Source organism: Apium graveolens, chromosome 9, assembly GCF_009905375.1.
Source record: "Apium graveolens cultivar Ventura chromosome 9, ASM990537v1, whole genome shotgun sequence".
In the NCBI taxonomy this organism is placed as follows: Eukaryota; Viridiplantae; Streptophyta; class Magnoliopsida; order Apiales; family Apiaceae; genus Apium; species Apium graveolens.
The window spans coordinates 4,412,800-4,554,751 of record NC_133655.1 but is presented as its reverse complement, the minus strand read 5'-3'; the positions used below and the strand labels follow the sequence as shown (position 1 = coordinate 4,554,751).

The 141,952-nt window shown below is 34.3% G+C and overlaps 14 protein-coding genes and 1 non-coding gene across 26 annotated transcripts in view; 6 read left to right on the top strand and 9 right to left on the bottom strand.

Moving 5' to 3' along the window:
• The window catches only part of LOC141684024 (putative CoA ligase CCL6), a 6,534-nt gene extending 4,056 nt beyond the window's left edge, over positions 1–2,478 (bottom strand). The window contains exons 1-4 of the mRNA XM_074488852.1: positions 2,221–2,478; positions 771–834; positions 510–599; positions 268–324 (exon numbers count right to left, since the gene is read on the bottom strand). Of these exons, the coding sequence (XP_074344953.1) occupies positions 268–324; positions 510–599; positions 771–834; positions 2,221–2,381 (372 nt within the window). The 5' untranslated portion in view covers positions 2,382–2,478. The remainder of the gene's footprint in view (positions 1–267; positions 325–509; positions 600–770; positions 835–2,220) is intronic.
• A 2,858-nt stretch (positions 2,479–5,336) lies between these two features.
• On the top strand, positions 5,337–6,313 carry LOC141683844 (mitochondrial import receptor subunit TOM6 homolog). Its single transcript, XM_074488612.1, has 2 exons — positions 5,337–5,629; positions 6,130–6,313. Exon 1 carries the CDS (start codon positions 5,465–5,467, stop codon positions 5,621–5,623), a length of 159 nt encoding a protein of 52 aa, XP_074344713.1. The 5' UTR covers positions 5,337–5,464; the 3' UTR covers positions 5,624–5,629; positions 6,130–6,313.
• A 515-nt stretch (positions 6,314–6,828) lies between these two features.
• LOC141683843 (17.9 kDa class II heat shock protein-like) lies at positions 6,829–7,535 on the bottom strand. Its single transcript, XM_074488611.1, has one exon. It carries the CDS (start codon positions 7,469–7,471, stop codon positions 7,001–7,003), a length of 471 nt encoding a protein of 156 aa, XP_074344712.1. The 5' UTR covers positions 7,472–7,535; the 3' UTR covers positions 6,829–7,000.
• Positions 7,536–8,287: 752 nt separating this feature from the next.
• On the bottom strand, positions 8,288–16,070 carry LOC141683168 (pentatricopeptide repeat-containing protein At2g15980). 7 transcript variants are annotated; one of them, XR_012560145.1, is made up of 4 exons: positions 15,446–15,585; positions 11,793–13,374; positions 9,256–10,618; positions 8,288–8,703 (listed from the first exon to the last, which is right to left on the bottom strand). XR_012560145.1 is itself a non-coding variant. In XM_074487855.1 (3 exons), exons 2-3 carry the CDS (start codon positions 12,575–12,577, stop codon positions 9,511–9,513), a joined length of 1,893 nt encoding a protein of 630 aa, XP_074343956.1. In that variant the 5' UTR covers positions 12,578–13,374; positions 15,446–15,585; the 3' UTR covers positions 8,884–9,510. The 7 variants fall into 7 exon arrangements, 2 of the variants coding, with proteins under 2 accessions (XP_074343956.1, XP_074343957.1); XR_012560143.1 differs by having other exon boundaries at positions 8,289–8,810; XR_012560144.1 differs by lacking the exon at positions 15,446–15,585 and adding an exon at positions 13,805–14,537 and having other exon boundaries at positions 8,289–8,810.
• A 17,094-nt stretch (positions 16,071–33,164) lies between these two features.
• LOC141682635 (protein VACUOLELESS GAMETOPHYTES-like) lies at positions 33,165–34,350 on the top strand. The gene has a single exon (XM_074487340.1). The coding sequence runs from the start codon at positions 33,268–33,270 to the stop codon at positions 34,120–34,122; it is 855 nt and encodes a 284-aa protein (XP_074343441.1). The 5' UTR covers positions 33,165–33,267; the 3' UTR covers positions 34,123–34,350.
• A 2,635-nt stretch (positions 34,351–36,985) lies between these two features.
• LOC141684649 (anaerobic nitrite reductase HB1-like) lies at positions 36,986–40,368 on the bottom strand. 3 transcript variants are annotated; one of them, XM_074489723.1, is made up of 7 exons: positions 40,211–40,361; positions 39,875–40,024; positions 39,666–39,789; positions 39,141–39,255; positions 38,593–38,709; positions 38,313–38,477; positions 36,986–37,165 (listed from the first exon to the last, which is right to left on the bottom strand). In XM_074489723.1, the coding sequence occupies exons 1-6, from the start codon at positions 40,263–40,265 to the stop codon at positions 38,331–38,333; spliced, it is 708 nt and encodes a 235-aa protein (XP_074345824.1). In that variant the 5' UTR covers positions 40,266–40,361; the 3' UTR covers positions 36,986–37,165; positions 38,313–38,330. The 3 variants fall into 3 exon arrangements, with proteins under 3 accessions (XP_074345824.1, XP_074345825.1, XP_074345823.1); XM_074489724.1 differs by lacking the exon at positions 36,986–37,165 and having other exon boundaries at positions 38,235–38,477; positions 39,875–40,021; positions 40,211–40,368; XM_074489722.1 differs by lacking the exon at positions 36,986–37,165 and having other exon boundaries at positions 38,235–38,477.
• Positions 40,369–41,444: 1,076 nt separating this feature from the next.
• On the bottom strand, positions 41,445–45,405 carry LOC141682582 (uncharacterized). 2 transcript variants are annotated; one of them, XM_074487272.1, is made up of 11 exons: positions 45,211–45,405; positions 44,919–45,046; positions 44,522–44,594; positions 44,227–44,310; positions 43,545–43,964; positions 43,037–43,443; positions 42,638–42,737; positions 42,472–42,531; positions 42,300–42,386; positions 42,089–42,217; positions 41,445–41,968 (listed from the first exon to the last, which is right to left on the bottom strand). In XM_074487272.1, exons 3-11 carry the CDS (start codon positions 44,573–44,575, stop codon positions 41,657–41,659), a joined length of 1,653 nt encoding a protein of 550 aa, XP_074343373.1. In that variant the 5' UTR covers positions 44,576–44,594; positions 44,919–45,046; positions 45,211–45,405; the 3' UTR covers positions 41,445–41,656. The 2 variants fall into 2 exon arrangements, with proteins under 2 accessions (XP_074343373.1, XP_074343374.1); XM_074487273.1 differs by having other exon boundaries at positions 44,919–45,036.
• A 3,225-nt stretch (positions 45,406–48,630) lies between these two features.
• On the bottom strand, positions 48,631–55,579 carry LOC141684284 (putative E3 ubiquitin-protein ligase ARI2). 2 transcript variants are annotated; one of them, XM_074489202.1, is made up of 8 exons: positions 55,270–55,579; positions 54,330–54,362; positions 53,960–54,239; positions 52,934–53,414; positions 52,211–52,333; positions 51,785–52,057; positions 51,545–51,711; positions 48,631–49,075 (listed from the first exon to the last, which is right to left on the bottom strand). In XM_074489202.1, exons 1-8 carry the CDS (start codon positions 55,387–55,389, stop codon positions 48,930–48,932), a joined length of 1,623 nt encoding a protein of 540 aa, XP_074345303.1. In that variant the 5' UTR covers positions 55,390–55,579; the 3' UTR covers positions 48,631–48,929. The 2 variants fall into 2 exon arrangements, with proteins under 2 accessions (XP_074345303.1, XP_074345302.1); XM_074489201.1 differs by having other exon boundaries at positions 51,785–52,333.
• An 8,363-nt stretch (positions 55,580–63,942) lies between these two features.
• TRNAN-GUU (transfer RNA asparagine (anticodon GUU)) lies at positions 63,943–64,016 on the top strand. The gene has a single exon. It is a non-coding gene; the product is annotated as a tRNA-Asn (tRNA).
• A 1,221-nt stretch (positions 64,017–65,237) lies between these two features.
• LOC141684418 (uncharacterized) lies at positions 65,238–69,215 on the bottom strand. Its single transcript, XM_074489394.1, has 8 exons — positions 69,052–69,215; positions 68,223–68,319; positions 67,389–67,527; positions 66,672–66,754; positions 66,395–66,529; positions 66,176–66,280; positions 65,799–65,932; positions 65,238–65,574 (listed from the first exon to the last, which is right to left on the bottom strand). The coding sequence occupies exons 1-7, from the start codon at positions 69,144–69,146 to the stop codon at positions 65,804–65,806; spliced, it is 783 nt and encodes a 260-aa protein (XP_074345495.1). The 5' UTR covers positions 69,147–69,215; the 3' UTR covers positions 65,238–65,574; positions 65,799–65,803.
• Positions 69,216–70,531: 1,316 nt separating this feature from the next.
• On the top strand, positions 70,532–71,614 carry LOC141684879 (F-box/kelch-repeat protein At3g23880-like). The gene has a single exon (XM_074490017.1). The coding sequence runs from the start codon at positions 70,532–70,534 to the stop codon at positions 71,612–71,614; it is 1,083 nt and encodes a 360-aa protein (XP_074346118.1).
• A 2,289-nt stretch (positions 71,615–73,903) lies between these two features.
• Positions 73,904–80,153, bottom strand: LOC141683809 (protein TIC 62, chloroplastic). Of its 2 annotated transcripts, none has more exons than XM_074488573.1 (14): positions 79,798–80,153; positions 78,638–78,755; positions 78,471–78,543; positions 78,340–78,388; positions 78,077–78,253; positions 77,341–77,422; positions 76,770–76,842; positions 76,586–76,696; positions 75,974–76,126; positions 75,680–75,813; positions 74,867–75,058; positions 74,616–74,792; positions 74,280–74,432; positions 73,904–74,157 (listed from the first exon to the last, which is right to left on the bottom strand). In XM_074488573.1, the coding sequence occupies exons 1-14, from the start codon at positions 79,964–79,966 to the stop codon at positions 74,103–74,105; spliced, it is 1,716 nt and encodes a 571-aa protein (XP_074344674.1). In that variant the 5' UTR covers positions 79,967–80,153; the 3' UTR covers positions 73,904–74,102. The 2 variants fall into 2 exon arrangements, with proteins under 2 accessions (XP_074344674.1, XP_074344675.1); XM_074488574.1 differs by having other exon boundaries at positions 78,340–78,376; positions 79,798–80,151.
• Positions 80,154–86,203: 6,050 nt separating this feature from the next.
• LOC141683502 (4-hydroxy-3-methylbut-2-enyl diphosphate reductase, chloroplastic-like) lies at positions 86,204–91,451 on the top strand. The gene is made up of 10 exons (XM_074488238.1): positions 86,204–86,614; positions 87,873–88,069; positions 88,713–88,892; positions 88,996–89,127; positions 89,229–89,303; positions 89,387–89,492; positions 89,586–89,680; positions 90,501–90,686; positions 90,767–90,853; positions 90,962–91,451. The coding sequence occupies exons 1-10, from the start codon at positions 86,377–86,379 to the stop codon at positions 91,025–91,027; spliced, it is 1,362 nt and encodes a 453-aa protein (XP_074344339.1). The 5' UTR covers positions 86,204–86,376; the 3' UTR covers positions 91,028–91,451.
• A 5,166-nt stretch (positions 91,452–96,617) lies between these two features.
• Positions 96,618–100,928, top strand: LOC141683793 (4-hydroxy-3-methylbut-2-enyl diphosphate reductase, chloroplastic-like). Its single transcript, XM_074488559.1, has 10 exons — positions 96,618–96,962; positions 97,502–97,698; positions 98,873–99,052; positions 99,157–99,288; positions 99,403–99,477; positions 99,555–99,660; positions 99,745–99,839; positions 99,990–100,175; positions 100,284–100,370; positions 100,605–100,928. The coding sequence occupies exons 1-10, from the start codon at positions 96,707–96,709 to the stop codon at positions 100,668–100,670; spliced, it is 1,380 nt and encodes a 459-aa protein (XP_074344660.1). The 5' UTR covers positions 96,618–96,706; the 3' UTR covers positions 100,671–100,928.
• A 211-nt stretch (positions 100,929–101,139) lies between these two features.
• On the bottom strand, positions 101,140–105,481 carry LOC141686896 (cytochrome c biogenesis protein CCS1, chloroplastic). The gene is made up of 8 exons (XM_074491989.1): positions 105,007–105,481; positions 103,780–103,999; positions 103,581–103,692; positions 102,768–103,040; positions 102,405–102,673; positions 102,123–102,279; positions 101,924–102,007; positions 101,140–101,660 (listed from the first exon to the last, which is right to left on the bottom strand). The coding sequence occupies exons 1-8, from the start codon at positions 105,404–105,406 to the stop codon at positions 101,526–101,528; spliced, it is 1,650 nt and encodes a 549-aa protein (XP_074348090.1). The 5' UTR covers positions 105,407–105,481; the 3' UTR covers positions 101,140–101,525.
• Between the last annotated feature and the right edge of the window lie 36,471 nt (positions 105,482–141,952).

Genomic DNA, 141,952 nt, shown 5'->3' with positions numbered 1-141,952 from the left:
AAAGAAGTTTGCTTCTAGATGTTAAGTACATTAAGACAAATAACATTCAATATCTAAACTATGGTAATATGGAATAATGGAAACTTGAATCCCATTCTTGCTAGCAATGTGGTTTTCAATCAAAATTTACTTGAGAAAGCCAAAACACAAAAAATGGTAACAATATAACCATGATTAGTCACAAATGCATGTGTATTAACCATCGGCAGGATCATGGATTGTTTTTTTCTGCAGCCAGATAGTAGGCATATGTTACATTGCACATACCTCCATCGCCATTATCCATTCTGGGCAGTTAGCTCCATATATTCCACAACGATCTCCCTAGATGAAAGCAACCATCCAGTTGAAAATTTAGCAAAAAGAAACTATCCAGATGCATAAATACTAGCTTTAAGAATTACATAATTACATTTAAGCTTACAATTGCAAAAATTATATAAGATCACAGAACACATTAATTTGAAAATAATAATATTCTTGTAAACGAATCATCTTTTCCTACTTACAGGATTAACACCACGGCCTCTGATAGCAGATCCAATGCGAAGAGTTGCATCATAAGCCTCCTCATATGTGATCCATGTATAGGGGCCTGCCTGTCAATTCAATCCAAATTTTCAGCATTTTGTCATCTCATTGTTGTTATTAAAACTAGTTAAAGCTTGATGGTAAATAGACAGGTATAGTATACTGTTTAACTTGGCCTAATCATTCTAGCTATCATTAAGTTGTTTGCAATATTAGATGTGAGAAGAAAGATAGAATACCTTCTTTTCATTTGGTTGACGACGACCAAGCATCCGATTCTTGGGGTTTCTTTTAACTGATTCACTGATAAAGAAAGACATGTTAAAATTCAAAGCTCTACTTTATCTGCAATAAGGATAGCTACAAGTGCTTCAAATTTGGTACTACATTACATGGTTGCATTACTTTTTTCATCTTTAACTGAAACAAATAGTGAAAGACAACAAAGACTAAAGACTTGTGAAGTTCAATTCTACTGAAATTTCTCTGTTCTATGACATCAATAAAGCCCAAAGGTTTCTTCCAGTAATTGTTTCTAAATAAAATGATCTGATTCAACACTAGGCATTAAGCTATATGAATGTTATGTACAACGATAGAGCACGATAAGTTCTGATACATCTCATCGTTTCACACCCTACTCGAAGGCAAAAGTGATTTTGTGTGATTCGAATAAGATTAAATTTCACATCACATCAGATACTAATACACTTTAGTCTTTAAGTATTAAGTTATACAAGTAGTTAAGAGTTTACAAAATTAAGGATCTTGTGTGGTCTGAATGTGATTAACTTTCACATCAGAAACCTGTATACTTAAAGTCTTTAAGTAGTATGTTAGACAAGTACTTAGAGTGTTAAGTTCTAGTAAGTTACTGATTCAGAAATTTTTCGCCAACAAGTTAAGTAGCTACTATATTTATACACAATAATACAACTGAAAATCATTCAGTATCATCACAAAAGTGTGAAGAAAAATTGCTAAATGACCTGCTATAACTCTAGTTGAACTTGATCAACTTCAGTAACATCACCAGTAAAACTGATAGCTGTATTTTTAACTAAAATTCATTTCATATTGCAGAAAAATTTACCCCTTTGCCTGTAAAGATCGATTAATTGACCGATATCTCCCTTCTTGAAGAGGCTTATAGTTCCAATTTCGCGTTTCAGGAACAGCAACTACTACTACTACTACTACGACAAAAACAACTACGACAACGACAAAACAGATTCATTAAATTTTCATGGAAAAAGGTTGATTAGTTTATAAATTGTTAAGCAAACATCTATGTCACTTCTACTTAACTATCCATTTTCATAGATATGTTAAGACTGTCAGGGACACAGTTACTCTAAAACCTCAAGGTTTTAAAGAATGGCCATTTCCGGGATCTTATATTATTCTAAGACTCTTCCTCACTCGAAAACTCATTTATGGGTCGAAAAGTGGATCACGGCGTCCACTGAGTAACCAGCTCATATAAACCTTAAGGTGTTAGAGTAAGGCCCCAATAGGATCATATATTTAACAAGAACCACAGATATAAGCATATAACAAACAAATAAAAAAATGAATCTATGCTCAAGGAACATTGTATTTAACACCGGTGACCTCTTGGTCTATCGGTACTACGCTTTCTTTACGAGATGTCGAGGGTAAAAAACATCGTAAACAACAAAAGATTACCTAAAGAAGTCCCAAGGGGAATTATATTGAGGAGGTATTTCCATGAGACCATCTTTGGCATAAATGCTCCTGTACACCGGACCTGCCGATGGCTTTCCCCCATCGCTTGTCGCCGGTCGAGATCCTTCAACTTCCACCGTGTACATTGATGTCGACGACATTATCTTCTTTTTTCTTAAATTTATGCTGTAGCCTAATAAACTCAGAATGCACAATGCTGCTTGTATTTTATAGCACAACTAGCTAGCAAGCTTTGGAATATTTATGGGATAGAAATTTACTAATATAGCTTGGACAACAAAGTAGTTGGTAGAGATATAAATTTGCCACTTAATTTCTTCCTCTACTTAGACTACTTCCATTAGTTTGTGCATGGGAATGCAATTATGCAATACATAATACGCCTCGATAAATAAATAATCTCGTTAAATAAACAAAAATTTAAAATTCTTGACACAAAACGAACTACTATATATATTTTTTATCGTAGGAAACCCGCAGCCGCTACCCTTCAGGTGCGCACTGGTTAACCCACGGGCTCACATAATAGCCTGCAAACCACGTGAACCAAGATAAATCGCACTTAAGCGACATGTTCGGATTCAAGAGACATAATCATAAATTTTTCTACCGTGAGGTTTGAACATTGAACATGTGACTAAAAGAATTATTATCGTCTATTTAAAAAACTGAGCCAACCCTCACGGATGAAATACTACATAAAAGGAGATTTCAAAAATAATTACCATCATATATTTTCTTTTTATATTAATATTAAATACGTGTAAAAAGTCGAAATGACAACTAATTTGAGATGGAGACCGAAGTTTAAAGTTGAGATGTGTGTATAAATGATACGGATGGATGAATACCAAACATGGCAGCTCATTTACTTGGGCAGTTGGGTAGCCATTAAATCAAATGCCATCCCAGTCCCATGCATTTTACTTTTTCTATTATCAGATTGTTGTTTTTTTTAATTTTCTTGGTATTTTCTTATCTATCCATTTATTACATATACCTGTTTCCTAAATTTGTAGTAGCTGTGGCCTGCAGGCTGCCCAACTGTAACCAAACAAATAAAAATAGTGCTTAAAATTCAAAAGTCAAGACTAAAATTCAATCTTAGTGCCCGTTTGGGAAATCTTAAAATAAGTAACTTATGACTTAAAATGATTAAGTGCGAAATAAGTGATAAGTTGATAAATACTTATAAATTCTATAAGTGTTTGGATAAATTTACTTATAAGTCAGATTTTTTTAACTTAAATGAATTAAAACAAATAATTATTAAATATAATTATCTTAGTTCATGAATCTTAAATTAGAAAATATTTAAAAATTTATATTTTAAAATCAAAACTTTAGAAAAAAGTGAAAAAATGAAAAGAAGTTGGAAAAAAGTACGTCCCTGTCAACTTTCAACTTATCAGCTTATATTATAAGTTGTAAATTCAGTTTATAAGTTGGGTCGACAAACACTCGTCGATAAGCTGTTAAGGGCTTATAAGTCATAAGTGGCTTATAAGTAGCGTGCCAAACAGGCCCTTATAGAGACTGTGTGGGCTATGACAACATGGGTACATTAGAAATTTAGCTGCGACATTACATACTGGTATAACATTTGACTATGGTCAACGGAGCATTTGAGTAGTAGTAGCTGTGAGTTGGCTGTTGGCAGTTTGAATTTGACAATTTGGACTTCAGGTTAAACCAGTATATATTTGAGTACTACAGTTAAACCTCTTTAAAGTAATAGGGTCGGGACCAAGAAAAAATATTACTTTAGCGAGTTTATTACTTTATCGGGAGCAAAAATATACCGTATCTATTATGTTGGGACCGGAGAAAAATATTATTTTAGCGAGGTTATTACTTTATCGATTATTACTTCATTGAGGTTTAACTGTAGGATGACCAGTGTTATATATTTCGGAAATCGGAATTATTCGATTGAGGTACCGATTTACGATTTATCGGATGATTTTTAAAGAATCGGATGATTTATCGGGGATCGGTCAAATCGGATCAATATTTTTGACCAATTTTTAAGCGATTTATCGGCAATTTTTGAAAAATCGGCTGATTTTTATAACAAATCTTAGAGCTAATGGATTAAGTAATAACTCAGTTAAAATAATAACTTTTTAAACTTCCAGGAGACATTGTATATATTTTTACTCCGAATAACATGTTAAACTCACTATAATAAGATTTTTTCGGATACCAGAGCTATTATTTTAAATATGTTTAAATGTTCTAAAAAAACTATGAACGTATATTTATTAATATAATTATTATGAATTTATATCATTAAAATTTTAAATGATAAATTTAAGAATTCAATTCCAAATTTTAAATTAATTATATAATATTAAAAAAGTTTTGTGCGATCCGTTCATCGCATGGGTTTTAAGCACGAGTTTTAAGCTAGTTAATGTAACAAAACCGATCGACAATACACTCTAAATTACTAAATTTCGTATTTCATATTAATATTCATACATTTAAAAATTAATTAAAACAAAATTTTAAAATAATAATATATGTACTTATCTTTAACTTTTATTGTCGAATGAAGTAACATTACTTTTTTATATATTAAATTTGAAAAAAATAAAAATATATATTATATAAATTAAAATTTTATATAAACATTAATTAAAATAGTCCCCACAAATCATATCCATTATCCCGTTCCGATCCAAGTTTTCGCATTTTAACCATTCAATTTCAAACTTATCTTAGCTATAAATAAATTAAAAAAATAATGTAAAATTAAGTTACATCTACTAATACAGTAAAATATTTAAATATTTAAATTATATATTGTATGAAATTGAAAATTATTGAAAATTTCTTACAATATATATAATAAAAAAAATATTTATAAAAATTATATTATTCGAAAGTATATTTAATCTATTTTAATATGTATTTTTCAGTTTATCAAAATAATAAAAAATAATTTTTTTATTAACGATCAAAATTGAGTCAATTTCACCGTAAAAAAACACACTAATAGATAAATTAGGACGGAAGGATTATTAAATATAAACACAGCCCATCCTTCAAAGCCCAACCCTTTTTTTCATCAAAACAAAAACAAAAGCCCAAAAACACATTCACGCTTAAAACTTAAAAACAAACACAGCCTAGGGTTTAGCCTCTCTCTCTCTCTCGATCTCGATCTCGATCTCTCTGAAATAAAATTCGAAACAGAAGAGCAAAGGGGCAGCAAAGGATGTATCCAGGGTTTTCAAAACCAGACAAAAAAGCCGCTCTAAAGCAGCTTCGGACCCACGGCGCTCTGTTCGGGGCATGGGTCGTGGCTATTCGGGTCACTCCGTATATTCTTCACTATTTCTCTAATCAGAAACAAGAACTCTCTCTTGACTTCTAAATTATGGTATCGATTATTATGTTGTCTTTGTGTTTTTTTATTAATTGTTTATTTAATTTTAATTTCTAATTTTAGGGTTTGTTTTTTTAAAATTTGATTCGTGTATTTTAGTGATAATGTTGATTTACTAACTTAATTTGCTACTTACTAGGCTGTTGACGATTATTGACTTGGTTTCGGGGGTTCGAGTTTCTGTTATTGATTTTTCGGGTAGTGGATTTATTAGTTATTTGAATGATTAATTGGAATTGGGGATGTTCGTTTGGCTATAATACTTTAACAACTTTAAGCTCATTCGGTTGCGTTTTTTGAGTTTGAATTTTGCACCGGGATCAGGAAAGACACGGTGTTTGATGTTTTAAGGAAGCATTTGTTGTAATGTATATTTTACGTTAAGGATCATGATCAGGGGTATATGTTTGTTTAAAAAAGGTTTTGATGTCTTTTAACTATAATGCAGTTGTAATTGTGTTTATTTATGATGTTTAACTTGTTTATTTTTGCAGAAGTTCGAGGAAGAGGAGAGCAGTGGATTGCATGGATTGTGTGGAACTTGACATTTTGTAGTTCTGTTTTTACGAGATATATCGTTGCTGACATTTATGCTTTTGAGATTATCATGTAGTTAACTGGTTTTCATATTTGGCTTGGTGAAGAATGGAAAATGACCTTGAATGCTTCTTGATTATATTTTTCAAGCTCTTATTTTGCACTATACTATCGTCTTAACGTTTAGGATCAGTCTGAGTTTTCTGATCAATAAAATTATTCTCTTTATGGCTAAAATATTCACTTTCGGGTTATGCTTTGATTAGTTGTGTGCATCTTGATATTTTGTCTGTTTACAGTTCACTGAAGTGATAATCTGTTTATGTTAGTGATTGGTAGAAAAATTTCCTCAACGACGTATATGAACAGACACTAGAGCTAATAACATTAGACATGTTTGTTTGGGTAGATTACCTACTTGACCAAATCATATTTGATATGTATGCTTTGGTTCTGAAATCCGATTGTAAGATACGAGGAAGGTACTATTTTCTTGTTTAAATGAGTGAATACTTTTTATAATGCTTCTAGTGTGAAAGTTTGTTTTAGCGGTGATCTGACTGATAGCATTAGGCTTCAGGGAAATTTATAGATAGAACTTAGAATATAGATTATAGAGTTATCAACTTATGGAAATTCTTTGATACACCAACAGATACAAGATTCAAAGGTTAAACTGGAATTGTACTTAACACACATTTGAAAAACACAAAACATAAGAAGTCACTCCTTTAATTTTTAGCTACATAAGAAACTCGCACACAGAATTGAGTTGAACAACTATTAAGAACTAGAAAACACTCCAGGACAATCTTAAAGCATCTTCATTTAAGCAATCTTGACCTCGATGATCTTAGGCTTCTTCGGCTCTGGAGGTGGCAGCTTCTCCACTGTAACAGTCAACACACCGTCCTGACAAACAGCCTTGATGGCCTCCAAATTAGCATTCTCAGGTAACACAAACTTCCTCATAAACTTGCCAATTCTCCTCTCCAGTTTAACATACTTTACGCCTTCCTTCTCTTCTTCCCTCTGTCTCTCACCGCACACCACCAGCACATTGTCTTCATCCACCTGAACCTTAATATCGCCTGACTTCAGTCCTGGCATATCCACCACAAACACGTAGGAATTCGGATACTCTTTCACGTCTGCTGGAGTCGATGCCATGGCTTTGGCATCACGGACATAACTACGAGCATGGTTGGTTTTGTTGTCATTGGCAGACTGATTATCCTCGTCGAGAATGTGGTAGAATGTGTTGAGGAGTGGATCATATCCCAGTACCCTCAAGTCCATCTTAAGCCTGCGAGGAAGTATAGAAACAGCAAAGTGATATGTTTATATTTGCAGAATGGTTTGATCTGTTATGTTGATTGATGAAGATGATTGATAACTGGAGAATTTATAAGAAGCAATGGGAGATGAAGGAAAGTTCTAGAAAGAACGAGATGATTGAAGAGAAGCTTCTGGATTATGAACATTCCATTTGTTTCAGGAAGCATCTGACTGGAATTAGAAAGGCTAAATAAAGCCCTGTCTGACATGTTCAAAAAATGGTTATATAATTTAAACCAATTGTACTGAATATATTTCTGAAATCTGTTAAAAGAAAACAAGAAAAGAAACTTGCTGAGCCGGACTTTTTTTCTATTTTGTAAATTGTCACTTACAGCACATGCAATAAAATCTCTTATAGTTCATACTCACTCCGTCCCAAAGGGTTGTTTACATTGGGAGACGAGTAATCGACATGCATTTTAAAACTCCCGTAAAATATGGTTCTCTGTATAATTTTAAATATTTGTTTCTTTTAAATTAAAATATAGTGTTTACAGAAAAGAAAATTCTAAAAAAAATTATAGAACTATATTTTATAATAGCCTTAAAATGCGTGTCAAGTATGAGAAAAAAATATGTAAAAAATCTAGTAGGACGGAGGGATAAATTTTTGGAAAATGCTATGTCACGTATTTATTGGTTAAATATAAATGAACCCTCTTGCAATTACATTAATAGCACTAATTAAATTATTTTATTATGCCACATCACCCATGCCATGTCATTTTGTGGCAATTTTTTGTAACTTTTTTTGTGCCTCCGGCATTACTCTTAATTTTTTGAACCACAGTTTTTATTAAAAACAATGAAATAATTTGCCTGTAAAAATATTATACACCTTTGTTATAATTTACGATATTACTTCAGTTTGAAACATTTCCTAAGGGTAAAAAACTTTAAATTCTGCAATGTCAAGTACTATCTCATTAACAACCTACAGAATGGTTCTTGGGTTTTTTTTTGGAAGGTTTGTTCAATAATAAACATCAAATAAGGGCAATGGAGCTCCCAGGCAATTCATTAGAACAGGAAAGGAGGGAGCTTGCACATATGGCTCCGTTACAGGAGCTTTAAATAGGACGTCGTCACCAGGAGTCGTGACCTTCCGCAAGGGGGACATGAGATCGACCACTGCGCCCCTAAATATGCTATTTCGTAGCAAACACCATGGTAAGAAGCCCCATAACTATCTGTAACAATGCAAACCAGCCCCAGGTCAGTCGCTACACACTCAAAAGCACTGAGCCGATTTGTACTGATGCTACAATCAGAAGCAGGCAACAGAAAGGGGATTCATCTGCCATCAGTCAGAATGCATAAGCCAAAGAACTAAAATACCTTAAGAACATATTTGTTCAACAGTTAAGTCTTTCGAAAAATACCAGTAATCAGATAAGAGGCAGATTAAGAAAACTCAAGCAATCTGTAGGGAATTATTATGGTAACTTATCTATCTTAATCACTCACCAGTATCTAAAGATTTATCGAGTGTATAGCTGGGATGATAGTGAGATTTACAGTTAAGTTCTCCGCTGATCACTATAAGGTTGTTAATTCATAGTTTTTTGAAGATTTTATAACAGAAACAATATACTACATTAAACACAAGTTTAAAAACACATTACATAAGCAATCACTCAAATGTATAAGATAATCTAGTGCACACATAAATTCAACAACTTTTGAAAACTAAAGACCATTCCACAACAATCTGAAAGCATCTTCATATAAGCAACATTTACCTCGATGATCTTTGGCTTCTTCGGCTCTAGAGGTGGCAACTTATCCACCGTAACAGTCAACACACCGTCCTGATAAACAGCCTTGACCGTCTCCAAATTAGCATTCTCAGGCAAAACTAACTTCTAAATACACTTGCCAATTCTCCTCTCCAGTTTAACATGTTTACGAGACCACACCACCCCCGGTGCTGGTAGCATATAATGGTACTATTACATGGTGCACATTGGAGGACCTGTTTACGAAGGCTTTCCTTTTTACAGCTGTGAAGGCCGAGCCTTTTTGTTGCGTGAGTGCAAGACCAAATTGTCTACGAGACCACACCACCCCCCGTGCCGGTAGCATAGTATGGTACTATTACATGGTGCACACTGGAGGACCGGTTTGCCACGGCTTTCATTTTTACAGTGCTTACAGCGCCGAGCCTTTTTGTTCAAAACAAATGTGAGTGCGTGGGGATGGAGGTTGTCTTTAATTATTTCATCAGTAGCCGCAAACTTTATATTTTTGTACTCGCTATAGGATGACTCTAAAATACAACGAGTATGGAATGAAAGATCACACTTACTGCAATGATAGAACCAATTGTTTGTGTTGATTTCTTTAGAGCAAAACTCACAGTCAAACTCATGCTCATGTTCTTCGACCATTCCAGCATCATATATCAAGTCCAGGGGGTGAGGATCCCACCTGTGTTTGTATGTTCTTGTCTTCCTAATACTTTCTGCACATATATTGAATCTGCACTTTTCACATGTGTACCTGGATTGACGATAACACCAACCGCATGCATTACAATTAGCCCGACGTGAATCACTTTGAAAAATGTGATTGAGTCGGTGAGGGTGAGCTTCGTGTTTGATACTTTTGGGTAGGGTCACACATCCAATATGAAGAAGCAACGTAAAGCCATCGCTGTAAGATATACCATTGCACAAAACTTCACATCCATCACACTGGAAAAGCTTGACTGGTTCACTACCCTTATATGCCAATAACATTTTACCTGGCCAAGGTTGATCCGTGATCACACTATGCAACTCCGCACAGACTTTATGCATAAAAAATTTACAAGGAAAACAACCATAGTAGGATTGACCTTCATCAGTTTGGATAGGTTCGACACAACCTTCACACAACAATGGTACTTCACCATCATGTTTCCGTTCATACAACTCATCAATTGTTATGAGTTTAAGATCATGTTCTTCATGTGCCCAATGAGCAAGATATTTTTTTGGGCTAAAGATGCCACGAATGTTAGTATTAAAATCCTCAATAAATTTCTCAAACAAAAGATTTAAGGATGAATCATTTGCTGCTGGTAGGTGCACCAATTCCGGACAGGTTTCAATCCCACCAAATCTGAAAGAAACAAAACATAAAAATTCTATTGAGCTATTAGCTAAAAAAAATCATATTAACATTCTTATTTTTTTTCTTACCTTTTGCAATTTAACTAGCAATTTTATTTTCCTTGAACAACCCCCACTAAATTCATGTACTAAAATTCGTATAAAACACATTGGTTAAAATAATTAATAGAGTTAAATGCATTTTGCAACCCTATCTTTACAACAAATTTGTTTTAATATACATCATTTCAAAAAAGCATTTTGCATCCCTTATGTTTGGAAAAATGGGTCAAAATGCATCCCATGCCCTTTTACCGTTATTTTTGCACCATTAAAGTTTATATTTGCAAGGGTATTCTTGTCATTAAATATCATTAAAATTATTGAATAAACCTAGAAAAAAATATTGAATATAAATATAATTAATATTTACAATGATTGTTTTAAATCTTCGGTTCACTTTACAAATTCAAAATCTCATAGTAAAAAATATTTAATTAAAATAATTATATTATATCTTTTATCTTATATTATAATTAAAGATTAAATCAAAGACTAAAGATTAAATTCACTATAATATTTAACAACAATTTGATTTAATCTTTAATTATAATATGAGATAAAATATATAATATATAATTATTTAATTAAATTATTTTTTACCATGAAATTTGGAATTTAAACAATCATAGTAAATTGAATTATAGATATATTCAATAGTTTAACGATTTAATGACAAGAATACCCGTGCAAATATAAGGTTTGACGGTGTAAAAGTAACGGTAAAAGGATACGAGATGCATTCTAACCTATTTTTAGAACATAAGGGATGCAAAATGCATTTCTGAAAGGATGTATATTAAAATAAATTTGTTATAAAGGTAGGGGTTGCAAACTGCATTTAACTCTAATTAATAAATTCTTGTTTCAAAAAAAAAAAACTCTAATTAATAAATTCAAAATATACAGTAAATATATTCTAAATATATAATTATCAAGACTATTGGTTAAAATAAAAAATGAAAGTTGATAGGTTTTTAGCTAGCAACTCTAAATAAATTAATTTATTTGATAGGAAAAAAAATGTTTAAAACAGTGGGAAAATGAAAAATGGACATATATAGATAGATAATTGACAGATAGATAAATAGATGTAAATCTAAATGTTTTAAGAAAGGTAATACCTGAACACTGAACTTGATCTAGCACATTGGAAATGGGTGAAATATCTGCATCCACCACAATAGTAAAGCCAGTCTAGTAAACTCAATGTATTACTGCATAGTTTACAATGCTGAGCAAATTTTCGATGGCGTGGAGGAAGAGAAGATGAGAAGATAAGAGGGTGTTTATGAATTACAAATTGGAAAGTGTGAGGTGCATCACCGCAACTTTTGTGAATCCAAAACTGACACTTGGTACATCTATAAGACGAGTCTAATGTATTATCATTTACTTTGCAAGCATAACATTTGAATGAGGATGGATGCTCGATTAAGGCTAATGGGTGTTTATGACCTGGATGCTCAAATAAAGGGTCCTCTTTGGACTGGTGAAATAAGAACACAGCACATTTGAAGCAAACAAATAAATTGTATGAACTATTGGTATAAGAGAACTTAGACCATTTGAGGAAACATAGCCCACAATTGAAATCTGAAAGAGAATCAGCTTTAAATACTGTGGGAGTGAGATGGAAAACGAGAATCTCTTTCCGGTTAAACGGGTCTTCAATCTTTCGGGGTACTTCTGCACAGGTTTTGTGGAGTAAAAATTTACGACAAGGCATTCTTCTGAAACGAGTAAAATTGATATAGGGGCAATGATAAACAAATGATGATTTAGAACAATCTATTTGTTCATAGCAGCCACAACAAACATCACCCTCTTTAGCAACGTAATTTTCTTTCAGGATCAGCAAGTGCTCGTGAGCAACGTGCTTCAAGCCTCTATCATATTTCTCTTCCATCTTTAATTCTTTGCAAAGCCAATTAAATATAACACACTATTTATAGAAAAGAAAATGTGATATGCGATTTCTCCTGGTACAAGAAAGCTTTAATAAACATATATTTGTGTATCATCAAAGACAGGCATTGAAACTTTTAACAATGAAAAAGAATATGTAAATATGACTCAACGTTAAAACAATCCAAAGGAAACCAAAGATCAAGAGATCGAATATATACATACATATATATATATAATAGACTTTTACCCCCGCTTCTTAAATTCTGCTCCAAGCTTACAAAACAATAAGTGTGTCACCAAAGGCAGGCATCAAAGACATATGTGTGTCAACGAAGACAGGCATAAGGCAGGCATCAAAGACATATGTGTGTATTTTTTGAATTCTTTTACGTTGGTAGTCTGGTGGTTTTAAACTTGTATCTGCTTCATTTTGTTGTATCTGTGAAACATTATTAATAGGATCTTCGAGTACTCTTCATTACATATTAAGTGGAACAACACATTCATAGTTCATTACTAGTTTTATTAAGTTTAAGCTTCAGATATAAGGGTCATGAAGCTCTCAGGTAAACATTAGAACAGGAAAAGAAGGCGCTTGCACACAGGGCTTGCAAGAGGTTTAAACAGAACAAGGAAGGAGGGAATTAATTGCATACTGTGGTCCTAGTTTCTTTCAGAGCTTACAATTTATCACCCAAAACCTCCTCTTGAAACTCTGTTCCTGCCATTGGTAGCAGTTAGCAGGAGAAAGATGTCACAGTGAACAACAGCCTGTAAGCACGGTGTAGCAACAAGCTGCCAAAAACACCACAGCTTGTCAAAATAAGGTCGTTATTAAGCACAATAAAAACAATCCAACTCATATAGCTAAAAAAAATTCCTTGAATTCTAGCAAACACCATTGTAAGAAGCCCCAATAATTATATGTAATTATGCAAACCAGCCCTACAACCAAACAAAATTATACGTAATTTAATTATAAAAATCAAATTTATATAATAATATGTAGCTCATGACTCGTGAGCATGTGACACTACAGATATATAACAAAACTAGTAATGCAAAGTATATAAGAAACATGATCTGCGTTAATGAGATATAAGTGTTATTCCAATATTGGATTCAGAAATTTCTATAATACAATTTACCCAGTACCCACATGGATTCAGTTTACACATAAATTTAAAATTAAACTCTAAGGACTACTGGCTACGTCGGTACACACAGTCAGTGAATCCAAGTGAGCCATATCTGGCACCGGTCTTCTGTTTTGAATTTTTGGCATCCTGAGCAATTCTTACAAAATTATGCTGAATCTGGATAGTTCTCTGCGTAGATTGAAGATAGAGCTTCATATTCATGAACAACCTCGGAGTTCCAATGAAAACACCACATTTTAGAGTCATCTTTGGGTAGTTGGAAGTGTAAGGGATGTGACCAGAAGAAATGACTTGGATATTTTCATAATATTAAGGTGTAACCTTCATTCTTAACCACGTAACATTGCACCAATTCTAATACAACACAATCCTTCCATTTCACATGTGTTCTAGTTCCGTTTTCCTATTCCATAACATTCAGAAATGTCAATCATCTTCTTCTTACACTCCAGCATCTTCTCCGCTCTCATCATATCTCTTAAACCGTTTCTTTCAACATCTAACTTCTAAGTACCTTCAGATTCTTTATTTCTGTAACAAGCCCACCATTGGGCTTCTAATACAACACAATCCTTCCATTTCACATGTGTTATAGTTCCGTTTTCCTATTCCATAACATTCAGATATGTCAATCATCTTCTTCTTACACTCCAGCATCTTCTCCGCTCTCATCATATCTCTTAAACCGTTTCCTTCCACATCTAACTTCTAAGTACCTTCAGATTCTTTATTTCTGTAACAAGCCCACCATTGCATCCACTTCCTGAGATATTAAGAGCATTAGACAAGAGATCACTATCTAATTGCTTCCTGCTGTTCTTGAATCTCAACCATCTCCTTCCTTAGTTTTCTAGCTCGATCCTCGTTCCCTTGCTTCATGTATCCTTCTATAAAAGCATTATATACCTCAGAATTAGGCTCATAGCCTTTCCCAACCATGTCAGCCTGAAGCTTTAATCCATCTTCCATCCTTCCCTCCTGACACAAACCCTTGATAACAAACTCATAACTTGTTCCCTTTGGAACAATATCATGTTTCTTGACAGCAACCGTTAGATACTCTAACGCTTCAGAAACTCTATTCTTCCCACAAAGTCCGTTAATCACTTCATCAACTGTAAAACTTTCCGGTCTAAAACCTTTCCTACACATTCCCTTGTACAATAACAAAGCCGAATCAACATCCCCAATCTTACAATATCCACTTATAAGATGCTCATACGTAACACAACTACCATTGAACCCATTTAACTCCATCTGTCCAAAAAACTCCTCAGCCCTCTTAACCTCGCCAACCTTACAAAACCCCCCAATTATCGTATTATAAGCAACCAAATCACGCTCCAAACCCTTCCTCCCCATTTCTTCCCACACCCTCAAAGCATCCACCATCCTCTCAACCTCACAATACACCGCCATCAAAACACTATAACTATACGAATTCCCCTCACACCCCCTCCTCACCATCTCCTCCCAAACCTCTTCCACATTCTCAACCAACCCTTCTCGATAAAAACCAATCATTATCACATTAAAAGTATGCACATTCGGCACCACAACCCTCACACCCTTCCCACTAAAACCCCCCTCTAAACCCTCAAAACCCCGAAAAATCTCTTTATACAAATCATAACCAACAAAACAATCATTCAATTTACACACATTCTTGATCAAATCATTACAAGTACTAATCTTTAAAAACATACCCTTGGACCGCAACATTCTCTCCACCTCCACAGCCTGATCAATCCGTTTCGCCTGCAATAACGACAACACGAGTAAATCAAACACAAAAGGGGCAGAATCACAAGCCCTATAAGTCCTCATCAACCCCTCAAAAATCTTGGGCTTTTTCGAAAAACCAACCAAATGGGCCTCTCTAAATTTGCCCAAAACACACTGAATCATCCTCTGAGCTTCACATTTCTGTCTACCACGAGCAAGAACATGAATGATAGTACAATAAGAGTGTAAAGAGTGAGCACAAAGAGAGTGTTGAACAGTGAAGTTGAAGTAGTTGAGGGCAAGATGGGGATTATTGCGAAGTTGGAGGGTAATTTGGGAAACTTGGGTGGGTGTGAAACCGGCCGGGAAGAGTGACCGGAGATGGGTCCACCGGGATTTTGAACGGTGGTGTTTGAGGATGGTGACGGCGGTTGAAATTACGGTTTTGTCCTCGGGGAGAAGTGAGGGTGTGGAGGATGAGAAGGGGAGTGAGAGTTTTGGAGGGGTAAAATGGGGAATTGTGTTTTTGGTGATGGATGAGATAGATGGCATAGTTGGTGAAGTTTGAAGTTTTTTGTGTTTGCACTTTTGAGTGCATAGAGAAAGAGAAAGAGAAAGGGAAAAGAAAAGAGTCAAATTGTTCCGGTACGGGAGCTCGACTCGTAAAATATTTATATTCGGATTAGTAATAATTTTGAATAAAAATATTTTTTTTTATATTTTTGTATTGAGCCGAACTTAAACTTCATATTTGGATTGTAAGTTCACGTGCTTTTATTATTTTGATTTTTTAATAATATATTTTTATTTTAATATTCAATATCATATATTTAATTGAATCAAATTCGAAGCAAATCAATAAATTTAATTTTTGTCAATATTTAGTGAAAATGATACGAATTTTAGAGTTGAACTTAGCCAACTCCAAATTCAGGTTCGAATCAACTCAAAATGTTCGTGAACAACTCGAATTCGACTTATTTTTAACGAGTTTGGACAAAAGAAGTTGATTAAGAAGGTCTCGAATTTGGTTCGACTCATTTAAAATCCTGATCCATTTAATTTGGATCATATATTTGGATAGACCTTGATCCATATCCTAATCCATTTAATTTTACTGGATTCGGAATCAGATCGAATTTTAGCCAAATTTTTTAAAATCCGATCAATATCCGGTTCCATTAGGATCACGGATAACGGATAACGTCTCAAAAATACTGAAACCAAATTTCATACGGTGACAAATAATTTCATGTACCATTAGTATCAGTTTAAAAAACTTGGCAGGATCAAAAGACGATGACTAGTAGTGTCTAAGAAGAGGGGTATCTAAGTATTATAAGTAGCCTGATTTGTTCACCATATCAATTTAAAAATTTGGTGAGACACTGATGTATACTTTCTAAATTCTAATTTTATTTACACAATTTTATAACCGTGCTACTTTTGTAAGGCCAATTTGAGAATGCAACCAGAGCCAACTCAGTAGTAGAATGAACAGCACTGGGCTTCCTCGAGCCGGAGGTTTAACAAAAAATATATATGTATATATATTTTATATATAACTTATTATATAATTTATATAATATATAAATATTATACATATATATATATATAATATAGACGGATCGGATTATTAACGGATTGAATTGACCTAAATTTATATCTGCTACATATCGGATCATATTTTTTTCGGATCAGATTTATTTTTTAATGATCCATATCCGCTCCATTAGCTTTCGAATCGGATCTGATCGGACCGAATTTCCGATTCATTGACCGTCCTTGACTAGACTACTAGCTAGTCCTATTAATATCATGTTTGGCTGCCTAGCTACTTATTGACTTATGGATAGGTCTGTAAGTATTTATCGACGAGTGTTTGCTTACTTAATTTATAAGTTATAAATTTAACTTATAAGCTGATAAATTTAATATTAGTACCAACGTACTTTTCATAACTTATTTTGAATTATCGTTTTTTATCAACTTTAGTTTCAAAATAAATATTTTTAAATGTTAATCTAATATATAATTCACGAATTAAAATAATTATATTTAAAAATTATTTATGTTCGTTTATTTAAGAAAAAAAAATTCTGACTAATAAATAAAATTATTCAAACACTTATATAACTTATTAATATTTATCTTATTATCACTTACAAGTTAATTATTCATTTTATTCATAAATACTTATTTTAAGATATCCAAAACGAGCACATATGTATGTTTGTTATTACTCACTCTCCTTAGAGCAACTCCAAGTGTTGCCAAACAGGCTCATCAGTTTAACTAATATTAAATGGGCTCATAAGTCAATTTATTTGGGCATTCTCCAACAACCTCCTCAGAATTTTCTTATTTCTCTTTCTTTATTCTATTTCTAACAACGGTCACCTGCAATTCATATTTGAACCTGCAATTTTATAACAACTCTATTTTCAAACCTTTTCTCTTTTAATAACACTGAATTATCCTGAAAATATCTCTCTATCTCTCATTGATTCTAATGGATCCTCAAGAAATAGTTGAATATTTAATTCAAGAAGAAGAAGAGGAAGATGAAGAAATTGACATTCTTGCAGCTACATGGGCACAACTTAATCGGACGAGAAATAATAACATTGTACGCCATGGCAGGTTTGTTTTCAATCATCGTGTCATCAATCGTAACAGGACAGTAGGTCATCAACTCATATATCGTGACTACTTTAGTGATGATCCTACAAATCCGGATTACATTTTCCGAAAAAGATTTCGTATGAGACGATCATTATTCATCTGAATACAAACAGCAATAGAGTCACACAATCCTTACTTTGTTCAAAAGTGTAATACATCTGGATTTCCAGGACTATCGTCACTCCATAAAATAACTGTTGCGTTGAGAATCATTGCGTATGGAGTACCTGCAGATTCATTAGATGATTACATTCGAATCGGTGAAAGCACTGCAATAGAAAGTTTAAGAAAATTTGTAATATCAATTAATGAAATATTCAGAGAGCAGTACTTGAGGTCTTCGAATAAGATTGATATCAAAAGATTATCCAAGGTTGCAGAGCAAAGGGGGTTTCCCGGTATGTCGGGGAGTATAGATTATATGCACTATAGGTGGAAAAACTGCCCGACTTCTTAGCATTTTCAGGTCGTTACCACGAACCAACAATCATACTTGAAGCCATAGCTTCACATGATTTATGGATATGACATGCTTATTTTGGACTGCCAGGCTCACTAAATGATATTAACGTATTGGATAGGTCAAATTTATTTTCAGAATGGGCAGAAGGTCGAGCCCCTGAAGTTAATTATATTTTGAATGGTCACGAGTATGATATGGGATACTACCTTGCCGACGGCATATATCCTGCTTACTCGACTTTTGTGAAGACCATTTATGCTCCGCAAGGAAATAAGCGAAAGCATTTTGCCAAGATGCAAGAATCTGTTCGAAAGGATGTTGTAATATCCCGTAATTTTTTAGAATTCGATTAATAAAAGAATAATAGAATAAAAGGGATTAAAATTATATAAGGACTAGGATTTGAAATTGGGTTAGACTATTGGGCCTAAAATTTGGATCAGATTCTAATATGGATAACTTGTAGGTTAAGATATAGGGTTTTGTATTGTTATAAATACATCCTATTTGTTTTCTTTGTTTTTATTCATAAAATTCGTAGGGCTCTTCTCAGCATAAATCAGCAATCTTGTAAAATTCGTAGAAAATTCATCGTAAGTCAGAATTCAGTGATCCTGGACTTTTCGGAGAGGTCTTTTCGTTCTCTACAACTTTCGTGTTTCGTGTTTTTCAAGAAAACGTCGTTTAGAGGGTCAAAAAGGCTATATTCAGATCTGGTCAGTTTTAGAGGTAAGTTTCGATCGATCTTACTAGTGTTTTCAAAATTGTGTGTTATGCGTTTATATTTGATTATCAAAACATGGGCTAAGTGATGATATATTTGAAAATATTATGTGTTACAGTATATGTATTGTTGTGTATGTGTGTCTCAGCGATAATATAAGAACTTTGATTTGTGCCATGGTTTGTGAAAATATCGAATAAGAACTTAGGACCGTAGTCACCGGATTGTAGTGACAGTTTTTTGAAAATTTAGGACCGTTATCACCGGGTTGTAGTGATCGTGGCATGGATTAAGGATTTTGAATTATTGTTGTGTATGTGGTATGTGTATTGTGTGTATCGAATAGGAATAAGAATAAGAATATGTATCGAAAGTGTTTGTATCGTATATCGTATCGTATCGATTATCGTATTTTGTTATATGTGTTCATGTTACTTGGCCTGCTAGTTGGATCGATTGGTCTCTTGCTGGGCTGTATAGCTCATTACTTTCAATTTCAGGTTTCATCATAAGATTCAAGTTGATAATCGTTGGAGTTCGGGACTTGGAATTGGGGCATTAAAACTATTGTACTTCCGTTAGCTGCGCTTTTGTAATAGATACCTTTGTAATAGAATTTTGGATTAATAATTGTATTTTGTATTAGTTTTCGATTTAGATTTAATGGTCCGGAAGTGCGGGCTGTTACAGTTGGTATCAGAGCAGGCTGTCCTTCGGAGTGTATTAGGTATGGGACTAGTACATTCCCTAGGATGCGATCCTTTAGACTATCGTATAGGTCTTAGAAAATTATTTTGGATTTAGGGCATTTATTTGTGTGATTATTTGATATGTTTGACTTTTGTGACTATAAGTTTAGAATTTGTTTTGTGTGTTCTAGTAAAGATGGATGGAGAAAATCAGAACAACAATGAAAATCAGGGCAATAATGATGAAGGAGGAAACGTCTTTGACCAGCTGGCTGAAACTCTAGCTGTACTTGTGAATCAGCAACTGAAGCCCAACATCGTCTCTCAATTCAAGCGTTTGAACCCGCCAACTTTTGATGGAGCTACAGACCCGGCTATCGTTGAGATGTGGATCCAAGAGATGGAAAAAGCTTTCGGACTTCTGGGGAGCAATGAGGAACAGAAGGTGACCTTAGCTGTGTACCAATTGCAAGGAAGCGCTTACGACTGGTGGCTTATGGAAAAGAGAAAGAATGAGACGACAAATCTTGAAGAAAATCATGAACCGTACACTTGGGCAAAGTTCAAGAAGGCTTTAGAGGACAAGTACTTTCCGAGAACAGTTCGTCTGCAGAAAGAGAGGGACTTCATTCGACTTCAACAAGGTGGAAGAACCGTCATTGAATACGAAGCAGAATTTGCAAAGCTTGCGAAGTACGCGTCGACCCTAGTAGCAGATGAGAGCAGTCGAGCACGAAGATTAGAGGAGGGACTTCGAAGTGACATCAGGAATTCAGTGGCGTCGTTTGAACTTCAGACGTACGAGGCTGTCCTCAACAAGGCGTTAGTGATCGAAAGGGGCTTGGCAGAATCTGAAAAGGCGTCTGGCAGTTGGAATAAGAGGCGGTTCACTCAAACTAGTGGGCAATCTTTTCAAGGGGGACCACTCAAGAAGCCACACGTGTACGATAACATCGGGGGTCAAGGTGATCGAGAGACGTGTACCAGGTGCGGCAAGAATCATCCGGACAAAGTCTGTCGTTGGAATACAGGTGCTTGTTTTCATTGCGGAGAAGTAGGACATAAGATTTCGAATTGTCCGCACAATCCGCCACCGCCACCAAGGAAGGAAGCAGATAACAAGATGGGCAAAGGACGTGTGTTTCAGCTGACAGGAAATGACAACTATCGCAATTAAGGTATGATTTCTTTTCTTTAGTGACTTATTTAATTTATTTATGTTATGTGAATTTGGGGACCAAATTCTTTTAAGGAGGGAAGAATGTAAAATTCGTAATTTTATTTTTAATTTATTTATTAGAAATTAGATATTAATTTGTCTAGATAAATATTTTAAAATTAGAATATTCTGAAAACATTTTGTGCAAGGTAGTTGATTTGTGAAAAGATTTGTTATTTGTGGAAATAAGTGTAAGAATAATTTAGAAAATCGAAATTTTTTTAGTTTAGGTAATTGTGTGTATCAAATATTTTATTTATGGAATTTACTTGGAGAGGTTGTAAATCTTTAGGAGGAAATATTATTATTTCCTAGTTGAGATATAGGGTTTTGTATCGTTATAAATACACCATATTCGTATTCCTTGTTTTTATCATTAAAATTCGTAGGACTTTCTCAGCAAAAATCAGCTGTCTTGTAAAATTCGTAGAAAATTTATCGTGAGTCGGAATTCAGTGATTATGGACTTTTCGGAGAGGTCTTTTCGTTATCTTCAGATTTCGTGTTTCGTGTTTTTCAAGAAAATATCGTTTAGAGGGTCAAAAAGAGTAAATTCAGATCTGGTCAGGCTTTGAGGTAAGTACTTTTGACTTACTTTTAATTTTCGAAAAAGATATTTCAGTTCTGTTTTTAATTTCGTATAAGATTTAAGAAACTTTGATTTCGAAATTATAAGATATAAGTATTTGTGAATTTTAGAACCCAGTCTCTACGTTTTCGAACCGTTCGTAATTTACGCTATAGTTCCGGAACTAGCCTTAGATACCCTTAGTAGGCGCACGAGTGTGCAACTTTAGATACCTATTAAGGGCGCGTAATTATTGAACTTTAGATGCCGACCACTGGCAAAGTGTGGTATAAAGAATAAGAATAAGAATTAGATGCCGGCTACTGGCAAAGTGTGGCCGTAGATCAAGACTGTGGTATTTATAAGAATTATCGTTTCGTTCTGTTTTATTCTGTTCAGATCTGTTATAAAATCTGTACTGTTATAAATTCTGCTCTGTTTTGTTTTAAATTCTGACTTATAAAATATAAAACTTTGGGTTGGATTTATTTTAGAAAATGTTTTACAAAATTATTATTGTTTTAAGAAAAATCATTTTATCAAAACACCCATTGTTTTTCTGTTTAAAAGTTAGTCAATTTGTACTTGCTGAGCTGTGTAGCTCACCCCTTTTAACATTTCAGGTTCGGAATTTGGAGCATATTAAAATTAAGGAATGAGAACTATGTGGAGATCTGTGCTGCTTCGTTTTGTGCTATTTGAATTAGAATAAAGATTTTGTTTTTAGAGAATGAATTTAATTATCTGTTAGACAATTATTATCGGATTTGTGGAGCTGCGTCTCTGTTTTTATGATTTTGATTATTGAGTTTGACCGCTGCTTTGACCTTCGTGATATATTTGAATTACCGAATAAGAATCTATTTTATTTAAGTTTTGGTATTTAGATTTAATAGTCCGGAAGTGCGGGCCGTTACAGTTGGTATCAAGAGCAGGCTGTCTTTCGGAGTGTATTAGGTATGGGACTAGTACATTCTCTAGGATGCGTTCCTGTGGACCATAGTTTGACTTTTGGTAGATCAGGGGTTAAATGGGGTAGATGTGTCTCGAACTTTAGGATTGTTGTGAATTTGGGGACCAAATTCTTTTTAAGGAGGGTAGTATGTAATATCCCGTAATTTTTTAGAATTCGATTAATAAAAGAATAATAGAATAAAAGGGATTAAAATTATATAAGGACTAGGATTTGAAATTGGGTTAGACTATTGGGCCTAAAATTTGGATCAGATTCTAATATGGATAACTTGTAGGTTAAGATATAGGGTTTTGTATTGTTATAAATACATCCTATTTGTTTTCTTTGTTTTTATTCATAAAATTCGTAGGGCTCTTCTCAGCATAAATCAGCAATCTTGTAAAATTCGTAGAAAATTCATCGTAAGTCAGAATTCAGTGATCCTGGACTTTTCGGAGAGGTCTTTTCGTTCTCTACAACTTTCGTGTTTCGTGTTTTTCAAGAAAACGTCGTTTAGAGGGTCAAAAAGGCTATATTCAGATCTGGTCAGTTTTAGAGGTAAGTTTCGATCGATCTTACTAGTGTTTTCAAAATTGTGTGTTATGCGTTTATATTTGATTATCAAAACATGGGCTAAGTGATGATATATTTGAAAATATTATGTGTTACAGTATATGTATTGTTGTGTATGTGTGTCTCAGCGATAATATAAGAACTTTGATTTGTGCCATGGTTTGTGAAAATATCGAATAAGAACTTAGGACCGTAGTCACCGGATTGTAGTGACAGTTTTTTGAAAATTTAGGACCGTTATCACCGGGTTGTAGTGATCGTGGCATGGATTAAGGATTTTGAATTATTGTTGTGTATGTGGTATGTGTATTGTGTGTATCGAATAGGAATAAGAATAAGAATATGTATCGAAAGTGTTTGTATCGTATATCGTATCGTATCGATTATCGTATTTTGTTATATGTGTTCATGTTACTTGGCCTGCTAGTTGGATCGATTGGTCTCTTGCTGGGCTGTATAGCTCATTACTTTCAATTTCAGGTTTCATCATAAGATTCAAGTTGATAATCGTTGGAGTTCGGGACTTGGAATTGGGGCATTAAAACTATTGTACTTCCGTTAGCTGCGCTTTTGTAATAGATACCTTTGTAATAGAATTTTGGATTAATAATTGTATTTTGTATTAGTTTTCGATTTAGATTTAATGGTCCGGAAGTGCGGGCTGTTACAGTGGAAAGAGCATTCAGTGTACTTCAAGCTCGTTTTGCTATAGTGCGTGGACCGGCTCGTTTCTGGGACATCGAAACGCTGAAATACATTATGTTGGCATGTATAATTATGCATAACATGATTATTGAAGACGAAAGTGAGCTGCAAAATTTACATTATGATTACGACACATGTGATGACACTCCAACAATCATTATTTCTCGTGAGAAAACAAATGCATTCACAGAGTTTATGCAGTTTCACCATCGAATTAAGGACAAAAATGCTCATGTTCAACTACAAAACGACCTTGTGGAGCATTTGTGGGATAAGTATGGTGGATAAGTAAGCACTTGCTAGTGTTGGTCATATCAGAATGTTTGATCAGGACACTTATGCTTACTTGAGATTTGTTTTTCATGTTTGTGATTGCTTACTGGTGTTGCTTAATTGATGGTAATGTACACTGCATTAATTAGTAATTACATTTTTTTTTCTAAAATAATATAAAATGTGGAATCACTCTTTTTGTAAGGTATAAAATATTGAATTTTAACTATATAAAAGGCAGTAGATTGAATTCAATCTACTGTATAAATAATGCAGCTTAATATCACCGACACAGTAGATTGAATTCAATCTACTGTGTAAATAATGGAGTAAGAAAAAATGAAGTAAACATGTCAGCTGCATCATAATATACTGCACTTGAAACTATAACATGTCAGTTCTTTCATAGATATAACGAGGATCAGTTCTAGAACAACAAGGTACAAAATCAGACTAGTTATCATGTTCCCAGGATATTAACAAAAAAGAACACTGATGGCGATCATGTTTATATAACAAAAATGCCTCAAAACTGCATCATATTAAAATGCATCAGGAAGTCGAACGACTACGAATTCTTTCAATGATTTATTTCTTTCTTGAGTTAAAATACTCTTTTTCCATTTTCCCCATAGAACTTGTGTCCATGGCCATTAATTTTGCATCAGCTTCATTTTGTTCATGAGCTTCTTTTACCTTCTCGCGTTCAGCCTTCTCTTTTGCTAATATCATCATCTCCCTAAGATGTTCGTTCCTTTGTTTTTTGGATTCAAGTTGATCAGCTCTAATTTGTTCCAAAATGCTAGCTCCACCATCATCACATTCATTCTCTGATTTTTTTCTTTTTTTCTCCATCTCTTTTGCAGCTTTCCTCCCAACCGGCCTTTTCAGTTCTGAGTCCTCCAACACAACGCTTTCAGGAGTACATGGAGAAGAACTTGCATGACTATCCTTTTGATTTTTTTTGGCTTCTTGGTAGCAAAAATCGCATTCCATGTAGGCAAATTTTTCAAAACATTCCAGCAATGGTCTAAGAAAAAGTTAGTGTTGTATAAGCTTTTATACATTTCTTTTGCACGACTTACCTGTTTAGTAATAGGAACAAGTACATCAGCCATACAATTTTACTAAACTTGATTACACTAAACAAAATCAAGAATATTAATACCTTATCAGCTTCAGAGCAGCCACTTGGAGAACCTACTTGGATATAAAATCCATGAAATTTATTGACCCCGACTTGAATAACAGACCGACGATGCATCAATGAATTCCAAGTACGGTCAGATTGAAAATCCTTATGCCTAATAAAATAGTTGTGTACTCTTTCCCAGTAGCTTCCATTAGTTTGATCAACACCAATGATAGGATCATATGACACATTTTGCCACGCCGAAATAAGCATATCATTCTCCTGCTTTGTAAAGTTTTTGGTACGAGGCATTCTATCTTTTGTTGATTGTGATGGAAAAACCTGGGATGAAATGATATTTTGTTCTTCACTTTGTTCACCACCATAACCTTGTGAAAAACATATATTTGGAGAAGGAGTTGTGTATTCATCATACAACGGATAATCGGAGTTTAACATTATGGAGAAGGAAGGAACACTGTTGTCAAAATTCATCACATTGTCATTAACCTTTAAGAAATAGACTGATGAGAAAAGTGAATAAAAGTGACAATAAAATGGAAGGAATCTGATGTACCAAAATAGGAGGGAAATGATGACCCATTTGGGAGGGAAAATGAAATATACTAATAAAAAAATAGTTTTACAAACATTAGATACTCCTCAATAATGAGGAAAATTTTGAAGATCCTAAATATATAGGGAGTGATTAGGAGTGTGTTGGAGTTGAATTTTGTGCTATTTTTGTCAAAAAATGACTTAGAAAGATAATTAGAGGAACACTTGGAGTTGCTCTTAGTTAACCGAGTTCTAAAATCCTTAGTTAACCGAGTTCAAGTTTTATGATCTTGTATCACAACCGATGACCTGTTATCAGTGTTGTAAAAAGCGCAAATCGGACCTAAGCAGGGAGGTCACCTTCAAGCGCTTAAGCGCTAAAGCGGACGCTTAAGCGGTTTTAAAAGCGGGTTATTAATCGGATTATAAATAAATAAATATATGTATATATATTAAAAATACTGAATATTTTTTTGAATAAAGAGATAACATTCACATATTATAATAAACCAATAAAATCATCTTTCACAAAGTCATAATTAACTAAAAAAATACAAGTAATATTTAAAAATATCAAATTACACCTCTTTAAAAAATAATAGTTTTCTTTTCGTAATTATTTTTTAATCCTCATTTAATTTGGTCAAAAACCGCTCAAACGGTCAAAATCCGTTTAATTCCGCTTAAAGCCGCTTAAACTTTACTAAACGCTTAACTACCCGATTTTGCACTAATACAGGCGCTTTTACCTCCGATTCCGCTTAATCCCCCGCTTAAGCATCCGTTTCATGCGCTTTTCTCAACACTGTCTGTTATAGGTTTGCTAACATCTACGTTCTGAACTTTTTACATACACAAATCTAAGGAGGCGTTTGGATGCACCATAAGAATGCGAATCGGGAATGAGAATGGAGGGTATGGAAATGGGGTTAATGGGAATGAGAATGAGAATGAAATGCAAACCCAACGGATATGGTGGGTTTGATTTACCCACAAAGAGGAAATGGAGTTCACATTCTCCACCAGTAATCCAAACATTAATCCAAACATTATCACTTGGGTTTAAGGTTCCGATTACCGTTAACCGATCACATTAACCATCAACCAAACACCCCCTAAATACTTCTGCAAACACATCATTCCACCGGAAAACAATTTGAACATAAGATTTACCAAACGAAAAACTAAATTTATTATTTATGATCTGATATTACAGCTTATTGAATAACAGTATCAAAAACAATAAAAAAACCAGAAATTTCAAAAAAAAATAAAACCCTTGTAACTCTCTCATCTCCGAACTTGATAATAATAAAGCTAGTTCAAGAAACCTGATGCGTACATGCCTCGTGAGACTGAAACATCAACATATCTGCTCTGCCATGAAAAACAGCTCCACATTGCAGCTGCTTACCAACATGTTTACATGCCTGTTCCACCGCACGTACTCTATCCCCTTTCTGAATCAAATCTGAGCCAAATTCGCGTCGAGTCGAACTGCAAATTTAACTGCTCCATGACTAGTAATTTTCTCTGCAATGACTTTTATAGTTGCATCATCTACATTGGCCGATGATCCCCAGAAGTCTAATACAAAGTGACCTGTAGGGTTGTCTGGCGTTTCAACAAACGGTTTAAGACTTGTCATCCAAAGTGCTTCGTTCTTGGTTTCGTGAAATATGGAAATTTTAATTTCATGATCGAACTTGAAAGATATATCGTTGTGATGTACCTTATTGACATTCATATTGATGTTCCAATGCGCGGAAATAGGGTTTGAGAGGTTCAAGTTGGAAACCCTAATTGACTCGATTTCTAGGGTTGGATACTTGGAGAGGGGCATTATTGAAATTCTTTGAAGGAAATAGACGAGATAAGTGTACGAAGTAAACAAGCAAGAAAAGACGATAAAAAAGACGAATACAAATAATAAAAATCTATGACAAATCAGTACGGCAGAACCTCTTGGTGTTGTGGTATCTGCCATCGATAAATTTTCAATGAAGTAAAGATACGAATGAGAGAAGTATTGCATGCTTGTGTTAGTATATATAGCTAAATCTATTAATGGAGTTCTAATCTAACTAGGTACAAATATATGTAAATAGCTAGAATATGAATAGAACTATAGGAACTTTTAACAGGAACACCTGTAGGATTAGAACTTGATCTACCTATTTGAATTCGGAATTCAATTGTTCTATTAAGTGTATCCTCATCCTAATGGATCAAGGACTGGTTCAAAGATGGTTGAATAATTGAAGTTACTAACCGAACATGTCTTTATTTTGTAATTTTTTCGGAAAATTATGAAATAAACTGTCAGTTTGGGAAATCTTAAAATATGTAATTAATAAACATATATTTTAAAATAAAAATTAATAAAAAAAAGAAGAAAAAATCAAAATAAATTCAGAAAAAATACGTCATTACTAACATTCAACCTAACAGTTTATAAATTATGAATTCGACTTATAAGTTGGGTCGACAAATACTCATCAATAAATACTTATGGGTTTATATGTCAATTAGGGCTGTCAAAAAAATTTGAAAAATTCGATATTCGTCCGAAAAATCCGCATTCGTATCTGAAATAAAGCGGATATTATCCGTATTCGACTCCGATGATTGCGGATACGTATACAGATATAGGCATATTCGTATCCGATAATATCTGAATCCGAATAAATATATTTTATATTTAAATATTTAAATAATTTTAAAATAAATTATAATAAATTTATAGTGTGTTTATGTGTACACACACATATATATATATTAAATATTATGTTTATACAAATTTTATAGATATATAGAAAAAAATTATTCGAGTTCAACAATTTAAAGTTAACGACTATATTGAAAAGAAAAATAAAAATAATTTTTGAAAAATTAAAATATAATTAAATCACTTTATCACTTATTTTAATTTTTAAAGATGAATTTTTATTTTTAACTATATTATTTTTCAATTTTTTTAATTTTTAATATAAAATAAAAAAAATCTGATTGAAAATCGGATCCGGATATTATCCGTATCCGGATAGTATCTGTCGGATCCGGATATTTTTTAAATATATCCGAATTCGGATACAGATACAGATTTTCGGATTCAGATCTGGATATAGGCAGATCCGTATCCGAATTATACGTTTGACAGCCCTAAAGTCAATAAGCTACTTATTTGTTTACGGACGAACAGGCCCATCTGTGAAAATAGTATGCACATGTAGTACTTTACTGTCTGTTTCAGTTTCACAAGTGGATTGGTGGGAGAGAGAAGAGAAAATAAAAGAGAAGGAAGAACCTCATGCATCCTCTTGTTATTCTATCTGTCTCTTCGTTTTTGAGAGCAAGAGCATCAAATTGCAGTACTGGAGTTGTTGAAGAAACTAAGCTCTTTTATCTCTTTCTTGTGTAATCTGGCCAGATGTTCCTTTTGTACCCGGTCAAGAAAAATGAAAAAGAAAAAGTTAAAAACAAAAGATAAAGAACATTGTACCATCAATTTATCACTAAATCAAATTCGTTTTAAATATTTCGATTCACTTTGATTTACTACTATAATGTACCATACAAGTGATTTGAACGTAACACTAGCTTATGTAACATTTAAAAATACTAATTAAAAATAAATAGGTTTAAGTGGTTAAGAGTTTATTCTGTGTCGTGCCAGACTCTAGGTTCGATCCTCGCTCATCACGAAAATTTATTAAGAACAAATACTCATTTGTAAGATTATAAATAATATTTAACAAATAAATAAATAAATAAATGTTATATGAGTTATAATATATATATTATACTATAATAACCGGAATGTGATATAATTTGGTAAGTTTTTTTTTGTTGGTTTGGTTATCCCTATTTATGATCGTCGGATATTTTTAATCAAGTGATCAGGACCGCTAGATTGAAATACAACAAATATATGCACTAACCAAGTTTCTTGGTTCGAATCCTACCAACAACAAAATTTTATATTATTATTTTACACTACTCAATCTCTCAGGTTCGAACTCCTCCAACAACAAAAATTTATATTATATTTATACGTTATCCAAAGTTTCATATTTGAATCTCGCCAAAAACAAATATTAATATTAGTATTTATCAAATTATTAAGATTAAAGATTCAAATTTCACCAATAATATACCATTTAATATTAACTAATTTTTTTAATTATAATTTTAAATAATATAAATATATTAAAGAAGACCCGTGCTAATATGTTGTAATACAAAATTTTTAAAATTTCTGACAAACACCTTAAAAACAAATTAAGAAAATCCAAATTTCGTAAATGTAGTGACCAAGACTACAAAACACCGCGGACTAAAATAAATTATTCGGAAACAAACCAAAAATTAACATAAGCTTTTTAACAATTTTACAATTAAAAATCGAAATTGATAAAAATTCTCTATTGAATTCTTTATTGTCAAAAATCTTAAAACATTTACTTCTTCTCCGTATTTAAATGATTATTACATACGAACATTTATTAAAAAAAATACTCGAAATTATTCTCCCAAATGAAGGAACTTATTCCTTTATCCACATATAAAAAATAATGAGCGTATATGCAAATAGCATTATGTTTTTATCAGATTAACGAAACATTATATACGTACTAGCTGAGATAGATGAAATATATTGTTTTGTTCCATAAATTAATAGCCACCTTTAAGGATTTACTCAATCCGTCTCAAATTATCTGTCTTATTTGACTTTTTATGATCAAATTGACCCAACTTTGACCATAAATAAAAACTCATTATTTCAATATTTTGAAAAACTGAAAATTGCATATTAAAGTATATTAAATGTACTTTTTAGTGATATATTCTTATACATATTTTCAATTATATACTATATGAAAATTTCAGTCAAAATTGAGTCAGTTTGACTGCAAAAAATCAAACATGACAGATAAATTGAGACGGAAGGAGTAAGAAGTTTATAGGAGTGTATTCAATTCCAATTTTAGAGAACCTTTTATTGATTTTGAATGATAGTTGCTGATTTTAATTGTACACGGATTTTAGCGAACTTATTGAATAAATATCGTAGAATTTTGTTGATTCGAGTAGTGATTTCTACAAATCCATCAAAATCTTTTGGTAACATTTTTGAAAACATAAAATGCACGTCCATCAAAATCTACTATTTATAAAATACAAAAAAAATCATGGCCTTTTGAATATCACCAAATTTAAATAAATAAAATTTATAAAAAAAGAATAAAATTTAGTAATAATTTAATGTGATTATAAACAAGTCCGAGTTTAAACTCGGATGAAGTCCGGGTTTTCGAGTTTCAATCCGACTTTAGTTGAGTTCTACACATACTCAGTTGCTCGTTTAAGCAAACGATCTCGTACTTATATTCGAACTTGGCTCGTATACGAACTCGAGCCGAGCCAAATAAATAACTTAAAGCACGAGAAACTCCGCTCAAATTACGAGCTCTACCCTGGCTAGACCAGGCAATTCGTTCGTGTCGTATACTTTCGTGTCGTGTATTTTCGTGTTTCGTGTACCTGAAGGCTAAACACAAAACCGACATGTTTAGCGTTCGTGTACATTCGTGTTTGTGTACTTTCGTTTCGTGTCGTTTCGTGTCGTTTCGTGTCGTGTATGTCGTGTTAATTGAATATTAATATATATTAAATATAATATTAATATAAATTAAAATATAAGATTTTTAGGTTAAAAAATTATAAAATATATGAAAAATATATATTTAGATCTCATATCTATACAATATAATGAAATCAAATAATATTTTAAAAATAAATATGCATACATTTATTATAATTCTACATATATTCATAAAAAATATTAAAATTTAATTATAATATTTATTTATGTCGTATACTTCGTATCGTGTCGTGTACTTGAAGTTTAAAAACAAAACCGACACTAAATCTCGACCGTGTACTTTCGTATTCGTGTACTTTCGTGTCGTGTACTAAAAATGTAAACACAAACACTAAATTGTCGTGTCGTTTCGTGTCGTGTAAGTTGTGTCGTGTCCAAAATTGCCGGTCTAACCCTGGCTAATGTTGATTGTTCTTCAGTGGTTCGAGTCCTTAAACTATTTTTTGTCCTGCAATTCAAAGCATGTTATCAGATAATGAAACAATTTATTCGGCGTACATTTTGTCGTATGTACGTTCTGTATATGCATGGACCAAATATTTCCAATATTTACACAGTATGGTACTTTGAATTCTATGGCCACCTGAGTTGATTGACGAGATCTCGTAAAGTAAAAATTCGTATATATTCATATTCCCCCCTTGTGGGACTTTAAAAAACATATTATTATGCCTTCTGTCTATCTTCCCTCTTTCATTATTTACTCCCTTAATCCTCCACCATCACCACTATACCCTAAGCATAAATCCCCTTGTTTGCTTCTCCTTTAAGCCATCTCATTAATCTCTACTCATTTTTTTAACCATTAAGTTGTATACATTAATTAAATATTAGCGGGGTCCACTTAATCTACTGTCGTCTTAACTTTAAATTTTTTCGGTGATCACTTGATCTACTACTTCATATCTTTTCGGTGATCACTTGATCTACTGTTGTTATCCTTGATATCTTTGCTTCAAATTTTCGAGAGTTTGAATCTTATTAGAAACAAGATGTGTACGAGAATATATGATTTTTTTTAAAAAAAAGTGATTCATGTGAATAATATATATTCCCTCCGTCCCTCCCAATTGTTATCATTTCTGGGAGAGTGTCCGGCACACATTTTAAGATGAATAAAAAATATAGTTTTATAACTTTTTTAAAAAATTTTATTTGTCTGATTAAAAATAGAATGTTTAAATTTTTATTCAGAAAAATAATTTTTTTTAAAAAAAATTATAGAACTATACTTTTTCTTCATCTTAAAATACGTGTCGGACACTCTCTCAGAAACGATAACAATTGGGAGGGATGGAGGGAGTAGTTGAATATCATTCGAGAATTTATTTTTTTTTTTTAAATCTCGAATATTAAAATATAATCATCTGATTTAACGAACGATCCATCTAAGTTCCGTCGACATTTTGGGAGATTCGGTAACTTAAAATTTAAATAGTTTCTTAAATATTCATTTCTTTATTTACTTATTACAACTTCTATTGATCCCTAATCGAAATACACATCTTAAGTTATTCTTATCCACTCTAACATGTTTATAAATATTCATGTTCCTTAAGTTCATTATGTTTACCAAAAACCTCATAACCAAACCATGAAGTACAGCCATGAGATCATCTCTCACTTTAGCCACCCTCAACACAAGCTCAAATTCGAGTACACAGAAGTCCCCTTCAAGTGTGATGGCTGCAAAGAAGTCGGAATCGGCTCGAAATACAAATGCAGCACCTGTGACTATGATCTTCACATGCACTGTGCCATCCCTTCTGCATCAATAATCCACCCTTTTTACACCAAGTGTTCGTTCCACTTCATGGCACGTCCGCCTGGCCTCGTGGCACGTTACTGCAATGCGTGTCAGAAGGATGTCTCGGGGTTCGTTTATCACTGCAATTCGTGTGGATTTGATCTGCATCCGTGCTGTGCAAAGCTGCCTATGATGCTGGATGATGGAGAAGTGAAGCTTTATTTGTATAGGAAGGTGAGCTCTGCGTGTCATAAGTGTGGGAGGAAAGGAAGGAGCTGGAGTTATAGGTCAACATGCAAGAAGTATAATTTGCATGTGGCTTGTGTCAAGGAGATGCTTGTGGAGACTTGGCATGACTTGTACTTTGGAGGCGGGATCAGGGGTGGAGGCGGATCTACTAAGGGGCACGGGGAGACAGGTGTCCCGTTTAATAAAAAGATAAATAGCGGAAATTATGAGTATTATGGTGAAAAGGATGTTAAGTGTGATGGTAAAAGTGGGATTAACAATAATTGTAGGAAGTTGGAGACAAGAATTCCAAGTTTGAAGGGGACATTGCAGAATCATCACAAGAAAAGTAAAGGGAAAGTAAAGAAATGTTGTGAGATGGCTGGATTGGCTTTGCAGTTTGTTATATCTGCAGTTCTTGGAGATCCTACTTCTCTTATTGCCGGGGTTGTTGGTTCTATGATGTCCAAGTAGTGGCAAGAGATTAAACCGTCTAACGACGTTCTTAACTCAGCTCACGTGTGTGCTTAACGGAAAAAAGTAATTAAGTATGGTAATTACAAAGTATTAATTCATAAAAAGATAATGAAAGTGTTGGATTAGTGTATATTAATCACTTATCTGTATTTGATCAATGATCTAAGAATATATTCCTTTGAATTGGTGGCTAACAATTTCTTGAATATATTCTTCATATTCTCATTTTGATTTTCATGTAGTTTAGTTCCACAATTTGATAATTCTATGTGTGATGTTGAGGAGTTCGAGATCTGTTCAAGAATTTTGGTAATATAAATTGTCATCATGCCCGGGCGAGTTCGTGTTGATCATTCATCGAATCACTTCTCCCCATCAACCCCGACCCCAACTTACGCGCACCTCGACTTATCTTATTCGGCAGAGAGCTAGGATAACATCTTACCATCGTCACCACCGTGACCACCTACTTAAGAATACAGTTGAACTATCGGAAGGGTGTTGTCATATTGTTTATCGTTAGTTTTTATTGTAATGGCTTGGTTTTATTAGTGTTCGGACTAAAATATGAGTACTAAATGTTGAGAAATTGTACATCCCCTCAGCAGCCTCCCTTCTTTCATCTTCTTTGTTAAGCTTCCACTGGTTTTCTCCAATAGAAAGCCCCAACTCCTTCATTCTCTGTTATTCTCGTTTATTTTCTTTCAATAAAACCCAATTTTTTGGGTGTTTATGTGTCTCTCCTTTTGGAGTGTGTGTTTTGTCTCTACTTTTGGAGTGTGTGTTTTGTCTCTACTTTTGGAGTGTTTGTTATGTTTTTATTTAGTCAAGCTTGGGTTTATCTGGTAATGGATCTGTTGAGGACGAATTTATTGATATTTTTGGTGATCTGCAAAGCCTGCATCGGATCTGGGACGGTGGTGATTATTGCAAGAGCTCACCTTTTACAACTAAAGATTGTTCATCTTTCATGGGTTTATACTTTCGGCATGTTTATAGCTGATATCCGGCATGTAGATAGCTGGGGTGCCTTCGGCATGTCTATAGCTGGTGTTCGACATGTAGATAGCTGGGGTGTCGCTTCTCCAATCTCATTTTATGCGATCGATTGGTGTTTCTGAACACTGTGCTAACCATAATTTTTATGTGATATGGTCAATTGCGATGTTGCTATTTTCAGGGATTCTGCTGCAATTTGGATCGCTTGGGATGTCTTTGATTTCGTTTTTAATTTCAAGAATTTTTAAATTATATGTGTTAAACGATCAGGAAACAAATTATCTAATTATTTTTAGTATGTTATTTGTTTTATCACCTGGTTGTATCGACAATTGTGGGTTTGTCACGACTGTACTATATTAAATTTAATCAGAACTTTCTGCGTTTGTCAAAAAAAAATGTTGAGAAATTGTAGATCTGATCAAAATTGGTGGCAAATTATTATTTTCATCAACAACAAACTTTGTGATTTGTGCGCAGTCCGAAATCATTGGGTCGTCTGAATTTGGGTTAGTAGATTGATGTGATGATGGGCTCGTAGTGTGGATTGGGCCTGTCACTATTAAATCGGAAAATCGTCAAAATATATCCGTTTAACAAATTTTAAATAAAATAAAATTATATCAAATCCTTTTCAAAATATTTATAATTTTTTTAAATATCCAAAAGTTTATAAAGATAATTAAAATATTTATATCAAGATATACTCAGACCTAAGTTTTTATCAATGAATATTTTATACAACTTTAAATAAAAAAAATTGTATAAAAGCTAATTAATTAACTAATGCAGGATTTTTCCAGTTATGGAGAATTCCGTATGTTAGACCTGTATAATATTAGAACTAACAAATCATTGGTGTCTGTGTAATTTCTTCTCGTATTTTTCAAATTTATCGAACTGCACAATTATTTTGGGACAGAGAAATATGATAATTAAATAAAATTAGTTAGTTAATATAAATTTAATTAGTTAATTAAAGCAAGGGAGCATTACACTAACATCGATAATTAAATAAAATTAATGACCAAATATTAATGTTTAATTAGAAATTAAATTATTTTGATTTTAATTACTACATATTAGAATCCACTTCTGATAAGAATAGTCATCAATTAATTACTTCTCCTAGTAATAGGATTCAACTGGGGCTTATATAAACCACAACCTTTACATCGTCGTTATACCTAGTGCATATTTACCGTGGAACGCTGCCGAGCAAAGCATTACAAGGTACGAATTTTTCTAATTAGAGTCGAACTCTTGACTTCTCGCAACTTGTTTCTACCTATCACCCTGCATCATACATATTAATATAAGATTGTCCGTTGATTATGTGTTGACTGTTTTTCTTGTTCTTGAAGTAGTCTAACGTGTTCTCTCTTTTAGTTTTTGTTTGTTTCGTAAGTTTTATTTAGTTGCAAATCACTCGAATAAGATTTATCCCCGATTATATTTCGAGGCATGTTTTTAGTTTGCTGTATTGTTTGTTACATATATATTCGTATTATAACTCGCTCGTACGATTTTCACTCTGATAAAATTTACGATATAGTCGTTCTATTCTAATTCGATCCCACTTATAATTTACATATATTCTCATTATAGTATTGATTTGAATTCGATGCACAAGGTGCGATAATCACTTTTGATCAAATTTACGATCCATTAAGAGATTATTATACTTCTACTGCTAATAATCAAAATATTGGGATCTGCTGTTCTGTATCTCTGTTTCTGTCTTTTGCTTAGTTATAATGTATGATTCAGTTATATTTATATCAAATCTTTGTCACTAATTGCAGATAACATTGTTCATTGTAAATGGCTGCACTACCAAAAAACTCGATTTACGCAGAAGACAGCAAAATCAATGGTAGCAATGGCATAAAGAAGCCCGGGACAATGAATTATCAATGGCGGCCTGCAACAAAGAACAATGTGGATCAGTTTACAGAAAGGGGCCTCGAAAGTACATTAGTTCCAGCACTGCAAATTAGCGCTGCCACGGTTAGGTCACTACCACCTCTGCACCCGACCTCTGCAAAGAAAATCAGTCAAAATGGATTACAAGCTGCAAAAGCTAACATTAAGCAGCTTACCAACTTAAACACAACAATGCAGCAGGATAAAGAAGCACCGAGAACTTTGATTATTCTTGACGATGCAAGAAACGTGCCTCCACTAGGTGTTGCTGCAGGTACTGCAGCTGATCACATAGGAAAGCTAGCAGAGAAGATGCATGATGATGGTGATAAAATATGGTTGCCACAGATGGATGACATAGAAGTAGTTTTGCCTATGAATCAAAGTTCTTCTAGTGCAGCAACGTCGACAACAGACCATAAGGTGAAGATCACTGACGAGATGTTGAAGACAGAAGAATATATAAATTCTGCCCTCTATGGCCCGAGGAAAACTAAAAGATTGCCAGTCTTCGAAGAGATATGTCCCTCCAGTTTATTCTCAGACACAGAAAACTCCCATTAGCCGAATGCTTATATAATTATACAGGTAATGACTTAGTTGCAATAGATAATACTAGTATACATGTTTTGATAGTATCAGTTATTCTTCTTCTTCTTTTTTGCGCTGCTGAATTGTATTAGTTAAGTACTGCTAAAGATTTAGTAGGCTACCCCTCACAAATAGAATGATCAGATACCTTAATAAGCACAGTAGAGTCTACCTCTGCTGCATTTTCTTGTATTTTTTGTTTAATTTGCGAGTTTTCTCATGAATTCCAAAACTTCAAAGGCCACAGAATCCTGCTGCTCTGTGAAAGATTATACTTTAACCTCTTGCTCAGCCCCCTCCCCTCCCCCTTTTTCACGCCATAGAGTAAACAATGAGAATCAATGAGATTACTCGCAATTTTCTTAGTCCTACAAGCATATTAAGAAACTGTACCATAAGCAAACCAGCCGATGTGATGAATGTTCTGAGAATCATCACATCTTTATGAAGTACTACAACAGCAACACTTTTAGGTTCAGTTACAGCTTTCATCAGGTAGTTTAGTAATAGAAGGTAATAGAACCTATGTGAAACAAATTACAAGAAACTAGAAAGGCCTTCCTATTTAACAGTAAAATGCGGAAAATGGAACATGCATAAAAAGTCAAAATATACTTCTGGTAGACAAGCTACATTTATGATTCGGTATCTAAGTTATGAGTACATCTTACGAAAAAAGATCCCTGTCATTATATTGACGATGAAGGTGAAGGTGCCCTTTGCTTCATAGTTATGACCAACTGATCATAAGCTTCTCCCCAAGCATTCTTCATCTCTGGTGACCACATGTCTGGAACTGCTTCCTTAATTGTTTCCAGCAATGCAAACTTTGTAACCTGTATGCATTAATGAAATATCATCACCTTCATTCAATTAAGCACAGCTTCCTTTTTTTGCTGAATTCCTTCATACATCTTTATTTATAAGAAGAAAGTAACAAGTAATTATCACCTCAAAATGTTCATCAACAACCCCAACCCTGGAATGAGTAGCCCCCATATCGTCCAGAGTTGATTCCTTAACGGTAACTTTCCCAGCCTTGCGAAGTTGTACTGCTGTTTCACAGGTCTGCAAATGTGCGCGTGTTAGTATTAATCAGTGGTTATTGTAATAAAAATTAAAATCTGTGTCCAGAAAATTAGTCTGCAGCATATGATTTTACAGACATACACCTGTCATTGCATGATACTCGGATAGAGTACCATAACCTGACCGACAGTGCTGTCTGGGATAGGTTCTGATTACTTAAACAGGATGTCCATTAGTATACTCTCTAAATTCTTGAAACCAATACTATTATATATATTTTGTTCATCTGCAAGAACGCGCTATGAACTAATTGATTATCGTCTAGCTCATAGAACGAGCCCTGCCTATCACATAGCATGATCTTTGCCTGGCTGCAGTGCAGTATTTGCAGGCATTTACTGATTGTAAATTGAGTAATTGATATGATATACATAAAACATTTAATACAATTGTCTTGAAGATTAACTGACCATTACAAAGACAGTCATAGCATGAGGTTTGAGTTTTGTATTCTGCTCCAGAGGAACGTCCGAGTCCTTCAAAAAACTGAACATCTTTTTTGCAGTTGGGGCAATCTCGAATATCCTGCAAAATTTGACCAACACTAATGACATTAATTCTATAACAAGTTCAATGTTTGTGAAGTAAATCATTAATTCAACACTAATGAAGAGGTAATGTGCATTGTGCTACTCCATACAATGTGAGGTAATTTTACTCTTTTTCGCAAACAGGTGGGCTTAAAATGCATAAAACAACCACTTTCCTAATGTGTTATTTAGGTCATTGTTTCAAGAAAATATTCACACACAAGTATTTACACATGTTCACACACAAGCCGGGGGGTCTTTTGGGAAAGAGCCTCTTCGTTCTTCTGAATGAGGGGAAGGCTGCGTACATCATACCCTCCCTAGACCCTGCTTTTACGGGATATACGTGGTACGTTTGGTTTGGTTTGGTTTTGCAAGAAAATATGTAAAGGAGAGAATGGTTACTTTAGAAAGAACTTAAGCCCTAGTTCTGCTGCATCTTTCTTCATGACATTCCATGACTTAACAACCAGAGCTTCCTGCTCCTCTGTAAAAGCTTTAACTTCGAAACTTTCTCTCTTCTTGATACCTTGAAAATAAAAGCTGATTAACATACATTGACCAAACAAATCAAACTGTACAAGAAGAAAGAAACTGTAAAATTATGAGATTACTTGTGATCATTCTCTGAGTTCTAGAAACAAGCCTACAGCCAGATCCATCCCTTCTAGCCCACGAAAAGCCTGCGAGATCATCAACTCCTCCAGATTTTACCGCCCGAACATTGTCGAAAGAATTCGAAAGTCCCCGTGTACTGGTTCCTGCTATAAGTATCATTAGATCAAAGAAAATGAAACAAGAAAACATAAATATACCCAACACCTTAGGTGCAGTGATATCTTGCTCGCTCCTTTTACGAGATGTCGAGAGTTTGCATCTTGTTAACGATAGATGTGCGAATGTGTTTAACTAGGAAAAAAATGCAGAGATAGAGAAAACCAATCACTAACCATTGGAGATGAGCAGAGAAATATCTGAAGCAAGAGTTTTGGTATTCAGATTCATTGCAAAAGACAGAGGATTATTCTAATGAAGGTGTTTAAAAATATATTAGAATGAAAGTTGTAAAAATACAAACAGTAATGCAACACAAATATAAAGTAAGAAGATTGGTCTTTAAGGTTGCCCAAAGGCCAACCAACAAATACATGCATTGTACTAAAGTAGTTAATTTTGGTCAAAAACTATAATATCCCGCGAGTTCATTCTTTACCACCTTAATATTTTAGACGAACTGTTTACTTAACAGTTAACATATTAGAACTCGGTTCAGGAGTAAAATCATGTTTGACGACTTTCTCTGTTATCTTAAAATTTTAGATATACCGGTTACTTAACAATTTTTTCCAAGTTTTGACATTTAAATACATTGGGCTTGCCCATGGATTTGCTGATGCAATTGACTTGTTTACAATGAAACTTGAAAGTATCCTGTTTTATCAACTTATCTATATCTACAATTCTTGAAAAACATAAAATTGCTGACAACTTGAGTCCTATCTGATATGGGTCGCCATGGTGGATATTATTATGTTAACAAGTTGATGACAAAATCAATTTGTACAGTTCAATGTTTTAAGGGGATATTTTTGTAATCTTGTTAGTTATAGCCCTCCTTGAGTAGTTTCATAACATCATCAAAAAATACTGTGGATTGATATCTTAAAACATATTTTTTTTATCATAGAGAATGGATTGATATCTAAAACATAATTTTTTTATCGTAGAGACCTCGCGGCCGCTAACTTTCGGGTGTTTACCGCTATCTTTCGGGTGCGTACTTGATAAGCCTCACGGAATCACGCAATAGCCTACAAATGACGTGAACCAAGATAAACCGCACTTAAGCGACAAGATCTGGTTTAGGAGGCATAATCATAAATTCTCTCCGGTGAAATTCAAACCTTTATTACTGAATCAAATATATCCAAGGGGTCCGGTTCTTGTTGTATCTATCTATCCGCGATTTTGAATCAAATATATCCGAAGGGTCCGGTTTTTGTTTTATCCGGGCGATTTTTTTAAAAAAATATTAACATTAATTATTTATATTGTTCTTTATCCGCGTGTAAGATAATTCTTTTATGTTATTTCATCTATCCATCATAAAAATTGTCTATCAATTAAAATTCTAAAATCTTAAGACGTGAAAGTAAGGTCCAACGGTATCTTATGCTCACCGTCAATTAATAACTATTTACATATAATTATTAATGTTTACATGCGGGGATATGGTCTGGTCTGCGTACATCTGCTTTTCTCGTACCTTACTTTCGAGCGAGACATTCTGAGTACTAGTATATTTGGTCTCAGTTCGGTTTTACATGAAAAGGATGATCCAGTACATGTGAGGGCACAAAATATGAATCCATAAAATCCTATAATGTAAGGTATCTTTACATACTGGCTAGTTCTGGTGCAAATAAATACCGGAAAGTGAAGTTATGAGGGATCCATTCGATTTTCTTCGAGAGTTTACTGTCTTGGTGAGGCTGATGAAAGCTCTTTTGCAGCATATAGTAGGATGTTGAATGCTCAATCATCTTAAACAGACTGGCTGAGCATAACCCCAACTCCTTTGCATAAGATTCGACGATTTTAGGTAGTAATATCTTCCTCTCATTCTGTATCTTGCACGTCGTCTGAATGTACTCTTCTTTTGCCATTTCAAGTTCTTGGAATAGCTTCTTTGGTGTGTATATTCGGACCTGCAGAAAAGTTGTGAGTTATGTTATGGCCCTTGTGGTGTTTCTGCAGTTAAGTAAAAGTCGAAAAACTGGCTGTTCTGGGCCAATCTAATTTTTTTTGCAAATTTAGATAGACTTTACCATTGGATCACAGTAGCTTCCTGAAGTTAAAGCAAACTTTAGGAGAGGCTGAGGGCGCCTTATCGCGTATGCTTTTCTTGGGTCTCCAGCCTTGATTTTTGACTTGGGGAATAACAATGACTGAAACCACTGCAAGTGAATTGAGATTTACATCAGCTTCATCAAATGTCTGTTGTACATGAACTGAAAATCTAATAAAACATCAACCTACTTGACCAGGACGAGGCAAACGACATCCTAATATCGAACATTGTATCATGTCAACACTTATGGTATGGCCTCCAATGTCATAAGAAGCCTGGACAATGCACTAGTTTTCAGTTTATGAAATCGAAAAGTACAGTCTTGTTTGCAAATTCACTTGATGGAATCTGTTATTTTACCTTTAAGAGTAAGGAGGTCCTCTTGAGATTACTTCTGGGGATTCCATTCACCAAAAAGACCTATAACAATGCATTATTAACAGGGTTAATAAGGTTTTTGGCATTAACAATTTAGAAAATGAAAATAATAACAAGATATATAAACTAGGAAGTAGTGTATCATTACATGCATCACTAGCACATTGTGTACATTAATCCAGAAAGCTAACTTCTCCTCGTGTTTTAGCTTTTTAGGATCAACTTCTTCCAACTGAGAGACAAGGGACCTGCAGACACAAAACATCAGAAACGCAACTTCAAGAAAAGAATGGATCAGTACATTGCCATATAGCGTTCAGGTTCGAGGTCCTGACATACACAATGCTAATCTTCGAATATCAGATCTAGAACATACTTCTACATTATGCAACAGAAGGTACTTTGCAGATCAAATGGTGGAACAACCTTAATCAATCATAAAACTAGCATCACACATAACAAAACCAAATTCCCAAGGCATAGGAGAAGTTGAATGGACATGGTGAGAAAATTTGTGATGTGCATAAACAAGAATTCAAGCACTAACCTAAAATGTTGCAGCATATCTTTAACACCTTTCAGTCTCCAAGAATCTCTACAAATTCCCTGAATTTCAGTCACTGTAGAGTAACTTCCACTTAGTTCATTTGAATCTTCAACATGAAAAGCTTTGCTTCTCCATTTACTGAATGATGAGTTTTCCCTGTGTTGGAGAGTACTCCTATCATAATACTGGACTTGGGGAGGAGAGTCACTCATCGATGATGAAAATGAAATCGGAGATGTAGGTATGCCATGATTTAACAAAGGGGGTTCAGCAAGTTGGCAATATATTGCTGTAATGCACTTTACCATTTCCTCAGAGAGCCGATTTGGTGTTTCCCTAACATGATCAAAAGACTTAACTGTCGCAAGATGCTCTGCAAGACTAACACTAGAAGAATCTTGAACACGCTGGTGAATAATGATGAGAAATTTAAATTTGTCAGTGTCAAGCACGATTGATCAAGCTTTAAAAAAACATACATTTGACAGCTTTTATAGACAAAAACTACCTCTAGCATCGACAATGGCAACGAGTGGAATGAGTGCATCGCTTCAGCATTCGTTGCTCTAGGAGGAGAAATTCTATAAGTGCAAGCTGCAGACTGAGATAGGGATGAGTGGCTACGGTACTGAATGCTAGAATCTAACAGTGGCTGCACTCTCAAGATGCCACTGCAATTGTTGGCTGGATTCTTTATTACAGCTTGGGGAAGCCGCGAAGTCATTGAATCTAACACAGAACTCTCCTTTACAATATGTTCTGTAGAACCGTCCAGAGTGTCTGCAGTTGTTTTTGACATGGTATCCATTGAAGTATAGGATGATGCAGTTTTCTCAAAGGTTTTCCTGTACTTCGAAAGAAGATACTTCTCCAAATTCTTAACTTCCATTTCCAAAATAGCGATTTCCTTTATTATATCTTCAGCAGGCTGATTTTAAGCAGAACCAACCATATAAGTTATACTTGATATGACTAAAATATTGAACTCAAGAATATCTCTTGCAAGAATGCTAAAAATTTTGTAGTTCAAAAGATGCGGTTCTTGCTATGATTATGCAAGTCAGTTCATCGATAACAAAGAAATTTAAATAGCGCTATCTTTAAGTCTGTTAATACCAATTAAAACTTTAAGCTGCAGCTGCAGTCTTCAATTAAGTATACAAATATACAGGATTAATATGCATATATACCTTTTCCACTAGAGGATTTTGGGCATCAATACTTTGAAAGTGCCTCTTTCTGGCCTCATTACAGCTCCTAATCTCTCCCATTGGCTAAAATGAAAAAAATATATAATGTAAGAAACAAATAAATAAATGTAGACACTGAAGCTAAGTGATAACAGCTGAATAGCACCTACATAGATAAGTTATTCACTAGAGGATAAAAACTAAAAAGACATAATAAAGAACAGACAAACTTAAAGAATATCCAGAATTTGATAGAATCACCACACAAAAATAAAAGAAAGGGATGAGTACTCACCAAATGAGGATAACCAGAAGCTTTGAAGATGACATTTAGCTTATCCTCTTCCATTGTTTTGTTGTTGAAATCACTGTCACCATGAAGAGCCAAACTTTAAAACTTGAACATGGTGTACATATATAATACCTTTATCTTTCTACTCTCGCTCAAAGTTCAATCGTCAAGTGTCTACTTTTAACCACTAGGTCTCGAGAGCAAGGATGCGTATACTAGGACTTTTCACGGATGTAGCTGACGTATGAGTCTTGTGCACTGACTACGACTTTTTAATAATGAATATTAAAACCATTTACTAGAAATATCTCAGTTCAGTCATAAATCACTGATATCAAAGTTTATCAACTTCAGAATGTTTAATTTATGACAAACAGTAAGTTGGAAAATACATAACCACCTCTGTTCTGAAGTAAACCTTGAGTGTAGACTTCAGCAGCTAAAAAATAGGAGCATGCACTGAAGTACTAGAGGTGGTCACAGCATCTCTGGGCCCTACTTACTTGAAAAAATTATCACTGCAACACACTATTAAATGCTTCTAAGTATATCCAACAGAAAATGACAAGTGCCAAACAGAAACTATAGCAGAAAATAAGAAGAATCCAAGAAACATTAATCTAGTAACAACAATAAACCTGCTTCCTCAGTTCTTGATGAACAGTGTACTTAACAAAGATGTAGTCACTTACATATATACTCAGAAAGCTGCTTCAAATCTGCTGTTTTTTATCTCAAATCATTACTTTCTGAAACTCTTGATTCTAACACACACACACACACACACAGACACACTGATGAAATTTGGAGGTGTGCTTGAGGTAGGGCAGACTATTTTATGAATGGTCACTTATGTAAGAAAGTAATGTCATCTTTGTATGGCTTTTTTTGTGCATGAAAAGAAGAAGTATGGAACTTTAGGTATATGAAAAAGTCAAGTAGATTGTTGGGCATTTAATGTTTACTATCACTTAAATAGTAGTGCAACATTTTCTCTAGCTTGTTTGTATAAGTTAAATTGTTTTTCAATGATAAGTAAAAAACAAGAAGCAGAGTGGATGGATTTGGTTTGTGTATATCAAATTATCAAGTCATGGGACCTTGGCTGTCTTATACTGTCACAATCACACAGTAATCCCCTTCTTTAGTCTTAGATTTTAAATTTTTAAACCGAACACGTAAATTTAAATACGTACGCATACATGTTCCCGCAACCGCTCACCCTCTTCCTAGGCCAATGATGGTTTGTTAATCATTGACAAGATAGTACTAGTTAATTATATTTAGGTTTCATGATCACATGTCCTTAGTCTTCATTATGGTTCAAATTATATTTTATTAATTAAACAACAATGACTGAAAATTAAAGTGTTTTTATCAAATCTTGCTTGTCCTTTACTACTGAAAGTGCAAATAGTAATGTGAAAAAGAGGAGGATTATAAAGGATTGCACATACAAGAGAATAAAAACTTGGAAAAGCATTAGCAAACCTCAAAAGGGCTGAAAGGTGAAGGTCAAAAGAAAAGCTAAAAGAAAGTTTTTGCTTGCTATGAAATGACTTATTTGGTAGGCCTATACTTGTTTCAATCCCAGTTTCTTAGTTGAAGATTTGGCATTAGATTTAGGGCCCATTTTGTGTAATGGATCTACAGTTCTGCACCCACAGCCATGCACTGAGAAAAGTTCAGCAATTTTTTTTTCTTTATGTTCCAGGTTTACTGAAGAAAGAAAGACAAAACACAATAACATCTTATCAGGAAAAGTGCTAAAGAATCACACTATCAATTATTAAGTAGGGAAATTTTGAGAAGCCAACGTTTGATGGGATACAACAACCGCAATGTTTCAGTGCGGCAGGTGAGAGCTGCCGCAATGTTTGCAATGAAACATTACGGCTGTTATATCCCATCCAATGATGGCTGCGGAGAAGTTCCCTATCAAGTATTACCAAACTTATAAACATATTTTTTTTTCTAAAAAAGCAAGTCTTTGAGAGACTATTATTGTTATGACATCATGCTGAAATATACGCAAAAAATTGCTAAATTATATAAAGCATACGTTTGTAGACGACCTTGTTTACTTTCGTTTCATGTACTCTGAATGCACACGTAAATACTAAATTTCCGCGTCATTTCGTGTCGTATACCAAATTGTCGGATCTGAATAAACGATACATTAGACTATGAATTCAAAATTGCATATCCTGAGACGAAGTTTAGGTAGCTAGATCAAAGAGCATTAAAATTTTGGCTAATATCTGCAACAAGTTTCTCATAGTATAAGAAGAAACTGTTCAAATTTGTCAACATGGTATCGTCCAAATAATCGAAGATCGTAACCATCTCGTTTTCATCTACCGATATCTAGATAAAACAATCGATTATCGATTAGTAAAATTTACATTAATGAAGAAACTGACAGACATGCTTGCAGACCAATTTAAAGCTTGAAGTTTCTTGATCACCTTGTTTAAAGGGGAAGTTAAACAAAAGATTACCAACTTCAAAGCCATTAGGATCATGCATTAGCAATATTATACTCCCTTCGTCCCAATTTATCTGTCCAGTTTGACTTTTACACGTAGTTTAAGGTTCATTGACCGCATAGTTCTGTTGATTATTTTTCAATTTTTTTTTTTGAATAAAAATTTAAGATTTGAATATTTATTCACAAAAAAAAATTGAAAGATAATCAACGAAACTATGCGGTCAATGCACCTTAAATTACGTGCAAAAGTCAAACTGGACAGATAAATTGGGACGGAGGGAGTAAAGAGTTGGACAAAAAGGAGATGCTTAAATCTCTAAAAACAATGCATTGGAAGGTCAAATAGAAACATGTTTGAATCCATCATATTGCTTCAATTTATAAATTTCAAACAAACAATAGTTTGGGATGAAGTGCCATGAATAGTAATGTATGTTAGTTGATCAGAGTTATTTGACTTTGTAGCTTTGCTTCATCTCTTGGATGTAAACAATGTTGCCTAGCTAGCCTGTTCAACTTGCCAGGCATCTATTTGCAGTTCTGTATATAAAGATTCTTTATCATGCAAGTTCAAGTTCAACCATTGTATGAAAAGATTCTTCAGTGCAAGAAAAAGTTACAATATTCAGATAAACATCCTCTAAATGGAGGGAGGGAAATACCGGCATACCAAGAGATAATTGGTTTCACCGTTTTAGACTTCCGGTAACAAGTGAGCTGGAAAAAAATCGAATAAAGTTACTCAACATCCGGTTAAAGTTAAATGTCCGATAAACGGAGAGGGAAATACGACTAGATCATAAATACGAGCCTGTAGAACGGATCCTGTTCAAGCAAGGTCGTACTTTCTTCTATCGATATAAATAAAATTTGAACATTATAATATAGAAGTAAGAGATTTATGACCAAAATCTCTTTTTGTCTTTGGAACCTTTGTTTCTGTGACTACTAGGGAAGCTTCAGAAGACATTAGTTTTATAATCACATTGTTAATTATAAACTAAGCGCGAATCTTATTACCTAGTTTTACGAACATCATCAGACAGACGTATATAATAATGTGTGTGAATCTTGAGGAGCTGAAGGAAACCCAGAAAAAACAGGAGAGCGAACTTTCCAAAGGTGTTCTTATTAAGATAGTCAATGGTAATGATAAGAACAAAAAGGGCATCTCCATACCTGGGAAAACCAGTACCAGGCTCTTCTTCTCATGTCTTTGTCTGCTAGAAAATCTCGAAAACTTAATAATTTGAACATAGCATCAATTAAACATGAAAATAAACTGAAAGCTTAAAACGTAACAATCAAACCAAACATAGCACATATCTCACATTTAAACCCTAATAAAAACACGGCCAAGACACCACCCTATAAGACAACCCCACGTTCCTACATCGGAGGTTCCTACATTATCTCACAAACATAATGTGCCATCAAAGACGTCTATTTTGGGGTGCACAAGTGGTACAGAATCTAGAATAAAACCTGTTCCAGTCATAAAGCCGAGGTGGCTGCAAAGCCATACTAGTCTGCTCGACAAATAACATATCTCCTTGATACTAATTATCCACGAAATTGGCATAGAAGTTTAAATGCAAATACCATTTTATGTGGGCAACAGTTAGCCAAATTCAAACAAAACTTGCATATACATCCGATGGTTCCAAAGTCAGTCATCAGTTCTTATATTAGAGACGTATGGCAAGCCTCGGTATCTGCTAAGATAATGTACAAATTTGGCACCCATAAATATAAATAGCTATGTACGATACATTAACTTACAAAGAAAAGACAAATTTCAGAAACACAGAATCTCTAGCCTTTTTAATCTCAAAAGGGGAAACATTTGTCAATTTATGCTCAGTGTAACAAGAAGAGATTTTCTCTTAGTGTTCAAAGAAGCAACTACTCTAATTCAACTCAATTTCCTTCCATGACTTCTGCAGGCAAGTTTAGATCAAAAAACGCTCCACCAAACTTTTCCATTCTCGGTTTCTTTCGTGAAGAACAACCACTCTGATCTGAACTCCCAGAACCCGATGGTTGATATGATTCCGCCGTGCATCCTACAACAATTTATGTTCAATAAACCGGTAAGAAAAATACATAGCAAATATGACAATGAGGATTGAGGACTCGAACATAATAACTGCCATAGTTATCAAGTCAAGAATCTTGTTTACTTCAAGGGATAACCAACCTAGACCCTATTCATTACCAAACAGAAAAAATTAAAAAAATTAATAAAAAAAAAACAGAACTTCACGGGCTTGCTACTTCTATTTTTATGTCTGTTGCCTGCCTCTCAGTCTCCCTCACTGAAAAGAAAATAAAAAAACCATACCACAATCTGCTTCATACTATACAATGCATGGCTTATTTTAATCACAGAAATCATCTCTTCTTAATAATAAATTGTACCTAGTTATTAGCAGTCAGTAGCTTCAAAGCAGCATCAGAGCAGGGTGTTTTGGTAAAAAAAATCAACTTAAAAGTGGAAAATTAGTTTAACCATACACCCACTTATCAAAGACTGTATACATAATTCTACAAGTAATTAACAGCAATACCTAATAAGATATGCATTTATATCTTTATGTGTACTAGCAACCTGATATAATAATATTTTGTTACAATCGTTAAGGGCAACGTAATAACTACCATGATGATAAGAGTAACTATAACAATAATATAATTATTTCTGTATTTATGCCTGAAGGGTATAATTTTAGGATAACCACCTATTTAGACGTGGGTTTGGTTTATTGAATACAATCATATAAAAGACCCCGTGAGAATATAACATTAAGATTAAAATCTAGACCTAAACTGATAGTAAGCAGCTAACGGAAATAACAAGGCGACTGATTGGAGGCAGATTAATAATATTATAAAATGGAACAAAATTAGCATTCAAGGTATAGTTCCCCAGTCCAGAATATTACAATATCTTCACTTCATTATATATACATATCTAGGAAGTTGGTACACCATCTGTTTATTCCCAAACTGAATCTTGCCGTACAAACCGAATCCGCAGAATGACACAAGAAACAGTTACAAACGGTCCATACAACAAACTTTATCCATTTTGTCCCTACTCTCTTACCACTAAGCGCAACACGGCGCCCTATATCTTACATATGAACATAAACCATATAACCACTTTCACACATAGATAATATATTTTCTAAAATTTACAAACTTTGTACCTTTATTCATTTTCTATGCAATTAATAAATTGCAATCCTAATAGAATTCTAATATAAGAATAAGTAAATTGTTTGGAGATTTGGAAGTAGATATAAAAGGGAACTTTTATGTGTGTATGGGTAATACATATATAGTTACAAAACGACACGAACACACTACGAAATTTACTGGGTTTTGATTTTTGGTATACAAAACTCAAAATGCATGATTATATTTCCTGTTGGATATGAATTTTCAATTTTGGTACACGACATAAAAATATATATACATACACATATATATAAATGTATCATATACATGTATATGTTTGTACATTTATAATCTTAAAACTACATAAAATATTAATCCAAATAACCCAACGAATAACTATGTTTACAACCCAATATATTCACCCATTAAATCCATATACTCAAATTAGTATTACGGCATATCAACTATATTCTAGGATCTTGTTTCTCAACTACAGCCGCTATCCAACTTCTTACTCTTTTCACACACATTGTTCCCACTTTAGTTCCCCATCATTTCATTTATGTCCCCCAATTGCTCAACTCCATCCCCCCCAATTACAGCCACTCTGCCACTCCCACTTCTCACCTACATCGTTTCCACTGTAGTTCTACATCCATCCATTTGTCCCCCACTTGCTTTCCCTCTCATCCCGCTCTCTTCTCCCCCTCCCACACACACACACATCTTATATCAATCAATTGCTTTATCTGAAACGAAATAGTCTGGTGTGTATGGATGTGTATTTGGATACATGCGTGTACAGGTTTATTATATTTGACATGACATAGAAGTACATGACACACGAAAGTACTAAATAATAATAGTACTAAATAGTAAATTTTGAATATTATACGGCCTCAGACAAGTATGACATACTAAGTATGTTATGTTTAGTATGGTTTGGGAATAAATGATAGGGTACATGGAGTTAACTACTTCAGAAGTACCACAAAGAAACTACTAACAGGGAGATGGTAACTTCCAATCTCTACTTGAGACGGTGAAACATGAAGGATGATCCAAGGAAAACCCATAACCCATATGGTAGAAAATGAATACAAAGAGGAAGGGTACGATTGTATAATTTAGCATCCCTTTCTATACATACCAATTGTGGACCGCTCCATCATCTATAATATATTAAGTTTCTAATTTCTTTCTATTTAAAGAATATAATAAATTTGCGCTAGTAAATTATGAATAACATAGTACCACGTAGCCCATCTTTGTACAGATGGGAAACTAATACAATCATATATCTTAACACACGAAGTACGTAATGAAAAAGAAAGAAATTGAAACCAGCTTACCGTTAATATCATCTTCAGGTTTTATAGCAGCACCAGCATTAGAGGCTTTAGAAGTATGACAGACAGTAAGCTCAGTTGCCTTCTCGATGCCTTTCGAATGGTATGAAGCTATATTGTGAATACCAAACAAGAGAGAACCCAATAGATCATTCTCAATACATTCATACCTGCAAAGTATTAGGAAACATGTGAGTTTCAAGATATTGATTTAATTTAGAGTTACGTGATAGCCATACTAACATTTTCTTGCACAGTTTATCAGTAATCGCACAGAGATTGATTACTTGCATCCTTGTATTCATGAGTTCCTCCTCAGGAAACTGATCAAATGGCTCCTCAATACACTTTGATAGCTTCTCTACATTTGCTTCAAGCTGCTGCTGCTGGTCCTCGAATAAATTCTGTTTTATCTCCCGTTCCTTTTCTGTCATCTCACCCTTAAACAGCTCATCTCCAAACATATAAAAAGCGAATGGGTACGAATATGAAAGAGCCCGCCTGGATCTGAAAAGCCTGTAAAGCCCATTTGTAACCCAAGTAAAATCTCTTGCACTTGGATCTCTCGTTTCCAAATTCTCAACTTTCTCCCTGATGGTCTCCCTTAGTGTAGATTCCTGCTTAAAAGAATCTGTATGGGCTTTATACATATTATGATAGTGCATGTACCTATAGAGGTCCCTCTTTGCTCGTTCAGAGTTTTTTTCTATGTCCTCTTTAAATCGTCCACAGCTGTGCCCGCTAATACTTGACCATGTATGGTCACGACCAGTTGCAGCACCACATAGCCAACTAATGAAGAAAAAACAGAGTCAAAGCAGATCATTGATAAAAAGAAAAGACACAAGTTACTGGGAAGAAAAAAAGAAGTACAAAAGCAGGCGAGTAAATATAGCTGGAAGAAACAGAGCACATAAGTAATGGCCTAATGGGTCATGATGCAACCCGCAGGTAGCTTCCTATAATTTTATACAACCAGAGTTAAAGAAGTAAATACAGTGTAATAAATAAGACTCATACTAGATAATCTATTTACTCTCACTCCAAGGTTAAGCTGCAGATAGCATCATATGATCCTACTGTATGAAAGTATATTGCTCTCTCCACTTGAGCAACATATCAGGTCTTGTGCAGCCCTATTTTGGGCCAATTAGAATGACAGCCAAGTTTTGAACCAACAAATATAACAAGGATAAGTAGAAGATGATGCACATAGAGGAGATCTAAAAACTGGTCCCTAACTATACAAAACTACTAATAGCGAATTATTATGCATTAAATGGTAATGTGCAATCATCAATCTACTTTCTAAAGACAAATCCTTTACACAGAAACATATCAGAACATATAAGCAAGAAATACTATTACAGGGATAAGAGAAGGAGCACGCACCAAAAGCATTGGCCACAGATGCAGCTGACAAGGTTGCACCCACCATTCTTCTCTACAGGTTTGTGACACTTTGGACAAGGCTTTGTATGGACTGTAAGCCAGTTAACTGTTTCAGATTCATCTCTGCATTTTTTTAACCAGAGCTCCCACATACAGCATGAACAAGGTGAATGTGCTTCAGATAGGCAACTAAAGCAGAACTGTAGGCCACATGTACATTCTACCTCGCAGAATTCATCATCCTCGACGCGTATAGCATTCCCGCAATGGGGAACACTTGGGCACCATTTTACCATCTTATTATCTTCTATATAAGATTCCAGTAGAAAACGCTCAAATTTCTCTGCTAAATCAGGGTGCCTTTTACTAACCAAGTTTCTGATTACTGCTTCGTCACAAATGGAGGAACATTTATGAGCCATGCACCTAATACGCTTACTTTGTCCCTCATTTATCTTCACAATGAAGTGCTCTGTCCAACCTAAAAATATGCATGAGAAAAATAAGAAACTTGATGATAGAAAAAGGTAAATAAAAGATTTACTTGTTTAATAGCTCAAAGTCTCACACTTAAATAAATAATCATAACATTATCAATGTGACAAATAATATTGAAAAATTGTTAAATCTATGACAAACGATTCTAATATTCTATCGACATTCAATTGCAAGCCTGTCTCCCTCTGTCCCTCCCATTTGTTTACACTTTCCTTTTTGGGATGTCCCTTCCAATTGTTTACATTTCAAAATTTCCCAAAAATAGTAAAGTTTTTATAATTTTTAAAATAATTACATTCACTACTTCTCTCTACTATACCAATTTTATACATATAATATTAATGGGTCCAACTACTTTACACACTTTTTTAACTTTTCTCCACTACTTTATCATTTTTCTTAAACTCCGTGCCCAACCCAAATGTAAACATTTGGGAGGGACGGAGGGAGTACTTATTATGTTAAGTCGTAACATAATACTACAAAAAACTAAAAAAGAACATATTCAAGTTAAGTAAAGCTACTTACAATTGTTGCAAAAGCAGTGGCCACAGTCCATTTTAGTAACCTCCCAACCAGATACTTCCTCCATACAAATATAGCACATTACCATAGAGGAGCTCATAGACGTATCAGGATCAAGACTTTCAACTGGCGGTACACCTGCCTGAGCAAACAAAGCAGATTTTCCCTTTTCAACAAGTACCGCAAACAACTTCTCAGCATCCCATCGATAATAAATTAGTAAAGTCCGCGCATGATGCTCTCTCAAAGATAACAGTTCCATAACTTTTCGCAAATCTTCTTTCTACAATACAAATCATCAAAGCTTAACAAAACATACCAAAAAACAACAATCAAGTAAACATAATCAAACATTCACACTTCTATTCATTACCTGTGCTGCCAATAGAGACTCTTTAGTAATAACCTGCAAGAAAAGCGCAATTTACATCATTTCCTAGATTCCAATAGAAACACAAACCATCAAATTAAAAAGTCACATATATAGCTCAAAACATTAAAATCAGTAAATCACACAAACCCTTAAAAATCAAAAATTCAAAACAATACAGCATAAATCACACAAAGCCCTAAAACAAATGATAAACAAATGTACATACACAGACACATAAAAGACATTCCATACGATTTTCCATATTCGACAGTAACCAAGCAGACAACTTGGGTTCAATAACACAGACACACCGAAACATCAATCAATCTTCCGAAAAAAATCGAATCAAACTGTCAAAATTAGCTAAAACCCTAATCTTTATCCATCAAATCATCACCAAAAAAACCCAAAATCACCCAATTTATTCTACATTCCACAGTAAGGAGCAGACAGGCTCGGGTTCCATAATATCGAGTCACTGACAGGAATGATCAAATCAATCTTCTGAAAAACTCAAATTAAAACTATCAAAATCAGCTAAAAACCTAATCTTTAACCATCAAATCATCACCAAAAAAACCCAAAATCACCCAATATTTTCTACATTCGACAGTAACCAAGCAGACAGCTCGGGTTCAATAACACTCACTCACACCGAAACATCAAATCAATCTTCCAAAAAACTAAAATCAAAAACATCAAAATCAGTTAAAAACCTAATCTTTAACCATCAAATCATCACACAAAAAAAAAACCAATATCACCCAACAAAAAAAACCCAGGAATTCAAAAACCCCACATCAACAACACAAAACCAAACACCAAAACACAACAAACACACATAAAAACACATAAAGTTTCAATCTTTAACCAAATTTAACGAAATAAAACACAAATGCAGCATCTACACACAAAATTACAAAAAGGGTCATAACCATACCTTGATTGAAGAAGGTTTAGGTGGGACCCACTGAGAATCAGACTCTTCATTATCAAGACCATCATATGATTCTCTATCCGAATAACACTTTTCTTCATCGCTGCTCATCCAATCATCCATCTCTCCGATAAATTATCTGTGTGTATATGTGTGTGTATAGGTGTGGATTTAATCGATCAATTGCTTTGTTAAACAATTGTGTATGTGATATATATAAAGAAGCGTACAGAAGTATGATTTGTAGAGAGAGAGAGAGAGAGTAGAGAGGGGTTTTTTAAGAGGTGCTAAAACAAGAGCTTATATCTGAATGGACTCTGTAATTTGCCTTTCTTTTTTTATTAAAATTGGCATGGGCTCCATAGATCTTTAAAATTGTGCTCGGGTCCCACAAAAACTCGTAATTTGGATTATTTTTATCGGTGAAATTTACATAAAGCTATAATTCGATATATTATGTATTTGATTAAATCATAGTAAGTGGTATTTATCTGTAACGAAAAAGTGTCCGTTTGAGAAATCTTAAAATAAATAACTTATGAATTAAAATGAATAAGTGAGTAATAAGTGATAAGTTAATATTCACACTGTCCCTCCCATTTGTTTACACTTTCTTTTTTTGGATGTCCCTTTCAATTGTTTACATTTCAAAATTTTCCAAAAATAGTAAAGTTTTTATAATTTTTAAAATAACTACATCCACTACTTTTCTCCACTATACCCACTTTATACATATAATATTAATCGGTCCTACTATTTTACTCACTTTTTTAACTTTTCTCCCCTATTTTATCATTTTTCTTAAACTCCGTGTCCAACCCAAATGTAAACATTTGGGAGGGACAAAGGGAGTAAATACTTATAAGTTATATAAGTATTTGGATAATTTAATTTATAAGTCGGAATTGTTTTTATTTAAATAAATTAAAATAAATAATTTTTATATACAATTATCTTAATTCTTATATTTTAAGATATATTAACATTTAAAAAATATATTCTAAAATTAAAATTGATAAAAAAACGAAAAACAAAAATAAGTTGTGAAAAAATACGGCGTTACCAACATTCAACTTATCAGCTTATAAGTTGTAAATTCAACTTATAAGCTGGGTCGACAAACACTCGTTAATAAGCTGTTACGGGCTTATAAGTCAATAAGCCCACTTAACGGAATTGCCAAAGCAGACTTCGTTAAAAGTAGAAATTAACAAAGATTATAGATTATTGATATTATCTTGATACGGTTATACACTTGTATTCTTGAAAAATATTATTTAAGTAATTTCTTGCATCAAAAATTAAACCGAAAATCGATAAATTATAATCCATTTATCAATTAATTGTCAATTAACGTGTACTAGATTTTAATCCAATAAAATATTTATTTTTTTAATTTCAAAGATACGCATTCTAAAATAATCTTCAAGTTTATTATTTATATGCAGTTTTTCGTATGTTAATGGGTTCTATAGAAACCCATCTCTTCTATATAATAGAACAAGAAGTGGATAATATTTTGAGATTAAAAAGTCTAATTGAAAAGACTAAATTACCCCAATTTTTAATATTTATATAAAAAATATATTTTATGGGAATCAAATTCGAGTTGATTCATTCTTCTATACTACCTCGTACCACTACACCATATTGTCATATATATTTTGTATCATACTTATAATATGTAAGTGTGCTAAAGAAATATTTTATTTAATTTTAAAGATAGCTTCTTGAATTTCGCAAAAAAAATGATAGTTACTTCAATATTTGTACAATTAATTTTAAAGAACTGAATTCTAGATATAAAAGTAGGCATTGTACATAAATAGATTATTATCTTATTTATTATTATTTTTTAGTTTGAAAATATATCTCATAAATTTTTAACATATTTTTTATTATAAAAATTAATTAAAATGTACATATATAATTTTTAAAGAAAATACTGAAAATAGATATGCCTATATATAAATAATCTAGATTGATATTAAATATTTAGATGAGTTCGAATTATAACGAGTCAATGAATTTTAGTTTATTTTGAATTTGAAATCAGAATTTGGTCCATTGTTAAAAAAATACTCAAAATTTGACTACATGACCAGCTGAAAAACATTGTCACATTCTACGTTTAGTAAATTTAAATTATAAGTTCAACGAGAATATCTTACCAATAAAGTGAACTTTTTTGATATACCCTATATTAATATAAATTAATGTGTTTGAGGTATTTATAGGATCAAGTCAATTGATTATTAGTATTAAATTACTAACTTCACCGGTAGCGCATTAGTGTTTTGGGACTTGTCTCGATTTTAAAACTACAATGATATATTAAATCAATTTATTTTTCATTTTTCACTTTAAAAAAACTAGCATTTTAAAAAGAATTCTTTTAGATAAATAATATTTATTGATTAAGATAATATCGTACAAATATTTTGAATTATTTTAATATTTTAAATTATTCAAATAAAAGTTATATTTATACTATATTGTAGCATTTGATTCAATACATTTTATACTATTTAAAAAAAATTGTTCAATAATTTGAAGAAATTAACCAGTTCAACTAATATTTATAAAACTTTATCGAATTGAAAAATATTTATTTTTTAGGAGAATAGTATACAATATTATCAAATTATTATATGAAGAAATATTAGAGCTGTAATGAAAAAAAACTTAAAAATAGTTTAAATAACAATATTATTACAAATTTTCCTTCAAATTCTTGAAAAAAATCATGAATATCAATAATAAGTCTTACAATATATAATTTATTTTTATGTTACATGATTGATACTCGGTCGCGTAAAAAACATATATGGATTGTTTGTGAGTGATAATGTGAATACCGTATATAAATTATTACAATTTATTTATTACATAATTTTAATTTTTGAATAATTATAAATACCTGTTATTTAAGTAATCAATTGTCTCACTAGATGTTAATAATGATTATACATGTACATAAATCATATATTTAGCACATAAATAATTGAAATCATCGTAATTTCCTAAGAAATGTAACATACGATAATTTATATGCTCACATAGATACATATAACTTAATCTTCTTTTGTTACGAGTAGTGTAAAAAAATTAACATTTTTTCAAACATACATACGATGAATTTTAAAAATTATCATTTTTCATTAAAATCAACTTTTATATTAACAGTAGTGTAAATTTTACATTATCTTATATTATCATCGCAAGTATTTCTGAATCCGGTTATTAAATTTTTATCTTTTTAAATTGAGTAAGTTCATTGTAAGTTACTAGAAAACTGAGTAATAATATAGACCAGTACATATAGTTTATTTAAATAAAATTCAAAATTTTTGGTCAACCCTGTATTCAACATATATGTTAATTTTTAACTTTTTTTTGTAAACTTACCAATGACATTCTACATATTAAGTTTAATTATTTCATTTTAAACGTACGCTGACTACTTTGTTTATTTTCATTCATTAAATACAATTATACAACACAAACAGGAATATATATATATTTTTATTAATGATCTATATTGGAAACGTTGTGTAATTTAGTAATGTCTTGTATGAAAATGATACACATTGATAAATACGTTATACATTATACAACATTTACAAATAAAAAAATAACTAAAAACATTATAATTGCATGCATAAAAAAACTCTAGAAAATAACTCATGCCTCGCACGGGTTATTATGCTAGTTTAAATTGGAGACCCTTGAGACCTGATTAAGAGTTAAGTTCTATGGAGACCACTTTTTTTCGGAGACCTTGGAGGCCACTTATGTTCTGCAAGCAAAACATTGCAAAAAGACATATTATTTTACGAATTATACTCTACAAAGATCCTTATTTTAATCAAAATCTTGAATATCATATATGTACCGCATGTAAAACATTACAAAAATATTTTATTCTGCAAAACATGTTAAGTTTGCAGAATATTTGTTTAGCTTGCAGAACATACAAATTTTACTTATTAAACTTAAATGATTTTCAACAATTTTAATGAATTAGTGATACTTGTAAAACATACTTCATAAAATAATATATTTTAAAGTATTTTGATTGCAGAACATATGTGGTTTCCAAGGTCTTCGATAAAAAAATGGTCTCCATAGAACATTGAGAAAATAGGTCATGTATATCCGTTAGGGTACAAAAGATCAACATAGGAAGGAGACACATCCATGATTCAAAATTTGTTGAACGATAATTGTTGAAGAACTCACGTGATCGTTGCGTATAAATTACGAGCAATTATTGTACACAACTAATGTTCCAAACTAATTTCAGAACAAAGGTAACTTTTATATGAATAAGATCATGTGTTAAGATAATGTCTCGTTTATTATATGACCAAATCATTTATCGTTTATTTATGATCAAATCTATATTGATTAAGTTTTACGTATTGTTGTATATCATTATATATGATCAAATGTTTTCGCATAATGGTAAGTTTTGTATGAATAAAATCACGGCTTAACTTATTGTCTTGAAATTATCAAACACACTATTTTATGTAGTTTACACTAATTTGGGTGTCTTAACTGAAACGATTTCCTTACTTTCATGATATAGGGCGGGCTGCGTACGTTTTACACTTCCCACATTCGATATGCTCTAAGCGGATTTATACTAAATATATTTGGTTTAGTTTACTCTAAATTATATATTTTTTTATATAATTTTACATCATTAACTCCATTAAAAGCCCTAAAAGAAAAGTTACACAGATGCTAACTTAACGTGTTGATATAAAATGTAACACTAAATTTATCAACGAATTTTGTGTTATCTTTTAGGTCATCTATTATTATGAAAATATCACTTTCTTTTTAATCTGATTTTCTTATTATTACTATTATTATTATTATTATCAAAAGTATGTATTTTCAAAATTTTAAAAAAATCTAAATATTTGCAATTAATTTAAAATTTGAAAAAAAAAGATATTCACAATACACCCGAAAAAAGAAATATTTACAATTAAATAAAATTTATACTAAAACATAATCATGTATTAGTAATACATGCATTTTTACGACAGAAGAAATTATTTTTTTCAAGTGTTAAAACAAGAGCTTACAATTATTAAATTTTCAAAATTTTGGTAGGTTCATCGATTAATAAAGCTAGCATAGTAACTCGTGCGAGGTACGAGTTATTTTCTAGAATTTTTTTATACATCATGCAATTATAATGTTTTTAATTATTTTCTTATTCGTAAATATTGTACAATGTCTAACGTATATCAAATACAAGTCGATTTTTTATCAATGTGTATTATTTTTATAAAAGACAATATCAAATTACACGACATTTCAAATATAACTCATTACGCAATATGTATATATATATATATATATATTTGTATGTGTTGTATAATTTGTATTTAATGAATGAATATAAATAGTTTAAAACGAAACGATTATACTTAATCTGTAAAATGGCGTTAGTATGTTTACAAATAAAAATTTAAAAAATAACATTTATGTTGAATACCGAGTTAACCAAAAATTTTGAATTTTATTCAAATAAACCATATATACTAGTCTATATTATTACTGAGTTCACTACTAACTTGCAATTAACTTACTTAATTTAAAAATATAAAAAATGTATAATTTAAGTGAAGATGACTTAAAATCATAATATACAATAATGTAAAATTTAAAGTGTTGTTAATATAAAAGTTGATTTTAATGAAAATGTTAGTTTTTGAAATTCAACATATGTATGCATAGAAAAATGTTAGTTTTTTATTTATATTACGGTTACCAAAGTAACATTAAGTTATATGTGTGTGTGTGTCAGCGTGTAAATTGTCGTATGTTACATTTTTTAGTAAATTACGATGGTTTCAATTATTTATACGCTAAATATCTGATTTATGTACATTTTTAATCACTATTAACATTTAGTGAGACAAGTGATTACTTAAATAACATACATTTACAATTATTCAAAAATTAAAATTATTTAATAAATAAATTGCAATAATTTATATAAGGTATTCATATTATCACTGACAAACTGAGTATCAATCATTGTTGTAACATAAAAATAAATTATATATTATAAAGTTTCTTTCATTACTACTCTAATATTTCTTCATATAATAATTTGATAACATTGTATACTATTCTTCTAAAATTAAATATTCTTCAATTTGATAAAATTTTATAAATATTAGTTGAACTGATTAATTCATTCAGATTATGGAACAACATATATATTTTCTTTAAATAGTATAAAATACATTGAATCAAATGTTACAATTTAGTATAGATTTAACTTTTATTTGAATAATTGAAAATAAAAAAATAATTCAAAATATTTGTACAATATTATCTTGATCAATGAATATTATTTATCTAGAAGAATTCTTTTAAAAACACTAGTTTTTTTAAACTGGAAAATAAAAAATAAATCGATTTAATATATCATCGTAGTTTTAAAAAATCTCGTGAGATCTCATATCAAATTTCGAATATTTTTAAAATCGGGACAAGTCCCAAAAATAATAATGCGCTACCAGTGAAGTTAGTAATTTTAATATAAATAATCAATTGACTTGATCTTATAAACACCTTAAACACATTAATTTATATTAACATAAGATATTAAAAAAATCACATTATTGGTAAGATATTCTTGCCGAACTTGTAATTTAAATTTACTAAACGTAGAATGTGACGATGTTTTTCGCCCGGGTCATGTAGTCAAATTTCGAGTATTTTTTGAAGAACGGGCCAAGTTCTAATTTCAACTTGGAATAAAATAAAATGCTTTGACTCATTATAATTCAAGCTCATGTAAATAAGTAATACCATTATAGATTATTTAGATATAAGCGATTCTATTTTCAATATTTTATTTAAAAATCATATATGTACATTTTAATTACTTTTTATAATAATAAAATTTGTTAAAAATATATGAGATATATTTTCAAACTAAAAAAAGATTAATGAATAAGATAATAATTCATTTATGTACTATGTTTAATTTTGTATCCAGAATTTAATTCTTTAAAATTAACTGTACAAATATTATAGTAACTATTTTTTTTGCGGAATTCAAGTAACTATCTTTAAAGTTAAATAAAATATTCATTTAGCACACTTACATATTATGTGTATAATAAAAAGCACATTTGACATTATGGTGTAGTGGTATGAGGTTGTATAGGTTAATGAAATATCTCCGGTTCGATTCCCACAAATCACATCTTTTATATAAAAATTAAAAATAGGGGTAATTTAGTCTTTTTAATGAGACTTTTTAATCTCCCTAATTATTCCCTTGTTCTCCTATTATATATAGAAGAGATGTGCTCACAACGTCAAACGATGCAATTTGTTAATTTGAAAAAAAAATATTACTAAAATTTATGAAAATACATTAAAATTTAATATTATTATTAATGCATCGTAGGCGATTTAATCATGATATATGATATATGGTATTTATTTCGAAAATGAAGTTAAAATGTTGAGCATTTTCATTTTTAATGAAAAACAACAAATTATAAATTGCATAAAATATAATTTCTATTCAAAAATCAATATGTGATTAATATGATATATGAAGATAAGAACATAATTTTTAGATTCCCTCAATTTTAGTTGCATGTAAAAATATTGAATTCGGTCAACGGATAATGTAACATATAAAACTAGTATACGCACGTTCTGTAACATATAAATACATTGTTGAGTTTGTCTCAACGATGGACGAAATTTGACCCCGTCGAACCATCGAACTACAGAATCGTGTTATCGGCATAGAGTGTGACCGTATTTTAGAACTGTGAAATTTTAACATAAGAATTTAATTATGAGATTCATATATCGAATACGATAATTTTTATTATGTGAACTGTAGTATGTGAGCACATCTCTTTGATATTTTGATGTATCGTGTGCATATTTGGCATAATTGTTATCAAATATATTTGTGATTCTATATGATGTCATTTATGTGTTATATGTCTAAAATGTGTTTTCGAAAAATTGATAAAAATATTATTTTGAACCGTTGGATAAAAGTTGTTTGCTAATCTTCGCAGTTTATTCTTATAACTTTCAATTTGAAATAAGTTCGATAGTATTGGAGTAGAACACTTCGAACTGGAGTAGATTGATTTTTAAACCTTGGATTGAAAATGCACATTTGTAATAATCTTCATTGTTATAGATTTTTGGGTTAATAAACTGAATTTTATATTAATTTTGGTTTAGATTTAATAATCCGAAAAATCGAACGACGACAACAAAAAGAAGCTCTTGGTGTGTTTATAGGCTTATAGCATGTCATTCTAAACTTGTCTTATAATTCACATAGTATAGATGACAATAAACTAACTGAATAATGATTGCGCAAATAGTTTTAAATTATAATTCCTCTACTCTCATCATGTCATGCAAAAGCTTCCTTCACAATCTTTACATGAAATTGTATTTGCTTATGGAAGCCATTGACTCTGTTTGGTTTCATATGAGAGTCCTAATTTGATTATCGAAACCATTGACTCTAATATTGCATCTCTTTTCAATACTATCACTGTATTTATTTGTTTTGGAGATTCGATTACTTTAAATCTTAGTTTATCACTGTATTATAGTTTTCATTATATTCACAAATCATTAAAGCACAAAGCTGGAATAGCTCAGTTGGTTAGAGCGTGTGGCTGTTAACCACAAGGTCGGAGGTTCGACCCCTCCTTCTAGCGGCTTTTGCTCTCAATTTTATCTGAAATAATAATTTTTTAATAATTTTTTTCTGTTACTTTGTTCCTCGGAAATCTTGTATCTTTTTGGAGTCTGTATTATCATTATATGTATATGTATCCCGTGTGCATTTATATGCGTCCCGGAAATCTTTTATCTTTTTGGAGTCTGTAGTATCATTATATGTATCCCGTTACTTTGTTCCACGGGAATCTTTTATCTTTTTAGAGTCTGTACTATCATTATATGTACTAGCATACCATGCACGGGTTTCCATTAATATTTTAATTTTTTATTTTATATTTTTAATAATAAAAATAATAGAATAACATGTGGTCGTAATTTAGTAGAATAAATAGATTATTTCTAATAGTTTAACAATTTAGTAGTTTAGCAGATATGTAACACTATTATTTATATCTTTTAATAATATGATAAGTTGTATTTGTAGTTTAGTAGGATAAGTATACTATATTTAGTACCAGTTTAATAATTTAGTAGTTTATTAGATATATAAAACTATTTATCTATTTTTGAAATAATCAAAATTAGGGAATTATCGTTGAACCAAACCGTTAAACGAAATTATCTCTATTCCGACTATTATAATATAGCGTAGATAGTGTAGATATATATCCCGTGTGCATTTATATGTGTCCCGAAAATCTTTTATCTTTTTGGAGTCTGTAGTATCATTATATGTATCCCGTTACTTTGTTCCTCGGGAATTTTTTTATCTTTTTGAAATTTGTACTATCATTATATGTATATGTATTCCGTGTGCATTTATATGCGCTCCGAAGATCTTTTATTTTTTTGGAGTCTATAGTATCATTATATGTATCCCGTGTGCATTTATATGCGCCCCGGAATCTTTTATCTTTTTAGAGTTTGTAGTATCACTATATGTATCGCGTGGGCATTTATATGCGTCCCCGGGAATCTTTTTAGGAACATAATATTTGAAATGCAAGTTACAAATCATGAGTGCACATTAGAACATCTATATACATAATGCATCCAGGACAAACCCTGGCATGCACTTTATTTGATACAATGATTGAGAACAAAAAAATGAAACCAAAAGCCTAAACAGCAAAAAGTAAGCTAATAGATGATCCATGCAACATACAATGCACAAAGTGCTTATTTACTACCATCAACTATATCTTGGATGAAGAGGATATTCATAAACAAAAACACAAATTAGAATGCACGATAAGTTGTAACGAAAAATGTATGTAAAGGGATTTACATGACAAGGATCCACGATGATTGTATAGAAAAAGTTACACAGGATCAAGGAAAAGCATAAAAGTTACGACCTGGAAAAGTGAGATGTTTAATTGCTAAAAGAATTGTGACAACAGATGACTATCAAAAGAACTTGTAGGAGAATACACTTTTGGAGGCACAAACATATGTTTTAGATACCATTTCCGGTCTCATCATCTCTTTTTCTTGAGCGGTATCTGGTTTTGGGGATTGCACCTGTGCCGCTGTGTGTTGAAGCAAAGTATACAGTACCAGATGGTAACTGCCGGTTTTTAGGACTTGTCCCTACGCACAAAGGTAAAGCAATTAGCGAGTTGGCGCTAAAGTCCTTGCTGACATTATCACAATTATTTTATTCAGAATAAGGAGGCAAAGTTGAAAGGGACCACAACTATTTAAAATTGAGATCATCAAATACCTAATTGTCTTTTTTAAAACAATAAATTACAGGAGAAGCAGAAATGAGTTAGATTAGTTATTTATTTTCAATCAGCAAAAGGGTTCCGTACCTGTTCTAACTTTCCATCTCATCTAAATTGGTACGGAAAATGTAGTCTTCGTTGTCTAATTCATCATGAAACATCGAAATTGTTGGTATATCAATCTTTTCTGTGTACAGATTAGTGTCTGGCATTCTTTGTCCCTGAAAATATAATTTGCACCAGACACTATTACACATTATATATTCTTTGAAATTGCAGTACCATCTATAGCCGATTAATAGAAACTCGAACACTCTAAAATAAAGTGCTCACACAAGTTACTTGTATCAGATTTAAAGAAATATCATAGATTGTGATAAGAAGATGATCTTGTCCTTGTACATGCTACGCAACCAAGCACACCCACAGGATCATTACTGGAAACACAGAAACGTGGCACTGACCTTCTTTAATGTATAAAAGAAATAATGAAATCCATCACCAAATGTACTCCACTCCATGGACCAGTTGAATTCTGGAGCACCAAATATTGGTCGCCTGAAATGTGGCTGTATGACATGAAACATGATAAATACACCATAGCAAGTATTACAATTTTGAAAGTCTCGCTTCTTTCGTAGCAAGAAACACAAAATATTTAATTATGTGTTTAATCCTACTACCTGGCCGAAAGTAATGGAGATAAATACACCATCTGGCTTCAGAACCCTATGAACACCTTTAAGCATTTCCATAACCTTACTTATGGTTTCAGGTCGTGGATTCCATGGATCACCACTGTCCACGAACAATACATCCTTCAAATTCAAAATGCATACATACTTGACAGATCAAGAGAAAATAATGTGGTTGATTATAAAAACAAAAATTTGGATTAATTAAAAAAAGATCCATTCTCCCAGCATCGTAAATGATAACTGAACCAGACTACGGATTTACCATTGTTCCTTTTTCTATAACCACATCAAAAGACTCGTCACCAAATGGTAGATCCAGCATGTCAGCTTCTACCACTCTAATATCTGACGGATGAAAACAAAAAGAACATATAAACAGCTAGCTCTTGAAAGAGAACCTACTTTGCTACAGTCAGAACATTGTTTACAAGTTTACCTTTTCTTATCAAAATATAATGACTTAAACAGAACTGATCAAGCTTGATTGATAAACATGGTAATACTAAGGCTGACCATAGTTCTATTACCATTGCAAAGTTTAAATACAATTATCGATAGCTTTTTCAGACTTTCATTATTTCTGATTAGGCAAACAAAGGCTTAGAAAACTTGTGTAAATCATAATGCATGATTTAAATCCAAAAGCATGGAGTACTATGATACCCTGATATCCAAGTACAAATATACAATCACAACACAAATGTGAGCTCAACTTGGAGAATGATTTGTAAACAAACAGTATTTATAAGGTGAACTTCAGATTATGCTCATCCAAATGATCAATACATGTGTTTTCTTTTGGCATCCAAATTTTTTAATCAAAATCATGTATCAGTGATATGAAATTTGCCAGTGTCAGCTGTCATCCAATTCTCAGGAAGACTCATATGAGTTATCCTTATATAAGGTTGATTATAGTTCAGCCTGATTTTTGAGTGACCAACATCATCAGTGTTACGACTGAATATGCACTATGTACCTGGATACCCCTTGCTGAGTAACCTTTTCTGCATTTTCTCTACTGCTACTGCTGATATATCTATACAAGTTAGCTCAGTTACACCATCGCTATACAACTTCTCGCATAACTGCGAATTTCCACAACCCAGCTCCAACACCTGCATTTAGTTGTTTAAAGAACTCTATCTTCAGTACATTAATCAGTTAAAAGTGTTTCACTCAAATATGTAAAAATTTAATGGGTAAAGGTTTTCAACCAGCTAATATTATGACATTTACAACCCATATGTCTACCCAGCTCAAATACACATGTGCATTCCTAAATTTACCATTTCTTTACCAAAAATCATCTATATTATATACACTCGAAATAAAGGTACAACACTCACACACTTACAGACACCATCTTTTAGCTAATAACAATACCTATGGGCCTACAGTTACCCATTTTTGTGCAGCATCGATGTCCAAAATTGCCCAGAACCATACTCGAATCTGACTTAATTACCAGCACGATTACAAAGTCAAAACTTAGTACAGCATGGAATCAATAAATTCATGAACACCAACAAGACCCATGACCCAAAATCAGCACCCCTAGTTGGAACACCGCATTCCTTCAAACCCCCTCATTTTACGATAAAAGACATCGCTTATTCTAGCTAAAATCCTAGTAGAATATAATAGCTAAAATAATTATACAATACCATATCTACCCAATTCAAACACCAAACCGAAGTGCTTAAAAATATTTACATCATCCAGCTAGCAACATATTTCTAAATCAGCACAATACATTATACACACACATACATATATCCCACAAACTTGTTTATAAAAGAAAGAACCTTACAGAGGCATTGGGTTTAACATGTTGTTTAATGAGATGTTGAAAATGAGAATAATCTTTAAACCATTCATAATGCTCTTCTGAAGAAAATCTTTCATCCCTGATAAATAGAATAAAAAACCCAATTAATTGTTGAAAGTAAATTTCAAGAAAGTGAAGAAAGATTGAATCTTTACTGACCCAACTAACTATTAACAGTAAATTTCAATAAAGTGGAAAAAGATTGAATCTGTACTAGCCCAATTGATTATTGGCAGTAAATTTTAAGAAAAAGAATAAAGATTGAATCTTTACTTGCCAAATTGATTATTAACCGCTAATTCCAAGAAAGTGAAGAATGTTTTTTGCTATTTAAACACACTCCCCACACACCTGACAAGGTTTGAACCCTCGACACCCCGAGAGAGATACCACTGCACCAAGAGCAGCACCAAACAGGTGTTGGGTGAAAGATTGAATCTTCACCAGCCCAATTGGTTATTAACAGGTGATTTCAGGAATGAGAAGAAAGATTAAATCTTTACTAGCCCAATTTGATTATTAACATTAAAATTCAAGAAAGTGAAGAAAGATTGAATCTTTACTAGCCCAGTTTCATTATTAACAATAAAATTCCAGAAAGTGAATAAAGATTGACTCTTTACTAGCCTAATTGATTATTAACACTTAACAGTAAATTTCAAGAAAGTGAATAAAGATTGAATCTTCACCAGCCCAATTGGTTATTAACAGCTAATTTCAAGAAGGTGAAGCAAGATTGAATCTTTACCATCCCAATTGATTATTAACAGTAAAATTCAAGAAAGTGAAAAAAGATTGAAAATTTACTGACCAGTAGTGAGGATTCAAGTATTCCAATGTAGAAGAAGGTCCAACACTGCCTTTCTTGCAGCTAACTTCTTGTGTATTCTCTTGAACTTTTTCCATTGTTCAAACTTTCAGAGTGCTGCTTAGTATTAGCTCTGGCTGAGAATCAAGAACATAAACCCTTTAACATAAATGAATACCCAGCCTTTTTCTCAAGGCATATATTTTGGGGTCCAGTTTAATTTACCTGAAAATATTTTAATTTGTATAAAGTAGAAATTTTAAAAATATGTACTTGGAAAATAAATTTTAATTTTTTCAGAATAAACATTTAAAATAATTTTTGTTATTTTACTATTGGTCCTGGTCCACAATTATAAGAGATCATTTAAATAACACACTAAAGACGTCGGATCAATATTTGAAGGGTCTATATTTAATTTTTTTTCCCCGTAAAAAGAAAAAACTTTTATTCTCGAAAAATAACCGCGAAAGGAAGAAAAAAACTATATTTAAGACCTTCAAAAAATGATTTAAGGATTTTAGAGTAGTGTGTTAGATAAGACATAATCGTTAGGGTTTTAGGGATTAAAACCCTTTACTTTACCATTATTGCTAAAGAGTCTTGTTATTGTAAAACTAGGTTACTGAGCCGCGCTTCGCAGCGGCCTTCTAAAATATTTTTTTATCTTTTTTTTTGTATTTCTTATCTAATTTTGATCATTTGAAAATTATGAATATTAAATAAATATAATAAATTAAAAAGTTTGAAAAATAATTTTCTCTTTAAACATTTTTATTCCAATGACCTTCTCTCTCATTATTCAAAAATTATCATAAAATTATATTATGTATTAGTCAATAATTAATGTAATATTTTTTTATTTAATAATATAAAAATTTTAAAAAATTACAAAAAATAAACTGAAATAATTTGAGAGCCGCCACCTCACCGCCCTCGTCTTATCCTTTACAGAAGAATAGAATAATATAATGATCTAATGATCATAAAAAATATTAGAAAACTTATTTGTAAATAATTGCATTTGTAGTATTTTATAGGCTAAAAATTAAATGAAATATTTAAGGAAAATATAATATAGTAAGTTGTTATTAGAAGAAAGAGGAGAAACGATATTTAAAACAAAATTTATTGAGAGTATCAAGATGGTGAGTTGATTTGAATAGAAATAAATTTCTTTTTCTAAAAACGAAAGTCATTTTCCAAAAATTTATAACTATTATAAAAAGTAAATTTTATTTTCGAAAATATTATATTTTCTTAAAGATAAACACACTAAAGTTATTCAATTTTATTTGTGATTAAATAACATAAATAAATAAAAGGATTAATAACTGGTGTTATGTTATACTAATTAATTCAGTTTCTCTCCTCTATGATATATAACTCTGTCCCTAATCTGTTACTACAAAATAGGGTTTGACAGCCCTGTAAAACACTCAAACACATTGAAGCATTAATTAATAATCAAACCAGAAGAGCTATGGCGGCTGATTATTCATCCTTGCCTGATGAGATTGTAGAGCAGATCTTCAAAAAAACACAGTGCATAAAATCTATTGTGACATGCACTTGTGTCTGCAAATCATGGCATGCTTTAATAACAACTCCTGGATCCATGAACATGCACAGCTTAAGTCCAGACAATAACAATGGTATAACTTATTATCTAGTCTTGTTTTCACGTGCATGCATTTATTCAATGCAATATTATGATGGTAGACGTTTGAAAAGGCATTATGATTTGGTATTTCCTCACAAGAATTTCGAGATAGTAGGATGCTGCAATGGACTAATTTGCTATACCGAGTTTCGGTATATTTATCTGTGGAACCCTGCTATTCGAAAGTTGAAAGTTGTTCCTGATTCTGGATTATACTACGACGAGCCTGTTGTTTATGGATTTTGGTTTGATGTGAATACTGACGATTATAAGGTTGCGAAGATCTCCTGTACTGAGAGATCTAAGATTGAGGTGTATAGTTTGAGTTCGAATTCATGGGATGTAATTACTACTACTGGTCCTGGTTCTGATACTAGGGTTTATAAATTTGATAGTGTAGTACATGTAAATGGTACTCTTTATTGGCTTATCTGCAGAAAAGGCGATTGGAACATTATTTCTTTCGATATGAAAAATGGAACATTTCAAGAGAACATAATAGAGAATAGATCTGATCATTGGTCAAGCTCAAGATTTGTTCTTCTAGCTGCGGGGGATAATAGTCATTTCTTCTTTGTTTTAAGATTCAAATCCTTTTCATATCGGATTTGTAATGTATGGGTGTATGAAAAGATTTCAAACAAACCATACATGACCGAGTTTAAAGTATGTAAAGGGGAGCAACTTCCAATAGGTGTTAAAAACAACAGTCATCATGAAGTTCTATTTCAGAGTGGTGATGGGTATGGTGCACCGATATCAGTAAGCAATCACAGGGACTCTGAATTCAGAAGGTTTTCTCTTTTAACCCGTACTATTGATAGGATACGACCTTTTACTGAGACTCTTGTTCTACTTAACGACAGAGACTCTAGTTCAACTACAAATACTCAAGAAGCATGATAGCAGTGCTTGCTATATAATCTTGGCATGTGACATTCAGGTGATAGCAGGTACAACTTTAAATTTATTCTACTTAGCGATGAAGACTGTAAGAGGAACTGCCCCCTTGATTATAAGGCGTGCTATATTTGTTATTTTCATGTTCCAGATATTGCTAGATAAGATGCGTAAGCTTCTTCTATGAGATACTTTTTGATGCTGTAAAAGAGTTCTGATTGCTTTTGCATCTGAAAGTTTGCACTTGTATTTGTTAGGAGATTGCAATTATATGTTCTCTTATTTATTCTAGATTATTTTAGTAGAATAGTTGTTTATGCACAATCCTTCGCATTTTACAAATTCATCATAATAGAGATCTTTGGTGAAGATATTTCACACCAGATAACTCTGCATCGGGGTTATTAGGGGTTTAACCTGCTAATTAGAAATAAAATAACATAAATTCAATTGAATAATAGGGCAAAGCAGTATACAGATAAGATTAGTGAAGTTTTGAAAGAAAGAGAGATTAATGTGACTAGTTCTGTGATAAGAAGTATGGTAATAATGCTATATTTGCTATATCTGCGATTTTTTATGCTATGGAGAAAGCTATGTAAGCAAAGGCTTCTTGATGCTGTGGATGAGTTCTGATTCGCTTTGCAGCAGAACTGGCAGCACCATATAGGCTGACGAATAGGAATCAGATTTGTTCTTTTTGCTCCCTCTTAAACAAGCTTGTATTAATTCCAATCCTTTACCTTGTCAATCATGTCTAGTTCTGCACTTAGAAGTCTTTAATAGTTGTTTTGTCTAGAACATTATTTTAGGCCAACATTGTTATATCCTATGCGGACAATTCATGCAGACAGACCGAAAATATTATGAACTAGCTGTGTAAAAAAACTTAATATATAGGTCTTTAATCATAATTAAAAATCTGTTGGTTTTCAATTCAATATTGAATTGGCACGACCAAAAATGAAGTCCTCGTTGCCTTGTATATCTTGCGATATTGCAAAAGATAAGGCAGTGACTGAACATTGCAATATTATCAGTGGCCAACTAAAGATCCTGCTGGCTATTACCCAAACAAAAAAAAATTAGATGAAGAAGACATGTTTAGCTGGTTCAGTACTTGGAAGTGTTCTTTATAATTTTATATCGAAATATACTATTCTTGATAGCTTACTCTCTATATGATCAGAACCGACTACCAGAGTCTCAACTCGCCTTGAGAACTCCTACCTGAAGTTCTCAGCTCCATGTCTTGCCAGAACTCAGAGAGAGAAAATATTCTAAAATATACTCTGCAATAATTCTACAGACTCGAGTTTAGAATGATATTTACTGTGAAATGGCATGGTTGGTGAAAGAGATGATGGGATGAGCAACCTGAAATATCAAAGTTTAATATAAAATTTTCTAATTACATAAAATCCTAACTTTTCTCTTATTGTAAATCAACTTTTTGATGAAAATGGGCTTCCAAAACTTACACACTGCTCAACTCAGTCTCCTCTAGACTTTCTCCAAAGCTGTCATGCATCAATCGATACTATCTAGGAACTGATTACCTTGTATACATTCACTTGCTACACTGAATCAAAGTTCATGTTATAAAATATTTTACAACCTTGCTTCCTTAATAGTTACTGCAATTTATTAACAAGACTTGAAGGTCTCTGTTACTCGGGACTGAATCATGAGATCTACTTCAGTCTGCAAGTTATGGTATGCTATAACAGAATCGCCTCAACTCGTTTCCATGCACCTCATGAGTTCCAATAATATACATAGTATTATCCTTAGTCTTACTTGAAAAGACATGGCTATTCAATCTATAATTATGATTGTGAAAGACTTCACAAGTATTTTGATTTGATTTTTCCAGATGGGGAAAAAGATAAAGATACTTGAGAACGGATACTTGGCTGCTGCAATGGACTGATTTGCTATACCAAGTCTGATGATCGTCCTACAAGAATTTACCTGCGAAAACCTACTATCAAGTGTTCAGTGGGTTCTTAACATTCTTTGCTACATCTGACGCGGACAAATTTATTGGGAGTTCATAACTAACTGTTTTATATTAATAAAAACTACGCCTAGATGGAGTACTCGTGACAAGCTTATTGACAGCCACGTATTAGTAGAGTCTCTCCGGCCTTCAAAATTTGACCTGGAGTTTACAGGCTCCGTATTATCAAGATGTTTAAGGTCAAATTTGAAGATATTTTGGTTTCTATGGCTATTTTTTTCTTTTTCAAGAGTTATGTGTGTTTTCGGATACAATGACATGCAGTGACATTAGAGAAATGGAACTACTCCAACACACGAGTGTTCTTTATTCGTCATTACAAAATGTAATGTAATGTGATTGACATCTTAATTATATAACTCTCACATAAGTTGTATCAAAATATAGTCATGGAAGAATGCCGAGTAATTTACATGAATTTATACCTATACGAAGTTCCCGTGTCTGTTAACCTTATAATTTTTCTCCTTAGTATTTCATTTTTGGAGGTGTTGGGAAAGTTGGAGGCTTCAAGTCCTCATACCTGTTTGTTCCAAGGGAAAATAAAGAACTTAGGCAAGATACATTTGCAGTATTTTAGCGTACTACATTTCTTAATCTAATTGAACATCAAACAAAAAAGAGGATGCAAGATAAACGACTTACATCGAGAAAGGTGAAAGAGGCCTAGATTTTGGTGCATTACTTGGAGGCTGAGCAGTGCCGTTTGGAGATCCTCCAGTCACAAGGGATATTGTTGATTGTGTGATGGTTGGCGAACTTGGTGATGGTGATGTTGGCGGCTTAAAATCTTCATATCTGTAATACGAGGCCTCGTCTGTAAGGATAAGCTAAGAAATTTTCCAAACTACTTTTAGAATTTTTGGGCAGCTAATACTTTTACTAAATCTTGGAAGATTAGTACTAATCATGTAAACCAAGAAAATATAACCAAAACTTTTGATCTAGTTTTTCTTACTCCCTCTGAAGTCAATAACTTACGCAGAGAAGGGGGAATGACAATAATTTGTTACAGGTTGGGGATCATTTTCAACAACACTGGCTGCTTCAACCTTTGTTACATCACTGGCCTCTGCAAGTGCTGGAATAGTAGGTGGTGTCTCTTTGGGGCCACTAGGTGTTGGGCAAGGTGAGCATGGTGGCTTCAGATCCTCGTAACTGCAAATATCTAGTCAACTGGTAAAGACAGAAATTCTAATCTTGGAATCTAAAACAATTAGAGGCGCACTTACGCGGCATAGGGAGACAGGGGCCGTTCTTTTGGCATTTCTCCCACTCCTGCACTGTGTTCAGGAGTACTAGTAACGTTTTCAGATGTCTTGACACCATCTGCATCGGAAACAGTAGTTGTTGCTGCAAGAACATCTTTACCATCACCAGGTGCCTTTGGGCATGGCGATGTAGGTGGTTTAAGATCATCATAACTGTAGTATAAAAATGTGATGTTAATCAAGCCAAATACAATACATATCAATCTGAAGAACTTATACAACAATAACAAAATATAGTACCGATAAGGCGATAACAACATGATGAACTGTATGACTTGATTTGAAGAACTCCAAAACACTCTGACGTGTTAGGAATATCTCATAAGACCTATATAGATGTTACTTATCTGGGAAACATCTACCTTCCCAAAAATCACAAGGTACTGAAACACCGAGTTGCCCTTCAGACACATATTTTTAAGTTCTAAATTAATAATTTGTCATTGCATAGTAAAGATTGGATGCAGCAAGTCTGAGTAATACTATTTCATATTGATAATTTAATTAATGTTTTGAATACTAATGTGTTGCTATTGTTTATAACTGAGTACTAACGATACAATCCGCTAAATATATGAATTCCAGGTCACAAATATAATTCAACTGCCCCTTACACTGTCACATTTGTTTACCAGATTAGTAATGTATACTGAATGTGGATCCATATTCATATCTTTGTGCTACAGTTTTCCGGTTATTGCAGAGATTCAGAGTGTGACCTGTTTTGACTAAGAAATTTGCAAATTAAAGTCAGTGCAAGTAACTGTAGCTCACGCGATATATGGAGAGAGCGGCCTGGTTGCAGTTTCTTTTGCTTCGGTTGATTTTTTCTCCGAGGACGTACTCAAAGTTTCAGTACTGGTGCTTTTAGGAACTGAAGGCTGAGGACCATCCACAGTGCTTGGTTTCTGTGGACTCCCAAAAACAGTTGGATCAAATTTTGTAATCAGATGAATAATGTTTATAACAGTAAATGCAGGACTTCTGAATTCTAAGCATACTATCTCATGCAAGTCAAAAAGACCATGGGATGTTGTTAACCTTTTGCTAGTAAATCTAAATAAATACCTTGGGTGGATCAACTTCAACTCTTTGGGGTGGGATCTTTTCCAGAAGCTTCTCCATGGGAGTTAATGGGGCTGTAGTTTCTGCTATTGCTTCCACCACTTTACAATATGAAAGGCTACGGTTTTTGGCCATAAATGCTAAGAGTTCAGCCACCTGATGAGAATAGACCAAAACTTTGTTACCTGCTTAATGGACTTCAAAATTCTAGCCTCTACAGAACCGGTGTAAAATATCATTGAGAAGTTCAATACAATGGTGCTCATACAGAGATCAAATAAGCAGACTGAGAAGCCGATTACTTCCTCACAGTCATTTACTCGACAGAGTACTGATGTACAATATGCTATAGAATGGTAATTCTGATAAATTTTGTAAATACAGAGAAGAAAAAAAGCATCACAAGTTAACAAAGGTAGGGAAAACCGGAAAACAATATCCAGGCTCCTAGTAAAAAGTACTTTTAGATTTTTTTGAACACACCAGCTGGTTCACTAAAATTGTGAAAATAAGAGTAAAATAGTAGATAATCAGAATACATAACCTGAAATAATATGCATATTGGAAATTCTGTAGAAAGTGAGCGACAGGTATCAAAGTTTGCATGATCATAACCTGAAGGTTTGACACTTGACCACCAAACAAAGTATCTTCAAGTGAAAGTGTAAGATTATGAGTTTCCTTGTACGAATCAGTTGGCCGCTCCATGCCTCCAGGTCTTACAATCTGAATAAGCACCGAAAGAAGTGAGTGGCATTTACTTGTCAAATTTTCAGTAGCAATATCAAAATGGACTTACAGTGTAAGGAATCCCACTAGCAAGGAGTGCTTCTTCTGCCTTCCTCTTCCAGATCAGGACTCCCCAGAACAAACTTCATCACCAGATGTTAAGGAAGTCAATAAATCTTACACTGAACAATGGACATAATCAATTGACCAAGTCCTTTTGCCAAGGGCTAAAAACTTCATTTGTTAAAACTTAATGTTCCAGATAATAAAGGTATTCAAAATCAGAGCAAACTATATGAAGAAATCAAGTAAAATGCAGCTAGAGAAAGAGAAATGAAGTTTTTGCAAATTGACATAATGTAGTGCCGAAGTAATTAAATCAAATAGTCAGACGGATCTATCTAGCATTTAATTAGCATTGTAATTCTCTTTGAAGTTTGTTGAACGTATAGATTCACTCTTCATGTATGTGTTTGTACCCGGTAGATTTATCAGAGAAAATGCATAAATATATATTCTAGTATCAAATTCATTTAGCTTGAATAAGATTTCTCTTCACGTTTTCTCTCTCAGTTATGTCAGTTAAAGCTTTATGTACAAATTAACACTTTATACTCATATAAAAGATCATCTCAACTTACTTTAGGATAGCTGCAGGAAATCCAACCTTATTTGTTCCCAAGGACGTAACCAATATGAAGTGGTTGACATTTGCAGCTTTTGCTGCACAGTTCAAGAAATTATCGTTGTAGCATTTTTAATTTGAAGACCATAGGAGGCAAAGCTTGCATGAAAAATGGCAGAAACCTCACCTACCAAGAGTGCTTCTTCCTTTAAGGAATCTGCAAGCACCCTCGGGGAATAGACGACTAAGCTTCAACTAATACTACAAGAATATAGAGCCCTGCTTAAGATACGGGATTCAGCAGATTGGTGCTAGACCAATTGAGAAAACAATTACATGGACTTGGTTTTGACTAGTACCTACTATATATGTAAAGCAGTAACACTGAAGTAATTTCTCCGACTATTTAAATCTTAAAATGTTACGGATATATTTCTAATGCTTTACTTAGGACCCAGTAGAATCGAGAGTTCTGGAAGCTGGTTTTGAAAACAGCAAAAAGCTAATGCTGCATCATAGATTGAATGGTTTGCAGAAGGTATATAAAACATAATCCATGTAACCATGTTTTGCCTATCTCGTGATCATGTATGTCTGTGAATCATTATTACACTATAATTAAACACCTTTAAGGTATTACACTAATTCAAAACTCATATAAAATCTATAATGATTAATGCTTACTAACCAAGTAATTAGTAATCAAGTAATGAGAAAACACAATCATATAACCACCCCAAAGTTTTTATTACCTGCATCAACAAGATTCTTAGTGGCCAGATAGTCAATTCGATAAGGTCCTGTAATATCAGATATCTCTTTCTCACTGGCCCCAATGCAACAGATCACGGTCGATGCATTGGCTATTGCAGGTCCAATTTGATCCGTTTTCTCCAAGTCACACTCTACAAGCTCAAGCTTCTTTGTAGCTGGGCTAGAGACCAAATAAAATCATGTTATATTATATTTTTGCAACAGATCTCAGCTTAATGGCTCCAAGAGACTCTTCTCTTACATTGAGTTTCTTTATCTGGACCATCATCAGGTTCCATCTGTTGAACACTCTTCAAGTGAGCATCGAAGATCAAAATAATATTTTCAAGAAAAATAAAACTAATCAACACTTACACTTAAATCAATTTATACCTTCAGAAGAAATTCTGCTCTTTTGATACTCCGGACACCAGCTCGAACTTTGCATCCTAATTTTAAAAGCTCCCTGATGGACATAATGGAAGTCCAATATTTAAAAGACAAACTGAAATTTAATGATCCTTCCTCTTTATATAAGTGACAAGATTTGAAGACATTACCTTACGGTCCGTGAGCCAACTTTACCAGTTGCACCAGCAACAAAAACAAGATTTTCATCTTTTGAGTTGATGTCCTGTGGAATTGCTTCAACTGCAACTGAGGATGATCTGGCCGCAACTTGTGGAATAGCATCAAAGATAATTACACTACTAAGTAGGAACAGATGAGATGTCTATTGTAATTCGTAAACAATATAAAAAAGGATTCTTTGTTTCAATTTTCCATTTTTATACCAGCATAAGTGCATTAGCTAACAGTCAAAATTCTCCAACACTCTCTTTACTGTACCAGTTAAATAAAGATAATCTGATGTTTTAATAAGAATCGATGAAGGTAAGATCCTCGCATCCTACCTATCCCGTCAAGATCCCTATTTTGTATCTACTGTTAAGACCAGTCTTCAATCAAGAGCACCAATTAGGTTTGAACCAAATAATATAAAGGGCCTAATGGAAAGTGTCTTTTGAACTAAACTACTTTGTAACCCTCTGATATAAGAATACAATTTTCATTTCCAAAAATCGAACTGACAACATGTACTCATGCTAAATCAATGACTTTAATTACAACATTTACATCAAACACCATTGGACTTGCATTTGCAGGTTCAATTAGAGCTTTATCGGCATATTTGTGATGTATCGGTACTCCAGAATTGGGAGTCTAAATCTTCAGCAAGCGAATGTCAGAAATCTCTCATATTTTCTGTCAATGCACTCAGCTCTAACTCTTGATTTGGTTGGAAGAATTGATCAAATAAAATAAAATTTACACTACATTTAAACAGGCACTTGCTGATAATTTTCATTTCTTCAAACCAGAACTTAATCCCATCAATACAATAATAAATGCTTATTTTTATTACTAATTTTCTATACCGTTAGAATATAATATAAGATCCTCGTAAGTCATTTCTCTAACCAGGATATTATATCACATTTGTTAATGAACCCGTTACTCTAAATCCGCAAGGTGTTAGAGAAATTTCATTTCCGAAATCTTATATTAGTATTCTAACGGCATTCTAACAATCACATTTTTAATTTCGAGCATACTCCACTAAATTCTTTTCAACCAAACCAAACATAATGCTTAGCAAATAAATTAGTACACAGAAACAAGAAAACATGCATAAAAAAATACAGCATTGTAGCAATACCTGAAGCTTGAGCTCTGTAGTTAAACAAACTAAGTTTTCTAGCATCTGGGTATTTCTTGAAATGTGTTAACTTAACAAAATGACCATTTAAAAATGGAGTATGTATCAAAAATCCACTTTTAGGCAAGCTGCAGCTGACAGAAGGTGAATGAACAGACCTCAGCTCCATCACAACCAATGGTGATCAAGAAAATATATGAAAAAACAGAGAACTATATAAATAATATATGATTCTTTTATGTTTTTGGGAGATGTTTTTGTGTTTTATGAGTTCAAGTAGCTTCTTCACAGCCCTCCATTTGCATGTAGATAGATGGACCCCTCTAAATATATGATTCCTACAATGAACTTGTTTCTTTTGGTTTGGTTTGTCTATTAGATTTTTGGATATGATTTTGTTGGTTATAAACTTGTAATATAGTCCAAGAATATGCATAGAGGGGGTGTGTATTGAATTGTATTTTGACATTACAATTAAGTTCCTCAAACAAAGTAACTCTGATCTTAAAAATTATTGTGCTGTTTGAAACACGGTTGGTGTGAAAATTGTTGTTATAAAAATGAAATAATTGTTTGGTAAAATTTTTTGACATGCTTATATTTCGATGTAAAAAATTAAAAAAAATAATAAATTTAGGGAAATTTGATCTAACAGATTTTACGCCAAAAATATTTTTCAGAAAAACGGTTTTTAAATTTTATCAAGCATGTGGTTGTTTCCTAATTTAGTTTGAATAATATTTTTAATGTTTTTTTTTGACAAATATTTTTAAAATTTTTGAAACACAATAAAATGATAGAAAAATGTTTGTAAAAAGTTCGAGAATCGGAAGAGAACATGTTAGACTGACTCTAATTTAATGGAGAATGTCGAGGATGATGGTCAAAAAAATATTTGGAAATGTAAAATTACTCAAAGTTTCCTCTATGAATTTTTTAGAATAAATTTTCACTATATATAATTTTGATAAAATATTTCAAAAATAAAGTAATATTGCTATCGGTGAAATGGGATGGGCTGCTAATAGGCTTTCTTTAGGCCCACTTAATTCTCTAATAGGCTTTCTTTAGGCCCACTTAATTCTCCCCTTTCAAACCAAACCCGGTCAATTAATAGAAATGCATATTTTGGGCCGCAAGGTATAGCAGTAGGGTACAAAAAATAATTTATCAATTCCGAATTAAATTTTTAAATTTCATTTTTAACTTCAAAATTTTAAAATTTTATATGTTAACGATCAGTAAACAAATCATCTAATTGTTTTTAGTATGTTATTTGTTTTACCACCTGATTGTATCGACAGTTGGGGTTTGTCTCGACTGACCATATTCAGTTTAATGAAAATTTTCTGCATTTGCCAAAAAAAAAAATCAATCATCAAAATATAGCTAATGATTATTTATTCACAAGAATTACAAAATTGAAAAAATCACCATTTTAGCACAAGTTTAAATTTTGGTTTTTGTAAAATTTACAATTGTCTTTTTATTAAATTTCACTGATTTCACTAATATCTGCTTAATACCAGTTTTATTCGAATATCAATCTTTAATACACAAACTTGATAGCACAATTTTTCTTTCTCACGTGTTTTGAAGTGGTCACGAGTCTCACTTTGTGTACTGGGACTTCAAAAAGAGAGTGCTATTTTTGTTGAGAATTATGTAAAAATGATACAGAAACTTATCATTTGGTATTTGTTGACTACTAAGGTGTCAGCCAGTGTAATAAGCAAAAACATGTGTATATCTTGTACTCCCTCCGTCTAAGTGGATTGTTTACGTTACTTTTCGGCACGTTTTTCAATATTCATTTAAAGTATATTTTTATAATATTTTTTTAGAAAAAAACATTTCTGAAAAAAAGTTTCATGTTTAAACTTTTATTAAAAAAAAATTAAGAAAAAATATTATGAAATTATACTTTATTGAAATCTCGAAATACGTGGAAACAGTGTACGTAAACTATCCTGCGGGACGGAGGGAGTAGATTTCCACCATGTCGGACTAAATTTAATATAAGATGTATAGCTAGGGCCATCACCGGCACCGATGATCTAAAAATTTAAATTTCGATAATTAACTTATATTCAAATTTTTATCCAATTTTTTGACGAACTCCAATTACTCTAGATGTTTGATTCAAATTATTTATTTGTATATTATATTATATAAAGTATATTAAACTAATTAATCTTAAATCATAATGTAATCATCATTAGCTATTCAAATTTTGTTTAATTTTTATCTTATGCATTTGATTTACTTTTTATTTTTAAGCATTTCGTGTACTTTTATTAAAATTTAATGAAATACATTTTTCTCTTTTTAATTAACTTTATTCGAGCAAATAAATTTTATCAATTATAAATTACATACTATTATTAATTAAGTAATTAAAAAGTCACAAATCAGTTTTAAATAGAATAAACTATAATATACGAATTACTAAACCTTTATTTTATATTACCTCCGACCCTTTAGATTGATGAAATTTGAAATAAAGTGATCGACATGCATTTTAAGACTGTTATCTACTATAATTACATACATTTTTTAGAAACTTTTTTCTTCTGAATTAATATTAAATTTTTAAACTTTCATTCAAAAAAATATTTTTTTATAAAAAATATGGAATTATATTAGATAAAAACATTAAAATGCGTGTCGAATACTCTATTTCAAATATTAACCGTTTATTCGGACAAATGGAATATTAAATAAGATCGGATCAGGGAATAGTGCTGATTCAAATTTGGATATTTAAATTTGGATCATCTTTTGGATCACTGTTAGGGGTGTACACGAATCGGGTTGAACTGGGTGAGAGAATTCAGCAACTCAGCCCAATTAATTTGGATTTTTAAAATTTCAACCCAACCCGAACCGTTTGAATTTGAAACTCAAACCAATTTGTATACTTCGATTTGTTTCGGTTTTGATCGTTTTGATCGATTTATTAAATACACAAAATTAATATAAAAAAATTTACTAAAACATAAGATCTCAAAATCTAAAATACTTGAAAAAAGTTCAAAATAATATTAAAATCATCCATGTTAAATAGGTCTTAACCATCCATTTTTTGACACAGAAAAAGACTAATAATACAATTCTTACGCTTTAAATATTGGAATGAATCAAAACAAAGACCTAACACTAGTCAGACATCTATTGTTGTTACATAATGAACTATGAATACATACGATATATTACATTTAGAGTTACAGATAAATGGATCTATGTAATGGGTCTAAACATATTTATTGGATTACTTACTAGCATGTATGTATGTTTTTTAATCGGTTTATTTTGGATTGGTTTAAAAAAATCGAAATTCACATCCAACCCAATTAAATCGGGTTTGGTATTTTTTTTCAACCCAGATATGTATCGGGTTGAAAGAAATTGGTTTGAATCGGCCGAAATAGGGTCAGTTTGAATTAGATTGATCGGATTGGCCAAACTGTGTACACCTCTAACGGCTGCATGAGAATTTAAAATAATATGTTCCGAATTTAAATATCCGGATCACTGTTGCACTTGCCTCAATAACCTTAGGAGAAATGTTAAGCTTCTCGAAAAGTTTCCAAAAATAATTATAAAACTAAGTTGTCATCGGTTTTGATCTTCACTTTGCGATAAATTGCACCAGTTTTGTGTATCCATCTCGGATTTCAGTGCATTAGAGCAACTCCAACGCTCTTGCCCATTTAGCTATATTCTCCAGCTGGCAGTTAAAGAGTTCCATTTATACATATTCTTCAAATTAAATCCCCTCCAGCATTGTTGCCCTGTTAGCTATAATTATACAAATCCAAGATTAGGACGCTAAATCTATTGATCCTCCTCTCCTCCTCTATAATTATACAGCTCATCACCCGCTGCTTTTCTCCCGCTATTTGTTTCTCCCGCTTCTTCTCGTTCTTTGTTGCCAAGGTATTTTCTGAACCACCCTCTCAGTCTCAACCCCTCCCCAACCCCAAACGCAAAAAGAAGCTGGAAAATTGAAAAAAGGAAAGAGATCGAAGAATTTTTCAATTGAAGAAGATATATTGCTCATTTCCGCATGCTTAAATATTAGCATGGATCAGATACAAGGCAACAACCCAACACATACGTGTTATTGGGATAGGATTCATAATTATTACAATGAAAATAAATAGGGTCTTGAGAGTGATTATTATAGACGTGTTATTGGGATAAGATTCAGAATTATTCCTACTTATTCATTATTATATCTCATTATTTCGTAAGTTACAGGTTTGATTTTGTGTATAAGTTACACAATTCTACTTATTAAGTAGATTGAATTTAATGTACCAGTGGATTGAATTCAATAACAATGTACCGGTAGATTGAATTCAATGTACCTTCAGCCAATTCTCATTCTTACTTCATGTTCTCATTCTTCTGTTTGCATAATATCAAGAATCATTCGTGTGGTATTTTCCATTATAATGAATATATTAGAGGTGTGAATGAATTTGAGTTTGTCGTTGGTTTGTATTTTTTTTAATTATGAATTATGATATTTATAACCATAAAAATATGACCGTTGTAATGTTGCTGCTCGAATATGACCGTTGTAATATGACCGTTATAGTATGACCGTTAAAAATATAGTCGTTGAAATATAACCATTTGAATTTGAAAATAATATTAAAATACTGTTTTTAAAATATAGCTAATCATTATAACAAACACCATTGGAGCATAACATCTCACAGGTTCAACAAATTTTAGCTAACCATTATTTTACAATATTTTAGCTAACCATTATAGTTATCCCACTTGGAGATACTCTTTTGGATTGGGTCTCAGTCCATTACAAGTATGAGGTAAAAAACAAAAACAAAATATTTTTTAGGAATAATGTGAATGTTCAAAACACGGATGAATTAAAAAATAAAATCCCTTTTTCTTCTTTTTTTTAAAAAGAATAATAAATTCGGTATTTGCAAAATTAACAATACACATTGAATTTAAAAAATTAAAATATCCATTAGAGTGACAAATGTTCAAAATATCAATTGACGGGATGTTTAGTCCAAACTAAGTAATATTATTAATTTTTGAAACCTCGAATAAGAGATGCGCAAAAAGCCCGCGGGCCGGGCCGAATCGGGTCGAACCAGGCTTTATCTGGGCTTCCTATTTATATATTAAAAAAATATTTTAATATTTTATAACTCGAATTATGAGTAATTTAAATACCGGAGAAAATAATATCTTGATATATCAGATAAAGTATTTTAGACACCAAATAAATAATTATTTTTAAATATAATATATAAATAATCATATATACCTTAATTGCTTCTAATATTATAATATAATATTTTAAAAATCATAAAAAGTATTGTATATTTTCAAATTATATATAAAAAAATATATTTTTTAATCGGACATTTCAAAAAGCTCGGGTTTTTATCTGAGTCGAACCAGACTTTTATCCGGGCTTTTTTCGATGCGGGCTTTTCAGGCTTAGGACCAGGTCGGATTTTCGAAAAAAAGGAGGCTCATTTAAGACCCGCGGAATCGGGCCGTGTTTTTTTCCGGATCAGGTTTTTCGAACTTTTTTCCGGACCGGATTTCGGGCTTGGATTTTTTTAACATCTCTTGATAGATATTTTGGACTTTGGAAATTGTGTATTTTGTGCTGATCATAAAATAACATTTGTACAACAGAGAGTCATAGAGATGTTTCAAAAATCTGAAACCCGAAATTCGATCCGGAAAAAAGCTCGAAAGACCCGATCCGGAAAAAACCCGGCCTGGTTCGGTCCGGCCCCCGTGCCTTAAATGGGCCTCCTTTTTTATCGAAAATCCGGCCCAGCCCGAATTTCGAAAAGCTCGGATAAAAGTCTGGATTAAAAAAACCCCCGGATAAAAGCCCGGTTCGGCCCGGATAAAAGCCCGGGCTTTTTGAAAAACCCGATTAAAAAACCGATTTTTTATATTAAATTTGAAAATATACAATACTTTTTATGATTTTTAAAACAATATATCATAATATTAGAAACAATTAAAGTATATATGATTATTTATATATTATATTAAAAATAATTATTTATTTCGATATCTAGACTACTTTATCTGATATATTAAGATATTATTTTTTCCGGTATTTAAACTACTAATAATTCGAGTTATAAAATATTAAAGTATTTTTTTAATATATAAATAAAAAGCCCGGTTCGGACCGATCCGTCCCGGTGCACGGGCCTAAAACGGGCCTTATATTTTTTTAAAAACCTGGCCCGACCCAATTTTTAAAAAGGTCCGATCCGTTTTATAAAAAACGGGCTTTTTAAAGTCCGGATAAAGCGCGGTCCGATGTGTTTTTTGTGCATCTCGGCGGGGAGCGAGTATAAAGAATTATAAAATCCCGTCAAACGGGAGGAAGGAGAATCTACACTGAAATTGATCCATTTTCACAATACGCCAGCTTAGCTGCCCCCCGCCCACCTCAATTCATTCCCCTCCCTCGCTAATCACATTTCTTTCACTTTTAAAACATCCAATCTCTTTCAATTTCTACAAAACACAATCCAATCTCTCTCTCTCTCTCTAGCAATGTCTCTCTCGCTCCATCTCTCTCGCTTCTCTCCCGCCGTCGCGCCGGAATTCAACCGATTTCCTTGCCGGAGACTCGTCCACTCCGTCCGCTGCGCCGCGCCGGCTGTCTCCACCGGCGATTCTCAGTTCGATACGAAGGAGTTTCGTAAGAATTTGACTAGAAAATCGAATTATAATCGTAAAGGCTTTGGTAGGAAAGAGGAGACTCTCGAAGATATCAAAAAAGAGTATTATAGTAAGCTCTCCCTCCGTTCTTTTGTGATCCTCGATAAATTAATAATCTCGATAAATTAATAATCTCGATAAATTTATAATGTTTTTCGGTCTCGAAATATTTATTTAGGATAGGTTTGATAAATTAATAATCTCGATAAATTTATAATGTTTTTCGGTCTAGACAGGTTTAATAAATTAATAATCTCGATAAATTAAATTTAAATATTTATTTAGAGAGGTTTTAACTGTGTGTACATTTACAGTATTTCGTAATTTTTAATAGAGTCACAGTTGGATGCAATTGATCGTGATCGCGTAATGTTTTTACCCGTATACTTATATTTCGTTAGCTCGAGTATTTATCTGCAAAATGCAATTTGTCATAGTCTTTTGTTGATTTTTTTAAAAATGTTTTTTAGTTGTTTTAATGCGGTTTGTGCTACTAGTTTGTTATACTTAGCGTTGTTATTGTTGCTGATTGCATCGCATTGTCACTGTGTGTGTGACGAATGATTTGTACTACTGTGACCGGTATTTGGAGTGTCGTGACTCGTTATATGAAGCTACTTTGTGCTATTTGTAAGTTTAGATGTTTTATTGGTAGTGGTACATGAACCTACACATATACATCTGGCCTGCTGTCGATATTGACTCGGTAGATTATGGTGTTATCTACGGAAATATTTATTTTGTAAAGTATGCACCTTAAAGGTAATTGTCTAAACATTTACACTAAGTAAAATTTGTGCAGTTGTTAAGCTTTCAAAGTAAGTAATAGGTTGTAGGCTAGAATGGATATTAGCTCACTATTTTATACTATGTTTTTTGGAAGCGAGTTATATGTTGAGATGCTGAATTTTTATATTATAGAATTGACTTTGGTAGATTTGCAATGCCTAATGTGCCTACTGCCTATGCTAGACGCAATCAGTACAAAATATGCAATCTCGGAATGTTTTATTATAGTATTTTGGGGGATGGGTAATTGGGAATATATATATTTAGCTTAAAATCGTTTTACATTATAAACAACGACACGAGTTTTGCATCAAATATCTGTTCATGTGGAGGCCATTTGGGCAGGCGCTGATAATTCCTTTGAGTTCTTTGTGCCAATCCTTTTGAAATTTAACATGCATAGAGCCTGTGCATTTGTTATTTTGAGCAAATAGTTACGCTTGTGGATTTCTAATTGTTTACCTGTCCGTATAATTTCCTCAGCTTGGTTCAATATAAATAGTTCGGTGAAGTTAATAGTTGTCATGTTTGATTTGCAGGTGACATCATACAAACTCTGAAGGCAAATGGGTATGAATATACCTGGGGAAATGTTACTGTCAAACTTGCAGAATCATATGGATTTTGCTGGGGTGTTGAGCGGGCAATCCAGATCACTTATGAAGCAAAGAAACAGTTCCCAGAAGAGAAGATATGGATCACAAATGAAATTATTCATAATCCCACTGTTAGTAAGGTATATACGCTTTGCAATTTTTCTTCCTTTTTTGGTATTATGATAGCATGTATCTCTCACTAAAGATGTTTGTGGGGAAGTAAGAGATTGCATTATTGGTTAGGTCTATAATCCAACTTTAGCCATCACTCCTCCTACTCATGGTCATGGGCATACACATTTTCTTATGGAAGTTGCAAATTGTATAATATAGAGAACATTGTAGGTTAGGCCTATTTTCTTCCTCATATTAGGTTTAGTAGCATTTTGATCATGGTACTTTTTATATGATAGCACCGTACTTTTTTCACAAAAGGCTACATATTTTGAACGCGAACTTTTATATCAAGATTAGTGACACTGACATGGACAGTTCAAGGAATCATGTTTTTAATTTAGGGTCAACTACTGAAGCATTTGCAAATGTTACTCCACCCATAAGCCTGAAGTGGAAAACTTTAATTTTCGCACAGAATTAAGTAAAATGTTTAGAAGCATTTAAGTTTTCAACGCATAATTAAGTAAAATGTTTTGGTTGGTTCCGGAATCTGGACCTTCTCTTCAGATATCTACAAATATGAATATTTTCCTTATCAGTTACTGTACTGAGTAAAAAATTTATATGACTTTCAACTCACCTAAATGTTCTTTTTCATAATTGCAGCAATTTAAGAATATGAATATTGAGGATATTCCAATTGAGGGTGGAAAGAAACAATTTGAGGCCATTGATAAGGGTGATGTTGTGCTGCTACCTGCTTTTGGAGCTTCTGTTGAAGAGATGAAAGTCTTGGATAACAAAAATGTACAAATTGTTGACACAACATGCCCATGGGTATCGAAGGTATTTTTCAGATTCAAGTGTTATTATTCTCTCAAGTCCAATGCATTAGATTTTTGTCCGGCACCCATCTCACACAGAAACATTTATATAATTTTTTGTAAAGGTCTGGAATTCTGTTGAAAAGCACAAAAAGGGAGAGTACACTTCGATCATCCATGGTAAATATTCTCACGAGGAGACTGTAGCAACTGCTTCGTTTGCAGGGAAATATATTGTTGTTAAGACTATGGCAGAGGTATGTTGTTTTGTCGGTTTATGTTTCTCTGAATATTTTTTTATTTATACTAATCATATTTAAAATGAATTTGAGATAATTATTTACTTGCTCTTGTTTAGGCTACATATGTGTTTGATTACATTCTCGGGGGTGAGCTTGATGGATCTAGCTCAACTAAAGAGGCCTTTTTGGAGGTAGAATTTCTTGGTGCCCTTTCCAGTGTGTGGTTTTAATATTCTAGACATGATCTTGACTTGTGAGTTTGTGTTGTCAACAGAAATTCAAAAATGCAGTTTCTAAAGGTTTTGATCCCGATACTGACTTAGTAAAAGTTGGAATTGCAAACCAAACTACAATGCTTAAGGGAGAAACAGAGGAGATTGGTATGTCAATGTTCCACGCAGCTCTTTCACCCTACCCTGGTTGGTGTTATTTGTCCATAGCTTTGTAATGTCTAACTTTTTTCATGTTACCAGGGAAATTAGCGGAGAAGACAATGATGCGCAAACATGGTGTAGAAAATATTAATGATCACTTTATGAGTTTTAACACAATCTGTGATGCTACCCAAGTAAGTTTTATGCTATCTGATGTGTTCAGTTTTAGTGACAAATATCGGACACAATCGTAATTTCAAAATTTTATGGCATGCGATATTACATTCTGTCTGGTTTAGTTGTTTTTTCAGGCTTTAAGTATGTATCAATGTGTCCCTCTTTACTAATACTAGAATAACACTTGGGACAAGAATCTGCAGCATAGAGCAAGCCAGTAAGGCATAGATGCCAAATATAGGAGTGTAAAGTAAAACCATTAAAAGAACAACCTGTGAAATTAATTACAAAGGAACAACTATTTGAGAAGAGATTTAATGGTGGTATAGGTTTAGTTAACTTTCAGATTTTAGAAACTTCAACGAATAGGATGGAAGTACCTTGGCCTGGTCACTTGTGATAGGATTAAATATGTTGGCTTAGTTTTTCATTTCTGTGTTCTTATAAGTTGCAAATTTACAACTGTACTCCATTATGATTGTTAACATTGATTTGTTCCAAGTTCTCTCCAAGCAAATGTTCGAAACAACCTAGATCAGGTTCCTTGCCATATAATGTGTGCTCGATCAACATGTTGATGGTATTTTTTAACATAGAAAACCAAATTATCAACTTCATTCGAGTTCGAGTATGCTTATGAACCATGTGAGATATTGGGGGTGCTGAAATTTTTAGAAGTGCCAATTTCATAAAATTTCTATTCAAAAGCCACCCTGTACATCTTAATGTCATCAGGAAGTGTGTGTGTGTGTGTGTATATATTTGCAACTATCTATCTGCCAAGTGCTACCAATAGAGCATCTTACTTTTCTGTGCCTAATACTGATTTATCTTTAGGAGCGACAAGATGCTATGTATAAACTGGTGGAAGATAAGGTGGATTTTATGTTAGTTGTTGGCGGCTGGAATTCAAGCAACACCTCACACCTACAAGAAATCGCAGAGGAATATAAAATACCATCCTACTGGGTTGACAATGAGACGAGAATAGGTCCTGGAAACAAGATAACTTATAAGTTAATGGTAAGTCTTCCAATAACTTAATTACAATTTCCAGTTTGCATTATGTTGATCATTTAATGAAGTTCAAACTACTGTACCAGCATGGCGAATTGGTCGAGAAAGAAAACTGGTTACCAGAAGGTCCTATAACGATTGGTGTAACTTCCGGTGCAAGTACCCCGGATAAGGTAATTCATTCCATTGCAATATATGCATTGTTTTATTTTTTGTAGTTGCTCCCTTAGCCCAAATCTGAAGTTATACCGAACTGATACATTCTAAATGAACTTGAACAGGCTGTCGAGGATGTCCTTGTAAAGATATTCGCTATCAAGGGCGAAGAATCTCTGCAAATGGCATAGACTACCGTGACAACCTACGTAAGAGACTGTACCTGTTAATATCTAGCCAGATATCCGATGAATAATTCTGATCGTGTTGTATCACACCACGCGACATTAGCATTTTATACATATATAAAAAGAGAGCAGCTGTTGTACGTTAAACGCTACCAAATCCATAGAGGGGTGTTTTCATTTGATTCTGTCTGTATTCTTATAGTAACTATCGGATTTCTTGGCCAGTATCAGTATATGAACACCAGTTTTTAAACATGTTTGAGTATGACTATACTTGGCCAGGATAAATCTGGCACATTGTAACTAATGGGGTTTGAGACACCGGTGCTTCTCTGTTTGTTAGGGGAGTTTAGTTCTCCTATAAATAGGAGCTTGTACTTTATTTAGAAGTTATGTGAAATTTAATAACAAAACTCTGTTTTTCTCATCCCGATTCTCTCTTAAATCTCTCTTTGAATTTCTCAACTATATCTCTCTATGACTAATAGCTATCAAATTACAGGACTATACTAGTATCCTGTAACAATGCCGTTCTTTCTTGGTGCTAATTACGTCATTTGAGTGTTTTTTCATCAAGAGTATCATCTCTAATCTTCTATATCAACAACTGCCCATCAAATGTTTGATTGAAAGATGGAAACTCATAATCCAGAACATGAAGGGCGGAGTAACAAATTTGAACAAATGCTCTCTGAAATCAAGAGTCTGCGAACAACAAGTGAAAAATCTCGGAGAAACATTACCAAATCAAGATTCGATTCAACAAGTAGGTCTGTTCCTAAACTCGAAATTCCTAAGTTTGATGGCATTAACCCTAGACTTTGGATTCGACAATGTTGTAAGTATTTTAGGGTGTATAAAATTTGAGGTAGCATCTTTATGTATGGTTGGTAAAATTAAGGAATGGATATATATATATATATATGTCAGTAATGAAAGGTGCGGATTGGACTGATATTATCTTTTGCTTAGTTTCAAAATATAGAGATGAAATTGGGTTGGATGTAGAAGACAAATTGTTCAAGAATTGGGAGGATTCTTTCAAAAATCATAGAGTTCAATGTGCTCTTGAGTATGAAGTAGTTGTTAAAGATGATGGAATTGAAAGGGGTTCTGATTTATTGTGGAGAAAATAATTATTGACGATAAAATAGGTGGTGAAGATGATCCTGTTGATAGGGAGAAGAGGGTTGTTGCCCTTGTCAAAAATCATGATCAGGAGTTGGGAGGTTGTAATAAAGATTTCAATCAGGAATACAATGGTGGTTTGAAGAACTCTGACTTTGAGTTCATTATTTAAACTGATGGCAGTATTATTGGATGTGGATTAAATGTCCAAAATGATGTGCTTATTGAAGCTTCATCTGTTGATTTTGGTTTGAGTGGCTTTGTGTTATCTGTCATAGAATTTCTCCACCTGTTCTTTGTATGCTTGAAAGATAGGAGAAGAGACTTTCCACAAAATGCAGTGAAAGTTTGAATAAATAGGTGGCTACAAACTATGTTGACATGCTCCAAAAGTGATCATAGAAGGCCGAATAATGGCAGTAGTTGGAAGGGTTGTAATATCTTCTTTACATCTCGATCAAAATCTCATTGCGTAAATAACAAATGCAATGAACCTTGTTGAAGTTACAAACCTAAAAGATGAAGAAGCTCTGGATATGTTTAAGAATACTCTTTGTACTGAACAAACTGAATGATTTTCGGATGAATCATTGGTGCATCAAGTATGCGCAAGTTTACCGCTCATTATCCAAGCGGGTGGTAAGGCACTGGAATTCATGATTTCCAGTTTGTGGAAGGATGCATTTAGAAAAATTGAAGATTGCAAGGTTGTACGTGTTGCGGAAAATGAGCCAGAAGAATATGCTTGTTTGAAGTTGAGTTTTGTTCACTTGCCAGAAGATGCAAATCAGCGTATGTTGTTGTGTTCTATTATACTTGGACTTGCAGCTGCGTTCAATTTTATTGACAAGCCAGTTGATTTAGAAGTAGGCTCGCAGCTTGCAGAGGGCAGAAAAACAAGAGTACGAGTGATGGTTGAAAGTCTCAAGTCAGCTTTATTGTTGCTTGAAGGCGGGACTGCAGGATATTTCAAGTTGCATGACATAATCAGAGACGTAACAAGATCCACTGCCATCAAAGAGATGCATTTATATTTGAAAAACGTGACTGGAGGTTGGCCGATAATTCTGCAGATTATGGTATTGTGAGACTGTAAAGTATTTAGCAAGGATGTCACTGTATTAGATTCAGTCCATAGAATTGAGGGAAGGACTCTTTCATTGCTTAATATAGACTTGAGGGCAAGTCTTTTTGAACGGGGAAGGAATGTTAGGGGAGTTTAGTTCTCCTGTAAAAAGGAGCTTATAATTCATTTAGAAGTTATGTGAAATTTAATAACAAAACTCTATTTTTCTCATCCCGATTCTTTCTTAAATCTCTCTCTAAATTTCTCTGCTCATCTCTCTCTAAATCTCTATTCCTACTTCTTAATCTCTGAAATTAAACACAGAATATATGCATCCCTTTAACAATTTTAGTTCTCCTATAAATAGGAGCTTGTAATTCATTTAGAAGTTATGTAAAATTTAATAACAAAATTCCGTTTTTTTCATTCCTATTCTCTCTTGAATCTCTCTCTGAATTTCTCAACTACATCTCTCTATGACTAATAGCTATCAAATTACAGGACTATACTAGTATCCTGTAACAATGATATCAGAGCCATTCTTTCTTGGTGCTAATTACGCCATTTGAGTGTTTTTTCATCAAGAGTATCATCTCTAATCTTCTATATCAACAACTGCCCATCAACTGTTTGATTGAAAGATGGAAACTCATAATCCAGAACATGAAGGGTGGAGTAACAAATTTGAACAAATGCTCTCTGAAATCAAGAGTCTGCGAACGAGTAAAAAATCTCGGAGAAACATTGCCAAATCAAGATTCGATTCAACAAGTGGGTCTGTTCCTAAACTCGAAACTCCTAAGTTTGATGGCATTAACCCTAGACTTTGGATTCGACAATGTTGTAAGTATTTTAGGGTGTATAAAATTTGAGGTAGCATTTTTATGTATGGTTGGTAAAACTAAGGAATGGATATCTATATATATGTCAGTAATGAAAGGTGCGGATTGGACTGATATTATCTTTTGCTTAGTTTCAAAATATAGAGATGAAATTGGGTTGGATGTAGAAGACAAATTGTTCAAGAATTGGGAGGATTCTTTCGAAAATCATAGAGTTCAATGTGCTCTTGAGTATGAAGTAGTTGTTAAAGATGATGGAATTGAAAGGGGTTCTGATTTATTGTGGAGAAAATAATTATTGACGATAAAATAGGTGGTGAAGATGATCCTGTTGATAGGGAGAAAAGGGTTGTTGCCCTTGTCAAAAATCATGATCAGGAGTTGGGAGGTTGTAATAAAGAGTTCAATCAGGAATACAATGGTGGTTTGAAGAACTCTGACTTTGAGTTCATTGTTCAAACTGGTGGCAGTATTATTGGATGTGGATTAAATGTCCAAAATGATGTGCTTATTGAAGCTTCATCTGTTGATTTTGGTTTGAGTGGCTTTGTGTTATCTGTCATAGAATTTCTCCACCTGTTCTTTGTATGCTTGAAAGATAGGAGAAGAGACTTTCCACAAAATGCAGTGAAAGTTTGAATAAATAGGTGGCTACAAACTATGTTGACATGCTCCAAAAGTGATCATAGAAGGCCGAATAATGGCAGTAGTTGGAAGGGTTGTAATATCTTCTTTACATCTCGATCAAAATCTCATTGCATAAATAACAAATGCAATGAACCTTGTTGAAGTTACAAACCTAAAAGATGAAGAAGCTCTGGATATGTTTAAGAATACTCTTTGTACTGAACAAACTGAATGATTTTCGGATGAATCATTGGTGCATCAAGTATGCGCAAGTTTACCGCTCATTATCCAAGCGGGTGGTAAGGCACTGGAATTCATGATTTCCAGTTTGTGGAAGGATGCATTTAGAAAAATTGAAGATTGCAAGGTTGTACGTGTTGCGGAAAATGAGCCAGAAGAATATGCTTGTTTGAAGTTGAGTTTTGTTCACTTGCCAGAAGATGCAAATCAGCGTATGTTGTTGTGTTCTATTATACTTGGACTTGCAGCTGCGTTCAATTTTATTGACAAGCCAGTTGATTTAGAAGTAGGCTCGCAGCTTGCAGAGGGCAGAAAAACAAGAGTACGAGTGATGGTTGAAAGTCTCAAGTCAGCTTTATTGTTGCTTGAAGGCGGGACTGCAGGATATTTCAAGTTGCATGACATAATCAGAGACGTAACAAGATCCACTGCCATCAAAGAGATGCATTTATATTTGAAAAACGTGACTGGAGGTTGGCCGATAATTCTGCAGATTATGGTATTGTGAGACTGTAAAGTATTTAGCAAGGATGTCACTGTATTAGATTCAGTCCATAGAATTGAGGGAAGGACTCTTTCATTGCTTAATATAGACTTGAGGGCAAGTCTTTTTGAACGGGGAAGGAATGTTAGGGGAGTTTAGTTCTCCTGTAAAAAGGAGCTTATAATTCATTTAGAAGTTATGTGAAATTTAATAACAAAACTCTATTTTTCTCATCCCGATTCTTTCTTAAATCTCTCTCTAAATTTCTCTGCTCATCTCTCTCTAAATCTCTATTCCTACTTCTTAATCTCTGAAATTAAACACATAATATATGCATCCCTTTAACAATTTTAGTTCTCCTATAAATAGGAGCTTGTAATTCATTTAGAAGTTATGTAAAATTTAATAACAAAATTCCGTTTTTTTCATTCCTATTCTCTCATGAATCTCTCTCTGAATTTCTCAACTACATCTCTCTATGACTAATAGCTATCAAATTTCAGGACTATACTAGTATCCTATAATACTGTTGTGATCCGTACCCGCTCGTTCCCATCTCACTGTTGAGATTCTCGGGTTCATTGGAAGAACTTTTAGCGTATTTAGTTGATAAAGAGGTTGAGTTTTTTTTTAATGTTTTAGAGCATTAGCTTTTGTTTAAGTTTAAAGCACTTGCTTTTTTAATGGTAATTCACGTTCTATCAAAAAAGTGAAAATAAAAATGGATCTAATTGGTAGAATTAAAAATCACAAAAGTTCACATTTCACGACAGAAATTTGTTAATATAATTGGACATCTGTACCTCCGATCTAAGCTTAAATTACGTTCATGTTTAATTATGTGATGTTACATCAGAAAAGATGGTGTAGACTGAATTTCTTGAGAACGTAAATTTATTTTTAATTTTAAAAATATTTATATTCAGTATGTTAAGTGATTCGAAAATAAATCTGCTAATTATTAAGTTGAGTTATTTATTTTTCTAACCGTGTTTCGTAGTCGATTAAGGATTTGTCTCGGCTGAATTTCTTATAAGATAATGAAATTTGCTTTAAATATATATATATATATATATATATATATATTAAAATACTAAAAAGTATTTTTTTTGTTAAATTTATTAAAAGAAATGTGACATATATTCTCCACGTGGCAACAAGACATTAGTACACAACACAACTAGTTGAAACACAAGATAAAATACGCAGCAGGCGCAATCATCTCCCTTCACACATACAACAACATTAACTCTCCCTCGCTAACCTACGCACTTGTCTTCATCAAAGCAACTTCAATGGCAGTTCCTCTTCAGCTCTGCCGTTTCTCCGCCATCACCGCCGTGTTCTCCCCGGAAAACAAGCTCACCACCTCCCGGAAACCGAGTTCCGTTCGTTGCCAGGCCGGAGAGCCACCAGCGCCGGTAGTAACTATCGACTCTGAGTTTGATGCTAAAGTGTTTCGAAAGAACTTGACGAGAAGTGATAATTATAATCGGAAAGGTTTTGGACGTAAAGAAGAGACTCTTGAGCTCATGAACCGTGAATACACCAGTAAGTGGACCCTGTACGCCGAAGGCTAGCGGCTGCGGGGTACGATAAAGATAAAAGTTTAAGTGTTTGTGTTTATTTGATTTTTTCGTATTAGCTCGCGCTCAGGCGAGACCAGTTTTAGCGTAAAACCAAATATTTGTACAAATTTTCTAAGGGCAAACGCTAAGAATCCGTGCTTCAAAATTTTAAAATTTTGGAGTAAAATTTTGACAACTCACCAGATACGGATTCTTAGCTAGAAATACCGATATTTGTATATTGAAATGATATTTAGGTTGTTATTTGACTTTATTTATAGACTTCAGGTGAGAATAGTTTTATTTGATTTGATTGATTTATTTATTTATAGACTCGCGTTCAGGTGAGAACAGTTTTATTTGATTTGATTGATTTATTTATTTAAAGACTCGCGTTAAGGTGAGAACAATTTTATTTGATTTGATTGATTTATTTATTTATAGACTCGCATTCAAGTGAGAACAGTGTTAAGGTGAATATGGAATGGATTTTTTTTTTTGATATTGGAATGATATTTGTAGGTGATGTAATTAAGATATTGAAGGAGAATGGATTTGAATATACATGGGGAAATGTGAGAGTGAAATTAGCGGAGTCTTATGGTTTTTGTTGGGGAGTTGAAAGAGCTGTTCAGATTGCTTATGAAGCTCGGACACAGTTTCCGGATGATAAGATTTGGATTACTAATGAAATCATACACAATCCAACTGTTAATAAGGTATTAGTCCTAGTTCTTTCCGAATTTTTGAGTTTGTATGTGTGTTAATTGTGCTGTTTTCGGTTGAATTTAAGAATAGATGTAGCTATTTATAATCGACTAATGTTAAATAATAGCAAGTCGTACATACTGCACAAGATTCTCATAGCAGCAAGGTCTGGATAAGGTTTGATAAATGCATAGCAAAAAGACAATTGATCATTGCTAAGATAAAATTGATAGATAACTTTTGAAGGTGCAATCTTGTTGTGCCACCACATGTTTTGCTAATCACGCAGTTTGGAAAATGGATTCTTTCCCTTAATTTTCTAGTTCTTATGAATATATTTATATGTTTGGATGGATGGAGGAAATGAGTTTTGACGAATATCCACTTCAAAGTAGTTTATTAGTCAAGGTGAGCGGTCTTTTTGGTACTCCACTTCATCTCTTAGTGTTTTACTTAAGAATCATCTACCTCCATTTTCAAACAAATTATATGCGTTAACACAAGATGTATGAATTCTGCTACTACATCGTCTGTCGATGTTGCTTCATTGACTGTCATGTTAGGGTGGAATCATTATCTATTTGTGCTTTTATCTGCACTATCTTGTCTCGTGGCATTTGATTTTAGGTTTCTGTTGTAAAGTGGTTGCTTGGAAATTTACTTGTATTTTTGTAAAGGCTGCTCTTTTGGATTACTTGATCTCACCTACAAGTAGCTAGTTATAGTTTTTTGCTTCCTGATCATTACTAAGTTGCACCAGTAGTCCCAAAAACCCAGCCAATAAAGTGCAATGTTACGTACCTGATAGTGGTTTTGGCCAATAATCTGGTTTAGGATTTAACGACTTAACGTTTATTAATTTAATGGTTGATGAATCAATGAATTTGCCACTGTTGAATGGTGTTTCTTAAAGTAAAAAAATGTGTTTTATATCGAGGCTAAGAGAATGAAGAGGACATATTTTTTCGTTGATTTCTTTTTTTTGTTGTTTCTTGACTAGTTACTATTAAATATTAATATATTAAATGTTCACATTTCAAAGAGTCTGCTGGTAAATTTATGCATCTAAGAATATATGGACTTGGAAAATGCGGTATCTCTATGTTCAATCTCTCTTTTTTAATTATACCCTTACATTTTCAACTATTCAGAATGCTCAGTAAAAGACTGTGTTTGTTATCTCAGCGGTTAGAGGATATGGAAGTTAAAGATATCCCAATCACAGATGGTAAGAAGCAATTTGATGTTGTTGACAAGGGTGATGTTGTGATTTTGCCTGCTTTTGGAGCCGCTGTGGATGAAATGATGGTCTTAAATGACAAAAATGTCCAGATAGTTGACACTACATGCCCCTGGGTTTCTAAGGTACTAATTGCATGCAATGGTCGTGGTTAAGATGATCCCCTTGCCCCTGTTTTTTTAAATTTCTAGTGCATCCCTTCTCATGAGTATATGCGTTCACAAGACAGGTGTGGAATACTGTTGAAAAGCACAAGAAGGGAGAGTATACTTCCATTATCCATGGTAAATATTCCCATGAGGAGACCGTAGCTACTGCATCTTTTGCAGGGACATATATCATTGTGAAGAACATGGCAGAAGTATGCATATTTTGAATAACTTCGGTTACCCTTTCTCTTTTTTTCATCATAGACAGATGACATTACAGAAATTAGATAAGATTTAATTTCTTTTTTGTTTTTTTTATTGAATAGGCAACATATGTATGTGATTACATTCTTGGAGGAAAACTTGACGGATCTAGCTCAACCAAAGAAGCTTTCATGGAGGTATAGGCATAAAAACTTCATTATTTACCTCAGTGTTTCAATAATTTATACACTAATTTGACACGATTTGTTTTCAGAAATTTAAATTTGCTCTATCTAAGGGATTTGATCCGGACACTGACCTTGTGAAACTCGGAATTGCCAATCAAACTACCATGCTTAAGGGAGAAACAGAAGAAATTGGTAAGTTCTGTTTTAGTTTCAATCATAGTACCATTTGTTTATCTATTACCTTCAAATGATATTTTTAGCATTCTGAAAATACAGGGAAATTAATCGAGAGGACTATGATGCGAAAATTTGGAGTTGAAAATGTCAACAACCACTTCATGAGTTTCAATACTATTTGTGATGCCACACAAGTAATTAACCTCTTTACCAAGGATTTTTGCATATTACTTGCAGATTTAAAAAGTTTGAAAATGTTATGTGCCACTCTCTCCTGCACTTTGCCACATATTCCAATATTTGTGTCATTCATTTAAGTTCATCACATACCAAAATTAATGTAGGAGAGGCAAGATGCCATGTATAAACTGGTGGATGAAAAAATTGATCTTATGTTAGTGGTCGGGGGATGGAACTCAAGCAACACATCGCATTTACAAGAAATTGCAGAGGAACGTGGAATCCCATCATATTGGATTGACAGCGAGAAGAGAATTGGTCCTGGAAACAGAATAAGTCACAAGCTATTGGTAAGTCTGAGCAAATTACTCCCCGGTTTTTGTTCCTTTAAAAGAATTTGCAGTAATTGACAGAGATTTCTAATGATTATTTGATTTCATGTGGTTTTATTCTAACAGCACGGCGAGCTGGTCGAGAAAGAAAACTGGCTACCAGAGGGTCCTATCACAATTGGTGTAACTTCTGGTGCATCTACTCCTGACAAGGTAAACTCACTAATGGTTGATTGCATAACTATTTTTTCTGGAGTTATAAATTTGATTTTGCTAGTTACTACCAACTCCTTTTGCTTGTTCCTTGTGGCTTAAAATTCAAAGTTTTGGCAGAAAAGAAATTTCAATTTTAACAATTTACATGCATATTGCAAACATTGTAGCTAGTATAAACTATTAGAGATTGACATTTATTCCCGATAACTGTATCTAAATGGACTTGATCAGGTTGTCGAAGATGCACTTATCAGGGTATTTGACATTAAACGCGAAGAAGCCCTGCAAATGGCCTAGACTATGGTTTCATGCTTAATACAAACATCTGTATCACAAGTTGAGATGGTGGAAACTAGAATGAAAGATCTGCATCTTCTGTAACTAGATAACACTTCTAGATATATGATACACAGCATAGCTTTTTACGATCTGTTATTTCACGCATCAATGTGTACTCGATATAGTTTCTGGAATGTAAAGATCATTACTCCTGAAATGTCTGTTGTGTAAGATATTCAGCATTAGACAAAAGTTGCAGAAAATTACTTGATTGGAGATTCAGATTCTTCCTTTCAATATTAAAGTAATTGCAAGAAATTTATCTATATCATTTCATAAGACATTCATGTCCCATTTTGAACAAAAACTTGCTCAATAGATTGAAGCTGCTGCAAAAGATGAATTTCATGTCAAAAGAATATTACCAACATACAGTGATTCTTTCAAGTCTAAGAAGTATAGATCAAACACAAATTTAACCAAGTACTGGTTAACAAACTTAATAGAACTCTTTTACTATTCATCTCAGGAACAATTTTACATTGTTTTCATGATATTTATGTATAATTTATTCTCAAATTTGTCATCTATACTTTTCTTTACAACATGTACAATACAACTGTAACAAAGAAACCACTACTCACCTGGAAAATCCATATAACCTACTAAAGACTCTGAAGTAAAAAATCTACAACCAAAATATATGTAGTCTCGCTTTTAAATCATAGGCTGCTCAATCTTACTTGTATCCTGTTTCTTCTGTTGCTCTCGCGGATCAGACTCTTTAAAAATGGTGTTCCGCTTTTTCTATCATTCTTCTCTAACAAAAAGTGCAATGTGTGCCCTTCCTGATGCTTACCAGTTGGTATCTCATTACTTAAACTGCGTAGATGCAACTATTTCCGGCACTTGATCGAGTAAGCGATTAATTGCATCAGGGAATTCGGCCTTTGCTCGATTAGTCTTGCCTCCGACAACTACTGATGTCCCATCTTGTAATGCCCATATCTTTATTTTTTTTTGGAGAATAGCAGAGAAAAAATGTGATGATCAGGTAACAGATTCAGATATGAGGAATGCCTTTAAAGTGCATTTGAAAAATCTAACCTAGGGATGACCTTTAGTCCTTTACAATAACAAAAAAAATGAAGTAAAAGAAAACAACCTGACAATTTTCTGGACCTTGACAAAAAATTTATATATTTACTTTTAACTATTAATTTAATAGAACAGAGGGCAGACAAATTAAAAATATGAAGAAGAAATTTGACCTGTGAATGAGATAGAAAACTGATGCAAGTTGTGAGCATTAGAGCTCCAAATCCAGCATAGACAACCGGTACTCCAGGGTCAGTCTGTAATACAATTAACATTCAATTACCTTACTGAAAGGGGACAGAAATGCACTTCGAAACAGAAATTGTAATAGTTTTTGTAGGCGTTTTCTGATGGACTTGTCATGTCCTTTACCTTCAAGTTCAGTCCACTGCTACCTATTGCATCTAATACAACAATTTTTGAGCCATCGATCTCGATTGGAAGCTTAGAACTTGGTCGTCGAATTCCTGCAAATTTGCCTTCTTGATCATAAAGGACAACTGACTGGAGATCACGAGCAAGCATAGATCTGTTTTAAACCGAAAATTGAGGACATCTTCAGAATGAGGGAAAATCATATCGAATGAAAAAGAGTATAAACCTTGTAAATCAATTAATACTAGAACTAGAATAAAAGGTCTTATGCATGCATACATTCCCTTGACATTTGGCGAATCAACACTTCCAACAGGTAAAATAGTTCCATAGAGCTTCTTGTCGCCTCCATTCATTTGTAAAGGTGCCATAGCCAAATTAAAAGGGCCCTCGTCATCTTTGAGTACTTGTAGTGCAGAAATACTCCAATCTGTCTGATATATAGTGATCCCACCATACCTTAGAGGATCATTTACTTTGATTGTTTTCCTCAATACCTCCTTACCCTCAAGGTCATATAGTGAAAGATCAGTGTAAAACTGAGAAACCTGAAACATTAATCACGTGATGAGAAAAGAATAAATAAATAGATAGAACAAACCTAAAAAAAGCTTTCGCGTGGTCCCTTCAAAGGCTGCACACCTCTCCACTATCATAATATTCCATGTAGAACTTGTTGACATGAACCTCGGTACTAAAAGCATCTGAAGGAGTAGATAGAAATCCACTTGGTTCCAGAACATCTCCGGCCACAAAGTTGAGACCCTGTGGAACTGTTACAGATCCTCTAAAGCTCCCTGCTGCACTAAGGGTTCCACCAGCCATTATTAATAGCAATGCAAAATGTACTCCAATTGGAGCAAACCGTCCAGCCAGACCCTTAAAAGCATACAAGGACGGCCCTTTTAGGAATACCTACATAAGAAAAGAAAAGCACAATTAATCTTAGAAATCAGAATGGTCGGAACATTCTATTATCGGAAAAATTAATCAAAACCAAGACGAACTCCATACTTGTATTGGTTCATGTTTTACTTGAGCTATATGACATTCCGTAATGAACACATTATTAAAAGCAGGATGCATTGTTAAAAGTAGGATTTAGGAGAACTAGTGTGACAACCCGGGTCAAAATCAGGGCCTTAATCAGAATTAGATCTAATCCTGAATTCTAATCACATATAAGCCCAAAGTGGTAAGGCCCAAATGAAACAACTTAGGTAATTTAGAAGCCCCGGAAAATCAAAATTTGGTTGTGCACTTGGAAGTGATGCTCTAACTTATATACCAAAAAAAGGGGTGTTACAATAGTTGCATTAAGCATATGATAGTTTCTCTCAGAATCTAATGAAAAATGTTGGGACCTACTGTGTTCCTACATGGGAAGTAGGGAAAAACTGAATGGATAAGAGAAAAAGATAAATCGAAGATAAGTTTGCATTGTAAATTATTAACCTCATATCCAGCCCCCATTAATATGACACCTAAATCTTGAACTGAGGCACTGGGCAGAGTGTCTGAGAATTCCTGCTTTTTAATTTTATCAGGTGAATGTACGAAAGACCACCTGCAAGATAGAGTTACGTTAAATAGAGAATCAACTTCAATCATCTTCTTGTTTTAAAGGTTACGAAATTCTTAAATCAAGCCAGACCTTCTTGCTACCTTAACAATGGGGATTTGGGTTGTAGATGTGCATGCCATTAGAGATGCTCCAAGTAGAGCCAAAATTCCAAGGAAAATTGGAGATGTGAACATGTGGTCAAAGCCAAGAGGGAGAATCCATCGCCACGTCAAGAACCCAAAGACAGGGTTCTCTTCAGGATACCTTTGGACATAATAACCTGGTGCCTCACCTTGATCAATGAATGTTCCTGCAAAATCAAAGAGAAACTTAGATCCAAACTATTGGAGCACTTGCAACAGTTAACAAAACCTAGATTGCCTACCATCACATTATGCGACATTAATTCCACCAAATGTTTTAATTGAATTTAAAATATTCAGGAATGTAAGTTTGCTCATCGTAACGTACTTTGCAATCAACAGAACTCTCATTTACCGGCTCTATATAGTCAATTGGGGTTTTTAGTTGATGTTACTCTTCAGTCACCTTTATTCAGAAAAAAAACTGCCGATTTTTTAACCTAAGACCTGAACTCGACATTATTTCACATTCTTTGTTACAGGGGGGTAGGATTTTTTTAATGATAGTAACTTATTTCAATACTTTTCAATTGCTCCAAGTAGTTCTGGAGGGCCTGCTTTATACCCCGTCCAAGAACAAAACTTGTTTGGTCCTTTAGTTTAGCCCCTACCAGATACCATTAGTACCGAAAAGCCTGTGAGCATTCTGTGTAACTATGTTACATGTTTATTCTAATTCATTCTACATTTATGAAACAATGGAGGTTTGCTCTTCTTTCTTTATAATATCTACCAATTATTAGAAAGAACAATAAAGCGAAATCCATGACTATAATAAATATAACACAAACAAACTTCTTGCAGCAAACATTAACATCTTACCAGTATCATCTTATTTTAGTATGCTGTTGCAGACTTGCAGTAAACATTAGTAAAATTTTAGTTTTTATTCTTTTAGGTAATCTAAAGATAGTTAAACATACATAGAAGTAATATTTACTTTCTTAGTTAAAATATTATTGAGCACTCCATGTAAAATAAGTCAGTTTATTTAATTTGCATATATGTGCCATTTTTATCCTAAAACTAGTTTACAAAATAATGTTCCTTTAACAAGACTTAAAAAAAACATTTACCAAAACGAACACGACCCGAAACTCGAAATTATCTGCCTTAAACCAACATAACAAGTCCAAAACAAAAACCCAACTCACAATCACCAAAATGCACATACCTATAGCCATCAAGCCAGCAATGGTGAACATTTCTCCAATAGCCAAAGACAAATTAGACAAAACAGACAACACCTTTTTCGAGTATCTCTTCACCACCATTTCTCCACTAGTCTTTTTCTTGCCAACTTTTCTCTCAAAATCATCACTCTCTGAGCTAACACTACTCTTCTCTGACAACAATGGTGCCTTATCATCAGGCCCTTTGATCAAGTTCTTGGTTTTTACAGATTCTTTAGAGGCTTTAGTGAGCTTGCAAGAAACTTTTAGTGTTAAAAAGTTGATATTTTTTGTGGTTTTGATGGGAAAGAAAGGTGATTTAATGAGATGGGTTTGTGATATTGATGAAGATAGATACATGGAAGTGTGTGTGATGTTGAGACTGAGAGCTAGAGTTTCCATTGATGAGATGAAGCTCTATCTTCTAGTTCTGAGGCAGAGAGATGTTATATCCTTTTACAGATATTTTAAGTTTTTAACTCACTTTTAGAGAGAGTTGCATTTTATATTTAATGGCCAAAACTCAATTTTATATATCTATTTTTATAAATTGTAACTAGCATTCCTTATTTTAAAATTTGATTCAACATCCCTAATTGTTATCTCGTAGACTCTTATAATATATTTCATCTTTTTTATTTGATAATAATTTATATATATATTTTTGAAAACAATAATTTGGGTAAAAAATATTGACAAATTTTGACACAACTTGGATCAGATTGCAAGGAGATGCAAACCTCAATTTCTTAAAATAAATAGATAAAATTTATTTTTGACCAAATTTAAGTGATGTAAAATATAATAATTTCTTATATTTAAATGAAATGATAAATAACTTTCAATTAGGTGAAAATATCTTTCAAACGAATCACCCATCAATTATAAACTTTGAAATTGGCCATACTCAGTTTGCTATGTTAACTATTTAACAAAAAATTTTGAAAAGAAATACTTAATATATATTATGAACAAAATTTAAAGAATCCGAAATCTTTAAAAAAAAAATTGTAAAAAATCTGTAATATTCACAAAAAAAATTAAAATTTTAAAAAAAATCACCCAAAATTTTGAAAAAAATTCCAAAACAAATCAAAAACAAAATCTAAGAAATTCAAAAAAAATTGAATAATCTAAAAAAACTAAAAAAGAAGTTTGGTTAATTTTTTTGAAAAATATGATAAGTTAAATTCAATGTATATGATAAATTGTAATTCTAATGGAATTTTGTTATAATAATGATGTTACGGATTAAAACTACTATATATAATTGCTGTATTTAATACTAAGGAACGTGAGCTTCGAGGCTCGATTTGACTGCTCTTGTGTTTCGTGACTCAATCTGCCTTAACAAGATGCCTACGTACCTTGCTGATTGCCAAGTATCAAGTCAAAAAACGTAGTTCTGATTGGTGGGGGTGAGACCCCTTATATAGATGTGGGAGTCCTTGATTTGGACTTGGTATAGGAGACTTGGTGGACAAGCCTCTGAATTAGGATAGACTTAGGAGTCCTAGGAAGTAGGAAGCTGATCCCTTATCCTTTTAGGTCCCCTTGAGGCTAATCTATAAGGATTTATATCCTTATCGGGACTCTTCTCAATAGCTGATTTTTCCCTTATTAATTAATTACGAAATTAATTAATAATCAGGGCTTTTGGGCCTTTTTTATTCCACCAGGCCTGATCTGGTCCATCAGGCTTAACCTTTCTGGTCTGAGTTTCATATATCTTTTTATTGGGCCTAGCAGCCCACAACTTGTACAATTAATGCAGTATTTAATTATACAATCATAATTTATTTATCCCTATCATTTGCCCCCCAACTTTTGGGAAACATTGAATAGGTTTCGCAGAAGTTAAGTCTATTTGTTCCCTTACAGGGTTTCGTTTTTCCGTAAAGTGTGGAGCGACCTACACGTTTACAACGAATTTTTCCTTTTATTTAGGAATTATTTTGATTTCCAGGAATTTTTCCCTTATTTCCGGGATTTTTCCCTAATTTCTGGATTTTTCCCTAATTTTTCTGGGATTTTCCCTAATTTTTCTGGGATTTTTCCTTATTTTTCTGGGATTTATCCTTAATTTCTGGATTTTTCCCTTAATTTCTGGATTTTTCCCTTAATTTCTGGGATTTATCCTTAATTTCTGGAATTTTCCCTTAATTTCTGGGATTTATCCTTAATTTCTGGATTTATTCCTTAATTTCCGGATTTTTCCCTTAATTTCTGGGATTTATCCTTAACTTCTGGAATTTTCCCTTAATTTCTGGGATTTATCCCTAATTTTCTAGGATTTTCCCTTAACTTCTGGGATTTATCCGTAATTTTCTGGATTTATCCGCAATTTTCTGGAGTTATCCGCAATTTTCTGGATTTATCCGTAATTTTCTGGATTTATCCGCAATTTTCTGGATTTATCCGTAATTTTCTGGATTTATCCGTAATTTTCTGGATTTATCCGCAATTTTCTGGATTTATCCGTAATTTCTGGTTTAAAATGCATACAAAATTGATTAGGATGCAGAAGAAATTGATCAGGATTTAGCCAAATCGATCAGAATTCCTGCTCGATTTCGATCAGGATCCTGATCGAATTAACTCAGGATCTTACACTCTGGTCGACAGGATTCCTGATCGATTTCGATCAGGGTTCTGATCGAATTGATCTTCAAAGTGACACCCTAGTCGACTGTTATACGTGCTTAATCGATCAGGATTCCTGATCGATTTCGATCAGGACTCTGATCGAATTAAGTGATTTTCTATCATTCTGATCGAATGGAATATCGATCAGGATTTTCTTCTGTGTCGATCAGGACTCTGATCGATCTTAGGGGATTTCTTCCCTCCTGTTCGAATAATATATCGACCAGGATTCTCTTTGGTATCGATCAGGACTCTGATCGATCTTAGGGGATTTCTTCCCTTCTGTTCGAATAATATATCGACCAGGATTCTCTTTTGTATCGATCAGGACTCTGATCGGATTTAAGGGATTTCTTCCCTTCTGTTCGAATAATATATCGATCAGGATTCTCTTTTGTATCGATCAGGACTCCGATCGATCCAGTTTAAAACTCTGGTCGATTTTTGACCATTCATTTTCCATATGAGCTTCTAGATTATTCCTGATATTTCTAGTAGACGGGCTTTTAGGTTGGGCCTGGCTAAATGGGCCTAGAAACGCCTCGTATTCCGAGCTTTTCGCCTATATAAGTGTAGTGTGAAGTGAGAATCCTCACTTCACTTCTCATTTCTCATTTTCTTCTACAAACTTCTCTAGAGTTCTCCCTTTGAGTAGGCGATTTCCGGCGAGCACACAGCCACCGTAGCTCCACCATTCTCAAGTATTTCTGGGTTTCAAGCTTTTAAACGAAGTATATCAATGGCGGACCGCGACTTGGCTCGTTTGCAGAAGATGAATGTCTCTAAGAGAGGTACAAACATTCAAATTCAATCTCCATATACTTCTCTCATTGACATGATTAACTCGAGAGGTGATGAATATCCTTCTCTATCTGAGTTAGATTCGTATAATCATGGTAACACTTTTCATGAGTTAGATGGTAGAATAGAGTCTATGAACACCCTGTACAGACTTCCACCCCACCTTAGGATCACTCCAGCCGCCCCTGGGGATAGGACTTGTAATTGGGAGGGGGATACCCTGTTCATTTATCGAGGAGCCCTGACCGCAGGTCTTAGGTTCCCATTCCACGAATTTATTCCCCGTTTATTAGCCGATGTACAAATCAACCCTTGTCAACTCCCTCCCAACGCCTGGAGGAATATTATCTGTTTTATGGTCCTTTGTCTCAGGAATAACTTCCCTCTTTCCGTAGCTGTCTTTAGGAAAGTTTTCCAATTCTATAATAGCTCCATGAGTCAACCGGGATGGGTTTTAATTCGCCAACGACCCAAAGTTCCCCATATCTTTGATAGTAACTCTATAGTCGAGAACAACCCTAAATGGAGGGATGAGTTTGTGAGGCTGACCTGGGCTGGGGGTGATTGGGCCACACTCTTCCGTAGGCCATTTTGCAAGGTATCAGATGGTAGTCCTGGTAGTATCAGATTGACTGATGAGGAGTAGGTGGCCTACCAGGCCTTAATTTCAGATGATGGGAAAACGGATACCTGGACCCTTTTAGAGGAGTTTTCCTTGAAGAAAGTTGGTCTCTCCCAGGCCAGTGATAAGGGTAAATTTATACCTGCGTAATTATTTTTCCTTCTCTTTAATCGCACTTTTTCTTTTTTTTCTGGATTTTAATGTTCCTTCTACTTTTCCTTTCAGCTTGCGAGGCCATCAATAATGTTAACAGGCCTAAGGAGGGGGAGTCAGGCCGTCAGAAAAGGGCCAAGCTAAACAGGGACCCTAGGAGCAAACCTGACGGTCCTTCTTTTCTTAAGCCCCACGTCCCGGTGGTCGAGCTGGGGGACGATGTGGATCCTCCACTTAAGGCACATTCCTTCAGGCCTAACTGGGGCTTCAGGAGGAGCGATACGGTGGTTGGATCCACCAAACACGCTAAAGATTGGTCTTATCACTCCGTCACTCCCCATGACTTTACTGACATTGTTACGGGGAGTGATATTGAGACTATTGAGCTTCTGGGTTCTCAAGCCCAAGCTGCGGTAATTTTCTTTCTCTCCTTCTTTGAATCCCAACTTTCTTGTATTCCAACGAACTTGTGCTAACTCATACATATTTCTTTGCAGAGTAATACCTACTTCCAGGCGGCCCTTCATCAGGCTAGGTCCTGGAAGGGTAACTCAGATGGGTTTGAGAAAGAGATGAAGAAATGGGAGGAGAGAGCCAAGGTCCTGGAGAAGAAGCTGGACACGAAGAAAGAGGAGCTGGCTCAGGCTCATTCCGAGCTGGTGAAACTTAGGAGCGATAAGGATAAGCTCATCGATGACTACATGGATTCTGACAAGTTTAAGAATCTCATGGAGATTCATGATGAGGGTCTTTATTCCCTACAGTTTACTCAGGGATGGGACGCGGCCGTGAAGGCGGTTTCTGAGAAGTACCCGGGCTTAGTCGACCCTAAGGACTTTATAAGTCCTGAGCAGGCTGAGTCGGAGGACAGCATAGATGCCCTCTTTAACTCCCCTCAGCCAGATGATCGCATCTTGGATCCTAACACTGCTTCTCCTCCCGCTTCTCCTGCGAAGGACGCTGAAGGCGCTGATAAGGAGAAAGAGAATGAAGGCTCCCACATGGAGGAGTAGTTTTTCTATTCTGTAATTTGATCCTTAATTTATGTCTGGACTTTTGTTTGTATCAGATCTTATTACCCTCCGGGGTTATTTTATATGCTTCTTTCCTTATTCGCATTTTTCTCCTTTATCTTTCTGATACTTTAATATGCATTCAAGCTTGAACTAATTGGCCACACCAGTGTTATCACAACTCAAACATCCATAGGTTGAAATAATTTCGATTTCTTCAGTTTGAAGTCTGGTTTTTCAAAACCTTACATAGCATGGGTTCGACCCTAATCAATAATTACTAGACAATGTAAATTCTACTGGAATATAAAATCCTATGCAAGCAAAGCTTCCAGGTGCTTTTAAGCCTACTTGTCACAATGACAAGTGAGAATCGTACTTCGCCTATCTTACACGTAGTAAACCTTCAGGTTTTGTGCGTGCCAGGTCCTCGGGACTTCAAAACCATCCATAGTCTCGAGCTTGTAGGTTCCTCTACCTTGAACACTCTTGACTCTGTACGGCCCTTCCCAATTTAGGGCAAGCTTCCCTTTTTGTCCTACACCAGATGCTTCTATCTTCCTCAAGACTAGATCGCCTTGTTTAAAAAACCTTTCTTTAACCCTTAAGTTATAGTAGAATGAAGCTTTTTTCTGATATTCTACTATCTTTGCATGTGCTTTATCTCGCACTTCATCAATTAAATCCAGGGCTAATCTCTGCCCTTCCTCATTTTCTTTCTCATCGAAAGCCTGAATCCTTGGAGAGGAATGTGATATCTCCACATGAACTACTGCTTCCGCCCCATATGCCAACATGAAAGGAGTTGCATCTGTCGTGACTCTACAGGTAGTCCTATAAGCCCATAATATGGGAAGTATCTCATCTACCCAATTATTTCTCGACTTTTCGATCCTCTTCTTTAGTCCATCCAGGATTATCCGATTTGCTACTTCCGCTTGCCCATTGGCTTGCGGGTGAGCCACAGAGGTGAATCGTAACTCAATTTCATTTTCTTCACAATACTTCTTGAATTCCTCATTGTTGAATTGCGTTCCATTGTCAGTGACGAGGATACGGGGAATTCCATATCGGCACATAATATTTTCCCACAGGAATTGTGCAACCTGCTTAGTTGTGATTTTGGCCAAAGGTTTGGCTTCGATCCACTTGGTGAAATAATCAATGGCTACAATCAGAAACTTCCTTTGTGCTGTGGCCATAGGAAAAGGCCCTAGAATATCCATCCCCCACATAGCAAAGGGAATAGGTGAGTTGATAGAGGTCAGCATCTCGGGGGGTTGTCTGGCGACTGGTGCATGCTTCTGACAACGATCACACTTCTTTACATATTCTTTGGCATCAGCCATCATTTCTGGCCAATAGAAGCCTAAACGAGTTATCTTATGAGCCAAGGCCCTGCCCCCCAAGTGTTGCCCGCAAATGCCTTCATGCACTTCCTCAAGAGCCAAGCGTGCCTCATCGGGCCTGAGACACCTCAAGTAAGGAACCACGAAAGATCTTTTATATAGAATCCCATCTATCAAAGAGTACCTTAGTGCTCGAACAGTTAACTTCCGTGCCTCAATTGTATCGCTTGGCAACCAACCGGTCTGAATGTGAGCCTTGATGGGATCAATCCATGACGTCCCCAAGCCTACGGGAGCCACAAGCTTAACATCTATGCTTCGTGTCTTCAAAACACGGAAGTACACACTTCCTGAACTTTCTTCAATCTCAGATGAAGCAAACTTTGATAGCGCATCTGCTTTAGCATTTTCTTCCCTTGGAATGTGTTCAACATGGCATTCATTAAATTGGGTCATCACAGCCCTTACTAGGCGAACATACTTTGCCATCGTATCATCCCTTGCTTCAAATTCTCCCTTTACCTGGGATATGATCAACTTCGAGTCTCCACGGACCTTTAAGTTTTTGACTCTAAGTGTCCCAGCTAGACCAAGGCCAGCAATCAGGGCTTCATACTCTGCCTCATTATTTGTGGTTGGGAAGTCTAGCTTCATGGCATACTCAATTAAGAATCCATCAGGGCTTTGCAAAACCAACCCTGCTCCACTGGAATTTGTTTTTGATGCTCCATCAAAATAGAGAACCCAATATTCTTTCTCCTTGTCCCCATTGTCGACTCCCTTGTCTTGAGGTGTGGTATCTTCCTGCCCCCCGACTTCTTGGTTGGGTATGGTACATTCCACCACGAAGTCAGCTAGTGCCTGGGCTTTTATGGCCATACGTGGCTTATACTTGAGATCGAACTCTCCCAACTCTATTGCCCACTTAATTAGTCTCCCACTTGCCTTGGGACTGTGAATGATATTTCTCAGTGGCTGATTTGTTAGCACTTCAATTCGGTGAGCTTGAAAATAAGGACACAGCTTTCTTGAAGCCATCACCAAGGCTAAAGCGAATTTCTCAATGGCTGAATAATTCAACTCAGCACCATGCAAAATTTTGCTGACATAGTATACGGGTTTCTGGACTTTCAGTTCCTCCTTAACCAACACCGCGCTCAAGGCGCTTTCTGAAACAGCCAAGTACAAGAATAAAACTTCACCCAGAACTGGCTTGGCCAACAACGGGGCCTGGCCCATATACTTCTTTAACTCTTCAAATGCCTTCTGATTTTCCTCACTCCATACAAAGTCTTTAATGTTCTTTAATGACTTGAAGAATGACAAGCACTTGTCTCCTGACTTGGAGATGAATCGTCCTAGCGCATCAACCCTTCCTGTGAGTTTCTGAACATCCTTGACAGTTTTTGGGGGTTCCATGTCCAGGATCGCCTTTATTTTATCGGGGTTAGCCTCAATTCCCCTCTTTGAGACCATCAATCCCAAGAATTTTCCAGATCCTACTCCGAAAGCACACTTCGTGGGATTCAACATCATCTTGTGGTACCTCAGGACCTCAAAAGCTTCCCTCAAATGGGTTATATGATCAGTCTTTACTAGACTCTTGACTAGCATGTCATCAACATAGACTTCCATAGTCTTCCCAATAAGATCCTTAAAAATTTTATTCACCAACCTTTGATAGGTGGCTCCTGCATTCTTGAGACCAAACGCCATAACAAGATAACAATAAACACCAAAGTCAGTGATAAATGATACCTTTGGAATGTCATCCTTATGCATTTTGATCTGGTTGTATCCGCTAAACCCATCCATGAAACTCAGCATCTCATGTCCAGCGGTGGCATCAATCAAAGTATCAATTCTAGGCAGCGGAAAACAGTCTTTGGGGCATGCATCATTCAGATCGGTGAAGTCTATACACATCCTCCACTTTCCATTAGCCTTCTTCACCATTACAGGGTTTGCTAACCACTCCGGAAATTGAATCTCCTCAATGAAACCAGCCTCTAAGAGCTTTTCCACTTCCTGCTTTATAGCCTCTTGTCTTTCCGGGGCAAAATTTCTTTTCTTTTGTTTCACTGTCTTCCGACTTGGATCCACGTTTAGCTTGTGAGTAATTAACTCCGGGTCTATGCCTGGCATATCAGCTGCTGACCATGCAAACACATCACTATTTTCTTGCAAAAATTTCACTAACTTCCCTTTAAGGGGCTCCTCTAATGTGGCTCCAATGAAAGTCATCCTCTCAGGATTCTTGGGATCTAAAGGAAACGAAACCAATTCTTCTGCTGGCCTTCCTCTATTCTCATCATTTTCTCGAACATCCATATCTTCAATAGGGAGAACCTGCCCCCCGACTCCATCTGCCCTCAAAGAGGCCACATAACAGCTTCTAGCCATTTTTTGATCTCCTCTCTCTTCTCCAATCCCGTTTCGGGTGGGAAACTTCATGACTGAATGGTAGGAAGAGGGGACTGCCTTGAAGGCATGTATCCCTGTTCTCCCCATGATAGCATTATAAGTTGAACTAGCCTTTACCACTACGAAATCCAGCATCTGCGTTGCTTGCCTTGGCTCCGTACCTATGGTGGTTGGCAACTTGATTATCCCTTCCACAGGACATTCTACTCCAGCAAATCCATATATCGGCATGTCGGTTGGTGTTAACTGGGAGTCGTTATACCCCATCCTTAGAAAGGTGTCGTGGAGCAAGATATCCACAGAAGCACCATTATCCACAAGGACCCTCTTAACCGGGCTATTTCCCATTATTGGTGTTATGACCAGCGGGTCGTCATGGGGAAACTTCACACCCTCTAGGTCGGAATCATCAAAAGCCAATGTTACTTCTGTCCTGGCCCTCTTCGGGGCTTCTCCAACAATATGCATAACCTCTCTAGTATATGCCTTTCTGGAATTTTTGGACAATCCAGCAGCAGTTGGACCTCCAAAGATCGTGTTTATCACAGGCCCTCGAGGTCTCGGCCCTCCATAAATGGTGTTTATAACTGGTCCTCTAGGTTGGGGATTCCGCCCCTGATCATCTTGGTCCCTCCTACGATCTTCAAAGTTCTTCCTTCCATTATTATTTCTGTCTCCTCCATCTCCAGTATACTTGTTCAATCTTCCTTTTCGAATCAAAAACTCAATTTCATCTTTCAACTGCCTACACTCATCGGTGTCATGGCCAACATCTTTGTGAAACCTGCAATACTTGCCCTTATCTAGCTTGGCGGGATCAGCCTTCAAGGGCTTAGGCCAGCGAATATCTCTGTCTTTCTCAATCTCCATCAAAATCTGACTTCTGGGAGCATTCAGCTTAGCGTATTCAGTGAACTTTTGCCCAGGTCCTCCCTTCTTGGGGGTTGAATCAGGGTTTTGTTCAGTTCTAGGATATTTATCCTTAGCGATATACTCCAAATCAGTTTTTCGTTTCTTGCCTCCAGTGGGCTCATTACTTACTACAGTCTTCCTCATACTTTCTTCAACCTTGATATACTTCCCTGCCCTCTCTTGGAGCTGCAACATGCTCTCAGGGGGTCGTTTGGCCAAAGACATCTTGAAAAACTCATCCCTAGTTCCTTGTTGCAGTGCTATCATGGCTACCTTATCATCAAGGTCTGGGACTTTTAAAGCCTCCTTTGTAAAACGATTCAGGTAATCTCTTAAGGATTCCTTAGCTCCCTGCACAAGACTCATAAGAGATGCTGAACTTTTCTCATGGACTCTTCCACTGATGAATTGCTTAATAAAAGCCTGACTTAATTCTCTGAATGATCCAATAGAATTTGGGGGTAGGCGACTGTACCATCTTTGAGCCATACCCGACAGGGTTTGAGGAAAGGCCCGACATTTTATAGCATCGTTCACGGGTTGCAGCAGCAGTGCATTAGAGAATGTCCTAACATGATTAGCGGGGTCTCCCGTGCCATCATAGGCTTTGATAGTGGGCATCTTGAATTTCCTTGAGATATGGGCATTCATTATCTCTTCTGTGAAGGGTGGAGTTGGATCATCAGGATCTCCAAGGGGAAGGAGATTGCTTGGATCAGTTCTTGGGACAGCAGCCCTTCTTCTTACCGGACCATCCAGGTCTATGATAGGAGGAGGATTTCTCCCCCTAGGAGGTATGTGGGATCTGGTGGCTTGGTGAGCCTCCAAATCACGTCTCAGCCATTGGATTTCAGCCTCATGAGCCCTGATCTTTTCCTGCACTTCTTGGGGATTCGCCCCTGGGGTGCTTTGGGGGCGTTGCCTTCCATCGGCCATTGGCTCTTTTCCAGGACGCCTCCTTCTCGGGGCCACTTCATCATCCGAAGATTCGGAGTCTCTCTCAGTGTATGGACCAGAAAATTCCCGATCCTCAGGGATAGGATCCAAACCTCGTATATAGGGGGCGACCGCCCTCGTGCTTCGCTTCGCCCCGCATATCCACTTCCTCCAACCTCAGGGTGAAGGGGCATCCCATAGGGGGGGTTAGTAGTAACAATAGTTGAATATTCATACCCGACGGGTCGAGAATTCACAGGTATATGTATTTGTTGAACTTGAGGATTCGTACCTTGAATAATCGGGGGAGTTGTCCCTTGTGGCTGAGGATGAGTTGCCCCTGTCTGGGCTTCCCCCTGAGTAGATGCATAAGTTGAATGGGGAGGAACCTCCACGGTTGATGAAATCACCTGGGTTGTCCCTGATGGTGTTCCCTCCTCCAGAGTGCTGGTTGTTCTCCGTGTTCTCGCCATGGTTGTTGTTGCGTTATTCCCACAGACGGCGCCAAATGTTACGGATTAAAACTACTATATATAATTGCTGTATTTAATACTAAGGAACGTGAGCTTCGAGGCTCGATTTGACTGCTCTTGTGTTTCGTGACTCAATCTGCCTTAACAAGATGCCTACGTACCTTGCTGATTGCCAAGGATCAAGTCAAAAAACGTAGTTCTGATTGGTGGGGGTGAGACCCCTTATATAGATGTGGGAGTCCTTGATTTGGACTTGGTATAGGAGACTTGGTGGACAAGCCTCTGAATTAGGATAGACTTAGGAGTCCTAGGAAGTAGGAAGCTGATCCCTTATCCTTTTAGGTCCCCTTGAGGCTAATCTATAAGGATTTATATCCTTATCGGGACTCTTCTCAATAGCTGATAATTCCCTTATTAATTAATTACGAAATTAATTAATAATCAGGGCTTTTGGGCCTTTTTTATTCCACCAGGCCTGATCTGGTCCATCAGGCTTAACCTTTCTGGTCTGAGTTTCATATATCTTTTTATTGGGCCTAGCAGCCCACAACTTGTACAATTAATGCAGTATTTAATTATACAATCATAATTTATTTATCCCTATCAAGTGATTATAATTTTTCAGATTTTTCAATTTTTTTTATTTTTCATCAATTTGATTTTTTCAGAATTGTTTCAGATTTTTTGAATTTTTAATATTTTTTTCTAATCTTTCGGGTTGTTCAAATTATTTTTTCTTTGGATTTTCCGGGTTTTGTTTTATATTTTTTTGTTTTTTAATATTTTACGGATTTTTTGAATTGTTTTTTATCTTATGTTTTTTAAACTTTTCGATTTAAAAAGTTAACAGGAGCTAACATTTAATGACTATTTTAAAAGTTTATAATTAGTTAATGATTCGTTTAAAAAAAATTTACTGAACAACCTACTTGAAAGTTATTTATTAGTATAGTAAAAAAAAAATTAACCATGTAACCCGTTTTAATAATGAGTTAGTCAAATTTTGATTACCTCCTTATCAACGAATCCCTTATATACAAAATGCATGTTTGGCAAATCACCTAAAATTAATTTGATTACCTCCTTATAAACAAATTCCTTAAATGCAAAAGGCATGTTTGGAAAATCATCTAAACTTAATTGATACGCTTATAATTTTGATGATCACGCTATTAGCTAACTTACAGCTTATTTTAATTATATTTCAGCAAGTTATTTTGCAATTTACTCAATTGTTATAATAGGAATGAGTTTTGTAAAGACTCTATGGTATATTTGAGATGTTGATTTATATTAAAACTTCTCGGATATTCAGATGGTTTTATTTAAATCATTTCCTATTTTCTATTAAGTTATTTATAATCGTTTTTTTATCCAAAACAACTTACTTCAAGATTGATATTATTTAAACTAAAGATAGACGTTTGTTTTAAACTCTTTTCTTATCTATCTTATCTTTAGTTTAAATGTATTTTCTGGATTACTTTAACGTTTGAATTAAAATAAACTAACCCGAGACTTAGTCAAGACCGGAAGTTATGTTGTATATTCAAAAGTTAACTTGATCTATAAATACATTTGGGTATAATTGCTTTTGAGGTTAATCCACAAAATATACACCATACCATCCGAGAAAATACAACTTGTATTATTGAATATTCTTTATTTTGAGCTCTAGTGTAATCACTTGTATTTATATACATAGAGTTCATAGTTTCAATTATAAATTTTATTAAAATTTGTATTGTTCAAGGTGTAATTGTTGTTGTTGAGTAGCTGAGCTTGAATAACAAGGGCTCAGAGAGTTAAATTGCTAGAGAAGGTTATACAGGATTAATATAAGGCTTGGAGAGCAATTCACTCAAGGAAACAGATGTTATCAGCAAGCTGCTATCATGAATTTGGGAAAAAGAGAGATATAATATTGAATCGTGTAATCGTATCATTGCAGTGATTAATAATATATTCTCTTACCAAGATGGTAATGGTAAGGGACCAGGATGCAGAACATTAGGCATAGGTGTTATTCCTAGTGAACTAACAATGAGATTTACAGAAGGGGGGTTGAATGTAAATCTCAAAACTTTTTCAAGTTTTGAGCAGTTTCAAAGGCTGTGTGTTTAAGATAAACAAGTGTGTGAATTGTTTTAAGCTAATACAGACAGATATATATTCAAGCACAAAAGTACATAACACAACAGACCTTAAAAACTTTTCTGGTGGATTTGTTGTTCCACCAGAGATGGTATTTCAGAAAATCTGTGATTCAAGAAGTTGATCACAGCTGCATCCTAGTACAAACTAGATAATTTTTCTCAAGATTTTTCTAAACAGCTCTGGAAAAATTCTGTTCTAATTACTAGCTGCTACTTGGTTTATATAACACCAAGTTTACAAGTGAAGACAAAGATAAAAAAGTACAATAATAAAATAAGTTATCCACTTGTTTCTTCTCCATTTTACTCCAGTGCATTGTTGACTATTGCCTCTTTATACTAGAGTAGAACGGCTGCTTTTTCTGATGTTCCTGAAATAGGCTACCACATCTCAGTTGTCTCTGTCAACCCATGTGCCTCTGTCTGTAGGTACAACTACCACTTGTCAACTGCTATTTAACAGAACATCCGTTGAAGCCTTCATCCGTTGATGGCTTTATCCGTTGATGTGTTAGTAGTTGAAGCTCTATCCGTTGATGCACTCATCCGTTGAAGGATGTTATCCGTTGAAGCTTTAGAGACATCCGTTGAAGTTTTGTTTCTCATCCGTTGAAGGTCTTTAAGTTATCCGTTGACACCATTTCATTTATACAAAATTACAAGGCATGAAATATTTACAATTGGCCTTCCTATCTGCATATCCTTTAGTAGTCAACATGACTTATAATTTCCCTCAACATTTAAGAATTATATCTCAAATTCAGAGACTGAAATGTGCTACAACACTAGACTTATTTCTAAGTAAAGCTACACCATCAACGGATAGCCAAAGTGGTCTTATCCGTTGAGGCTACAAACACTAGATTTCTACTTAAGTGTTTTGTTAAACATATCATCAAACTAATGCACATATATTCCTAATAATAGGGGTTGAACCTGGCTAAAACGCTTTGTGTTGTTGACTTGATGTTATTTATTTTTTGCATTACATATCGAGTGTAAACTTGCTGACATCATATATTCGAACTTAACAACAAGTTGTCTGACAGTTTGATAAATATTCGGTAACACATAAAAAGTGATATTAGCTAGCCATAACACCTATTAACCCCTCTAGGTGTAGAATTTCACTAATAAGATCGTAAACACTTGTTGACGAGTGTTTGTCGACGCAACTTACAAGTGAAAAAGTTTAATGTTAGTAATGACATATTTGTTCTTAACTAATTTGATTTTTTTTCTTATTTATTAACTTTTATTTTAAAATATATGTTTGTAAATGTTTTTTAAAATAAAATTTATGAATTAAGATAATTGTATTTAAAAATTATTTATTTTAGTTAATCTAAGTAAAAAAATTCTGACTTATAAATAAAATTATCCAAAGAGTTATATAACTTATAGCCAGTGTTCTAAAAATCCCCGATTTTTAAAAAAATCCTCGATTTTTAAAAAAATTCCTGATTAATCCCCAATAAAGTATCTGACCTATTCGATCTTTGAAATCCGATTTATTTTTACGAATTTTTCTTTATTGTTGTATATATAATTATTTATTAAAATTAAAATACTATATTAATTTAAATATGAATAATTATAGAAATTATGATATAATAAATATATATTTATTAATAAATAAATGATATAATCATAATAATATATTAAATATAATTTAATATTATAATACATCCGATTTTTATCCCGATTAATCCTTCCGATTAATCTCCGATTTTCAATTAATCCTAAATCGGTAGCTCGGCCGATCTTACCCAATTCCCGATTTTTACAACACTGCTTATAGCAATAGGTATTCATCTAAGCATTGATACGTAGATGGATGATAGATTGTTATATCACCTGACGGTACAAAATCGAACCAACGGATATATAGTTGAATTTGGATTCACTAATCCTCCTTCTCTATATAAACATTCACTCTCTCCCTGTCCTCAATCTTAATTCAATCCCATTCTTGATCTCAATTCTCTAATCCCGCTATTATTACATTACATTACAAACAATTCTGAGCCGTAATTTCTTGAGTGTTTAATGATGGTAAAAAAGTTGATCAACACTCCTCCTGGTTATCGATTCAAACCTCGAGACGATGAACTGATTACTTATTACTTAAAACCTAAAGTGACAGCCAAAAATCTCCCATGCAACATTATCAATGATGTTAACTTGTATGCTCCTCATGCAACTCCGTGGCTGATGTTCGATATTAACGATCAAGATTATTGGGATGATGAGCATTCTTGTTATGTGTTCACGTCTTTATCTAAAGCTTCTACTGATCCTGACTACGCTTTCACAAAATCGAGGTGTAATACTAGCAAGAAGGCTGGTTGTGGAACTTGGGTGCAGAATGTTGAGTAACCAGCTCATCGCCAACCTAAGCTCTGATACCATGTTGAGTAACCATGTCATCTAAAACCTTAAGGTATTAGATGAAGGCCCCAATATGATCATATATTTAACACAGAAAATACCTTGTGTGAAAATTAAGGATCGTGCTGATAATGTGATAGGAGGGAAGAGAATGATGGTTTTTCAAGTTAATGAGATTGGAGACGGATTTGATGAGTGTGAGGCTGTGTATTTTAGGATGCACGAGTTTTCGTTGTCAGGGGTTAATGAGGGTTTATGTTGTGATGATGGTTTGGTTCTTTGTAATATCACTTTTGATGTTTCTAAGAAAGCCCCTTGTAAGGTGCCTGTCGGAAAGACTGGTTGTGTCTCGAAGAAAGGCCTTTTTAAGGTGCCTGCTGAAAAGACTGATTGTGTTTCGACAAGTGGTGGTAAAGCTCAAAAGACTAAACAAATCAAGAAGAAGAATTTTGAAGGAAGCCCTAGTAGTTCAAGTGTAGATGTGATCAATACAAGTGAAGTTGATGTGAATTTGAGTTTGGTTACGATTGATGGTTGTGTTAGTAATAAAGACTGGTCTGGTGCATCTCTTGAAGACATGGAAAACTTTTTATATTTCGATGACATGGGGAGTAAGGGTTTTGATGGCCTAGTTGGTGATGAAGAGATAACTTTCGATATTGATGAGCTCCTAAAGGATCTAACTTCCAATGTAGAAGTGGATGTTAGTTGTTCGTGTTTATGATGATAAGATTCTTCAACAACCAAATGCAGAAATAACAGAATGGAAGCATTACTCTATTCGAGACTATCAATGCAGTTTTCCAGGATTGCAGTTTGGATTGGTTAGGGTTTTATGTATATCTTGTTTATCTGGATAAACCTTATCTCAATCAAACCCACCTTATCTTATAAACTAAGTTTGAATCTTTCAAGACTTATCATTTACTTAGTTTATCTGTTTCAAATTACTAACAGATTAGTTTCAAAGTCTCATTCAAATATTTTCAAACAAACTTATTTTCAAATCTTATCTATCTTATCCTTTGTTTGAAAATAAATCTGTTAGAACTTTTGCCTATAAATACAACTCATTATTTCAGATTTGTGGCTAGCGCTTTCACGTCAAATTTTTATTATCTGAAAACTTCTTCTTGTTCTTTATATACCCGAGATACATATCCAGTAAACAAGAAGCTTAATTTGAGTTGTAAACTTTCATGTTATATTCTTGTATCTAAAGGCGTATTATATCACTTGTCCCGGGTTGTGGGAGTTTGATTACAACAGGAAGGCCAAGTAGCTGTGTGCTAGGGAAAGGTTTCTTTCAAGTGGGCCAAGTTTATAATCAAGAAAAGTTTGTAAGTACTTTGTTTTAAGTGGATATAATACATTCTCTATGCTAGTTGGCATGGGGACTTGGATGTAGGCCATAGACTAGGTGTAGGGGCCGAACCAAGTGAAAACTTCTGGTGTTTTTACTTTTCAGTTTTCAGCATTCTGCATTCTATTACTGTTATTTACTTTCTGCAGTTAATTGAGACTGTCCCATTCATTGTCTCATTTGTAAAGGGAATGTCCCATTTGCATAAGTGACTGTCCCATTTGCCTTGACAGTTAGATTATTATATTATTTATTGAGTCATCGAATTTCAATTGGTATCAGAGCAGGTGCATTTAATTCTTTTTTTAGTGTTTATTTTGCTAGCGATCCATGGCTCAACCAGATAGGTATTCAAACAATTATCCACCACTGCTTCATGGTGCTGAAAACTACAATGACTGGAAGTTTCGGATGAAAATCTTTCTCCAGTGTGATGCATTCGAATGAGATGTTGTAGAAAATGATTTTACAACTCCTATGAAAGAAGGGAAGCCAAAATATCTCAAGGATCTTTCTCCCGAAGAAGTGAATGCAATGAACTCCAATGCTAAAGCTATGAACTCACTTATCAATGGCATGGTAGCTACAGAATTAAGAAAAGTTTCAGTATGTACTACTGCCAAGCAGATCTGGGATACGATCAAAGTCAGCCACGAAGGCACGTCTAAGGTACGTGAAGTAAAATTAAGTATGCTCATGAGTGATTATGAAGGTTTCAGGTTGGAAAGAGATGAAAGCGTGCGAGATGCTCAAGGGAGGTTTCTGACATTGATGAACTCTATCTCACTTCTGGAAAGGATCATTCCTCAATCTGAGATCAATAGGAAAATCCTCAGAGCAATGCCAAAGAAGTTTGCTCCAAAGGTTACCATTCTACATGATTCAACATTACTTTCAACTATGGACACTCTAACACTGTTCAGTGAATTGGAAGAATTCGAAAATCAGCTACGCAGATATGATGAAGAAGATGAAGGTCCTCGTAAGAAAACTCTTGCACTTAATGCAGATGCAGACGAGTCTCCTGATGATTCTGATGAAGAGATTGCTCTTCTAACAAAGAAGTTTCATAAATTTCTTGCCAAACGGAATGCCTCCAAACGACCTATGAAGTCTCAGTTTCAAAAGAAGGACTTCAAATCTAATCCGAGCAAGGAGATTAAAACAAATCAAAGTAAGGACACTTGTTTTGAGTGTGGGAAGAAAGGGAACTTAAAAAAGGACTGCTACAAGCTGAAGAACAAAAAGAAGGCATTAATTACTTGGAGTGATGATGAATCTGACGTGGAGATCGATTCAGACGATAAAGTTGCTCAACTTTGCTTTGCTGGACTAGAGGACAACTCCAGTGACAATGATGAGGTACAAAATATAAAGTATAATTCAAATATATCTTCATATATTTTAAATTTGCAGGCCCAGGTTAAGAAGTTAAAAGAAAAGAATGCTTATTTAAAGCAAGCATTAAGTGAAGTTCTTAGTGAAATGGATGACTCTATAAAGGAAGAAGCCTTGGTTACTGAAAATAAATCTTTGCTTGAAAGGGTTTCAAAACTTACTGAAGAAAATCAATATCTCAAAAATGAAATTGAGATGAAAGATGTATGTCTTGAAGCCTTGAAGAAAGATTCAATCTCTATTGATCCGGAAACCGTTAAAGAAGACAGTGCTCCTGATCCCCAGGTTCCTGAATTAAAGCAGAAAGTTGAACAGCTTGAAAAGGATTTAGCTAAATATTTCCATGGAGAATGAACTTTGAATGCTCTTCTTGGAGAACAAAAATCTTCTCTTGATAAAGGAGGTTTAGGATGTGAATCAATCAAGAAACGTGCATTTCAAGGAGGGTATAAGCGAGCTCCTATGAAATATAAGATGCCTTATGAGAAATGTCGAGATTGTGGCAAAGCTGGCCACCCTACACCTGAATCTAGATTATGTGGTATCAAGGGCCACTCCTCTAACTCATCTTATAAATCGTCTACTAGATATAAATCTGCTAATACATCTGTTAATATTGTTCAAATATGGATTAAGAAATTAGATAGGCATTTATATAAGATTTGTGATACTAACCAACCAGGACCCAAGGTTAAGTGGGTACCTAAGAGATAAAGCAATTCTTGCAGGTCTGTTTGAAGGTCCATGTTCCGCGAAATAAATGGATCATCGACAGTGGTTGTTCACGTCACATGACAGGTGATAAATCCAAGTTTCTATCTCTAGTTGCCAAGGAAGGTGGCTTAGTTACTCTTGGAGATTCAAACACCGTCAGAATTATTGGAAAAGGCACCATTGGTAATGACAGGTTTGCTATTTCTAATGTTCGTTTAGTTGATGGTTTGAAATATAATCTTATTAGAGTAAGTCAACTTACTGATGCTGGCCATAAGGTTAAGTTCGATAAAGATGTATGTTATATCGGTACTAAGTCTAACGAGTTTGCTTTAGTTGCCAAGAGGAAAGGAAATATTTTCGTGTTAGATTTTGATGAACAACAGGAGGAAATCTGTCTTGCTACTGTTCAAGATCAGCAGAATCTTTGGCACCGACGTCTAGGTCATGTTCACATGGATCTTCTTCGGAAGATATCTTTTCATGATTTGGTACGAGGTTTACCAAAGCTGAAGTACAAGAAAACAGAACCTTGTACAGCTTGCCAACTTGGAAAATAGGTGAAAACTTCCTTTACCGCTAAGAATAGAGTATCAACTTCTGTTCCTTTGCAGCTCCTTCATCTAGATCTTTTTGGTCCAGAAAGGTATGTAAGCTTGGGAGGTAAGAATTATGCTTTTGTTATAGTTGATGATTATTCTCGTTTTACTTGGGTATTATTTTTACAAACTAAGGATGAAGCTTTTGTTGAGTTTAAGGATCTTATTACTAACCATGAGACTAAGTATTCATATAAGCTCAAGACTATTCGTAGTGATCATGGAGGTGAATTCGAGAAGGATTTCATAACCTTCTGCAAATCGAGAGGAATCACTCATGAATTCTCAGCTCCTCGAACTCCTCAGCAGAATGGAGTAGTAGAACGCAAGAACATGACTTTGCAGGAAACTGCCAGAACTCTACTGCATGAGAGTAAGCTTCCAAGAAAATTTTGGGCTGAAGCGGTACACACTTCCTGTTATATTTTAAATAGAGTACTTATTCGTCCTATTTTGCTTAAAACTCCGTATGAATTGCTTAAGAAAATGACTCCTAACATTAGTTATTTTCGAGTATTTGGTTCCAAGTGTTTTATTTTAGATACTCAAAATAATCGAGGCAAGTTCGATGCAAAATCTATGGAATGAATTTTCTTGGGATATTCTACCACAAGCAAAACTTATCGTGTTTATAATTCTGTCAAGAACAAAGTAGAATAATCCATCAATATTGCGTTCAATGAATCCTCAAGGAATATATCTCAAATTGATGAAGACACTGCGGATCTACCGTCTCATTCCCAAATGAGACAGTCTCATTCTGAAAAGAGTCAGTCTCATTCTGACAAGTCGAACAGTCAAGACTCTCCAGGTCCTTCGCGGTCTTCTGATAATTCTTCAGGATCCACTCAAGCTTCAGATGAATCTTCTGGCTCTCCAAAGACTCCCGACAGTGTTTCAAATGTGATTTTTGTTACTCCTCCGGATAAATCTTCACAAGCGGAAATGAGGCAGTCTCTTTTGAATGAGACAACTCCTATTCATTTTCAGACATATAATTCTAATGAGGAAGAGATGAGTAATATTCAGCTTCCTAAATCTTCTAGGACTGTGAAGAATCATCCACCAGATAATCTTCTTACTGATTTAGATCAAGGGATTTCTACTCGAAGCAGATTTCACAATCTGTGTGCATTCTGTGCTTTTGTTGCTGAATTCGAACCAAAGAATGCTCAAGAAGCTGTTGCAGACGAACACTGGTCTGTTGCCATGCAGGAGGAATTAAACCAGTTCGAGCGTTGTGATGTTTGGGAACTCGTCCCACCTCCTCAGGATGCCAAGATCATTGGTACTCGTTGGGTTTTCAAGAATAAGAAGGATGAAGATGGCAACATCATTCGAAATAAAGCTCGTTTGGTTGCTCAGTGATACAACCAACAAGAAGGAATCGATTACGACGAGACATATGATCCAGTAGCTCGTTTAGAAGCTATTCGAATCTTAATGGCTTTTGCAGCTCACAAGAAGTTCAAGCTCTATCAGATGGACGTCAAGAGAGCTTTTCTAAATGGCTATCTCAAGGAAGAAGTCTACGTGAAGCAGCCTCCAGGTTTTATTCACGAGAAGTACCCTAACTATGTTTACAAGCTCAAGAAGTCTGTCTATGGATTGAGACAGTCCCCTCGTTGTTGGTACGAGCGTCTCAGTCAGTTTCTTATGAACAATGGTTTCATTTGTGGTACACTCGATCCAACTCTCTTTATTTTTCATAAACGTGATAACTTTCTATTGGTTCAAGTTTATGTTGATGATATAGTATTTGGATCTTCTAACGAATCTTTGTGTAAGTGGTTTTCTGATTGCATGCATAAGGATTTCGATATGAGTTTGATGGGTGAATTGCAGTACTTCCTAGATTTGCAAATTAATCAGTCTAATGCAGGAATATTTATTCACCAAGGCAAGTACATAAAGGATTTACTCAAAAGGTTTGCACTTGAGCATGTCACACATAAATCAACTCCGATGAGTACTTCAGTTAAGCTTACAAAGGATGAACAAGGTACACCTGTAGATGTCACTAAATTTCGAGGTATGACTGGTTCATTGTTATATTTAACTGCCTCACGACCTGACATTATGTATAGTGTATGCTTGTGTGCTCATTTTCAATCTCAACCTAAAGAATCTCATTTGAATGCCGTTAAACGTATTTTTAAATATTTGAAAGGTACGAGTGACTTGGGATTATTTTATCCAAGCTTCTCTTCTTTTGACTTAATCGGTTTTTCAGATGCCGACTATGCAGGGTCACATGTTGATAGAAAAAGCACAAGTGGTGCTTGTGAATTTTTAGGAGATTATTTAGTTGCATGGCATAGCAAAAATCAAACTTCAGTAACTCTTTCTACAGCTGAAGGAGAGTACATTGCAGCTGGAAGTTGTTGTGCTCAAATTTTGTGGATGCAACAAACATTGCAGGATTTTGGTATTTCTTATTCAAATATTCCTATTTATTGTGATAATACCTCTGCAATTAATATTTCTAAAAATCCTGTCATGCATTCTCGTACTATGCATATTGATGTTCGTCACCATTTTCTACGAGGTAATGTTTCTAAAGGTAATATTGAGCTTATCTATATTTCTACTGAGAAACAGCGTGCAGATATCTTCACTAAGTACTTAGCTGAAGATAGATTTTGTACAATGCGTCGTGAATTAGGTATGTGTTCTCTCTAATTTATTACGTATTTTTGTGTAATTTTAAGTGATTAATTATTTTAAATTTTAGTGTTAATCATTAACTGGTACATGTGCTTATCTGTTTGTTACTTGTGTTTATCTGTTTGTATAATAATTAGTATTATTTTTTTATTATTTTTAGTCCGTGTGTTGTTGCATGTTTATTGCTAATAGATTTAGGATATTTTTTTTATTAGACTTCTCATATCCTTGAAACTCGTGCATGTATCACTCTTCAATACATCACTTCTGTCTTGCACCTGTTCACTTCCTCTTCCATCTCTAACTCGTATGTTCCTACTTCTTTTTAAACCCTCTTTCTTAATCTTTTCATTTTCTTCTCTCATTCTACCCTCTCATTCTCTCAAAATCTTATATTTTTCTCTCATAACCCTAAAATCTTCCCTCTTCCATGGCTCGCCGTTCGAGATCCACCGCTAATCAAACCCCGACCGCTGGTCCGTCTGGTTCGAAGCGTCGTCGTGTTGCTACCATTGTTTCCGAAGCGTCAAGTGAAGCATCTCCTAATTCGTTCGACATACATGCAAAAGAAAGCGGCTCCAAAATCTTAACAAAGCCTATTCTTAAAGAGCGGATTTGTGACATTGAGTTGTTGACCCGAGTTGGAGTGTATGAGTTGTTCAAGTTCCAAGGGTGTGAATCGCTGTTGTCACCGGAAGAAGTTATCTACCCAAAGCTTGTCCGTGAGTTCTATGCAAATTTTCAATTGCTTTCAGAAGGCATTGTGTTTTCCAATGTTCGAGGAACTCCTGTCGTTTTCAAGGCTGATGCTCTTGCCAGAATTGGAGGTTTGTTAGATCAAAGGGTGTGTCCTTTCACAATACACCAGGCGTTTGTTGATGTTTCCGGGCTTCAGTATGAGGAACATCTCAAAGCTATTGTTGGCGAGAACTTTGTTGATGTTTCCATCAAACCATCGGTATCAGATTTAACTCCACTCTCTCTTTTGTTTTTTAAACTGTTTCATACAAATTTGTTGCCTCGTAAAAGTGGTCGAGATCGAATCACTTTTCAAGATTCGATTTTAATTTCTATGTTTGTCAAAAAGGTTCCTTGTGATGTGTCTTCCCTGATTATCAAAAATATGCACCATTGCTCGACTCATGAGTTGATGCACTTACCTTATCATGCACTACTGTCTAAAGTGTTTCTGTATTTTTGTGTCTCTGTTTCTTCTGTTCAATCTGAGAAAATTAGTACGTTGTTTGATTTGTCTGTTTTAACAGCAAATAATTTATTTGTTTCGGAGTCAAATAAATTATTTTTTGATGAAACTCATAGGCATGTTGGTGGACTTCCAAAATCCCAAAATTATGCCTCAGACCCCTTTGATCAGCCTACAAATACTCTGCTTAATTCTTTGTTGATTAAATTAAATGAAAATTATGCCGCTTTGGCTAATCTTAATCAACATTTTGCTTCTGTCAAAACTCTTGGGTCACTAACTTCTGAAGTTAGTGTTTTAAATGCTTCTTTTGAGATGTTTAGGAAGTATGTTTATTCGTCTTTGGATGACATCAATGCAAAACTTTTTGTGTTGCATACTTCTGATGTAAAGTTAGCCAAGACAATAGACTTTGAGTTTGGGACTCTACAAGAAGGAATGGTTTCCTCTGCTAAGGCATGGGAAAAGGAGTTTGTTAAGTTGTTTTTCAAGCTTGTGTCTCAGCAGTTGTCAGCCATGCAAGACAAGAGCAAGATGTACTGGCACAAGAAAAGAGACTGGATTGGAGATTGCACTTTAGAAGAAATCACTGTTCCACTACCACTTCCTGCCATCCCCCTCACCTTCGGTTTTCGGCATGACCAGAGAATAATATAAAGCAAAGATATTTGACTGGCTTCGTGAACGAGACGGAAAGGCACCAGCTCAAGATGCTTTTGATAAGCTCTTCTCAGAATATGGTTCTGCTCCTGTCTTTCCATCTGTCAAGGATAAAGTTTCGGGCTCGGGAAAAGGAAAAGGGAAGGCTCCAGTCAACATTGATGATGATTCAGATTAAGAGCCCCTTTTATGATGAAGGGGGAGAAATTTTATGATTCTATTTGGTTTTTAAGACTATGTTTATGATGTTGGTGTGTTGGTTTTTGAAATTTGTTTTTGGATGGTTTTGTGTGCTTAACTGATATATTCTGGATTGGATTGATTTTATTATGTGGCCAGATAACAACTGGACATCCTGGTTTATGGATGGGTTGTTAGTGAAGTTATTTTGAATGGGTGATATGTTTAATGATATAATGTTTGAGACTGTCTCTTTTATGCATATTGATCTAGTGTCTCATTCATTCTTTAGTTGTCTCATTCTCATATTGATTGCATATATTACAAACTGCAATATATTTTGTTGTATCTAACTCTGTTTTACAGGCCTCCAGTGTTTTTGATAGGGGGAATATTTATGCTTTCCTTGTCATCATCATAAAAGGGGGAGATTGTTAGTTGTTCGTGTTTATGATGATAAGATTCTTCAACAACCAAATGCAGAAACAACAGAATGGAAGCATTACTCTATTCGAGACTATCGATACAGTTTTCCAGGATTGCAGTTTGGTTTGGTTAGGATTTTATGTATATCTTATTTATCTGGATAAACCTTATCTCAATCAAACCCACCTTATCTTATAAACTAAGTTTGAATCTTCCAAGACTTATCCTTTGCTTAGTTTATCTGTTAGATATATTTGATAATGTCATGGCTAATATGTTTTATGTTTAGATTTCAGATCTTATTTGAACAGGACAAATCAGTACTTAACTAATCAGTACTTATACTGGAAGTCAGAACTTAAGGGATATCAGTACTTATGTTATCAGGAGATAAGCATCAGGAGATAGATATCGGAACTTAAGTGCTGAAGGACGATCAGATAAGGACAGTAGCTGATTGAAGTTAAGAAGATCAAGATAAACATAAGAAGAGATATGCATGAAGAAGGAATTCCGTGAAGAATGGAATACTTGGAATAGAAGATATCTGATTGATATATTTTAGGAAGCAGAATTATATTCCATATCAATTAGCGATTATCTTGTAACTGTGTAGTATATAAACACAGACATAGGGTTTACACTATAAGTGTTATCATTATCGAGAATATTATTTACTATAACCCTAGCAGCTCTCGTGATATTTTGTTCATCACTGAGAGATAACAGTTCCAGATTGTAACAGCGTTTATTGTTTCAATAAAGTTTGTTTTCTGTTACATAAGTTCTTGAAGTTTGATTTGATTGTAATAAACACTGTATTCACCCCCTCTACAGTGAAAGTGTGACCTAACAAGTGGTATCAGAGCCTTCTGTTAACACACATACAGTTAAAGATCCAAACACAATCATGTCTGACACAGAAACTCCAACTAAGCCTACCAAAACTGAGGAATCATCAAAGACATCAACTCAGAGTCGATATGAGACTATCAGAGTTCCCATATTGAGACCATCTGAATATCCCATATGGAAGGTAAGGATGACCATGTTTCTGGAAGCAACAGATCCAGAATACCTTGATAGAATCAAGGAAGGGCCTCACAAACCTACCAAGCTCGCTGTTGTAGTTGCAGGTGAAGCAGCAATGACCGTACCAAAGGAAAAGAGTGATTACACTGCTGAAGATATAGCATCTATTGCTAAGGATGCCAAGGTACGACACTTATTGCATAGTGCCATTGATAATGTAATGTCAAACAGGGTAATCAACTGCAAGACTGCTAAGGAGATATGAGATGCACTGGAGACAAGGTGTCAAGGAACTGAAACAGTTAAGAAGAACAGGAAGACAATACTCACTCAAGAGTATGAACACTTTGACTCTAAGACTAATGAGTCATTGACTGATGTATATGATAGATTTGTCAAACTCTTGAATGACTTGTCGTTGGTTAATAAGGAATATGATCTTGAAGATACAAACCTTAAATTCCTGTTAGCTCTTCCTGAATGTTGGGATTTGAAGGCAACAACAATAAGAGACAACTACAATCTTGATGAGACAACTCTTGATGAAATCTATGGGATGCTCAAGACTCATGAACTTGAGATGGAACAAAGAAGCAAGAGGAAATGAGGAAAGTCAAGGACAGTTGCTCTCAAGGCTGAAGAGGAATCCCCCAAACCACCTTCCTCAAAGAAAGACAAAGGCAAAGCTCTTATCATAAAGTCTGATACTGAGTCATCAAGTTCTGAGAGTGATGATGACTCAGATTCTGAAAGCTTGCCTGAAACTGATGCTGATGAGGAGATGATGAAGCTGTGTGCTCTTATGGTGAAAGGAATCACAAAGATTGCATACAGGAAGTTCAGGAAGGGAAAGAAGTTTTCCAGGAAAGGCATAAGTTCTGATAAGAAGAATTTCAGAAGATCTGAAGGAAGAGGAGGAAAGTCTGACAGAGGAGATTACGCTAATGTTAAATGTTACAATTGTGGTGAGAAAGGCCACATATCTCCTGATTGCAAGAAGACCAAGAGTGACAAAGGCAAAGCTCTTGTCACAAAGCAGAAAAGCTGGACAGACACCTCAGACTCTGAAAGTGAAGAGAACTATGCATTGATGGCAAATGCTGATAAATCAAGTTCTGAGAGCAGTTCTGAAGCTGCTGAAACAAAGGGCAACAGGAAAAATATTTTAGTTCTGGACAGTGGATGTTCAGGACATATGACTGGAAATAAGGCCCTGCTATCAGACTTTGTGGAGAAAGCTGGCCCAAGTATTTCTTATGGAGATGGCAACATTGGAAAAACTTTGGGATATGGCAATATCAATCTTGGGAATGTCATCATTAAAGATGTAGCTCTGGTCTCAGGACTTAAACACAACTTACTGAGTATAAGTCAAATCTGTGACAGAGGTTATCATGTTGATTTCTTTGCAGAACATTGTGAAATAGTTAGTAAATCTAAAGAAAAAATTATTCTGAAGGGATTCAGGCGTGGTAACATTTATGAAGCTAAGCTTTCAACAAGTTCTGATGGTTCTGCAATCTGTTTAGTGAGTAGAGCCTCAACTGAAGAAAGCTGGAATTGGCACAAGAAACTCTCTCATTTAAACTTCAACAAGATAAATGAACTGATCAAGAAAGATCTTCTGAGAGGATTGCCAAAATCAGTGTTTGTTCCTGATGGTCTTTGTGACTCATGTCAGAAGGCTAAACAAAGAAAATCTTCGTTCAAGAGCAAGACTGAATCATCAATTCTTGAGCCTTATTATCTACTTCATGTTGATCTATTTGGTCCAGTGAATGTCATGTCTATTGCAAAGAAGAAATATGCGTTAGTAGATGAGTTCACCAGATACACATGGGTGTATTTCTTGCACACAAAAAGTGAAACTGCATCTATCCTGATTGATCATGTCAAACATCTGGATAAATTGATCAAAGATTCTGTGAAAATTTTGAGGAGTGATAATGGCACTGAATTCAAGAATCTGATAATGGAAGAGTTCTGCAAAAAATCATGGAATAAAGCAGGAATTTTCTGCTCCTGGAACTCCACAGCAAAATGGAGTTGTTGAAAGGAAGAATAGAACTCTCATTGAAGCTGCACGAACAATGCTTGAAGAAGCAAAGCTTCCAACCTATTTCTGGGCTGAAGCTGTGCAGACTGCTTGTTTTACTCAAAATGCAACACTCATTAACAAGCATGGAAAAATACCATATGAGATGGTGAAGAACAAGAAGCCAAATCTCAAATACTTTCATGTATTTGGATGTAAGTGCTTTGTTCTCAAGACTCATCCTGAACAGCTATCCAAGTTTGATCTAAAAGCTGATGAGGGAATCTTTGTTGGATATCCACTTTCTACAAAAGCCTTCAGAGTCTATAATTTGAGAACAAAAGTGGTCATGGAATCTATCAATGTCTCTTTTGATGACAAGAAGATCACTGGACTTGAAGATTGCATTGATCATGATCAGCTGAGATTTGAAAATGAAGATTCATATTCTGATACCTCAAGTCCTGACAGTCTAAGTCCTGATACTGTAAATTCTGATGGATTAAACTCTGATGTTATTGAAACTGTGGTGACTACGTCAAAGGAAGATGCACCAATGCAGGGGGAGCATACTCAAGATATTATCACATCTCAAGAAGCATCAGAACATACATCTGGCTCTTCAAATTCTGATTCGTCAAGTTCTGATAAGCCAAGTACTGATACTGAAGGATCCAACTCAGAGAGCATAGTTTCAGGGGGAGCATCAAAAAATGAAACCGAAGACAGCATGAATCATGAGGGAGCATCCAGTTCTAGAGAAAATCTTCCATCTGCAAGGAAGTGGACAAAATCACATACACCTGATTTGATAATTGGAAATCCTGAGGCAGGTGTCAGAACTAGAACAGGTACTTCGAATGAATGTCTTTACAATTCTTTTCTCTCTCAGTCTGAGCCAAAGAAAGTGGAAGAAGCTCTTCAAGATGCTGATTGGGTGCAAGCAATGCAGGAAGAATTGAATGAATTTGAAAGAAACAAAGTCTGGACCTTAGTGCCAAGACCCAAGAATAGATCGGTTGTTGGTACAAAGTGGGTATTCAGAAACAAAACTGACAGTGATGGCATAATTGTAAGGAACAAGGCAAGGCTGGTTGCAAAAGGATATTCTCAACAGGAGGGAATTGACTATGATGAAACATTTGCTCCAGTTGCTAGGTTAGAAGCCATAAGAATATTCATGGCTTATGCTGCTCACAAAAAGTTTACTGTCTTTCAAATGGATGTGAAAAGTGCTTTTCTCAATGGAGAATTGGAAGAGGAAGTATATGTTGAACAACCTCCAGGCTTTGTAGATTCCAAACATCCAGATTATGTCTACAGGCTTGATAAAGCACTTTATGGACTTAAGCAAGCTCCTAGAGCATGGTATGAGACTTTAGCTCAGTTTCTTCTGGAAAGTGGATTCAACAGAGGAACTATTGACAAAACACTGTTCTATCTCAACCATGGCAAGGACTTACTTTTGATCCAGATTTATGTTGATGATATTATTTTTGGGTCTCCAAATGACAAACTTTGCAAAAAGTTTGCCAACCTAATGCAGTCAAGATATCAGATGAGTATGATGGGAGAACTTAGTTATTTTCTGGGTCTTCAAGTCAAGCAGAGTGAAGAAGGAACTTTTATTTGTCAATCTAAGTACACCAGAAACTTGCTGAAGAAATTTGGAATGCAAGACTGTTCAAGTGCATCCACTCCCATGGCCACTGCAACAAAACTGGATAAGGATACTGGTAATTCAGTAGATATTACTGATTACAGAGGTATGATTGGCTCACTTCTCTATCTAACTGCTAGTAGACCAGATATCATGTTTGCTACCTGTCTTTGTGCAAGATTTCAAGCAGATCCAAGAGAACCTCACTTAACAGCTGTAAAAAGAATCTTTAAGTATCTTAAAGGAACAGCTGATCTAGGATTATGGTATCCTAGAGAATCAGATTTTAAATTAATAGGTTACTCAGATGCAGATTTTGCAGGTTGCAAAATTGACAGGAAAAGCACAAGTGGTAGCTGCCAATTTCTTGGAGGCAGGTTGGTTTCTTGGTATAGCAAGAAACAAAAGTCAATTTCCACATCAACTGCAGAAGCAGAGTATATTGCTGCAGGAAGCTGCTGTGCACAGATTCTCTGGATGAAGAATCAGTTACTGGATTATGGGTTAACATATTTCAAAATCCCTATTTACTGTGATAATCAAAGTGCTATTGCTATGACAGGTAATCCAGTTCAACACTCTATGATAAAGCACATCAGCATCAGGTACCATTTCATCAGGGAACATATGGATGGAGGTACAGTGGAATTGCATTTTGTTCCCACAGATCAACAAGTAGCAGATATCTTCACAAAACCACTGTGTGAAGCTACCTTTACAAAATTGGTAAATGAACTTGGAATGATTTCAGGTTCTTTCTCTAAATCTGCTTAAACTTGTTCTATGTTATCAGACTTTATGATCAGTATTTACAGAATTAATCTCTTTGTACATTCTGTGCATTAATTGATAAATGTTTTTAAGTACTGACTGTTGTCTGATACATATCTCTTAACTCTCATAAGTGATATATCTGTTTAAGTAATCATTCAATCCTATGAGGATAATTGTGCTAGATACTGACCTACTAGTCTTCAATAAACAAATGATCCCATGAAAGAAGTAATTATTTCTGTGGAAATCTAATGACACAAGCAAATTCTGATACTTGAGCTTAGTTTAGTTTACTTTATTCATCTTATTACTAAGTCCCAAATTAGAATAATGCTACTCATCTGTTTAAGTTCTGATTCTAGTAAAACTGCTGAATGTACTAAGTGCTGATAAACCTCACTTATCAAAAGAAAAAGAACAAGAATCAAAGAATAAAATCAGGTACTCCTTTGAGATCTAGAGTAAAAATGTGAATGGGACGACCCAAGTGCATTGCTGGTATTATGTAAATATGCATTAGAAAAGCAAAATATTTTCTTGGTGACTTTTCACACTCTATGATTACTGGAGAAATACTCTGATAATAGCATAAATTCTGATAAACAGTCGTGACTCACTTACACTGAGAAGTCACTGTAAAATAGAATTTTAAAAGATGGATAAAATTAGCACAAAAACAGTTGAGGTGGACTCATGCATGAACTCATTTATCAGTAGGTTTCAGGATAATGACAGCTCTTTAGCAAAATTTTAATTATGACTTATTTCTAAGATGTACTGAAGTAGATCAGACTTTACTCTTTGTCTGTTATTTAGCTTAATGCACACACTAATCACTCCATCTGAATGATGAAAATTTCTGTGGTGGTCTATGTTATTTTAGATAAACAGTCATTGTGTCATTTTTGCACAAATTCTGAGGACAAGTTCTAGTTACACGTTCTGATGATTAAGTTCTGACGTTCATAACTAAGAACTTGTATGAGTATTTACTAAGATAGATATTCCTTGTTCGAGTTAAGACATTATGTTCTGATGACTGTTAAGTTCTGGTATAGGTCTAAGTTCTGATTTTTCAGTCTAACCCTTTACTTGACTTATCTGTGAGTAAAATTTGGTAACAGTCTCAGATTAATTTCGAAATGTTGAAGTGGAAGATTAATAGTCTATGGTTAAAACATAATGGCACTCGTCCTTGAACAGTTCACTCTTGTTACATGTGCACATTCCTTTTCCAATGACTGTTATTCTTTTTCAAAGTCTAGGGAGACGAGGTAGAATTAATTCTACCTGTCAGCATTAAATATCTTTGCGTCTCCTGGCATTATCTTGCCTATATACACAGCCACTTCACATTAGTCTTCTCATCACACTTGTCTCACAAATTCAGTCTTCTTTTTTCATTTCCTATCACAAATGGCTGAATTTGGCTGGTTCTACAATTACGGTGATGAGACTGTGCATGTCTTTTTGAATGGAATACCAACTCCCTACCCTATCACCAACATCCCTCACAATCTCTGGATTCAATTTCCAGAGGTTATCAAACGTGATCTGGTGACCGTTCGAAGAGACCTTCACCTTCGTCGTATCCGTCAGCAAGAGCGAATCATTCGACTCGCTATCTTGTTTGTCGAAGATAGGAAGAGGAAGATGACTTAATCTCGTCTTCTTCCTGTTCTTCTTCATCCTCAGCTTTGTCAGGCTTCTTAGCTAGGACTAAAGCTGTTGACGTTAGGATTAGAAGCTTAGGGAAAATCTTGTATTGATGTAATTTCTATTTCATATATGTATTGACTTGATATATTAATAAAAACTGTTTTTACTTCAAGATTTTGTCTCTGAGTTATTTTATCCGTTATTACTGCATGTCTGACAGGTGTCCAACGGTAACATTTTTTTTCAGAGTATAAGAACAACAGAGAGAAGATTTCTTTAAATCTTTTATTTTCTTTATACTTTATCTCTCTTCTTACTTTTACTCTCTTTCTCATTCTTCCTCACGTTGGTTTTTCATACAGACATTATCTCAAACACCTAACAGGCATACTTGAATTTCAATATTTTTTCACATGGCACCAAAGGATTTAATCATTGATGGAGCAAAGTTTGTTTCAAACAACTATGCTGCAATTCTTGATCATGCTGAAGCTCCATCTGAATTGCATTTTGTGCAAGATCTTCTTGCACATAGTGAGGTTGGGTACGCCTTAACTCAGCCTGAATTATTTTCAAGTCAACAAGTTCTGCGGTTCTGGAGGACTGGAGTTTTTGATGATGGTGGTAAACGAGGAACTCCCAGTATTATCTTCCAAGTGGGTGATTCATCCTATGTAGTCACTCCTGGTACAGTACGAAGAGCATTACATCTTCCAGAAGATTGTACCTTCTCTATACCAGAGGAATCAGAACTTCGGGAGTTAATGACTGATTTGGGATATGAAAAGAGTCTGACGAAACTTGGACAGTTGAAACGGGCTAATATCAGAAGAGAATGGAGTTTCTTCTTCGATTGCATCACCAAGGCTTTTGGCAACAAGTGTTCAAATTTTGATGCCATCCCAATTCTGAGTCAGCACATCGGGTATGCTATTATTCATCAAACTCATTTTGATTTTGCAACTGGGATAATTGGTTTTATTGGGGATAGGATGACAGAGGATCGAGATGTTGTTTATTTTGCTAGATTCTGTCAACTTATTTATACGTATTGTACTGTTGAACCCCAGTTAGTCAGCACTCAAACCCCACCTTTTAAGGTTGCAAAAAGATACTTTAACGACCTGATAAATGCTGACACAAAGAAATCAATGGTGAGACAATTACAGATTCCTCAGTCTGTGAAACATATTCTGGTAAATGCTGATCCTGCTACTTACAAATCTGTTTACTCAAATGTTCAACCAACTCACCATAACCAAAATCCATCAACCTCAGTACCTACCTCTCATTCTACTCAACCTACCCTCAGAACTTATCTCAAATCCTATCTCTCCACTTCACAGACTGCTCAACCTTCTTCTTCAGCACCTACTGTGAAGCCTACATCCTCTAAACCAAAGAGAACAAAGACTGTTCCTCAAATATCTCAGAAGATGAGGAGGATTAATTTGAGAGATGAATCAGATTCTGAGGATCAGATTCCCTCTTCAGAACCTGTGGTAAATGAAGCTGAGAAGGCAACTTCTCAGAAGGATTCTGCAATTGGGGGTTCTAGGCTTCTCAAGAGGCTTAGACGTATGACGGTTCCTGCAACTCCCAAGGAATCCAAATCAACAAGGAAGTACAAGAAACAGAGGGCACAAAGGCCAGTTTCAGATGATGAGGAGGAAGCAGCTAAGGAAGGGGATCAGGAATCTCTGATCTCACAAGACAAGGAATTTGCTCCAGTCACTTCTTCTCCATCAACTCCATCTCAGGAACCTATATCTGACAAGGCTAATTCACCTTCTATGTCTCTTGTTGATCCAGGCACAAGTGCTGAAATTGATATTCAGAACCTGGTTGTGCCTGAAATACTTTTCTTAGAAGCTCCAACAGCAAATAATCCTTCCACAACACCTGTTACTGATGCTGTTCAAACTCCTGAGTTATCACTAACACCTTCTCTGCATCAAGATGCTGATGATCAGATTTTAGGTGAGCATCAGGATATGGCTGTTGATCAGAACTTAGTATCAGATCAGCAATTAGAGGATGTTGAAGCCTCCATTGCTACTCACACAGTTGTCTTATCAGAAGATACTGATTCTATAAGTTCTGATGCTGCAAATGTTGGAGATACTGGTGAGGCTGCTACAACTGTAGATGCTGATGAAGTAGGTCCTTCCGGACATACTCCTCCACTGACTCTTCCTAAGTCTGAACTGGTAAAGGAGTTTGTTATCAGGGATACACCAGTACCTTGGAGTGAAACTCCTGCAGGTCAGGAGTGGACTAAGGAATGGAACTCAGTTTCATGTGTTCCAAATGCTTTACATCTTGCTGAGCACTTGACTAAAGCTGATGAAATGTTACATTCTGATGATTTTAAAATCCAGCTTAGAGTCACTGCATTGAGTACTAAACATCTACAAGGTCTTCATTCCAACACTCATGCAGAGCTACACAAGATTCAGGAGAACTTTATCAAACAGGAACAAGTTTGGAAAATTGATAAGAAAAAGTTCTTCCAACCTACCATTGACAGGGTTGCTTATATTGAGAAAACTCAAGAAAAGCAACAAGCTCAGCTTGATCAAATTCTGACAAATCAAGCTTCTCAGCAATCGCAACTTACTGAAATCCAGACCTCAGTGGAACTACTTATCTCTCTTTTATTACCTGCTGATGCCAAAAAGGGGGAGAAGGTAATTAAGTCCAAATGCAAAACCAACAAGTCACTGCAAGGAAAGGATGATGGAAAAGATGACCAAGGAAACTCTGGAATGGGTAGTGGTCATAGTCAAGGTAGAAGGTTTACATCAAGACAAGCTAGTCACAGAACAAGTTCTGATACTGGGAAAAGAATAAGTTCTGCTGCTGGTAAAAGGATAAGTTCTGATGAACTTCTAGATCTTGATGAGGAAATGTCAAGACAGTTATTTCTTCAAGAAAATCCAGGGATGGACTTGGAAAGTTTAAAGGAAGAAGAAGCCAGACTTAAATCAGAGAAAGTCACATCTAAATCTGAAGCTTCTGATAAAAAGTTACTTCCAAAACCTAAAGGCATTGTGATCAAAGAAAGGATACATACTGAAGAAACTTTGGCTAGATCACAACCACAGATAGATCCAAGATCCAAGGGTAAAGAAAAGGTTGGTGAACCTATCAAGCCTTATGTACCTCCTGAGGAAGAAGAAATTACTGATGGAAAAGATGATCTTGCTCTGAATTCAAGAAAAGTTCTTAAAACAACCTCTGACATGGCTCAAGTTGTTCAGAGTCAAGAAATTGTAAGTTCTGATATTCAGAAGAAGCAAGTAACCTCTGACAGTGCTCAAGTTAACTTGATATCAGAAAATAAATCTAAAACACTCCTACCAGGATTCACTAAAGCAAAACAGACTCAATCTTTGAAGACTACTCCAAGTGGTTTTGAAGCAAGAGTAGTTACTGGAAAGGAAGCTAGAGATAAAACTGGATTGGGAAGTGCTGATGAAAGAAGAGTACACAACACTACCGATGATCCAACTTCCTTGAGTGAACCAGGTATTGGAGCAACTCCTGAGAGATTGAATCAACTAGAATCTGTACAGATGGTTTACCATACCTACTTGAAAGAGTACATCATGTTGTATTTCATGACAGATGGTAGGGTTTATCATATAAGACAAAATGCCATTCCTTTGAAGTATTTTGAAGAATTGGAGCATGTGCTTTTCTTACTTCAAGTGGATGACAGAATAACAGAGACTGCTGCAAACTACTTAAAAGAACAGATTCAGAGACAGAAAAGGCTTTATTCTGTTAAGTCTGACAGCAGATATGTTCCAAAGTATAGAAATCACAATGGTGATATTGTTGATATGAAGCCTAATACTGCACAGATCAGAACATATCTTGGTATTAAGAGGCTTGAATTCAATCTAGAGTCTAACAAAGCTTATGTCATAAGACTAGATCGAGAGTTGAGAAAAGCAAAGATTAATGATCTCAGAGCTGCAATATTTCAAACTGGTGAAGATACTGCAGAGCTTAAAGATGTCAAACGGAGAATGATTGATGAACTCAGATATGCTGAGAAATGTTTGTTGAAGAATTATCTCAGAACAACTCCTGACATCAGAGAGATCAGAAAATGATGAAGCCAAGTTGAAGATCTACAACTGCTTAAATTCTGACATTTATACAGACCAAAGTTGTTATCAGAAGTTGAATTGGTAAAAGCTTTAAGGACTGTAAGTTGTAGTTATCTTGTCTATTTCTCATGCATTTGTACTTAATGTTTTTGACATCATCAAATATCTGTTAAACTTGTATATTTTGCTAATTTACAAGTTGGGGGAGATTGTTAGATATATTTGATAATGTCATGGCTAATATGTTTTATGTTTAGATTTCAGATCTTATTTGAACAGGACAAATCAGTACTTAACTAATCAGTACTTATACTGGAAGTCAGAACTTAAGGGATATCAGTACTTATGTTATCAGGAGATAAGCATCAGGAGATAGATATCGGAACTTAAGTGCTGAAGGACGATCAGATAAGGACAGTAGCTGATTGAAGTTAAGAAGATCAAGATAAACATAAGAAGAGATATGCATGAAGAAGGAATTCCGTGAAGAATGGAATACTTGGAATAGAAGATATCTGATTGATATATTTTAGGAAGCAGAATTATATTCCATATCAATTAGCGATTATCTTGTAACTGT

What these genes read in the sequence shown, in the direction of transcription:
- LOC141683844 (XM_074488612.1), top strand. Translation starts at nt 5,465, where the DNA reads ATGTATCCAGGGTTTTCAAAACCAGACAAAAAAGCCGCTCTAAAGCAG.
- LOC141683843 (XM_074488611.1), bottom strand. Translation starts at nt 7,471, where the DNA reads ATGGACTTGAGGGTACTGGGATATGATCCACTCCTCAACACATTCTAC.
- LOC141683168 (XM_074487855.1), bottom strand. Translation starts at nt 12,577, where the DNA reads ATGGAAGAGAAATATGATAGAGGCTTGAAGCACGTTGCTCACGAGCAC. An exon ending in AGATCAAGTTCAGTGTTCAG is followed by an intron (nt 10,619 to 11,792) that starts GTATTACCTTTC and finishes TGTTTCTTTCAG; the next exon opens with ATTTGGTGGGATTGAAACCT.
- LOC141682635 (XM_074487340.1), top strand. Translation starts at nt 33,268, where the DNA reads ATGAAGTACAGCCATGAGATCATCTCTCACTTTAGCCACCCTCAACAC.
- LOC141684649 (XM_074489723.1), bottom strand. Translation starts at nt 40,265, where the DNA reads ATGAATCTGAATACCAAAACTCTTGCTTCAGATATTTCTCTGCTCATC. An exon ending in AACTCAGAGAATGATCACAA is followed by an intron (nt 39,790 to 39,874) that starts GTAATCTCATAA and finishes TTTATTTTCAAG; the next exon opens with GTATCAAGAAGAGAGAAAGT. An exon ending in GGGCTTAAGTTCTTTCTAAA is followed by an intron (nt 39,256 to 39,665) that starts GTAACCATTCTC and finishes CAAATTTTGCAG; the next exon opens with GATATTCGAGATTGCCCCAA.
- LOC141682582 (XM_074487272.1), bottom strand. Translation starts at nt 44,575, where the DNA reads ATGGAAGAGGATAAGCTAAATGTCATCTTCAAAGCTTCTGGTTATCCT. An exon ending in AAAATCCTCTAGTGGAAAAG is followed by an intron (nt 43,965 to 44,226) that starts GTATATATGCAT and finishes GCTTAAAATCAG; the next exon opens with CCTGCTGAAGATATAATAAA. An exon ending in ACAATGTGCTAGTGATGCAT is followed by an intron (nt 42,532 to 42,637) that starts GTAATGATACAC and finishes GCATTGTTATAG; the next exon opens with GTCTTTTTGGTGAATGGAAT.
- LOC141684284 (XM_074489201.1), bottom strand. Translation starts at nt 55,389, where the DNA reads ATGGATGATTGGATGAGCAGCGATGAAGAAAAGTGTTATTCGGATAGA. An exon ending in CTAAACCTTCTTCAATCAAG is followed by an intron (nt 54,363 to 55,269) that starts GTATGGTTATGA and finishes CTTTTCTTGCAG; the next exon opens with GTTATTACTAAAGAGTCTCT. An exon ending in AGTCTCTATTGGCAGCACAG is followed by an intron (nt 54,240 to 54,329) that starts GTAATGAATAGA and finishes TTTGTATTGTAG; the next exon opens with AAAGAAGATTTGCGAAAAGT.
- LOC141684418 (XM_074489394.1), bottom strand. Translation starts at nt 69,146, where the DNA reads ATGGAAAAAGTTCAAGAGAATACACAAGAAGTTAGCTGCAAGAAAGGC. An exon ending in ATGTTAAACCCAATGCCTCT is followed by an intron (nt 67,528 to 68,222) that starts GTAAGGTTCTTT and finishes AACTAAATGCAG; the next exon opens with GTGTTGGAGCTGGGTTGTGG. An exon ending in TCTCCATTACTTTCGGCCAG is followed by an intron (nt 66,281 to 66,394) that starts GTAGTAGGATTA and finishes CATGTCATACAG; the next exon opens with CCACATTTCAGGCGACCAAT.
- LOC141684879 (XM_074490017.1), top strand. Translation starts at nt 70,532, where the DNA reads ATGGCGGCTGATTATTCATCCTTGCCTGATGAGATTGTAGAGCAGATC.
- LOC141683809 (XM_074488573.1), bottom strand. Translation starts at nt 79,966, where the DNA reads ATGGAGCTGAGGTCTGTTCATTCACCTTCTGTCAGCTGCAGCTTGCCT. An exon ending in GTTGGCTCACGGACCGTAAG is followed by an intron (nt 78,544 to 78,637) that starts GTAATGTCTTCA and finishes TATGTCCATCAG; the next exon opens with GGAGCTTTTAAAATTAGGAT. An exon ending in TCCAGATAAAGAAACTCAAT is followed by an intron (nt 78,254 to 78,339) that starts GTAAGAGAAGAG and finishes TCTCTAGCCCAG; the next exon opens with CTACAAAGAAGCTTGAGCTT.
- LOC141683502 (XM_074488238.1), top strand. Translation starts at nt 86,377, where the DNA reads ATGTCTCTCTCGCTCCATCTCTCTCGCTTCTCTCCCGCCGTCGCGCCG. An exon ending in CATGCCCATGGGTATCGAAG is followed by an intron (nt 88,893 to 88,995) that starts GTATTTTTCAGA and finishes TTTTTTGTAAAG; the next exon opens with GTCTGGAATTCTGTTGAAAA. An exon ending in CTAAAGAGGCCTTTTTGGAG is followed by an intron (nt 89,304 to 89,386) that starts GTAGAATTTCTT and finishes TGTTGTCAACAG; the next exon opens with AAATTCAAAAATGCAGTTTC.
- LOC141683793 (XM_074488559.1), top strand. Translation starts at nt 96,707, where the DNA reads ATGGCAGTTCCTCTTCAGCTCTGCCGTTTCTCCGCCATCACCGCCGTG. An exon ending in GGGAGAAACAGAAGAAATTG is followed by an intron (nt 99,661 to 99,744) that starts GTAAGTTCTGTT and finishes CTGAAAATACAG; the next exon opens with GGAAATTAATCGAGAGGACT. An exon ending in GTGCATCTACTCCTGACAAG is followed by an intron (nt 100,371 to 100,604) that starts GTAAACTCACTA and finishes GGACTTGATCAG; the next exon opens with GTTGTCGAAGATGCACTTAT.
- LOC141686896 (XM_074491989.1), bottom strand. Translation starts at nt 105,406, where the DNA reads ATGGAAACTCTAGCTCTCAGTCTCAACATCACACACACTTCCATGTAT. An exon ending in TGCTGGCTTGATGGCTATAG is followed by an intron (nt 104,000 to 105,006) that starts GTATGTGCATTT and finishes TTGATTTTGCAG; the next exon opens with GAACATTCATTGATCAAGGT. An exon ending in TCGCCAAATGTCAAGGGAAT is followed by an intron (nt 102,280 to 102,404) that starts GTATGCATGCAT and finishes GGTTTAAAACAG; the next exon opens with ATCTATGCTTGCTCGTGATC.